This window comes from Amborella trichopoda, chromosome 13, assembly GCF_054954075.1.
Source record: "Amborella trichopoda isolate Santa Cruz 75 chromosome 13, AtrichopodaSantaCruz75HAP2 v2.0, whole genome shotgun sequence".
NCBI classification, from domain to species: Eukaryota; Viridiplantae; Streptophyta; class Magnoliopsida; order Amborellales; family Amborellaceae; genus Amborella; species Amborella trichopoda.
Window position 1 is genome coordinate 9,514,953 of NC_142348.1, and position 144,179 is coordinate 9,659,131.

The window sequence follows — 144,179 nt, forward strand, 5'->3', positions numbered from 1 at the left end:
AAGAAGAGACCAAAAAAGAAAGAAATATTTTAGAAAATCTGGAAATTAGAAAAATACCCAAAAATAAGAAAACCCTTAGAAACTCCTAAAAATTTTGGAAAAATTCCCCAAAAATCATATAAAATCCTATAATTCATATTCAACATTAGGAGATCTCAAAACCTTTAGAAAACTAAAAAAATTCCTCGTCAATCCCTTACTAAGGAAATTCTACGTCAATCCCAAAAAAAGCTTAGGAAGACCCGACCTAAAATTCACAGCTTTTCCCCATGTCTTAGGAACCGTTGATCTTGATCAAAGAACCTCATATTTACAAATTCCAGCAAGCAAAATACATCCAAAAAAAGGAGATCGTGGCGCACGTCGGAAGAGCGGCCTGATCCAAGCTCGAAACTCTGAGTTTCGGGTCCATAGAGGTAAGTATATCTTTTTTTGCTTAATTTAGTTTATTTTTTTTATTTAATTATCTGATTTATTTTATTTTTTAAAAAACTTAATTCATCATTATATTTAATTAAATTTAGAAGCATTTTTTTTTTATCAAGAGATCGAAGAGTAAACACAAATTTCCATGCCTTTGCCTACTCTACGTTTTTATTACCCACAATCTCTTTCCCTCTCATCTCCCATTCTCTTTCCTATCTCTCTTTCTCTCTCTACACTTTCAAGTCTCAACTCATTCCTCACTCGAAATTTTCCTGTCAAAGCACCAAAATGTGGATTTTCTCTCAGTTCCATGGGTATCGTGAAGAAGACTCCTAGCCTCCCCTTCACTGCACAACCTTTCTTGTACGTAAGCCACAATAAACAAACAAAACAAACACACCACTCTTCTCGCTCTCTAAAAACCAACTTTCTCTCTCTAAAAACTATCTCTCACTCAAAACACACGCTCAACCCTGTCGTTCACTCGCAGTCTCTCCATGAGTAAGCGAAACACAACTCTCAAAACACACCTCTCTCTCCCTCTCTTTCTCTCTCTAACTTGAATAGAAAACCAAAAGGGGCTCAATGTTGTCCCTCTACCTATCTTCTTCTTGGGTAGTTAACATTCACTAAAAACCACCATTTTGATCTCTTGGCCTCTCTCTCTCTTCCCGGTGGTGGCGCCACCTCTTCTCCACTACCATGTTCCTCATTTTCCTCCTCCTCTTCTCTCTCCTCGCTGGGAAACCATCCGCTATTGTGAGCCGACTCCGGTCAATGGTGAGCCGCTCTTTCAAACACTTGGCCCCCAGCCTCAAACCCCACATCGAAGCCAGCTCCAACCACCTCTTCTGTCACAATTCCGGCCATCATTTCCGGCCTAATCAGCCCAAACACGCTAGAAAGCCATTCGAGAATCGCTGGAAAAATCACAGTCGTTGTTGTTGTGATTTTAGCCACTCTTGCTGTCATATCTTTGTTGGCTTACTATGTCAGGAAATCTCGTCGAAATTCAGGCAATGGGGTTCCATTAAAAGGGTCTGGTTGCTTGAAACTTTTTCTGGCGGCCAATTCTGGCACCAAAGTTGGGGTCTCAACAAGCTCTGATGTGCTCTATTTGGACATTGTTAATGTTGTCTCTCCTTGCCAAAAAAACATCGACTCGCCATAAAACGGGCCGAAATTTCGATACAGCCCAGAAATCAGGCCATTGCCTCCTTTATCCAGGCTGGTTTCTGGTGAGAATGTGGCTTTTACGAGCAATAATGGGGCTTTTTCCGACGAGAATGTGGCATTTTCTGGTGGGTCTTTGACAGAACTGGCGAATCCGAGGATGAGTTCTATTCACCTGGGGGGTCGCCCAATACTAGTTCTGCCGGATCTAATAGCCGGAAAACTTACAGATGAGTTAACCAGCCAAGAAGTTTAGCTTGAGCTATGTATGAGAGAGAGATAGAGTTTTAGAGTGAGATGGAGTTTGGATTTTAGAGAGAGAAATGGAGTTTTGAGAGAGAGGGGTGATGGTAGAGGGATGCAGATTTAAAGAGCGATAGAGTTTAGGTTTTAGAGAGATGGACTTTTTATAGAGATACTGGCTATAGAGGATTAGAGAGATATAGGGTTTGGATAGGGTATCATTTTAATATTTATTTGGATCAAAAAATTACGGTTAAAAGGGTGAGGGGGTTATAAGATAAAAAAGATTGAAGTCTTTTTTTTTACAAGTAATATTTTCAATTCTTGAGTCTCATGATATATGAAAGTTAAAAATAAGAGATAATGGGTTATTTTTTCATAAATAAATTTTAAAAATTAAAAATAATAATTTTAGAAAAAAATCATTTGGACCGTTAGTTTCCATTGTTTTTTAATGGAACACCTACTTGCATTCATCTTAAAGATGGATGCTTTACAATTTATAGACCGCATATGTAGAAATGCGGTCCAGATGAAACAATTTTCCTTTATTTAAATACATGGTTTCTATGCGGCCAGTCCACATATTGTAGAAATGCGGGCTTGGCAATAAATATATTTTTAAATATAATGTGATTTTAATTTTTAGTGAATATAAAATCTTTAACATAGGGATCATGAACATGAAAAAAAAAATTGAAAACTAGAAATAATAATTATATTAAGAAAACATTTAGACCGTTAATTACACTTGTTTTTAGACCGACCACCTATTTGCATCCACTATTGTAGAAATGCGATTCAACCTGCATGAAACAATTTTCTTTTATTTAAGGGTGAGGTTTATATAAGGTTGCCACCTCATGATGGTATTTATTTTTATCTCTAATTATCATTAAAGCTTTTTTTCAAATTATTTGAGGCCAGCTATACAAATCTTAGTCTGCTATTCTGTTCTATCAAGGGTCACACTCTCAGTGAGGCTATAAGTCTCCATATCTTTTATCAGTACTTTTGACCATGTCTTTTTGGGCCTATCTACAATCAGAGAACCTCACAGATCTGAGAGCTGAGAGGGTCACAGAGTACCGGAGGGACAAAAGCATATAGAATTGCAAAGAAAAATAGCAAAATAGAGGGCGTTCATAGATCACAGATCCCAAAGAAAAATAGCAAAACATGGGGCATTCACATATCAGAAATCTCAAAAAAATAAAAAATAAAAAATTAAATAAAAAGATAGAACATGGGGCATTCACAAATCAGAGATCAAAGGAATCAACAGATCAAAAAACAAGAGGTGTTCACATATCACGCTCTCGTTCCCCTTTCTCTCTCTACCAGACTAAATTACCTAATAGAAAAACTAAAGAATAGAGGAAGACCAGGGGTTTCAATGTGAGATAAATCAAGAGACGCATCGGAGTGAAGGTGTCATAGATCAGAGAAGCTGGAGACTGACTCGATGCTTGAGTGACAAAACTCTTATACTATGTGAGAATATTGTTTCTATTGATTCATAAACTGATGTTACAATGGTGGTTTTATACGACAAGAATTGCATGAAACTGCAATATACAATTAGTAATTGCTAAATCTATGAGATACAATTTTTATACACTTTTAGTATACACCTGTGTATTGGGTCAATGCAATATTTGGATATGATTGAAGGGTGCAGGTTACTATTTATGTTTATAAGAGAAACCAAGCCGGTAGAGTAGCAATCATGGCTCTGCTACTGATGGGGATTCATGCGCATGTCTGTGCACAAGAGAAAGAGCTAAACATTTTGAACACTTAGAGTTGTGCTTCTTAGAAGTCAAGGAAAACTTGACTAACCGATAATGGGGTTGGGGTCATGGTGGTAGCACCATTGTGCCCCAATTAAGGTTTAGGCTTTTCATTCTCACTTTACGCATTCAAAAACTACTAATGATTTAAATACTTGTAGGGACTCATCATCCTCACTGATTTATCCCAAAGAAAAAAGAAGAAAAAGGAAAACGATTGTTGAGCTATTTACCAAAAAGACAAAAAAAAAAAATGAAATAGAAAAAGAAAGGGAAAAAATGAAAGAAGAAGAAAGGTTGCATCTTGACTCTTGAGTCTATAAAAACAAAATATGGATGAGTGTTCGAAAAAATGAACCAGCCTCGGAAACTGGCCAATGGTTGGTTTTTAAACAGGCCAAAAATGGCCAGTTCCAAAATTTGCCGGTTCAACCAGCCAGAAAATATAAAAATAAAAACCAAATATAAAGAAACTTAGAAAAAAAAAAAAAAAAGGAAATATTTAAAGCCTGATTAAACATAGTACATTGAAATGAAGTTAAAAATTAATGAAAATATGGATTTTAAACGATCTATGTGCTTAGGGGTATTTTTGAAATTCTCAAAAAGAGGAAAAAATATAAAAATAAATATTTATGGCCAATACAATATTTACCAAAATGATAAAAATCATTCAAAAACGCATTTACAAACAAATATCTTATTTTTGGTATTTTATATAAATTTTTGAGAAATTATCAGAAATATACTTTAATTTTTGTCTAATTAGAAGAAAAAAACCCCATACTTTCATTAACTTCTTTAATACTTTTTTTTCTCATTTGTGGTATTTTGTTTTTGCCAAATAGCTTTCATGATAGTCTTATTACTGTGAAGGCAGATGTTATTACTGTAATACTAAAGAGTTTCATTACAGTACTTTAAGTACAGTAACGCTAAATGACTTCATGCTAACCAAATCACTGTGGTTTGGGCAAACTCTATTCCCTTGGCCTTCAACTTAGGGCAAACATTATTTAAATGAGCAGAGGACTGATAATAACGACAGGGAATCAACACAGCCTCTTGATGAAATGAAGGAGGATCCCATGAGCTATGCTAGTCCATGGCTTGATCCTATTGATATACTGAAAATCGGGCTCGAACGCGACGTAAATCTAAAGGCCCTGGGATCACTACAGCAAAGAAGATAACCGGACCAGCACTTGGAAAAGAGGGCCATCAAGGCTAACTGGTCCTAATACCTCATCACGATTGTAGAAAACTTTGGAACAAATTGATCACCCCATCTAGCTGCCTAAGCGCTAAACCTAGTTTTACATTAGAGTTTACCCAAGTAGTCATAGAGTATACCCAAACCATGGTAATTCGGTAGGCATGAAGCCCTTTAGCATTACGGTACTCAAAGTATATTAATAAAACATTTTAGCATTACGGTACTTAAACTACCGTAATGATACCTACTTTTACGATAATATGACTACTGTAAAAGTTATTTTAGTCAAAAAACACTGGAGAAAAAAAAAATGGTATGAATGAGGTTGATGAAAGTATGAAGTTCTTTTCTAGTTAGGAAAAAATTAAAGTACATTTTTGTTAAATTCCCTAAATTCTATCCTTGTCTTTTGGGATAATAAGAGGGTTCATGTGATTTTTTTTTGGCTAATTAGTTACGTGATATGTAAACGACCTATTAAGATTAACGTGGTCTATTGAGAGTTTTAGAAAGTTGTTAGTGTATAGAAAAAAGGGAAACATTGCTATGCTTCCTCTACAGCATAGAAGTTCTATCCTTCCCCTACCATCCAGGCGTCCAATTTTGATTAAGAGAGTCACTCACCGTTTGATCTTAGATCCGATGTCTTAAAGTATTTTATTTTTAGTTTTTTTTATACAAATTGTATGAATATAAAACTTGGTACATTCCATCTTCTCATTAGGGTGTACCTATTAAAAAAGAACAAAAATAATTTTTCGATACAATATAATGACCAAAATACCCCTTAAAATTTTCAAAGGTATTTTGGTCATTTTATTTATTGGAAATATTTTTTTTATATTCTTCACTAGTACGAGTTTAATAGAACAATAAAAGTCTAAATTTTGGTATCAAAATAGTTTATAGAAAAAAATTAAAAATAAAATAATGTTGAGAAGTGACATTATGATTGGGACAATCTTAGCCCTCCATTCGGAATAGACGGTTGAATAAGAGGGAAGATAGAACTTTATGTTGTAGGATAAACATAAAAAGCTTGCCCTAAAAAAAACAAAGATTTCTCATTGTAATGGTGGATATTTTTTATGAAATAAAATAAATTTATTTTTATAGAGTGAGAGAGGCCCTTCTTGTGGGTAATTTATTAGCTGGACTTTTCTAGATAGATGTTATTATCATCATCATTTCGACGCTTTCCTCCCCTCCTTTATTACTCACCAATTTTTGTCCGAGGTCTCTCTTCTGCAGCTTTTGTCTTCCTCTGTCCCTACCTTTATTTGCTTTGCTATCAATATATGCTTCCAATAAATGTAGTTTCGAAATATTATCCATGTACTCTTTCATTGTCTTAATAAAAATCTTGGTTAAATCTGTCAAAAAAAAAGTGTTTATATATTATATTTCGATATCAAATCTAATTATTTAGAGTACATAATGTAGATTTTCGAATTCATCCCATTTAGTTCAAATTTGGTGAGCACATATTTTTAATTATCTTGCATATGTAAAAAAAATATTTGAAAAAGAAAATTACTTTTTTTATATATTATATTTAAATTACTTTTTTAATATATTATATTTCAATATCAAATCCAATTATTTAGAGTAAATGTAGATTTTCCAATTAATCCGATTTAGTTCAAATTTGGAGAACATGTACTTCTAATTATCTTGCATCAGCAAAAAAAATTTAAAAAAAATAAAGAAAATTATTTATATATATATATATATATATATATATATAGAGAGAGAGAGAGAGAGCCTATCTTCAAATGGTGTCGAGAAATGTGGTTTCAATATTGGAAATCTTTGTGATAGCCTTAAAATATAGTTTCATATTTATTTTTAAAGTGTAAAGCTTAAAAAATAGTGTAGATCAACATAGCTATGAAAACTTGAAAATCTTGAAAATTGACAGTCCAAAAATGTGCTACAAAATACATTATTTCCAAAACTTGCGATCTACTTTTTTCTCATGTATATAAATCTTGATGACGGTATGATAAATTTGAATATATTTGAGCATCAAAACAACTTCTTCTAATAAAATTTTCAAGGTAGGCTCAAATTTGATTGCTTAGGGCCTAAACTCTCTATAAATTTCCCATATATATATATATATAAGGCCTGACATTCTTTTTCCAAATGGCCTCTTTACGGATTTTGAAAATTCAAAATCATTTAAATTTTTTTGGATATTGAATCTCCATGAACTATCATGACATCTTTTATTGGAAAGAGTCGTAGTGTTTATACGGTAATTGATGCTCTCGCCAAGAAAGTATGGCTAGCTTTAATGCTACTGTTTGGGGTTGTTGTCCGCCAGATTTTATTATTTACATATTTTATTTAATTAATGAAAAATTGGTAGAGGCCTTATCCTTACCCAAAAAAGCCACGTGTTTCCTGTTCCCTTCTCTCTCTTTCTAACCACTCGATCCCTATCCACTCTCCACTTACTCACCCCGTGTTCCCTGTTTCCTTGCTCTCTCTCCATCTCCTCTGTCCCACTTTTCCCTTTGTCCTCGCTCTCTCTCCCCCATACAACTCAAACAGCTTATGCGCTTTTAGAGGAATTCTGTATTTTCATCGAGTCATTTTCCTGGATTGTTTTGAAGGTTTTTAGATCTTGAGATAACGTTGAGGCTTCTTTGAGAGAGGTATTCTTGAAATCCCATTAATATCAAGCCTATCAAGTATGAAAATTTGCAATTTATGGCTTTTAATTTGAGCACTACATTGTTTTTGGGTAAGTGAGTGGGGGAGAAGATATAAATCATGGTGTTATAGTCCTATAATAGTGCAATTAAGCCAAATCATGAGTTAAAAATAAAGAAATGATATCCGGTGGTCTAGCATGTCAAAGTGAGCAGCAAAGAGAGTTGTCCCCTTCTTGGCAAATGTATCTGCGACGCCTCACGATAAATGTGGAAAATGCTCCAACTACGGTTTGAGAATTTGTGACCGCAGTTTGCTGCTAATGTGTGGTAGATGTGGGAAATGCTCCACTAACGGTCTAAGAGTTTGTGACGGCCGTTGGCTATATTAACATGTGAAGTGCCCATAGAGTCGAGCAGTGCCCTTGAACAGCATTTACTGAAAGAAAAACTAACGCCCAACATTTACAAGCACTGATGAATCGCTTTCAATTTAGGGAGGAAATCATCGGAGTTCAAGGGCCAGATCAATGGCTACTTCCACAACATAAAATTTCGCAAAATTGTTAGATGCAATGCCCAAAGGGTGAAAAAAACAGCAATGAAAGCACCATCGCTATCCCTAATAAGCCCACCCTCACCTGCCATGCCCAAGTTTTAGCAAGAAGCCCCATCAAAATTCTACATAATTATCTCCTATTTCTATAGATACTCCAATTCAATACATTAATCTAATTATATTAAAACTCCATATCTAATCCAACTAGGACTCGTCATACATACGTGATTAATCTAAACTAACCCACTCCCATCTTATTAGGACCCAAATCCTTTAGAGTTGGCGATGATCAACACTCCCTTTTAGCAATGACGCTCTAATCATCATGCCTAGAAGTCCTCTACACTTCGTAATTTGCCAATTAGCAACATCCTTCACTTCATCAAATGAGATCTGCACAATTGCATTGCAAATATATATTACATAAATAAGACTATATTTATTTAAATACTATTTAGATATTATTAAAATATTTTTATATTAATATTATTTTTTATATTATATATATTGTATTGTAATTATCAATTACATAAATAAAATACATATTTTATAAATTTATTACGTTATATAAATATATTATATTACATAAACATACATATATTATATTATAATATATATTATATTAAATATATTATACTACATAAACATGCATACATATATATCTATATATATAGTATCCATAAATATATAGTATATAATAAAAATAATATAAATTAAAATAACATATATAACATAATACAATCTATGCAAATATATTATTGGTTTATTTACATAATATACTCTACAATCATATAATGTCATATATAAACTAATATATAGTATAATATTATGTAGTGAAATTATCAGAAATATACATTAATTTTCGAAAAAAAAAACACTCAACTTTCATAAACCTCGTCCACACTATTAAATAGCTTTCATGGTAGTCGTATTACCATAATGACTGTCGTATAAAGACCATGCTAAGCATTACAGTACTTTAAAATCCGCAAGGCTCATTGGGTCTCTTTCACCCTCATTTGCCACATCATACTGGAAGTTTGATCATTATGATTAGTACTTTAAAAAACGTAATGCTTATTGGGTCTCTTTTACCCTCATTTACCACATCATACTGGAAGTTTGATCATTATGATCTTTAAAGTACCATAATGTTTAGCCTAGTCATTACAGTATTTAAAATATCGTAATGCTTAGCCTGGTCATTATGGTACTTAAAGTACCGTAATGCTTAATTTGGTTATTACGGTACTTAAAGTACCATAATGCGGTAGTCATCACAGTAATACGACTATCAAGCTATTTTGGCAAAAACAAGGTGTCAAAATTGAGAAAAAAGGGTGTGGACAAGGTTTATGAAATTTGTGGGTTTTTTTTCTAAGCAAAAATTAAGTTATATTGTTTTATAATTTCCCTAGAATTTATTCATATCTTCCTAAAAGAGCTAATTGTCTAGTACTTTTTTTTTTTTTTCTAGAAATAAGGCTTCAAAATAAAAAATGTAACTTTCTAAAAAATAGACTTTATTAAACTAAACTAAAAGAACCATATTAATCATATTTCAAAAAAAAATTGACTCTAATAAAAAATAAAAAATTTACCCATACCATACAAATAAAGATTAGTGTTATTTTTTTTTAGATTTTTATTGTTATTATTATTATTATTTTGCTTATTTTTTTGTTGGGCGTGAGTTTTGGTACGTGAGTTATTTGGGAAGCCTTATCTTTAAATCAAAATCATGTAAAGTTAATATTGGAAATTCATGGAATTAGGAGATTTACTTAGAGATTTATGAGAGATTTAGACAGGAATTAAGAGATTTACTTAGAGATTTATAAGAGATTTAGATAGAGAGGGATTTAGAAATGCGAAGGGTAACAGAGAGAAAATAGAGATAAGAGATTGAAAGAAAATAGAAAAAAGATATTTAGTAGAGAGAGAGAAAGATTTTTAGGGCGTGGGAGAGAGTTTTAGAGAGAGAAGAGAGTTTTATTTATGTTGATTTTTTTTTACTTGTTTATTTTTTTTTAAAGTCTATTTAAAGGGGAAACTAGGTTTAGAGAGAGAAGAATTTTATTTATTTTGGGTTCTTTTTTTATTTGTTTATCTTTTAAAAAATCTATTTGAAGGGAACAAGTCCCTCGTTGTAAAGAGCAGAGAATGAGAATTGAATAAATTTGATCTCGTAAAAAAACTCTTTTTGGCCGATCTTGAAAGAAAGTATATTCTCTCAAGCTTTTATATTATTTTTATTTTTTATTATTTCCTCCTACATCACCATATCTCTAAAAATAAAATTAATAAAAATAAAAATAAAATTTATAGCAATTAGATATGGGAAAAGTTTATATAAGGTTGCAACCTTAAAATGTAGAATCACAGATGCACCTAAAAAATCGATCGAAAGTGTTGTTTAATGTTGAAAAAACACACTAATCGATCATCTCGACATTGAGATGTATGAATGTATAAAAAAAAAATTGAGTCCTGGAAATAGTGCATCTTGCAACACATTATCTAGACCGTCAATTTTCAAGATTTTCATATATTTATAGATCTACGTAATTTTAACTATTTTTGGACTTTAAAATTTTTTAGTTAGGTATGAAAATAGATTTTAAGATAATACTAAGAATTTTTTACAACAAAATTAAATGTTATGATAAAATTTTAAGGTGCGGCTTAATTGGATTGTTTAAGGTTGGAACCTTATAGAAACCGCACCCATTAGATATTGATCTGCATCAGTGTAATGATGTAGTCGAGATGATCGCGCTCGATTATCTGGAGGGATCGGATCGCGAACGCAAGAAGACGAAATAAAAGATGATTTAATTTTTTTATAATGAGTCATTTTTTAAAGGGTGTCATTTGTATAGAGCCTAGGCTCTAAACAATCAAATTAGAGCCTACCTTCAAATAATGTGAGATATGTGGTTTCAATACTGGATCGATAGCCTTAAAATATATTTTCATTTTTATTTATAAGGTTTAAAGCTTAAAAAATAGTGTAGATCCACATATCTATGAAAACTTGAAAATCTTGAAAATTGACTGTAAAAAAATGTGTTACAAAATATACTATTTTCAAAACTTGAAATCTATTTTTTTCTCTCATGTCCTGTGATAGCCTTAAAATATATTTTCATCTTCATTTATAAATTTTAAAGCTTAAAAATTAGTGTAAATCAATGAAAACTTGAAAATTTTGAAAATTGACGGTCCAAAAATCCGTTACAAAATACACTAATTTCAGAACTTGAAATCCATTTTTTTCTCTCTTGTCCATGCATCTTGATGTCGAGATAATCAATTTGAGGATATTTGAGTATCAAAACCAGGCTTTAAGTTGATTATTCAGAGCCTACGCTCTATTTAAACTTTTCCTTTTTTAAAAGAGTCTTTTTACTTTTATTTTAGAAGGGATAAGTGGTAATTATCTGCTTTATTTATTAGTAGATAAGGTCTTGTGTTGTTCCTTTAGAAATTTGGTCTCAAGAGACGAGGGCATGTTATTATTAAAAGGAAAGGAGTGCGTCATTTTATTAAGTAGATAAGCATGACCTTAAGAGCAAGGGTGGGGCTTGCATTCTTTAAAAGCAAAGGTGCGCGTACAGTGTAGATAACAGTGAGTTCTTGCTGCTGCAGATTGTGTAGAGAGAGAAAGTGCCTTTTTCAGGTATTCTTTTACTTTTCTCTTGAATTTGTGGGTGCGTAGCGGAGAACTCCCATTATTTTGTTAATTTATTTTTATTTTTTTAAAACACATTGTTTTTGCCAGCACGTTTTCTTACTTTTCGTTTTTCTCTATAAAAGGCCGTTACCTTTTGCTTTTCTCTATAAAAAAAGACTTGGTGTTAGTGTTCCACCTGATGCACTATAAAATTACACCCGTAAAAACGACCAATCTCCAAACAGTAGGTTAAAAAAAATTCAGCAAGAAGAGAGCAAACATGCATTAAGAAGAAATCAGCAAGAAGATAGCAAACATGCGTTAAAAAGGAATCAACAAGGAGATAAAAAACATGTGGATCCAAGTCCTATGCTATGTAACCCAAGCACAAGAGTGACCCGAGTCCTATGCCACGGAACCTACAAGAACAAAAGTGCAGAAAGGAAATACTCACGAAAAGCCACTCTCTCTCTATGATCCGTAAAGATAACTTATTTCTATTTACCAAAAATAAACCCCCATTACAATGGCGTGCTTTTTATATGTTCTAAAACTAAAGCCATTAAAAAAAGATAAAAGTCAACTCATCCAAATAAAGCAAAGCTGGTCTTACTAAAAACACCCTTAACAGGCATAATACATTACTGCGTAATACATTTGTTACTATTTGGCTATTTTTGGATGAAATATAAGAAATTCATTACTAACTTTTTATAAGTACTTACCTATAAACTATTATTTCTTTCTTTTTCTTATTGCTATTGTTTGGTTATATCGGGTAGAAATATGGGAAATGCATTACTAACATTTTACAAGCACTGGTCTATAAACTATTATTTCTTTTTTTTTTTGTCACAAAATTTTAGTGAAATGTGGAATTAAAGTCATCATCACATCATTCCAAAACTAATTTATAATAATAACATCATCACCATTCCAAAAAGATTTTCTAATAATAACTTGTCTCATTTTAAAATTGTCATAACATCATTTCCGACTTATTTTGCATGTTTTTGGCACTTACATAGAATTACATGTCTTCTAACATGATTAGATTTGGTTTGAACATGATAAGTCATTGGAATAATATGATTGGAATAATATGATTTTATTGTAATAAGTTTTATTTTTATTTATTTTTTATATAAGTCTTTCAAATGTCTTTCTATGTAATTTCAAATAAACAATAAATTTATGATATCAAATTCAAAATATTTACGGTATAAGTTAAAAAATGGGAAAAGTTTTTATTAGTAAACTAGAAAGTTTGGTAATTGCAATACAAAATTTTAAAGAATCGGATGAGACGAAAGATATATCTTATTTCAATTGAGCTTTTTAAATCTCATATTTCTATAGAATATGTTTTTTGTAATAAATTTTGAGGTACACAATCCCTAAATCTACATGTTCCCTATTCAAAACTTGGAACGGACCTCACGCTTACGTTATTTTTTTCTACTTCCCAACCTAGAAGATAAAAACCCCGTCTAATAGAAACTTCATTCTCCAAAATGATAACGATCTAAACACCCTAATATCAAGAAGCAAACTCCTTACGTTATTTCCTTCCGCATCCCAACCGACAAAATAAAAACCCCGTCTAATAGAAACTTCATTGTCTAAATTGATAACGATCTAAACACCTTAATATTAAGAAGCAAACTCTAAAATGTGATCTAAACATTTGCCGCAAGATTTGCTAAAATGCACTCTAAAAAAACGGATATATCAAACTCTAGATTGATATTATCAAATTAAAAATTGTTTTGCCAAAAAAAATAGAGACTCAATCCAAGAAGACCGACTTTATCAACTAAAACCAAAAAACATATTAATCTTAATTCTATAAAAAAAATAACTCTAACAAAAACAATAAAAAGTCTATCTAAATCTCTAACTATAAAATTAATAAAAATAAAATAAAATTTTGCTACCGGATTCCATGGCACTTCACATTAGCAGCTAACTGCCATCACAAACTCACAGACTGTACGTGGAGCATTTTCGACCTCTATCATGAGGCCAACATGGTAGCATATACACTCCTCAAGAAGGAGATAACTCTCTCCACTACTCTATTTTTGTTTTTTTATTTTGACAAAATTCAATATTTATTGATAATAAGCAGAATTACAAGATTGCAGCGATATCAGCAGATGAAACAAAAGTAGCAAGATAAACACCCTTTTTAGCTAAAGAATCAACCAAATCATTAGCCTCCTTATACACATGTTGCAAGGAGCAAGTCAGAGAGGACAGAAGCTCAAATATTTGAATCCCGATCCACTTGAGTTTCCAAGAGATACATTGCTCATTTTTACACCAGTTAACCACATTCATTGAGTCCCCTTCTATGATTATACCTCCTACATAATTTTTTGCTAGTAATAATTTCAGACTATGATGAATCGTGAGCATTTCAGTCTGGTTAGCCATGGTAACTCTACATGGCCCAGCAAAATCGAGAATAACCTGACCTTGCCAATCTCGGATAGCTCCTCCAAAACCTGCTGGGCCTGGGTTACCCAACGAGCTTCCATCAAAGTTTAGTTTTAGCACTCTTCGATCTGGTGGTTTCCATCCGGGCTATGGTCTGATCTTTGATACATCCACAAAAACGAAGTTGGAAAGGTTAATCATGACATCAACCTTCGACAAGCCCCAACCTTCTTTGTTCACCAACAATACCCACGAAGAAAAGAAAGAAGTTGGAAAGGTTAATCATGACATCAACCTTCGACAAGCCCCAGCCTTCCTTGTTCACCGACAATACCCACGAAGAGCCACACACACACACACACACACTCTCTCTCTCTCTCTATAATCCGCAAAGATAACTTGTTTTTATTCGCCAAAAATAAACCCCCATTACATCTTCTAAAACTAAAGCCATAAAAAAAGATCAAGTCAACTCTTCCAAATAAAGCAAAGCTGGACTTACTAAAGACTACCTTTTAAGGGTAACCCATAAAAATCTTTAAGGGGTCGTTTGCATACCTGGAAATGTATTGTCTGTGAAATATATTACTGGCATAATATATTACCTGCAAATAGATTGTTACTATTTGGGTAGTATTTAGACACAACCAGATAAATACATTGCCACTGTTTAGCTATGTCTTGAAGAAATATGAGAAATGCATTACTAACATTTTACCAGCACGCTGATAAACTATCTTCTTTTTTTTTTGTCATAAAATTCTAGTGAAATGCGGAATTAAATTCATCTTCACACCAAAATATTTTCTAATAATAACATCATTACCGTTCCAAAAAGATTTTCTAATAATAACTTCTACCATTCTAAAATTTTCATGACATCATTTCCTACTTATTTTACATGTTTTTGGCACTTATATAGAATCACATGTCTTCTAACATGATTAGACTTGGTTTCAACATGATAAGTCATTGGAATAACATGATTTTAATGTGATAAGCCTTATTTTTATTTATTTTTTATAGAAGTTTTTCAAATGTCTTTCTATATAATTTTAAATAAACAATAAATTTAAGATAGCAAATTCAAAATCTTTATCGTACAAGTTAAAAAATGGGAAGAAGTTTAATTACCGTAGAAAATTTTGAGGTATTATAGGAAATTAAAGAGGTATCTTTTTTCAATTGAGTTTTTACTGATCTCTTATTAGGATTAATCGTGTGAAGTTTTTTATTATGATTGTGTTGTTTAATGTATCACTGATTATCAATTATTATTTTTGTTTTTACGTGAGAGCTGACAGCTTTCTATGAAGGCTATAATCCAAATTGGAGATAGAGAGATATAGAAATGGATGTGGGCAGGAGAGTGTAGAAATGGATGTGCATATGCGCAAACACTTATAAGAGGAATTTAGAGAAAATGTATAAATGGATATGCGCGTATAAATGGATATGTGCATAAAAGAGAGAATGGGAGGCCGAATGGATAGGCATAGGAGAAAGGGAGAAAGGCGAGAAATAGATGATTTTTTAGAGAGAAAGTAGAAATGGATTTGAGCAGGAGAAAGGGAGAATGGATGGTCATAGAAGAGAGGGAGAATGACTAGAAATAGATGATATTTTTTTGGTGAGAGACACTTAGTTTGATTACCCGTCAAGGGCCTAATAAATTTTACAGCAATATGGGCTTAATAGATTTTACGTAATTTGAGAAAATCTTGTATAATTTATTTTTATTTTTTTATCATTAAAATGTATCCAAACATATTCCATGTAATATGTTTCCCATAATAGATTTTGAGGTATTCAAATAGCCCCTAAATCTCTATGTTCCTTATTCAAAAATAGGAACGGACCTCTACCTTTCGTTCTTTCCTTCCACATCCTAACCCATAAGATAAAAACCCCCTCTAATAGAAACTTCATTCTCTAAATCGATAACGATCTAAACACCTTAATATTAAGAAGCAAAACTCTAAAATGTGATCTAAAGATTTACCACAAGATTTGCTAAAATGGACTCTAAAAAAATGGACTTATTAAACTCTAGATTGACCTTATCAAATTAAAAATTGTTTTGCCAAAAAAAAATACAAACTCAATCCAAGAAGACCCACTTTATGGACTAAAACCAAAAAACATACTGATCCTATTTTTATAAAAAAAATAGTTCTAACAAAAAATAAAAAGTCTATCCAAATCTTTAACAATAAAATTAATAAAAATAAAATAAAATTTCGCTACAGGAATCCATGGGCACTTCACATTAGCAGCTAACTGCGATGACAAACTCTCATACCATAAGTGGAACATTATCGACATCTATAATGAGGCCAGTATGATAAAAGATACACTCCTCAAGAACGAGAAAACTCTCTCTACTAATCTAGTTTGGCGTGCTAGACTATCGGATTTCAATTATTTGTCTTTAACTCCTGAATTTCCCTATAATAGGCCTATAACGCTATGATTTGTACCTTCTGTGCTTTTAGTTAATGAAAAATGGGTAGGGCCCTTCTCCCCCACTTAATTACCCAAAAAAATATATAGAGCTCAAAGTAAAAGCCATGAATTGAAAACTTTCGTACACAAGGAACCTAATGGAAACACGGGGTGAGAGCAAGAAGTTGGTATAGAGAGAGAGAGCCAAGGGAAATGCGAGGGTTCTCGAATATCAGATTTCATGATGTTTTGGATATATTCAATATCATAAATATTTAAATGATTTCAAATGTTCAAAATCCGTCCATAGGCAATTCGGAAAAGAGTGATTTATGTACTTATATGTAGAAATTATAAATTTTTAAGTAAAATACGAAATAATCCACTTATATATAGAAAATACAGTCAAACAACCTTTTTTTTATTTTTTTTAAAAGTGCCTATCTGTCAACCCAAATTTTAATATTTTTTTAAAAAAAATTTGTTAACTTCTTGGGGCATTGCCCTACTAATGAAAAGCTAAAAAATAAAAAATAAAAAATAAAAAAAAATCAAAATTCAGCTTGATTGAGGGGTAATTTTGAAAAAAAAAAAAAAAAAACAAGAGAGTTGGCCGACCTTTTTTATAATTTCTGCCTATAAACGGAACATTTAATATTTCATTTAAAGTTTTAAAGTCCGTACATAAATCACTGTTTGCAAAAATAATTCCAGGCCACCTAAAAATGGGTATATATGTAATATATGAAAATCCGAATGTAACAAGTGAAACTTTTAAGTGATATTGTAGTAACGGTAAAAATTAAAATTCAAAATAGTTTTTTTTTTTTTAATATATTTTTCTACAGGTGCAAGACGATTAGAAGTACATGTTCTCCAAATTTGAACTAAATCGGACGAATTGGAAAATCTACATTATGAACTTTAAAGAATTGGATTTGATATTAAAAACTAGTATATAAATTATCATTTTTTTGACACAGTAAACCAACATTTCATTGAAAAAATGAAAATAGTCCACAGATGATATATAAAAACTACATATATTGAAATCCAAGCAAATAAATGAGGGGAGAGACAAAAGACAAAAGGTGAACGTGGTGGTTGTTCAACTTGTTCCCTCCTCCGACGCTAAGATTTAGTCTTTGATTCTCGCCTAATTTATTAAAAAGTCAGCAATAAAGGAGGGGGGTCGGTATGGTAGTCCCATCGAGGCGGATACAAGCCGCGGCCTTCATTTATACCCCCATCCGCTGTATTCATGACCCCAGCCTTCTCTAAAACTCTCCCCCTTTAAAACCTTTTTCCCCCTCTTATCAAAAAAGAATCACAAAAAAAAAACGAAAACCTGAGAGGGAAATCGGCCATGCGAGCCTCTCAAATCATGCCTAATTTCCAGAGCTCAGTTTGGCTCAAATATGTCAAACATAGTTTTCAGTACCTTGTAAACCACTTTCTCACTTTTCTCTTAGTCCCTATAATGGCAGCATCGGCTGTTGAGCTTTTACGCATGGGTCCGAAAGAGATCCTTCGTCTGTGCGACTCTCCCCACTTAGGCCTCGTCCATATACTCTGTTCGTCTCTCTTCATTGTTTTCATGGCCACTCTCTACTTCATCTCCAAGCCATACCCCATTTACTTGGTTGATTACACATGTTATAAGCCACCAGGCACTTACAGAGTACCACGCTCTTTCTTCCTAGAGCATCTTAAACTCTCGCCCTCCTTTGATCCAGAAAGTGTAAAATTTCAGTTTCGAATTCTGGAGCGCTCCGGTTTGGGGGAAAGGACCTGCGTGCCCCCCGCTCTCCACTACATAGCGCCAGACCCAACCATGGCTGATGCTCGAGCTGAGGCTGAGCTTGTTATCTTCTCTGCCATGGACGCATTATTTGAACGTACGGGGATCAAGCCTCAAGACGTTGATTTCTTGATAGTGAATTGCAGTATGTTTTCCCCTACTCCTTCGCTATCAGATATGGTGATCAACAAGTATAAGATGAGGAGCAACATCAAGAGCTTCAACCTATCTGGAATGGGATGCAGTCCCAGCCCCATCTCTGTCAATATAGCTCGTGATTTATTGCAGGCATGGTTCCTTCTAATATCCCAAGAATATGAACTTCTCTTTACTTAGGGTAGGTTAGTAAAGAAAAGAGTAATCGATAACTACACATACTTGGATTGTTCTTGAAACTCCTGCAACCTAAAAAGCAATTCGGACATCAGATAGAATTATTTTTTCTGCTCAAAATTCTTATCCCTGCCCTGATGGTGTTTATTCAGGTGCATGCAAATGCGTACGCAGTGGTGGTGAGCACGGAGATCGTCACCCCCAACTGGTACACCGGCAACCAGCGGTCCATGCTCCTCCCAAACTGTCTCTTCCGGATGGGAGCTGCCACCCTCCTGCTCTCGAACCGCCGCAGAGAAAGCCGCCGCGCAAAGTACCGTTTGATGCATGTTGTGCGCACCCACCGTGGCGCTGATGATCGTGCCTACCACTGTGTCTTCCAGGAGGAGGATGTCCAACGAAATGTCGGCATATCGCTCTCCAAAGATCTCATGGGAATTGCAGGTGAGGCCCTCAAATCGAATATCACGACTATGGGACCCCTCGTTTTGCCGGCTTCTGAACAACTCCTCTTCCTTCTCTCTCTATTTGCTCGAAAGATATTTAACCTGAAGTTGAAGCCTTATATTCCTGATTTTAAACAAGCTTTTGAGCATTTCTGCATACACGCGGGAGGGAGAGCGGTGATCGATGAACTGGAAAAGAATTTGCAGTTGTCTCCGGAGCACGTTGAGGCATCGAGGATGACACTTCATAGGTTTGGGAACACATCATCGAGTAGTTTGTGGTATGAGATGAATTACATTGAGGCTAAAGGGAGGATGAAAAAAGGTGATAGGAGTTGGCAAATTGGGTTCGGGAGTGGGTTCAAATGCAATAGTCTGGTTTGGAAGTGCAACCGAAGCATCAAAGCAGAGGCTGACGGGCCATGGGCGGATTGCATCGACCAATACCCCGTGCATACCGTGGAGGCTGTCAAGCTCCAACAGTGACATACGTATTAGAGCGAGCATGTTGGAGAATTAAAATTCACATGGTCGGCCCCAATAAATTGATAAAAAAAAAGCTAAAATATTGATGATGACGATTTGTTAAAGAAAGTATATATTATTAGAACGATAGTTGTAGGATGTGTTATGTATGCTTGTGAACCCCAAAAAAGTGACATCTATGCATATGCACATGTCTATATATACATATATTGAAATTGACGTGTTGTTTACATCCGCATTTACATATTCAACATTCCACTCGTCACAATAACAGTAAAGCATCATAGAAAATTTAAATTAACTTATATAATCCCAAATATTCTCAAATTGATCATCTCGACATCTAGATGCATGGACATGAAAAAAAATGGATTTCAAGTTTTGGAAATAGTGGTCTTCTAACGCATTTGTGGACCATCACTTTTCAAGATTTTCAAGATTTCATAGATATGCTCGATCTATACTATTTATGAAGCTTTAAATTTTATAATTAAAGATGAAAATATATTTTAAATCTATCATAAAGATTTCCAGTATTGAAGCCATATTTCTCGATACTATTTGAAGGTTTGTTTTACTTTGAATGTTTAGAGCCTTGGCTCTGTAAAAACCGCACCCTATAATAATATATAGCTCACATAATAGTATAAGCCCAATACTCCAGATTGAATCTGGGACGATCTGACGGGCGAGAATATTTTAATTTTAATTTTTTTTTAACAAATCCAAATCAATTGAAATTTTAAGTAAATATTTTTCTCATCAAGTCATACTTAATAAAATATAAAAAAAATAATCCGTAAAATTAAAAATGACCAAAATACAACCAAAACTTTATGGGGGTATTTTGGTCTTTTTTTCATATAAAATATTTTTTTAATATTTTTCAAATATTCACCTATTTTTTATCAACACATATCTAAAATTTCAAGTGATTCACATTTGTAAAAGAAAAATTAAAATTCAAACACTATCGGTTATCCGTGATCGTTAGATCGGCCCAGATTCAATCTGGGCCATTGAGCTCATGTTTTCTTGTGACCCCATTGGTTCACAGAAGTATTTTCCTATATATATATATATATATATATATATATATATATATATATATATATATATATATATATATATATATATATATATATATATATAGTTATAATATTTAAATATGGGTGTGGTATATACAGCATTGAGGCTCTAAATAATCAAATTAGAGCTACCATCAAATAGTGTCCAGAAATATAGTTTTAATACTAAAAATCTTTGTGATTGCCTTAAAATATATTTTCATATGAAATTTAAAGCTCAAAAAATAGTTTAGATTGAGCGAATTTATGAAAATTTGAAAATCTTAGAAATTGACAGTCCAAAAATACGTTACAAGATGTACTATTTTCAAAACTTGAAATCAATTTTTTTCTCATGTCAAGACAATCAATTTGAGGACATTTGGGCATCACAACCACCGCTTCTAGCAAAATTTTTGAGGTGGGCTCTAATTTAATTGTTTAGAGCCTCGGCCCTATATAAATTTTTTTCTCTAAATATTGCATGTTTAGATTTAATATATTTACAAAATATATTTAAATACCAAACAAGTTACCAACCATATGTAATTCATTACACAATGCTTTTTAAACGTGTGGTAAAAATAAAGTTTGCATAAGTTCTTCTTATAAATTGTTTGAATATGTAAATGTTTTTATGGGGAAATGTTTATGCAGCAACCAATTGTGCCCTTACTGCATTAGAGATGGATGTAGCCAAGCTGTGCACAAGAGAGGTTGTTGACTACATGTCTGATTGGCTAATGGACGCAGGTTGTTTGCACCACATAATAAGCAATCGCAAGAAGTTATTCTTATGATTGCAAATCTTGAGGGCTGGCGATCGTGCTACAATAGCAGTGGAAAACCGGGTGAATTCAGTTCAAATGTGGGTAATGTGCATAATATTAGGCCGAGCGACAGTGAACATGCTAACCTAGAGGATGCGAATCATATTCCAGATATGGAGATCAATTAGGTGTAGGTATTGCAAATCACTGGTATATGACAACATGTGATGTTTGGATCCGACGTTGTCAAAGTGTTTGAGAAAGTGAAGTTTGAGGGTGAATTGATCACACATATTAAAAGGAGGAGATGGATGTTGTTTGCAGGGACTGTTGCAATTCATGTAAAAGGGAACATAATTACAGATTATAGGGTTTTTGGGAACCCCTAGCTTGCGGAACTGAGAATCTCAAATAACGGTATCCCACCCAAGATTGTGTGCATGATTGACTAAATGCGAGGTGGATGAATAAACTTTTAAATTGAGTGCGAAAAATAAACTAAACATAAAAAATCACACCACAACAACACACGATTTACGTGGTGCACTCAATAGGGCTACATCTACGACCTCGGCAAGTCAAAATCCACTATCACAATGAAGAGTGCAGTTAGAGGCTACAAGAGATATACCTCTCTCTAAACATCGGTAAAAGACCTTCACCAATATTCTCTTTTAAACCCACTCTCCCAACCGAGCAATACCGTCGATCAATACCTTCTTTTTTACTGCAATACCGCAACTGGAAAGATAACCTCGAGAACAACCGAGAGATTTTCTTTCTCTAGAAGTAAAAGTTAACAAACTTAAAACTTATAGGAATACCACCTCTCTTTCAGAATATATGTCTCTCTTTCTTGGAGACTCATCACTTCTTTGGAGATTTATTCCCATAACCCCCAAAGGGGTGACCCTCAAAAGGATAAGTATTATGTTTTTCTTTATCTACTTTTATAGAGATCACTTGAGCTTCTTTTTTGCTCCCTAAAAAAACCATTCTCTTTTTACCATAATACCCTTAATCTTTTAATAAAAACATAAGTATGGTGATTTTGACTATCATCAAACCTAACATAAATAGTGCCACAAACAAATGTGAGGAGAACAATTATCACCCATGTCATTAGATGACGGAATTTCCAATAGCAATTCAGTTAGTTCATACAAAATGAGTGTATGGCAAGTTGTTGATACAGCAAGTGAGTCACAAGTTGCTTTTACATTAGAGGAATTGCAACCATCACAACAAAATGATCTCAAAGGGATTGGAGTCAAAAAAATGCAACCACAATGATTTTTATCGATTCGACTATAGCATCCGTAGTTTGGAGATGTAGCAAGTGCAAAAGAGTTGTCATTTGTACATTGTAGCTTATGCAGCCATTCCGATACTGCTGTGCAAATCTCATTAGATTAGCACTAGCTGTGCAGACTGTTGTGCATATCTCATTAGATTTAATAGAATTAGATAAGTGTATTGAGTTAGAATATCAATACAAATAGGAGACAATTAGTTCTAGTTGTTGGTGGTTGCCTATTTATACAGGTTAAGGCAACATTACAAAGAAGCCAATGGGATTAAGAGATTTTCTAAGAGAGAGAGAGAGAGTTCCATCCAAGGCATTGACAGGCATTAGTGTGAGATAAAGGTGAGAACAACAGAGAGAGAGAGAGTCATTGTTGTGCGTGGAAGCTCTAAACCTGACCGGTTGATTTTTTGGTGAATAAAATAAGAAAAAAAAAAAAAATCAATAAAAAAACAAGCAACAAGAAACAAAAATAAAACAGGAAAGAAAAAACATGAAAAGAACACCAAGATTTACGCGATTCGTCACCGATGGGACTACATTCATGGGCGAAGACAATTGATGTTTTCTACTAAATCAAATAAAAAAAATTAAAAGGCAACTTACTTGAGAGAACCAGATTCTCAATCTCCCGTAAATCCTTCTTCTCTACAATTTTCCCTCTCTAAAAACCTCAAAAGGTCTTTCTCTAATTTTTTAAAACTTTATCTATTTATAATATATCCCAATTAGAGAGAAAAATATATTAAAGAGTACCCCATGTGATGGCCCCTGCTTTTTCCCATAAGCTTTCTCTCTTTACAAAAGTAACTTTATATATAGAGAATAAAGCCTTCCAAAAGTGGTACGTGAGGCTCTCTCAGTTTTCCTAACTTTATCAACAAAGTAAATTTATCCTTATTTACTTGTAGACCCAAAGCCCCATCGTAATCTAAGTAGAACTTATTCATAAACTTAAATTCTAAGTAATAGGCTTGATCTAAAAAATAAGATACCCAAATTAAAAAGAAACCAATCCCATAAAATAAGGATAAAAAATTCAAGAATATTATCAACAAATCTCCACCTTGGCTTAAATTTCAAAAGAGATTCTCATTGACCGTCTTCTCCACACGTGCCCTCATAGACGCTTACTTTGACAACACCTTAGTCAAATCCAAGCATAGCTTGGACTTCCGTAATGAAATTGTTAACATATCTGTAGTGTTCTTCTTGGTATGAATCTTCAACAACAAGATATCACCTTCAGCTATGATCTCACGGATAAAATGGTATTTAACATCAATATGTTTTGTCTTTGCATGATGTACCTGGTTCTTGGCCAAATGTATTACACTCTAACTATCACAATAAATAATAGTCTCGTCCTGTAGTAAGCCCAATCGCTTACAAGCCCTATAAGCCAAATAACTTCTTTCATTGCCTCGGTAATAGCCATGTATTCTACTTTAGTCATAGACAAGGCAACTACGGTTTATAGCATCGACCTCCAACTTATCAGAGTTCCTGCAAGTGTAAACATATAACACATAATAGATCTTTTACAATCCAAATCACATGCAAAATCAGAATCGACATAACCAATAACCTTATCACCAAACATGTTATCTCTATCAAACATCAAACCCACATGTAATGTCGCCTTAAGTAATGCAAAATCTATTTTACTGCATGTCAATGCTCTTTTTCTGGATTAGCCATATACTTGCTAACAACAATAATGGTATGAGAAATATCTGGTCGAGTGCAAACCATTACATACATGATGCTTCCAATTACTCTCACATAGAGAACACGTGATATGTATTCCTTCTCAGCATTTGAACTTGGAGATAATGCTATTGACAATCTGAAATGTGTAGTAAGAGGAGTACCCACGCCCAAAATTTTATTTGCTGAACCTAAATCCTTCATCTCAAAATCTCTGACAAGCAGAGTCTTCAATTTATTAATTTATAAAGAATTCTTCATAGTAATAAGTATATCATCTATATAGAGTAATAAATAGATGAATGAACCATCAATAAATTTCTTAAAATAGACACTATTGTCATACTTACTTCTGGCATACCTATGTCCAATCATGAATGTATCACAGTGCTTATACCGCTGCTTAGGAGACAACTTTAGTCCGTATAATGACTTCTTCAGCTTGCAGACATGGTCTTCCTTGCCTTTAACAACAAGCCCTTTTGGCTGAGTCATGTAGATATGTTATTCTAAATCTCCATGCAGGACTGTGGTCTTGACATCAAGCTGCTCTAACTCCAAATCAAACAATGCAACCATAGCTAGTAATACACAAATAGAAGTGTGTTCCACAACTGAAAAGAAAATCTCATTATATTTAATACCTTTTTTTTCTGCACATAGCCTTTTACAATCAAATATGCCTTAAATCGATTATCACCAGTCTCAGGTGACTAATCTTTCTTCTTATAAACCCATTTACAACCAATGGCCCTCTTGCCTTAAAGAAACTTCATGATGTCCTAAGTATGATTCTTCTGAAGAGATTATATTTCTTCTTCCATGACTTCACTCCACCTGTTGCTGTCACTATCTTGTGTAGCTTTCTTAAAAGTTGATGGCTCTTAGCTTGTGGTATCCAATGTATAAGTCACCATGTCCTCAAAACCTTACCGTACCACTGGCTTTTTTATTCTATTTCCCTTTCCAAGATGAGGCTCTTCCTAAAGTGGAGTAGGCTCAAAGATCTCCTCATGGTCAGCATCTTCCTCCACTCTCTCACAGGAAATTTTTTACACATATTTTTTAGTATTTTCTGGAGTTTGTCAACTCCTCATCAGCTACATCATTACTGTTGCAATTTTCTTTTTCTGCGCCATTTTGAATGTGTTTAAACATTGCAAACTCATCAAATTTAACATCACAACTGACAATAAACTTAGGTAACTTAGGATTTGAGCACCACATTCTATAGCCTTTAACCCTATCCACATAAGCAAGGAAAATACACTTCTTTGATTTTAAACTCAACTTATCATCCTTCACATGAATATAAGCATGACAATAAAAAATTCTTAAATGAGAATAAGAAACAGGTTTACCGGATCATACCTCTTGTAGTGTTTTGTAATCGATTGTTGTAGATGGTGACCTGTTGACAAGGTCACACGTCGTATGCCAAAAAGTCCTCTGACAAACCAGCATTGCTCAACACGCTGTTGGCATTCTCTAGATATGTCATGTTCATGCGCTCAGCAACTCCATTATATTGTGACGTCTTCGAAATAGTAAAGTAGCGAACAATTTATTCGCTCTTACAAAAATTCACAAACTTTGCTAAAGTGTACTATCCACCATTATCAGTCCTCAAACACTTGACTTTCTTTCCAATCTATCTTTCGACTATAACCTTTTGAGACAACCGATGCATGGTCCTATAGATCTGAATGAATATAGTCAAGAATGTCTTTTTTAGTATGTTCTGACATGTGAAACTATAACCTACACTGCTTACCATAGACACAATACTAATAGAAGTCCAACTTGTACTTCTTCACGCTATTGATCAATTGACGTTTACTAAGTTCCACCAAAGCTCTCATTCCCATGTGGCCCAATCGCATATGTCACAACCGAGTCAAGTCAGAATCACCATCTTCAGATACAGAAATTGTTGCTCTATCTGTGATAGTATTCCCAAGTAGCACATATAAATTTAGTTTGATCTTCTTGCCTATCATCACCACTAGAGAACCCATAAGAACTTTCAAAATTACATCTTCTTTAACAAATTTGCAGCCATTAGAACCTAAGGCACCCAAAGAGATAAAATTCTTCTTTAGATCTGGAACATGTTTAACATCAGTCAAAGTTCTCACAACTCTATCATACAGCTTGATAGTAATTGTCCCAACACCAATGGTTTTGCAAGCTACATCATTTCCCATCAAAACTGATCTACCATCAATGTTCTTGTATATGGTGAACCAAATCATTAAAGAGAAGTGTCGAAATCACATCCTCCATCTCTATGGTATTTTTTCCATATCGTAATGTTGTGACTAGATGCTCAAACGAATGAGGGAGTGAGGATAACAAAATTATAGCCTTATCCTCATCATCCATTTTAATACCAATATTCAATAATTCACAAATAATCTTATTAAAATAATTGAGTTGTTCATGGATATATGTACCTTCTTCCATCCGCATAGTGTAAAATTTTGCTTAAAAAATAGTCGATTTATGAGGGACTTCGTCATATGCAAACTCTCAAGTTTTGACTAAAGATTTATTGTCGAATCCTCATTGGCGATATTAAATAGCACTTCACTCAATAAGCACAATCAAATAGTGCTCTTAGCCCTCAGATCTAAGTCTTCCTAGTCCTCATCAGACATGGATTCCGATTCTTCGACTTTCCTTTCAAGGCTTTTATGCAAACCTTGTTATGCTAGCAAATCTTGCCAAATTACAAAATTATTTTTGCCATCAAATTTCTCCACTTGGAACTTTCCAGTCAAAATCTTTACCACCATATCGACAACCCCAAAGCGAGCTCTGATACCACTTGTTGTGAGCTTAAGCTCTAAACCCGACAGGTTAAGTTTTTGGAAAATAAAGTAAGAGAAAAAAAAATAGACAAAAAACAAGCAACAGGCAATAAAAATAAAGCAAAAAAATAAAAAAAACAAAAAAAGAACACCAGGATTTACGTGATTCGTCACAGATGACTCCATTCACAGGCGAGACAATCAATGTTTTCCATTAAAAAAAATTATAAGGCAACTTACTTAAGAGAAACAGAGACTCAATCTACCACATAGCCTTCTTCTCTACAATTCTTTCTCTCTAAAAAACCTCAAAAGGTTTTTCTCTAATTTTTTGAAATTTTCTCTCTACAATATATCCCAATATAGAGAGAAAAATAAACCAAAGAGTACCCCACGTGATAACTCCTACCTTTTCCCATAAACTTTCTCTCTCAACTCCACCATGGCCAATTCACCAGGGTATTATCTTTCCTTCTTCAGAGCACCAATTTGAGTTATTAAGAAGCTAGAAAGACTTATGAGGAACTTCATGTAGAGTGGCTCAAAGGAACAACGTAAGTATAATTTGGTTAGGTGGGAGAAGGTTTGTTGATCTAAATGTGAAGGGGGATTAGGAACCAGGAAGTTGGTACATTTTAATGATGCCCTTCTCACAAAATGGTGGTGGAGAGTTTGTTCAGAGTCATGACTTCAATGGAAAGACATAGTAATAGCTAAATATGGAACTGATGACCCTGGACAGTTTCCCAAGAGACTACCAAGTGGAAAAACAGCTTCGAGTATCTAGAAAGGTATTGATTCAGTACGAGAGTTATTTTTATTTATACTAGGAAGAAGGTGGGAAATGGTTGCACCACAAAATTCTGGTAGATAAAACAGTTAGGGAATTTTCCCTTGAAAATGAGCTTTCCAGAGGTATACAATTTGGCAGTGAGTAAACAAGCAACAATTTCTAACCTGGTTGAAGGAGCAGGCCAAGTCTGCTCGTGGAACATTATCTTGGCGAATACATGGATGGATGCTAATACTGAATAATAATTTGTGACTCTACTTGAAAAGGTTCACAGTTTGTATTTTATCCAAGAAGGAGGCTACATTTGGGAACTCACCACAGATGGAACATTTTCTATCAAATCACTCTATGCAAAACTTAGTAACGACAGAGTATTTAATCTGGCAAATAAAAACACCAAAGTTTGGTCCTTCAAGATCCCTCTTGGAGTACGAAATTTCTTATGACGCTTGGAGCAGGAAAAGGTATTAACTAGGGACTGAAGAAGAAGGGGAAAATTTTGGTTAATGTTTTCCTTTTTTGCAACATAGACGAAGAGGACTGCAATCATTTTTTCCTTTACTGTCTTTTGTTGCATCTTTCTGGAGTTGGGCTGCTAATATCTCTAACTAGAGGTGGATCATGTCTAAAAAGATCCCCGGTTTCTTCCATTTGATCTGCCAACCCCCTTTCCCTGAGATGGTTATACAACTGTGGAGAATTCTTGTGTCATCCTATGGTTTATTTGAAAGGAAAGGAACGCAAGAATCTTTGAAGGGGTGCCCAAAGATATCTACTACATTAGAGATCAGATCATGCAATGGACTTTGCAGTGGGCACACTCTCTACTAAAACTGAGGTGTTATACAAAAGAGATTTTCCAGTCTCGATGTTTAGAAATGCTTCTATATAGACCAAAAAATGAACTTAAATAAGATCTCTAATCCCCCCCCCCCCCCCCCCCCCCCCCCCTCCCCTTATTGAATGGTTCAAACTTAATTTTGATGGCAGTGTCAGACCGCAGGACAAGGAAGGTAGTGTTGGGGGTATTCTTCGCCATCATCTCAGCAAATATATCTTTATCTATAATAGTTCTTTGGTGTTTTGTGAAATAAATGAAGCTGAACTTCAAGCGATCAGGAAAAGGGTGATTAGGCCACGTAATGAACACAGCCACATTATCATTGAGGGTGACTCATCTAATGCAGTAAACTGGTGTAGAAATCATTTATCCTCTCCATGGAGACTCACCTTGATTATGGATGACATTCAACTGGCTCTATCAGGTAAAGAAGTTGTCTTCTACCATGTTAATCTTGAGAAAAATGGTGTAGTTGATACTTTAGCTCGCTCTTCTTCTTGATCCTCTCTTTCTCTCTCCCTTTCTCCTTCCCCGCTGTTCTTCCCTCCCTCCCCCCCCCAACCCCCCACGATCGCCCTGGACAGTTTCCCAAGAGACTACCAACTAGAAAAACAGCTTCGACTATCTAGAAAGGCATTGATTCAGTAAGAGAGTTATTTTTTACTTATACTAGGAAGAAGGTAGGAAATGGTTGCACCACAAATTCTGACAGATGAAATGGTTAGGGAATTTTCCTTTGAAAATGACCTTTCCAGAGCTATACAATTTAGCAGTGAGTAAACAAGCAACAATTTCTAACCTGGTTGAAGGAGCAGGCCTTATCTGCTCATGGAACATTATACTGACGAATAGAAGGATGGATGTTAATACTGAATAACAATTTATGACTCTATTTGAAAAGGTTTACCGTTTGGTCTGTCATCCAAGAAGGAGGGATGGCTATATTTGGGAACTCACCACAGATGGAACATTTTATGTCAAATCACTCTATGTGGAACTTAGTAACGACAGACTATTTAATCCAGCAAATATACACACCAAAGTTTGGTCCTTCAAGATCCCTCTTAGAATAAGAGCTTTCTTATGGCTCTTGGAGCAGAAAAAGGTGTTAACGAGGGACCAACTGAGGAAGAAGGAGAAATTTTTTGTTAATGTTTTCATATTCTATAAGATAGACGAAGAGGACTGCAACCATCTTTTCCTTCACTGCCTTTTGTTGCATCTTTCTAGAATTGGGCTGCTGATATCTCTAACTGGAGGGTGGATCATGCCTGAAAAGTTCCCTGATTTCTTCCATTTGATCTGCCAACCCCCTTTCCCTGAGATGGTTATACAACTGTTTAGAATTCTGGTGTCGGCCATCCTATGGTTTATTTAAAAGGAAAGGAAAGCAAGAATCTTTGAAGGGGTGTCTAGAGACATCTACTACGTTAGAGATCAGATCATGTGATGGACTTTACAGTGGGCACACTCTCTACTGAAACTGAGGTGATATACGAAAGAGATTTTTCAGTATCGATTTTTAGAAATGCTTCTATATAGACCAAAAAATGAACTTAAATAAGATCTCTGGTCCCTTCCCCCTATTGGATGGTTCAAACTTAATTTTGATGGCAGTGTCAGACCGCAGGACAAGGAAGTTAGCGTTGGGGGTATTCTTCACCATCATCTCAGCAAAGATATCTTTATCTACAATAGTTCTTTGGTGTTTTGTAAAATAAATGAAGCTGAATTTCAAGCAATCAGGGAAGGAGTGATCAGGCTACGCAATGAACACAGCCACATTATCGTTGAGGGTGACTCATCTAATACAGTAAACTGGTGTAGACATCATTTATCCTCTCCATGGAGACTAACCTCGATTATAGATGAAATTCAGCTGGCTCTATCAAGTAAAGAGGCTGTCTTCTGCCATGTTAATCATGACAAAAATGGCGTAGCAGATGCTTTAGCTCGCTCTCCTTCTTGATCTTCTCTTTTTCTTTCCCTCTCTTCCTCCTCCTTGTTCCACCCACCAAACCTTCTCCCCCCCCTCCTACCCCTCTCTCTCCCCTACTCTATTACTTGCTTCAATTATATTTTTATGTTTATTAATGAAAGTCTAGTTAACGCTCAAAAGAAGAAAAAAAAAAATTCCCTCTTTATAAAAGTCACTTTATATAGAGATAATAAAACCTTCAAAAGTGGTACGTAAAGCTCTCTCATTTTTCCTAACTTTATCAACGAAGTAACTTTGTCCTTATCTACTTGTAGACTCAAATCCCCATCCTAATCCTAAATAATAGGCTATATATAAAATGTTAGAGACCCAAATTAAAAGGAAACCAATCCCATAAAATAAGGATCTAGAATTCAAGTCAATTATCAACAGTCACATTTTTTGAGAGAAGTGAAATAGATAGAGACGTTGTAAAAAGTTATGTCTTTGGTTCATTTTCTGAGGGGAGGTCCGTGTGTTTTGTACACTGTTTATTTATGTTAATGAGTAGAGCAAGTAGTTTCTCTCTCTCGATTTTTGGTGAAACTTTGGTTTTTGTTGTGTGCGTAACTTTGTTTATTGGAACCGGTTTTTATGCGGTCAAGCCCGCATATGCAGAAATGCGGGCCTCTTTATAAATCTATTTTTGAGATGGATTATAAGATTTAATTTTTAAGGACATGTAACCTTTAACATGGAGTTAATTCTAGTAAGAAATCATTTGGACCATTAGTTTGCATTGTTTGTAGATGGAACACCTACTTGCATCCATCTTTAAGATGAATGCTTTACACTTTTTGGACCATATATGTAGAAGTGTGGTCCAGCCCGCATGAATAAATTCTCCTTTTTTATTTGTTTCTAATTATGAATAGATACTTGTTGTGCACATGCTTTTCTATTGTGAAGCTAATGAAGTGACAAATTATTTGGCTAAAGAAGGGGCTTTTGGAATATCACTCTCAATCTCTCGGATCTCGTGTTGACAATGTCCCTCACTGATTTTTGTATTCGTTGTGTTTTCCCAAGTGCACTTTTTTTTTGACAAGGTTTCATAAGAACAGAACTTGATACACAGTGCTATGAAAACGTAGTTGCTACCAACTTGACCCAAGCTCGATTCCTATGTGCTCTTTTTTTTTATAATAGTTATGATTTTTTGGCTCTGGAATCATAAAACGGAAAGCATCAACTAATCCACAATAAGTCCCTTTCTAGTATCTCCTTGACAACATCCTTTTTTGTGAAATAAATGGCAAATGAATGCAATTTGACTTGTTCTATTGGAAAATGGAATAGAGGATACATGGATAATGCCTTAATTATTGCTATGCATATAAAAATGAACATGTACTTCAGTGGCACCTGCAGTCGCTATAATGATGCAATCAAATTATTGTTTTGGATTATCTGGAGCAATTACATCGTGATGGAAACAATATTTTTTTTTGTTCTCTCTAAAACATAGTTGTATTTGCCCGCTGTTGGTTGCCAGTAATTCTCAGTTGCATCATATTGCCAAACCGGTATAAAAGATAGTATCCTTCCACATGGGAAATAATGATACCTCAGAATCTGGGAGCTGCCTTCTATTTATTAGGTCCCTCCTGAAGATCACAGCTGGTTCAACATATGAAAGAGGTGGTTGAGTAAATATCAAATTAGTTTACTTGTCAGCCTCTTTTTTCATTACAATAGTACGAAATTTTGTTAATGCTTTTTCAATAATATTACAATGCCATAAAAACTTAAATCATATATTCAAAAACAACAATGATATCCAAAATGGCTCCCCATTTTGCCAAATCATTAGCTTCCCTATAGACATGGTTAAAGGATACTATCCAAGAATTTGTAATTTCTATGACGTACATCCACTAAGATCTAAGCTGTCAAGGAGGTTTTGACACCTTGTTATATCAATTAATCACATTTAGAAAGTCCCCCTCAAGAATAAAATAATCTCCAATCCACCTCTCCCTTAATAGTTTCACATGTTGCAATAATGCCATTGTTTCAACATGGTTAGTAGTCACATACCCACATAGTCCAGCAAAGCAAAAAACAATCTCCCCAAACTATCTCTGTAAACCCCATCACACCAGCCATTCAAGGATTGCTCAACGAAGAGCCATCAAAATTCAATTTAAAACAACCTCTCATAAGTAGATTCTATATAAATCTTGGTCTAACCTTAATGACTTTAAAGGTCTTAAGATTGGCCAAATTCAACTTAATATCTATCGCTCCTCTACCTTCCTTAGTACTGTTAAACCTGCTCCACACATCAAAAATTTTTATTTCACCTCTTGTAACTCCAAAGGAACCCTTGCAAAACATCTCCTATTTCATTCAAGCCACAATTTCCATATAATAGCAGCACAAAAAATACCCCAAATAATACAACCCACACTTGGTATCAATGTAATTTTGAGTTGATCGACAATATCCTTATGAGAATTGGGGGTTCATATATTTCTCTCAGTGGTTGTGGGTGGTTATGGGTTAAGGATTTATGGTGGGACTTATCTTATGGTGGGTAGTTATCTTCTAGTCTCCCTCTCTCTCCTTAGGTGGGTAGTCATTAAAATGGGAAGTCATGTGTTGTAGTTGGTGGTTACCCGGTCATGTAGGTAGTTTGTGGGTGGTTTTTTAAATTGTTGTAAGACATTTAAAAAGTCATAATGTATTAAAATGATTTGTTCCCCTTTTTGAGTACAAAATTCTCTCTCTAAGCTTTTGCTTAAAAACTTTGTTAGAAAAAGAGTATTAGTTGCAACAAGTACACTTGAGGTAATTTAGAAGGACTCTTATGGCATGTGGGTCATAGCATCCTCATTCTAATATTTATCTTTTTAAACTTATTATGTTTATTTATTATCCTTCCTTGTATTTTTATAATTTTGAGAGTACTTTTGCAATGTAGCAATAGCTATGGATTTTTTTTTAAAAATCCAACATTTATTATATCAGAGTTTCTAAAAATTCCAACAAGTGGTATAAGCCAATGGTTTGATTGTTCTTGGAATATTTAAAAAATAAATTTTGGAAGTCAAATGGGTATTTTTGAAAAGAAAATATTTGGTTATTGATAAAAAAGATGCTAAGTGATTTGCAATTAAAAAAAAAAAAAGGAAAAGAAAAGTTCTTGAATGTGATATTCTTAGAAAAGAAGAAGGATATTTAAAGTAAAGGGGAAAAGAAAAAGGGCGTCGTTCTTGATATCGGTGTTTTGCAAAAGTTTTCAAAATTAGTTTTTTAAAAAATATATAAAAGGGGGACATAAGTGGCCCTCATGGGAAATCCATTCCTAATATAGGTATAGCAAAAATAATTTTTGAGAAAGAAAAATGATTGTTGTCCTAATATGTCATACCACGAAAGGCATGAAGATGCCACATAAAGATAGAAAAATATTTTTTCAAAAAGAACTTTAGTCCTAATATTCTCTATCATGAAAAGGAATGAGAGTGCCTAATGGACACATATACAAATATTTTTTGAAAAGGACAATTGTGCTATAGTGTTAAAAAAAAAATATTAAAAAGAAAAGAAGAGAGAGAGAGAGAGAGAGAAATGTTTTATAAAATTAAAAAAATGGATTGTCTATAAAGAAACTATTTATCTTTTGTACATGAAGGTCACATTCATTTGTCCCTTAAATTTTAAAATTGGTGGTTGTAAGAGTGTCACTAAATAAACATAAAGTTCCAAAAAAAAAAAATTATCGGACTTCGAGACTCACTGCAAGCCATCCAATTTAATATGTAATGAGGGGAATAATTATGACTTCCATGTAATATAAATGGACTCCGTAGACAACCCCTAAAAAAAATTAAGAAAAACTTATTGTTATAATTTTTTTGTAGAAAATACATCATAAATACATGGCAAATTCTACTCCAAAAAGCATCCTACATGAATTTTGTTAAATGCAAAAGATTGAAAAACTAATTCACAAAATTATCAAAGAGAGACTCGATCATAGTCCTATTTTTTGTCTAACGTAAAAGTCGGATGCAATGAATTTTCAGGATTCTCTGTGGGCATGAGAAAAGAAGCCGAACAAAATGCAGCTTACTTTATCATATCGCAATTGGCGAAAACAAAAGAAATTATTAAAATTAAAGATAACAAAGAAGAAAATATGAAGATTGCAAGAGAAAAAGAAATTTATCAAATGAATAATCACAGTGAAATTCTGGAAGCCCTACTGTGTACACTATAGAAAGAAAATGAGGAAATTTATTATATCATTGAAAATATTGCATGGAAAATTCCACAAAAAAAAAAAATTGCATCAAGTAAGAGTGTTGAAATAGGATGCAAAAATGTAGAAATTGGGGTATCCATATATTTCTCTCTTTCTCTTGCTTGAAGTGGTGGTGGGTATTTATGGGTTAAGGATTTATGATGGGTATAGTAGGCAGCTCCAGTATCCGTCTCTTTGTTATAAAAATAAGAAGTGAGGTGTTGTAGTTGGTGGTTACCTTGTAGGTAGTAGGTAGTTTATCGGTGGTTTTTGACTTTGAAGTTATCTCTCTAAGTTTTTGGTGATTTACAACATTCTCAAACAAAAAGTGTTCGGTGCAGTAATTATATTTGAAGTAATTTACTAAGACTCCTACGGATGTGGGTCAGAGCATCGTCACTCTAATATTTCTTTCTCTAAATTTTATTAAGTTTATTTATAATCTTTTCTTGAATTTTTTTATAAATTTAAGCGTAACTTTAGAAGAAAATAGTTTATATAGAGTTGAGGCTATAAACAATCAAATTAAAACCCATCTCAAAAATTTCATTAGAAGAGGCTGTTTTGATGCCCAGATATCCTCGATTTGATCATCTTGACATCAAGATGTATGGACATGAGAAAAAAAAAAATTTTCAATTTTTAAAAATAGTGCATCTTGTAATGCATTTTTGGATGGTCAATTTTTAAGCTTTCATAGATCCGTTCGATCTTCACTATTTTTAAAACTTTAAATTTTATAACAAAAGATGAAAATATATTTTAAAGCTATCACAAAGATTTCCAAAAACTACATTTCTTGACATTATTTGAAAGTACACTGTACTTTAACTGTTTAGAGCATTATACAAACTGCACTTTTTTTTTTTTTTTTGTTAAAATGTGCAGTAGCTATGCATTTTTCAAACATTCCAACATTTATGGTATCAGAGTTTCTGAAAATTCCAACACCTTTAATGATTTCTTCTTAAGGACACTGTGGGAGAATGTAATTTCTTATGCTGAACTGGCGACATGGTCGATGTGAGTGAGCTGCATACGAGAGAACCTACATAAGTGTTTCATGGAACTTACCAAACCATAGGTGTTTAATGGTACTCAGGCAAGAGGAAATGTCACTTTTCTCTCACTAACGGACATTTGTAGCCAATCTTTTCAAAACATCAAACTCTGATTTTTTTAATAAAAGATCTTTAAAAATCTAAATTTTCGTGGAATTGATATAAATTCGTATTTTATCTTTTTTTAAAAAAAAATAACTTATTCATGATAACTTTATATCTTCATCAACTTAAAGGTGCAATTAGCGTACCGATCCATCCCTCTAGCTGTAGAGGTAAGGTGCACCACCACATTTTATCATGGTATATAAATTTGATGTAAAATGTTCTTAGAATTATCTCAAAATCTATTTTTATATCTAATTATAAAATTTAAAATTTAAAAAATGGTTAAAATCCAGTAGATCTATAAACATATGAAAATCTTGAAATGAACGGTGTAGATAATATGTTTGTAAAATGCATCATTTATGAGACTTAAAATCTTTTTATTTTTCACGGTCATACATCTCGATGTCGAATGATCACTCAAAGGGTTTTTTAAGATTAATACTACCTTTTCCGATAGATTTTTGAGGTGCATCTGTAGTTCTACATTATAAGGTTGCATCCTTATATAAATTTTTTCCTTAACTTAATATTATTGAATTTTGGTTTAAAGATAAATACATTAACAGCATGAGTATATTAAAAATCTTAGTTTAACAAAAAATTTCATCAAATATTTCGCCAATAAATTCCTTTAAAAAAAGTGTACGAAAATAATACAAGCAGTATATTCCCCCCTAAAAAGTAATCAAACCAATCGTATATCTCAAAATAATAAGTAGAATTAGAAGAAGAGTAACCCAATGAAAAATCTTTTTTTTTTTTTTTTTCAATTTTTTTATTTAAACGCGTAGCGTCCTTATAAAGAGCAAGAGAGGGATTTAATGATTCTAATGATGATTTAGGTAGCTAGAAATTCAATGCGGGATTCGAATTTGGTTAAGTGTTTTGTTATTTTTTTTATGCATTGAGAAGTTTGATTAATTTTATTCTTATTATTATATATTTATTTGGTGTATACAATATATCATTTTAGATAGACCTCTATTTTACATATTTGGGTCTTTTTGTTTTCTTTTAATTAACTGCAATCCTCTATTGAGGGCGTTTTTTGTTTTTTTTTTTTTGAAAAATAATTCTATACCTTGGTTCATAGTTCTTGTTATTTGATAATTAATTCTTGTATTTAGTATTATTGTTGTTGTTGTTTCATTATATGCTCCCAATAAATCTATGATATGTTTTGTGTTGGGACAACAAAATGAACATTGCTGCTGGATTTATTAAAAGTTTCAATAAAAATTGTCAAGTATATGATTGTATACAATGAGACCATTTTACCTTTTGTATAGGGAGGTCACATTACTTACAACCATTTGATGTGAAATCTTATAGGTTGGGTGTGTCACAAAGTTCGAAAAAGTTTCTTTTGAACTTTAAGCTTGGTCATTGAAATATATGCAGCCACCCAATTTTACATCCAATGGTCAAGATTAATTATGCCTGCCTTATACCAAAGGTAAATGGTCTCATTATATATTTTCTCATACTTTAATGATACTAGTAAGGTTATACAATTATTGTTTAATAGCTTTAATATATCTATGCTATAGCTGCAAATCATATACCTATATTGTGTAATTTTTACACATCCGATTTTTTCCCAATGGTTTTTTTTAACAAATCCAAAATATTAACAATTATAACTAACTTTATTTTTGGCAATACCCCCGATTTTTCCTTAGACTTTCTGTAATAAAACTGATTTATTAACAATATTGCAATCTATTTATATTTTATTATTTTCCGACTTTCTAACTATGGTCCTAACGTGAAGGCTTTTTTTCAATGCCTTAAGACCTTATCGTGGCCCATACCAAGACCTCTTTTGTATTTATAAACCCTGAGAATAAGGGTTTGTTTAGTTGGGAGAATGGTTTGTTTTTTTTAGAGACAAACCTTCCCCCTTTTATTGTAACAATTTCGTGTTTGTTTGATGTGTGAAAGAGCTATTGGGCAGATAACTTCCACGGAAGATAAACTTACCCATTTTTTGTCCTCAAAACAATAAGGTTTCTTTTCCATCAAAATCAAAGGAAGCCAAACCTTTGAAATTTTTGTTTCTTTAAAGTTGGTTGCATCCAAGTACGTGGACGCTTAAAAGGTGCACAAAATTGATGGTTCAAATCGAACCATGCTCTTTTAAAAGAGACCGTATTTCTACAATATGAGGTCTAGAGAAATAAAGCATTCATTTTAAAAATAAATCCAAATAAGTGGTCCATCTAAAAACATTTGTAACTAACAGCTCAAATATTTTTTTAATATAATTATTATTTCTAATTTATTAATGTTTTTTTATATTCATGATCTTCATGTTAAAGATTATACATTCTTTAAAACTTAAGATCAAATTATATTTAAAAATGTATTTATTGCGGGCTCGCCACATGCAAACACCATCCATAATGAATCTCTTTTTTTATTTTTTATTTTTATAAAAATGATAATAATCTGAAAATGAAATATTGGTTTTAGGTTCTTTTTTAGAAGTAAAATTGATTAAAATTCATAAGAATAATATTTCGAATAACAACTATTGACCTAAAAGTACTTTTTGTAAAAAATTATTATATATTTTATTTATTCATTTTTATATATTTACATTTTTGAAAATACTAAGTATCTTATTTAAATGAAAAATAAAATACGAGACTAATGTTTGACCGTTGGATATGGCCATATGAGATCTCAACCATTGGAAGGGTCCACGTGATGTTGAGGGGATACTTTGCCTTTTCGAAAGGTGGACTTTATTTCGATGGGGCCCCGGGTGAAAAACCGTTTCCCTGCCCCAATCTTGCTCAGGATTGCGCGCACTTCTTCTTCAAACCAGGTATGCCTCTCTCTCTCTCTCTCTCTCTCTCTCTCTCTCTCTCATCTGCTCTACCCCCAATCCTTCTCTCTCTTCCATTTAACCTGTGGTGCTGAGCCCCTTTCATGCAATGCCCCAAATTCGTATTATTAACTCCATTAATTACACCAAATTACCAAATTTTCAACAAGAGAACTGTAAATAAAAAGAACTGAAGCACAAAATCGACTGTAATTCCGGTTTTTTCTCTCAATAAAAACCCTGAGCTCAAGCTCTGAGAAATGGGTCTTAAGGGGGTTCATTGGTTTGCATTATTGGGGTTTTCTCGGTTCTGTGTTTCAAGGCCTGTACAATAGATTCAAGGGTTTTGCCTCTAGTTTTTAAGAGGAGACCTTTAAGTGCAACTAGAGAGAGAAAAGACGGGTTCTTGTTTGAGGTTTTGAATGGGATTACTGAGAGATCTTGAGCTCAAGGTTAGTGTGGCTTTTGAAATCACGGAACTTTAGTCTTTTTTTTTTCTTCTGTGAGCGAGAAAATGGGGTTAATATTTTTTTGGTAATGAGTTTGCATTAGGGACTGGTTTCTTTTCCTTTATTGGAAAATTTTTTATATTTTATATTTTTCTTTTCTTGGTAATGCTTGTATGAACCTTTCTTAGTATAATTATAAAGAGAAGAATTGAACTAACAACTCTGAATTTTTTGTTTGCATTAGCTTTGTAAGTGAACACATACATGTTTTTGCTTGCCTGTTGGGGAAACATGACTATTAATATGATAATATCCAAATTAGATTGCAACCTTTCTTCTTTTTGGAAATCTCATGAACTGATTTGTGGTAAATTTTCATTCGTTTTAATGAGTATATAATTAGTCAAGACTTATGTTCCATGAAAAAATGCAAATTATTTTACTTCTATTCAAGAAAAGAAAAAAATAGGAAAATTTAAGAATTTGTGTTCAATAATGTTATCCACTACACTGCTGCGATGTACTCCATCTGGGTATAGAATCAATATCCATGTTTTCTTCTTGGACTTTTCTCTAATAGCTTATTCTTTGAATTGAACGAACCAATGAAGGCGTTATGTTTTATGAGAAGTGCTCATGAATCAGCTTGAATTTTCGAAATCATTCTAGCTGGTATGTTTTCGTAGCTCCTTGATGCTTTCAAGAGAAAAAGAAATATTATTGCATTTTTTTTTGTGCTTTAATTTTATTCAGTGAAATGAGTTGTTTTATTGTGTCTTACTTCTATTAAAGCATTTCATAATTGTTGATGTAGTTCTACCTGTGGTTTCACTGTTATATGATTGTCTAGGGAGGGCATTTCCATAAGAACCCACCAAAAAAGTGAGAAATAATGAGAAGTCCATGGCTGTCAGGCAACAATAAATATTTATCAACTTGTTTAAGTTATTTAAGTTCTTCATTATAAATGTTGTATGGAATTTAACCAGTATTAGAAAGACCGGCTGGTTAGAACTAGAACCGGCCGGTTAGATCAGAACCGCTAGGGTTTTGAGTCCTGTTAGGGCCCGTTTTGGGTGTCTAGTAGCCTAGGGTACACCCCCAAAAATTTTCCAGCCCAAAACAGGTCGGTTAGGGGTCAATTTTTAGTCAAACCGGCCGGTTTTATGCTAACCGGACCGGTTAGACAATATAACATACGTTTTTACGAAATAACGGTGATGTACCCATTACGGGTGTTATTTTGAAATCAAGGTCGTTATTTGTAGCAGGCATTCTTGAATCCAAAATTTCACTTTTTTTTATTCGTTTTTGTGTTTTTTTTTTGTCTTTTTTTTATTATTTATTGCTGTAAAACAAGAAATTTGGATTCAAACATAAAAAAAAGAAGAGTTTCTTGGATCGAAATGGCGGAGTTTTTAGGTTTTTGAAAATTTCCGCCATTCAATAATTTCTTCAATACCTAATGGTGGGTTTGATAGATAATTGAAGTATTTATCAGGTTCATGTTTCAATTTGTTCAAAAACCAAAGATTATGGGTTGATTTTGGCCCGAAAAGCTGCGTCTCAAAGAACCTGTGTTCGATCCAAAAACACAGATTTTTTATCGATTTATTGGTTGTTTTTTATCAAATTGAGTTGTGGATTTTGATCATGAAGGCTTAATCTATCAAATAAAATAGGTATGTCTATTTATGATTGATTAAATGTTTTTATATGAATTTGTTTGTTGCCCCATATCATGAAAATTTCATAGATCTGATATTTCCTCCATTTTTTCAATTAAATTAAAAATACCGAATAGTTTTTTATGAGATTTGGTGCTTTTGAAAGATGATCGAAGCCTTTACAGTGTATGTATGTTTATTTGTTCAATTATCCAAACATTGAGGGTCGTTTCTTGCTCGAAATGTTGCTCGAATTTAGGGGTTTTGAAAAATTGATTTTTCTAAAAAAAAATATTTTGCTTAATAAAATTATGTTTTTTGATGAATATGGGAAATGTTTTTCTATTTTGCTTAATAAAATTATTTTTAATAGAATTATGATTTTTAATAGAATTATGTTTTTTGATGAATATGGGAAGTGTTTTTCTATTTTGCTTAGTAAAATTATTCTTTTTGATAAAAGTATTTTTTAGATGAAATTGATTCTTCTGTTTGATAAGTGCATGATAATGTCGCTCGATCTTTTGCGCGATTTTTGGTAATTATGTTTTTTAAGTGCATGATGTAGTTATATTTGTAATAATGGAAAATGGGACATTTTGTTTTTTTAAGTGCATGCAAAACTTTTGGTTGCCTTATGTTCAATGAAACACTACACCATCTTCTTCTATGTGCTTGGTTCTTCTCTTTTTTCCTTTTTTCTTTTTTTTTTTTTCATTTTTTATCAAGGATTTTGGAATGTTATGGAAAGAGTCCTTAAAAGATGAGCTGATTTTTAAAAAATTGACCGACTAACTCGGGATCGGTCATTGGCCGATCCCGATTCAAGAGAGAGAGAGAGAGAGAGAGAGTTTTATAAAGGTGATCTTAATTTCAAATCATCCCTCACATTTAGCAATATGGGTTGGGTCATTAAAATCAAAATACACTCAAGAAGTCTAGGTTGATCTATCGAATGGAACCCATCTTTGGAGGGTCGAACTTAAAAAGTGCCCCTCCTAGAATTGTTTTAATTTTTTTAATATTTTTTGGTATTTTTGACCCATTTAAAAAAATAAAAATAAAAAATCTACCAGACTAGTTAGCCCCGTTAGTCTGGTTCCGGTTCTAACTGCCCCAAGCCCAACCATTCTGGTTCGATTTTCCGAACATTAAATTTAACCCTCATTTGCTTGAAAACATTAGAGAATTTACCCAAGTAGCCACTAACTGTGACAAGATCTGTTTTAACTGCTAGAGTAATTTGATAAATTAGACTCTTCTTTTGTTATATCTTTGACCAGCATAACATTGAAATATTACTCTACATAAACATTTGTAAAAGCTAGCTGCCTTCTTTTTCCTTAATCAAGTTGTATTTTATATAAGAAAAGCTGGATACCAAAAGAAAGTTGCAAACATTTGCCTCCAGAATATGGAGACATTCCATCTTCTTTGGATGAGTTAGTTGCACTGCCTGGTGTAAGTCCTAAATTGGCTCACTTGGTTGGAAAAAATTGTTTTTGCTTTTTATAACACCATATTTTAGAAGAGATATCTGTCTCATATAATTAAATTGGATCTTTTCTACTTGCAATTATGTGTTTCAAGGTATTCATACGGTTGAATGGTTCCTTTTTTTTATACAGCCCATAATATATTGCGTGTGGCTTGTATAAGGTTGCAACCTTAAACAAACCAATTAAGGTGCACCTGCAAATTTTATCATAAAGATAATTGTAATGTAAAAAATTCTTAGAATGGCTTGAGAATCTATTTTCATCTCTAATTATAAAATTTTAAACTCAAAAAATGGTTCAAATCAAGTAGATCTAAGAACGCTTAAAAATGGACAATCCAGATAATGTGTTGCAAGATACACACTATTTTTAGGACTCGAAATCTTTTTTTTTTTTTTTTGAGAAAGTTAACCTTAGGACTTGAATTCTTTTTCTTTCCATATTCATACATCTCGATGTCGAGATGATTAGTTAGAGGATTTTCCAACATCAAAATTACCTTTTAGGATTTTCTCAAAGAAAAATAACCTTTTAGGATGAATATTTGAGGTGCACCTTAATTCCACATTTTAAGGTTGCAATTTTATGTAAAAATTATTTTTTGTATATTAATGGAGCTTGCCTTCTAAGGCACTAGCGTAGTCTTTTCTACTTTCATCATGACAAGAATGAAGATGAATTTTCTTTTGGTCTCATGAGTGTAGCCAAATACTTTCAATTTGCAGATTTTGCATCTTGGGTGGAAATTAGAAACCTCTTCCTCTCTAAAACCCCCAACCTGTCTTACGATGCAACACATACACCCATGGCCACTGCTAGAGGATGGATCTTCCCCCAAATGCTTGTAAGATATTCGTAAATGGCCTGGCCTCGTATCTTATCCAAAAATCAGTAGAGGTTGAGCCATTGCTTGTAGTGAGGAGCCATATCACTGGTACCTAAGTCTATTTCCTGATTGAAAACTCTATTGAGCACCCTCATCTTTCCTTCTTTCTCTAGGCTATGGCTCAAGGAATTGGCTTCTTCACTGTACCAAACCTTAAGGGGAAGAAGATGAGAGAGAAACATACTCTCCCAAAGATCAGGCAAAAGGAATGCTCTGGCTTGTAATGGAGAATCACAGAATACCTGCAACAAATGTTTCGCTGAAATTCAATGGTTTCTTTGGAGATTATGCACAATTGAAAGGTATAAGTTGGCACAAGCCCGAAGGTGAGAATTCGGAAACATACAAGTGAAGCCATGCCTGAGATCAGGAGAGCCTAGCCTTGCTACGAGATTTGAAAGACTCATTCAATGTTATAAGAGAGAATTCTTGATTCTTGCTTGTTTCCCAAGATTTCAACTGTTAATCTCTCTACCCCTTGCATTACCCAAACCCTAAATCTTTTTTTGCTTTTCATTTCATCCCATTGAACAGAACCCACAAACAGCCGAACCCTAGCCTCTGCTCTGCTTCTATCTGAGCTTTCTCTCCCTCTCTGCTATCGATATCGGTAGGAGGAAAGATCATTAACTCTGACCTTGGAGGCTGCTGGAAAAATCGAAGAAGTTAAGATTGATATCCCCCTCTCTCATCTGTTATCTTTGATCTTTCTCCCTCTCATCAAAAAATCTCTCTCCACTGTCTTGCCCACCACAGCCATTTTTACTTGCACAAATACATCCTTGTGGTTGCTCTTTCTCTGTGCCTAGGTAACTCTCTTTCTCTCGCTCTCTCTCTCTCTCACTCACTCACTCTCTACTTTCTCTGAGTATAATGAAGCATGAAATCAGTGGAATAACCCTTGCATCGGAAACCATGAAACCCCTATAAGAACCAACAAAAACAAACTCTCTTTATGGAAACCCCATAAGTAAACCCCCAAGATGTTTTTTGAAAAGAATGTTATGAGGCCAAAAATCTGAAAAAAATTTGTAGATGTTTCAAACTTTTGAAACTAAATGACTGAAAATAGCTCAATCCACTAGTTTTTTCCTATATAACAGGTTTTACAAGAATTTTCCCTTCGATCGTCTTTATACTGAATAAACAAATAAGAGCATTGAATACGCTATTTTGATAAAAATCAGATTTTATTGTTATTACTGATTTACTAATAAGTACTATTTTTTTTTTCATTATAAGCACAACTGAGAACACCGAATATAAAAGCAAAGAAGAATACCAAATGTACCATTTTGATAAAAAATAAGATTTTATTATTATTAATGATTTTATACTTATTGTTTTATCGAGCACACATATTTCATACTGACTTTGTGACGGCGCTACTTGCTGCTGATTCTTTTTTCTTATTTGTTGTTGAGTTCTCTTTTGCTAATATTTGGTTGCATTAAGATGCTTCACTCCGTTTTGGTGTATTGTTCTCCTTTTCTGTTGATTTTTTTGTTGTTTAATTGCAGTATATCTTGAAGTTTTAATTTTGAATATATGCCCTATCTCTCTATGCAGTATTGGGTTACTGACTTTGGTAACTTGTGTCAGTCTAGGACATTGTTTTGGTATTGGGTATCTCCTAATTCAATCATGGATTACTTTGCTTAGGGGTTATGGAATGCTTGTTATATGCGTATTTTTGTGTACTATGGGATTCCAGGAAATTTTTTCGCCAGTAATAAAGTGTGCTAATAATGTATTTCACCAGACAATGTATTTCGTCAAGCAATGCATGTATTTATGCTTCTTCTGGTGTTTATTCTTGGATAATTTTAGTTCATTCCTTATTACTTAAACAACTCGTTGTGCATATACATCTGTGAACTGCTGAACTGACCTTCATACTTCATTGTGTTTCCATAATTGTTGCTCTATATACATGTCTATCTACTTGTGCATGTACATCTGTTTTGGTGATATATTCTTTTTTGATATTATTGTGTTCTTAATACGATCATGTCTTTCTATTATGAATTTGTATTTCGAGCTATGGTGTTTTCTTTAACATTGGACGTAGGAACTATAAATATTTTGGCTGCTTTCGAACAATTTGGCTATTCGTTTTTCAATAAATCATGTATGTTGGGGGCAGTGTTCCAAAAAATGCCGGGCGTCACCTAGGCGGCCGCGGGGTCCCCAGCCTATAAACTACTAGTTTTATTATTATTTATTTGTTTTTAAATACTTTTTTAGATCACTACTTTGGACTGATCTATACCCAATCCGGATCGTCCATCCACAGATGCGTGACATATTTGAAATGATCCGTCTCACCAATTCACGTTTTAATACATTGATCATCAGTGAAACAGCTGTGGACTTCCACAGAATAAAGGGCACACGCGACAGTTCTCACTCCTGTATAAAAGAAGCCTAGTTTTTACAATTTCTTTCCCTCTTTTATCTTACAAACAATAGCAAACTCTAGCCTGAATCCCGATCCCTGTAACCCATATACTCTCTCTTGCCAATCCATCTCTCTCTCTATCTGTCTAAATCACTGCTACAAAATCTATCGCGCTCTACAAATCCAAGACCCATTTTTCGTTTGCAAGCTATTTGTTGTTCTCACATTGATGCGCCCTCTCTCTTCAAGCTCCGGATCTCATTTCAGGTTTTTTTCTCCATTCCCACGATGACAATGGGAAATCTGATATGTTTCAGAAACTGTATTTTACTAATATTGTCAGTTAATTAGGAAAATTAAACAAATCAGTAAATTTGCAACTATTTCCTGATATTTATCAGTAAATCAGTATATTCATCCATCTTTTTGTATCCATCAATCTTTTCATATTACGTACTCTGCTGCTATTTATTGATTTTCTCAAATTTATCTGTGAACAAGTAAATTTGTCAATGTGTTTGTATTGATAGGTTATTCAGAAGAAATAATAAATCAGTAAATCTACTAGTATCTAATAATTTTCTGGTATTTACCAATAAATCACTTAAATCAATGTGTTGAAATTTATCAATTGATCAGGAAATATGTAATGACCAGTGAGTTGTTGATACTAATTTTCTAATATTGATCAGTAAATTTATCAGCTTTTTGATTTTTATCAATTAATCAAAACTAATATACTGATTTTCTAAGATTTATCACTAAATGAGTAAAGTTCACACTGATTTTTGACATTCATAAGTTAATCAGTAAAATATAGTAAATTTAATAAGTAAGTTTGTCATATTTTGACATTTATCAGTAAATCAGAAAATATAATAAATCAATAAATCTGGTGACATTTATTGATTTTCTTATGTTTACTGATTCTGGTTTTTTTTACACTCATTGGTAATTCAATAAATTCATCATTTTGTTACATGATTAGTTAATCAAAAAATGTAACAAATCGGCCATACGTCTGCTGATATTTACTGATTTTATGGTATTGAGCAGTAAATTAGTAAATTTGTCTTATTTGTGAATAATGTTTTGTATCAAGCCCTCATGTGGGCAATCTTTTGCTTTGCTATTTTATAGTGACAACTATTTGGTTTGCCAACAATCTAAACAGTCTATTAAAAAATCTCGTTGAAATGAAAGATTTTGACCTGTAATCAATTGATTTTTTAACTGTTTAAATAACAGTTTCCATAATTCCAGGTTAGCAAATAGGGGAATTGCTAGTAGCAAACGTCTCTTATTTTTTCGAGACAGGTTACCAAACAAAGATACCCAGTTTTCAAGTCAGTAGTTTTCAACATCCACCATTTTCTCAGGCTCCCAGTTTTCCAGATATTCTCTTGAAAAACAGCTTTCTCAGTCACCAAACAGAGCCGTAGCTTTAGTTTTCTTACTGCAGATTGATGTGAAGAAATATTAACTCTGGATTCTATGTCGCCTTTCACTTATCTCCCGCTTGTAGAACATAAGAAACCCACACTCTAACCCGTAACATTATCTAACTATGCAGAGTGTAAGATTTATTTCTCCCACAAGTATAATTTTGAAAATTTGTTTATTTATTCGCTCTTAATATTTTTACAGTTGCTTGATGGCTGGAACTACTCATTGTGTCCATGTGGATTCCATTTGTACCTTTATTCCCACAAGTGGCATTCGCTCTCTAAAATTTTCTTCTGGTTCTTCAAATTCTGAAGTTAAGAGCTGGCAGTTTATTTCTACCTTGCCTTCCAAAAGTCCAAGTATGTTCATGCTGTGATTTTGTTACTTTTGTAAATGGTTGAATTCCATCTCATAGTTTCATCATACTGAAATATTTGCCAATGATATGCAGGGTCTCATATGTCCATCCAGTGTTCTATACGGTTTCGTCCTTGTATTGATATACACAAGGTAAATCTTTGTAAGCTTTCCCAATTTGCAATAATCACTTGTAAATTTTATATGTGAGGGAGAGGTACTCGTAATTTGTGCCTTGTCATTGCAGCATTTTTCCCTTGATTTCTTTATCTTGCTAGATAGTCCACAAGCCAGCTAGCTATCTTGCTATATGTGTGTTTGTGTTGCACCGGATTTGATAATCATCAAGGAAAAACTGAGCTCTGCCCTAGAAGATTATTCTCCATTCCTATGTGTTTTTCTTCCCTTGTCTATATGGTATTGGTGTCCACTATGTCGCAGAACAATTAGTGTTTAGTACTATGTGATTTACAATTACCTGTTTCTATTCACTCAGAGATTTTCTAAATGATCTACATTTCACTTTAAAACATTTCAGGGAAAGGTGAAACAAATAGTTGGGTCTACCCTCCGAGATTCACAAGAGGAAAGCTCTACTCTTGTAACTAATTTCGAGTCAGATAAGTCACCTGCAGAGTTTGCAAATTTGTACAAAAATGATTGCCTTTTAGGGGGTCACGTTATTATGCTCGGTGCTGATGCATCAAGCAGATCTGCGGCTATTGAGGCTTTACATGCCTATCCTGGTGAGATGATGACAATTGGCTTTTCGATTTTTTTATATCCTTAGACACACACTGAGGCACCTATTTTATGTAATAACACTGCTCTACAACTTTAGAGTTCTTAACATTTTTCTTACTAACTTGTGGCAGTGACTTTAATATTCAGAAAATATTAATGTGTTCTTTACTAATGAAACCACACGATAAACCTATGGACTAGTAAAACCACAGTGCATTGGGGTGGTAACCGTTTGACTCAATGATCGATAATGATCGGAAGGAGGATGATACCCACTAACATGACATAACACCAATGGTGGGTCCCACTCCCTCTGCATCACCATCCATTGTTCCATTGGAAGGTGATACCTTAATGTACTATGGCCTTTTCATTCTTCATTGGCTTATCATATACTTTGCCATTACATCTCCCCTACTTCTGTGGTTTGCCAATCTTGGTATTAGCTGTTTTTAACTATTCCTCAGGTATAATATCAGTTATTTATAATTTTATACCTTCAGGTGGTTTACAAGTTGGGGGTGGGATTGATTCAGACAATGCTGTTGGGTACCTAGAAGATGGGGCAAGCCATGTGATAGTTACTTCGGTATGCGATGCTTGCATTTTGGATGTCTTGTTTAAGCTTTTACGTTCTAAATAATTTAGTGTTGTTTAAGCATTCGAAGTATAACATACACACTATACATGTGTGTTTTCCATATTTCTCCATTGCTCATCTTTTGCTCTGGAAGCTAATATGGATTCTAGGCCACATAGAAAATATAGATAATTTCATCTTACACGCCCGGCATATAAATCTCAGGTTGTAGGTGCCTTCCACATGCTTGCAAGCAAATCTTTTAAAGTATTTTATTAAAAAAAAAAGGTCACATAAAAAATGAGTCCGCTATTGAAAAATCTTTTAAATATATTTTCTGCTGAATTTCGATTAATATATCATACACATGAATTTACATTTCAGGGAAGAAACTATATTATTTGAAGGACTCAGATGGAAAGTTTCAAAATACAAACTGTCTTTCTATAGCCATTGTAGCAGAAATGGGGCAAATGCGATGCATTCTTGTTTTGAACTCCGTTGCGCTCCTTAAAATAGCTTGACATAACTAGTAAGCATGCGTATTTATGATGATATGGCAGTTTATGAGTTTCCTATTCAAGTTCATAATTTTTGTGTTTCCTAGTTCTTACTCTTAATGTGTACAATTCTTGCAAATACCCACATTATATTTGTTAAATAAGATGTCTTTATGTTCCGAACAATAGTGCTGATTCTAAATCCTGTTTTCCTTTCATTGAACTAGCTGCCTCATTCATAATTGTATTTACTCAATATTTATCCATATGTGTCTTTATTTATCCCACTGAATTTATAATCATTTGTTGCATATTTCATTATATCATGTTAAAATACATTTTGTATGGTTTTTACCATCAAGAATTTGCGTCTGGTAACAATCTTAATTTGATATTGAGAATTTTGTTTGTAAAGTTCAGTTTCTTATTGCAGTATGTTTTCAATGATGGAAAGATGGACTTGGAAAGGCTGAAATTGCTTGTTCAGCAGATTGGAAAGGAACAACTTGTACTGGATCTTAGTTGTCGGAAGAAGGTAAGGACGCTTCAACTTATCGGGTTGATTGAAATATGGGGGTTTTATTTTATATTGGAACCTATGAGTGCCGGCTTCTTGGCAATATTTCCAAGGCAATCCATATCATAATTTATTACGTTAGCAACATGATCCAATGTAATTTTCTCTAAGTTCCTATTTTTGTATTAAAAAATTGAAATATTAGTCCTTTTTGTAATGTAGAAACATCAGTCTGGATTGCTTGATTTTAGCATGATTTAGTCCACTTAGATTGCATGCAATAGAGTGGTAAAGGGGGGAGGGAGGAGGAGGAGCGGGGGAGGGGGGCAAGGCCGGGAGATGAATGTAAGACTTTTGTAGACATCCAATAGGAGAGAGTTGGGGTAGCTAAGAGGGATGGATGTATGATAGTATAGATCTGATAGGAGACAGTTGGGGTGGCAGGTGGGTGGGTGTTGTTGGTGATGTATAATATAGTGCTCAAAATCAGAATTATGTTATTGTCATATGCAGAATGGGAAGTATGTTATTGTGACTGATAGATGGCAGAAGTTTAGTGAAATGATCCTTGATGAGGGAACCCTGGGTTTTCTTGCTGGGTATGCTGATGAATTCTTAGTTCATGGTGTAGATGTTGAAGGGAAACGGTATACTCTCTCTCTCTCTCTCTCTCTCTCTCTCTCTCTCTCCATTTGTGCATGCATTGGCATCTGCATGAATTATTTTTGTGCGCTTTCGCAGACTGGGAATTGATGAAGAGCTAGTGGCTTTACTCGGCCGTTTCTCCCCTGTGAGTGTATGATTATGATTTACTTAGCATAATATTATTTCTAGTGATATTGTTCTGCGGTTTTTCTTGGTTAGCTTCTTGGCACTCTGGACTAAAATGCGGTTAATAAATTTCAAGAAACATACTCATAACCATATTTCTATATCTCAACCAATTGCGCATGATTTGTTTTTTTTAAATAACTTCTCCTTTATTGATTTTCAATAACTAGCCAAACTGTCAAAAACATCTTCTGCAAATATACCAAAATATGAAGATTTCAGAAATTTGGTTATTGATCCTCGAATCTTCTTGAACTCCCATCCAACAAAACAAGAAAAGGGAGATGTTAAAATAAAATAATAATAAAACAGTAAGAAGAAAGGGCTGAAGAAAAGAAAGCATGGATGATGCTGATATTTTAACCTCCTGTCAGATTCCAGTTACATATGCTGGTGGGGTTACAACTCTTGATGATTTGGAGACGATAAAAACCGCAGGCTTGGGACGCGTGGATGTTACAGTGGGAAGTGCTCTTGATATATTTGGTGGTAATTTGGTATACAAAGATGTTGTATCTTGGCATAAAATGCAATCCCTTCAGACCCACTAGCTGTTTGTACTTTAAATTCTTCAGCATTAAATGAAGGATAACACACATGTGGGTATTTTGGTAATTAGGATTAATCACTTAGATTTTGTCTAACCTTCGGTTTTCATCTGTGAGTCTGATTAAGCACGACAGAAAGCGGTGTTGAAATTAATGGAAGCAAATATTGTTGTAGTTTTAAGATTCTGGCTAATATTTATTAAGAAATTGTACTGTTTGTTCCTCTGTGTGTGTGTGTGTGAGAGAGAGAGAGTGTGTGTTGTCAAGTCTTCTAAAAGTTGCAGGACAAAATGTGAGTTGCAGAGAGAATCTGTTTAAAAAAGTTTCAAATTTCAATGGGGTATTGATACAGAGCTCAGCTTCTAATATTCATCAGTCTTAGGATTCAAATCACCGCCAAGCTCCACAAGAGCATACACCTCCCTTGAAGAAATGGAAGCCATCTCCCGAAGAAATCTCTCTCCCTTTTATGGTGGACACAATCTTCATGAGTTTATGGCAATCTCCACATATTCTTCCCAACCCTCACAGGCTTCCCAAAACAAGTCATTAAGAGACCAAAAGTAACTGGCATTTTTGAGCTATGAAAGAACAAGAAGTGCTCTGTTTGATACTCTGCTTCATGGAGAACAAAGCTAGTATCAGGTTCATATCCCACTCTTTTTTGTGCTCTTAAGATCATAAAGTCCAAGCCACTGTAAATATCATGCCTGTGGGTGTGATCTATCTCGAGCATAGAAAGAAAGCACTTGATTCTTATATATTATTCAGCTCCTTGCTGGATGCTTCTTTACCCGTCCTCTGTGATCTTCTCTCTCATTTTTTCAGAGCAATGCCACCTCCCTGATGCCGAATAGAGGTTTGTTATCAGTATATAAGCATCAAGTTCTCGAGGTTCAAGCTTAAGGAGGGATTTTACTGCATAATTCTCTAGATCGCCATGGACCCTGGAAGCATCGAGTAAGGCTTGCCAAACTAATGCATTTGGCTTTAATGGAATATTCTTGACAAATTTTTCAGCTTCTTAGAATCTGTTATAACGGCCTAAAACATCGCCACTGATGCATAATACTCGTCAGTTGGGGTAATGTATCTGGTTTTCATGGATTCAAAGAAGCTTAAAAGCTTTTGACAGTTTGAAATGAGAGATTTGCAGGCAGATAATAGAGAGAGGTTTCATCTCCGTTTCTTTAAAAATAGATACGGCCTGGTGTCGAAGTCTATGAAGAACATAAAGTGATGTATGTGCATTCCAAGGCACAAGAATTTGTTGAGGTATGAGGTTGAAGAGCTTCCTTGCATCTTTTAAGGTTATCTCAATCCAGTCTTTCTGCTTCTCTTTTCCAAGATAAAAGGCATTTAACTGCAATAGTGGTAATACTGCTACTCAGTTAATCAATCGCCGATGGGACGTTTTCTAAAATTGCCCTTGGAGAAGAGTAGTTACATAAAGAAAAAAGTGAAAGCAGGTGTCAGATGCTGAAATAGGGCGTACAGCAGCCAACAGCTCAGAACAACTAAACAAGATGCAAAATCTGAAAAATCCTTGTGCTCCTTATTATAGCCCTAGACATTAGCTTCCCTTAAAAGCTTGCGACCTGGCCAGCTCTTGTCTAGCTTTGGTAAGCTTCTCCTTTTCTAAAACCACATAAGACCTCCTGGATCCTTTGAGTAATCGATGAAGGATTGGAGGAGGCTTCGAGAGATCCCACTAGGATAAGTACTCACTAGTCCATGTGAGCTTTGGGTCCTTGTGACCACTCCAGATTTAGATCATTATATTATATCTGGTTTAGTAGTTTCTTCATCTCAGGCCATAAGCAGAACTCCCAATTACCCATAGGAATCATCCAATACATTGTAACACCCCTTGGATACTTGTATAGACCATACTGGTACGCCTTTAATTCCCATAGGATTTACCATAGGGAAACACACTCATTTTCACATTAGAGCTTATTCGATCTTGTAGGAAATCGAAATCAAAGTTTTCTAGTGGTTCAAGAATCACTCAAGTTTAATATATGATTTGAAAGTTCTGGGCAAAATACTAAACATACAGTCCCATACGTGTTTTCTGTTATAAGTCTACACATTTAAAATCCTAGTCCCACATCGTCTAATTTCTAATATGCCTAGCCTCCAAACTTATAAATAGGGGTTCCCTTGCTTATTAAAGCATCCAGAAACTCTCATAAACTCTTAGAGATCTTCCAAAAAAGCATCAAGGGCCTCTATAAAGAGAGTTCCTAGAACTCTGAGAGGTCTTCCAACTCTTTGAGAAGAAGATTAAAACCTTAGATACCCCCGCCCTAGGACTAGAAACCGTAGATACCCTAGTCCTAGGATCAGAAACCCCAGTTCAGCCCAAGGTTAGCCTGAAGCCTAGTTCAACCCTAGGCGAGCCTTAGTTCAGCCCAAAGCTTTAGATCAATACCACAAACCCATATCTAACCCTAGGATCCTATACCTAACCCTAGAAACTGATCCTCAAGAACCCTAGATCATTTCTTTCTAATTTCAGATATCAGTTCTCATTTGCTCCAGTGACGTCGCATTTAGGGATATTCCCTCCACACTATTTATGACAATCATTCATTCAAATCTGATTCATCAGTCTTCACCCAGATACTTTCTTTCTTTCTTTTTAGTTATTTAATTCTTTTCCTTTTATTTAATTCCTATTATCTTTTGGGTGTGGTTTCTATAAGATTGCAACCTTAAACAATCCAATTAAGGTGCACCTCTAAATTTTATCATAACATGTAATTTTGTTGTAAAAAATTCTTAGGATTATCTTAAAATCTATTTTTATATCTAATTAGAAAAATTTCTCCAAAAATGGTTAAAATCAAGTTGATCTATAAACATATAAAAATCTTGAAAATGGATGGTCTAGATAATGTGTTGCAAGATGAACTATTTTTGAGACTCAAAAACATTTTTTTTTTCATATTCATACATCTCGATGTCTAGATGATCAATTAGAGGGTTTTTCAACATTATAACAACCTTTCTGTTGGATTTTTTAGGTGCATCTGTAATTCTACATTTGAAGGTTGCAACCTTATATAAACTGTTTCCTTCTTTTTTTCCTTAATTTGAGTCCCCTGTTGATTAAGTGCCTCAGAAAACTTAAGATCATTGTATAGATGGTGTGCCAAGGGTAGCAGTACCCCTAGCATGCTTTTGTTGGGATCCCTTTCTTTACTTTCTGAGTCTTTTTATTCTTATTCTATCTTCCTTAATTTTCTGTTTCTTCCTAAAAAAAGAGGTAACTCCTCTCTCTCATGGTTCCTGCAGCCCAGGGTGGGTGAGGGTGAAAGCTGGGGGTAAATGTTCCTTAGCAAGCTTCGTATGCTGTCCTGTCCACCCAGGATGACACGGCTATATGGAGAAGGTTAACGTAATTTGTTCTCAGAGGAAAGAAAACACTATTATCAGCTTTTTCTGGTACGACGAACCCCATTCGTCACAAGATGTGATGAATAAAATAAAGTTCAAAGTAGTTATAGTCCATTACCAAGATACGAGAATGCAACAAATGAGGCAGAATCATTGGAGAGATTTCAAGGGTGTTAATAACCCCTTCAAACGCCATTAGCTCATCCAAACTCCGATGCTCATCAAGATCGTCAGGGTATCGTTCGCCCTTTGCAGAAGAAGTCTCACCTGTGGAAAAATTGGGAGCATCACGATGATGTGTTCATAACCACTAGTCTGGAGCACCAGCTTGCAACAAGGTCCCAAATGGTGATACTTGGGTCAAAAGACCTACCTGCCAAGACCATGGGGATGATGGAATCAGTTTCATTTTCAAATAACTTGCTACAAAAGGAGCAATGCCTGGTTGTGCAAACTCTAACTCATTAGGAAATGGTATTAGAGCAATCGGACAAAAGAGCAACTTGATCTGATCTTTGATGCTTCCCCTAGTGATACATTAACAACATTAGTGCTCAGGTTTACAGGGAATCAGAAGAATCGACTAGCAACCTTATTAGGGAGATTGGGGAAATAGTTCAGAAAGTAAGGAGTGGCAGAGAGTAGAAGCCCCAAACAGAGGGCAACCTCTTCTAGCATTAGACTCACTCAAGAGACACTTCGCCTGTCGGGAGGACAAAGGTGCTAAAAACTCGGATCGAACTACTTTGATAGAGCTTCTGAAGTTAATGTATGAGGTGGCCGTCTTGTAAATTTTAATGTTGACGGACATCTTAGCTCACGCTGAAGCGTATTCAAGGCATAAGACATAGTAGACCAACTAATACAAAATGCAGGGAACAGTAAGAAGCCACAGAACTTCTTAAGTCGCTCCCCTGCATAGAGGAGGAGGCCAATGAGGAAAAGGATAGTAATCTTCAATATTGTTGGGATAGAGGCTTACTTTTTCCTCTATGGACTCCATAGGGCCAAGCAGCTGAAAAACTCTATAACTGACGAGAAAAATGAGAGCCACAAAGGCGAAGAGGATTGAACTGGATCCTAGATGGCCACAGAACAAGCCAAAAAATGGGCCATTCATAGTTGTTAAGGACCCCTGGAGCATGGCCTATCGTTGACCACGTACTGTTGACATGCGGCTACTTGATGGCCACAGGGGGATTTATTGAGGAACCATTAGATTTTTCCTTTATTATGAAAAAATCCAAAAATATGCAAAATTTATGTGGAGGTCCCGACTGCCTAATTTTTTTTTTTTTTCTAACTTTACCTTGTCCTCGTCCTCGTCTTGATGTTTGAAGTATTGGATCGAATTTTTATTTTTATTTTTTTGTTTAAAATATTGGATTGAATTTATTTATTTATTTTTTTTTATGGAAAATTACATACATATCGGTTATTACAGCTCTACCGAATAGTTTCCGTTGTTATTAACGTATCCATTTTTTTTTGTCAAAACGGAAATTTAAAAAAAAGATGACTTCTTCATTTTTTTAGTTGTTGAGCAATTGAAGTCTCGAGGCCAATTTCAGTTTTTGAGTAATCAAAAATTTAAAATTTTCTTTTTTTTGGTCTACGTATCCTCTCTCTCTACATGGGTAAAAATGGTTTTTTTTTTAACTCTCTCCAGCATTTTTTTAGGTAAGTTCATAATCTTTGATATTTCTCTTAAAGGGTTCAAACTAGCTGCTCCTCGATTTTATTGTATAACCATAATTTCAAAGAGGTAGAGAGAGCATAGGCCACAAGATGTCTCCTAATTTTCCGAAATTTAAGGGTCCAAACTAGTTGTTTCTCTTTGATTTTATCGGATGATTATGACTTTAGAGTTAGAGAAATTGCGCCATGAGAGAGAAAATATTTTTCGGTTATTCAACAACATAAAATTTTAAATTTTTTGGTTCTTCAACAACAAAAAATTTTAAGTTTTCGGTTAAAATTGGTGTATTTTCGGTTGTTGAACAACCGAAAATATTTTTTTAATTTTTCAAAAATTGAAATTGATATATTTTAGGTTGTGGAACAACCGATAAAAGGTAAAGTCATTTTTTTAAAAATTTTTTGTTTTGATATGAAAAAAATAGTCACGATGGTAATAATCGAAACTATTCAATACAGTCGTAATAACAGAAACTATAACAGATATAATTTTTTCTTTTTTTTAAGTTTAAAATTGATTGATGGGGTGTGGGCATCTTGGGGTCTATATGATTTTTCAAAATGCAGGACTGCCTTCAATCTTCATAGGTTTAAAGGTAGCTCTATTTTATAAACATCAGACCACTTCAAAATATGGGTATGACGTTTCTAACATCAAATGGCTTTTAAATATCATTTTTGGAAGGTTTAAAGGTCCGAGTATTATAGACGCCAAATTTTGTGCACTATAGGCCTCGTTGAATAGCTCCAAATAAAAATATAAAAAGATAACGTGGACCAAATTATGACCCTTTTGGATATATGAGATTATTATCTCTATATCTAGGTCACTCGGCCTATACTACCCTATAAGCCACACGGTTCACGTGATCTTTATCCTCATTAGCATATGTCCAAATCGTGTTTCCATGGATGATTGTTCTCTTTCTTTAATTAAAATATTACCCTTGTTTTTTAATGTTTAAAGGCGGTCTGTTATTTTTAATATTGAAAACTATTTTGAACTTCTTCTTCTCTTTCTTTCTATTTATTTATTTATTTTTATGTTTTTTTTTTCAGGTTCCAAGTGGTTTGATGTTTCAAATATCAAATCGGCCTAAACAAGTAATAGTATTTTAACTTTTATGACAATCCGATATTTGAAACATCGAATTGATTTCAAAAAAACCCTTAGCCTATTAGACAGATTCAAACTTCACAAAAATAACAAATAAAATCTAATATACAGTTTGATGTTTGAAATATCCAAGCAAGAAGTTGAAAAGAAAAATATTTGTTAGGCAAGACGTGTAGGCAACACATCATCAACCATTCTGTAATTACCATATTTTTAATGGTAATTATATTTTCATTTTTTAGGGGCAAATTTTCCTCAAGAATGGGTTGAGAAAAAACGCTTCTTATTTATGGTTATCCCATAACATACTACATACATTTACTCCCTCGGGTAGATGACTTGGGAGGATTTTTTCCAAATTTGAAATTTTAGGAATCACTAGATAGTTATTTAAAAAAAATTAAAAATTTTGAGTTATCTAATACTTAGATCTCACCATCCAAAATTGAACCGTTTCTATTCAATCTTTAGACATTTTTTATTTTATTTTTTTAAGCAAATAGAGAGTGTGATTTAAACAATATTTGACTTTGATTAATCAACGGCTTGAAATGATACATTTCCTGAGGTCCTCAAAATACTCTCGGATTGGTTTCTTTCTCAAGAGAGTACATAGACTATATGCGCTTAGGGGACTACATAAACTGTTACGCAGTATGAAGGTTGCGCGAAGCCTTCAATCCATTTGAAAATGCGGCCGCTCTCTCTTTTTTTTGTGTTTTTTTTCAAGAATACTATAACTTCGTTAATTAATAAAAAAACATTACAAACATACAATACATTATCAAAGAAGTACATTTTCAGAAATCATCTCACCCAATTGAACCCCTGTTTTTGTTAAGTCATCGGCAACCTCATTATTCTCTCTATACATGCTGGAAAAAAACTTCCAATTGTTCATTTATGTCCATAACCTCCATCAACTTGCTTCTCAAACTCCATGGTATTCGAGTTTCCTTATTACAAGGCATAAGAAGCAAATTCCTTGTAATAAAGCTTCCATCTCCACATGAGTCGCCGTTGTCACTTCACAGGGTCTTGTATAGCATAAAATCACTTCACCATTTGAATCCCTTAGAACCCCTCCAAAACCGGCTTCACCCGGTTTCCCATATGAGCTTCTATCAAAAATCAACTTAAGACTGCCACTTATAAGAGGTCTCCAAACATCCCTAGGTCGATCCTTAATCATCTTTTGTCTGATCAAATCTTGCAAGATTAACAATTACATCAACTTCAGATCCCCCAAATCCCTCTTTTGTTATAGATAGCCAACTCCAAATATTATGAGTAATCATTCTCTTCATTTCACCGCACTCACTCCACTACTCTTCCTTCAAAAACCCTCAAATTCTTGTCATTCCATAGCTCCCATAAGACTGCTTCCTTAGCCATCTGCCCTATCTTTCTACCTACCTTTGTTAAACTTCTACTGTCTAATGATCCAAAATGTCAACATGAGAGCCTGGAAAGACCATCCACAACCCCAATAACTGGAACACCCAACACCAAATATTGTAAGCAAATGAACCATGCAGAAATAGATAGCCTCCGAACTCTTCATCCACTATACAAAGAATACACACATTAACCATGGTCATGCCCCTTTTCATCCAATTGTCTACAAATAAAGTCTTTCCTTGAAATAATATCCACAAGTAAGCACGCACTTTCAAATGCATCGGCCAACTCCACAGTTTGTTTATACACGGATGATCCAATCTCAATCTATCATAAGACTGCAAATCATAAGCAAATCTGACACTAAACTCTCCATCACTCTCAGCCTTCCACACCAATTCATCATCCATCAATTGTGATATACGACACGCACTAAGATTGTTCACCAAACCAGCATACTGTGAGATCATTGCATTCGACACCCTATTATGGGACAACTGAACTCTCCATTCTACTTACCCCCTGCAACTTCTATCATCTTCATAACTTTAGCTTTCTGAAAGGTCGAAAATGCAAAAATCTAAAAAAACTGAAATTTTAAGGCACTATCTCCCATCCATTTGTTATGCCAAAAATATATAGAATTATCTTTACCAAACACCCATCTCAAGCTACTCGACACTAATGTTCTTGTGCCCACAATTTCTTTCCACATTGGAGATTGATCAACCGCCCTTCTCCCCCTACATATCAAATGAGACGTAGGATGATTTCGTCACCAATACCTCCATCCATAATTGAACTTCCTAATGACAAAACTGCCACGACCAATTTACTAAAAATGCCTGATTAACCAACTTTACTCTCCTTATTCCCAACCCTCCATCCTTCTTAGGAGTATATATCCTCTCCCAGTTAACCAAATTGTATTTCCAACCATCCCCATAAGATCCCCATATTTGCTCTATATGTTTACAAACTAAACTTAGCATCACCAACAAAGACATCATATAAATCAGCAAGTTAGATACTGATGCTTGAATAAGGGCTAATCTTCCTCCCATATATAAATGCTTTGTTTTTTATAAATCAAGTTTAACGCTCTTTGAACAATGGGAGTCCCAAACTGATTTAGGCAATTTCCAATCTGAAATAGGCACCCCCAAATACTTGATAGGAGACACTTGTACCTTACAACCCATTGCAATAGCCAACGCTTCCACAACTTCTTAAGAACAACCAATATCCACCATTGAAGTCTTTCCAAAATTAACTCACAACATTGGAACAACCTTTTTACACTTTATACTTTGTACTTCCTCCAACTCTGCACCTCAAAAAAGTAGTGTATCATTTGTATGTTGCAAATGTAAAATAACAAGTCCAATATTATTAGCAACAAACTTTAACCCACTGAATCGACCGCTGGATTCCACATTAGAAATCATGAGGCTAAAGGCCTTTGATAACCATTGTAGATAAGAACGGAGATAGTAGACCACCATGTTGAAGTCCCTTGAAGTTTTAAAAAAACCTTTGCGGTTTCTATTAACTAGGATCGAAAAATGAGCGCTAGAAATACATCCATAGATCCAAGACCTCCACTTCTCCCTAAATCCCATATCCAACAACACACCCCACTCCACCGTATCATAAGTTGTCTCCATATCCAATTAACACGATTCCTAGCTCTCTGCTCAACTTCCTTGAGTGGATGCACTCTTGTGCAATTAAGATACCATTAGTTATCACTCGATATTTGATAAAAGTTGTTTGAGGTCCTGAAATAACAAATTTAAGCACCTTCTTGAGCCTGTCCGTCAATATCTTAGTAATGACGTTATATAGTCTAGTCAAAGACTAATCTAGCGAAAGTCAGAAATCCCCAAAATGCACAAATGTTTGGAATAAGAGCAATTAATGTGCAATTAACACCCTCGTGAATAATCCCGTATTAAAAAATTCATTTATCATCAACAAAAAGATCCAGTACAACAGTATCCAAAACTTCTGAAAAAAGATAGTAGCTTTTAATTCTCTTTCGATTACCATCCTCTTAAGATTATGTGCTAAACTTATTGACAGACACCCCCTGACATTGAACTTGAAAAGGCATCTCACTAGAAAAAAAATTATGGATATGCTTTACAAACTCGAACTCTCAACCCTCAATATCATTCTCCTCTCAAAAACAATGGTCGACATATCATTTATGTCTTGTCCTTGAATCTGCTATTGCATGAAAAGAATGTGTATAGGCATCCCCTCCTTCAACCACTTAATCGATGCTTTCAGTACATCTATTCAAAACTTAACATTCTTAGTTAACTTAAACATCAACCCCTATCTCTCTTCGTCCTCCCTAGAAGTAAGCCCTTTGTTTTGGATAGATATTTCAATTTAATCAGACGCCTCATAATCTCAACCATTTTATTTCTAACACAAAAATTGATCTCCTTTTTCCATTATAATAGTTTATGTTTAATGTTTAAAGGAAAGATTTGTATACTTCCCCTACAACATAGAAGATATATGCTTCCCCTCTCATCCAGCCGTCTAATTTAGATCAAATGAGACATTTACCAATGGATCTAAATTTGACACCTCGAGTATTTTATTTTTAGTTTTTTTTTTTTTTTTTGAAAAATTGAGTATGAAATTTGGGATGTATCATCTTTTCAATAGGGCTCACCTAAAAAAAATATTAAAAATAATTTTTTGATAAAATATAATGACCAAAATACCCTTTAAAACTTGTTAAAATATTTTTGTTGTTTTATTTTATTGGGAATATTTGTTTTATATTTTTTACAAGTGTGAGTTTAAGAGAGGAGTGGACACCCAAATTTTGGTATAAAAATATTTTATAGAAAAAAATAAAAATGAAATAGTATAGAGACGTGACATTGTAATTGGGGCCATCTCAACCGTCCATTTAGAATGGACGGTAAGATAAGAGGAAGTACATTAGTTTTATGCTGGTGGAGAAACATAAAAAGCTTGCCCGTATGTTTAACAGCTTTGTATGAACCTAAAATCTAAACCATCTATACACTATTGTGTTATTCCATGTATTTTTTATGGAGTCCACCACCTCTATCTCTTCCAACCAAACTCTCTCCATTCGAAACGGTTTTAGTCATCTGAAATTCTTCTCGGTTTGCAAAAGAAGTGGTACATGATCTAGGATAATTTAGTGAGGACATTAACACGGAGCAAAGGATAAACAGTCTCCTAGCTCCCAAAGATAAAAAACGATCTAATTTACTCATTCTCCAATTATTTTGGAAATTATTGGACCATGTATACTTCACTCCATTAACATGTATATAAACTAATTCAGTTTGAAGAACGAAATTATTAAAGCATCTCATTGACGAATTCATTGGTTTTTCTGCAGAAATCTCATCTAGCCATTGGATCATATTAAAATACCCCTACAAACTAACGTAAATTAAAAGAATTTGCCAAAGAAGAAATTTCCACCAAAAAAACTCTCTTTTAAAGCATTTACATTGGGCTCATAAACATTAAACAAAACCCACTTAAAACCACTAAGAGGGACCTTCAAAGACCATATCATCTATGACACGTTTAGTGTCAATCGCATTGACACAAGACAAAAAGAAAGGATCCCATAACACCCATAAACCCTCAAAAGATTCTAAAGCATCTACCTCAACAAAACCAATTGATCGCCCATCCCTTACTTCTACTACTCGCTAAAGGTTATGGGAGTTTTGTTTTCTGCAAAATAAGAATTTCAAGCCTAGGTTGCCTCACTAAAAGCTAACACTTCCCTCTTTCTGTGCAACTCCCCAATACCTCTTACATTCCCAACTAAGGATTTTTATCAAAACAAGAACTACCATTCACCACCACCCCATCCTCTGATAAAGTCACACTATCCTCACTACTTCCAACACTTAAGACTTCTTTCTGCATTTTCCCCATAATGACCACCCCCTGGTTGGCATGACTAGCCCTCTTAGCCACAAACCTCACAGAGGACCTTAGAGCCTTTCCATCTGCCGAAACCACCACTTTGCCTCTAGCCTTAAGCTTACTCACTCCAACACTTTCCCCATCGCTCTTCTCAACTTCCACCATCACCTTCTTTTCCTTCTTGAACCTCTCCTTCATAGCCTACAACACTTTGCCTATTAGGTACTTCAAAAGAGCCCCCATATCTGCAAACATCTCTTTAATATTGTTCAGTGGGCTTTCTAAAATTACGGTCTTTAAAGTCCCGTAATGATCAGACTAAGTATTACGGTACTTTAAATATCATAATGCTCAAATTTCTACTAGTTTTTTAGTAGGATTTCAAGAATTACGATCACAGTATTTAAAAGACTGTAATGCTCAAATTTCTAATAGTTTTCCAATAGGCTCTCAGGAATTATGGTACTTAAAGTAAGGTATAATATATGGTAGTCATTATGGTACTTAAAGTACCGTAATGATAGGGCCTTCACAGTAATATGACTACTGTGAAGGCTATTTTTTGTAAAAAAATGTCAAAATTGAGAAAAAAAGTTGTGGATGAGGTTTATGAAAGTTCAGGGTTTTTTTTCAATTAGGCGAAAATTAAGATGTATTTCTAATAATTTCCCTTGTTAATAATCCAAACCAAAAAAATTGCAATCAGTAACTGTAAATGTTAACAAAGATAACACATTGTCCATATTGTTTTCCACTACATTTGTTGAATGATACAATTTTGAATTGCTAATTGCACGCACTAATTTCTCCCAACAAAATTAAAGATAAATTACTAAACCATCCTTCACAGAATTTACAGTTTCTCTATAACTAGAAAAAATAACGGGACAACTTTCTCTGATTCGTAACAGATTGCTCGTTGCTAAACCTAAGACACAAAAATGCGGTATACAAAGCCTAAGAAAACAAAATTCAATAATAAACGCTAAACTGAGCATCATAAAACAAATCGAGACCATAAAATAAATTAATTATTCCCGAATGAATGTAGGGTCAACAAAATTTGCCAGAAAATATAAGCATCATAAAAAACATAAGGTAAATGGTAAAAAGCCCTAATTTGATGACATCGCTTAATATCCAGACTCCACTCCCTATTTGAGATGAAGAAAACCCTAAAAGCAATATAAAGACTCAGAATTTTTTAAAAGAAGGAGAATCTTCATCAAGCAATTAGGAAGTTGCACTCAGTTATCATTTAATGTACAGTTACTTGTTCATATCATTTAATGTACAGTTACTTGTTCATCAAACTTTAAATCAAGTAGTTGTAATTGTGTGATTGACTAGATTCAAAGTTTAAAAATAATTTCTCGAACTATGTGACATCCTCCAAACCATTCAATTTGATATGTGATGGTTGTAGGTTATTGTGACCTCCTTGCAACAATGGTAAATGGTCATAGTATGCAATCCCAAATTCTAAACGGACAAACTCAAGCACTTGAAGAGGAACGTTCGAACCACTTATTGAATAAGCAAAAAAGCATTAACCTTCAAACCGATCTAAACTTCGAAATACATAAGTGGTCGGCGGTTCAAGGATAGAACTCCCGAACACCAACCACACTTTGTTGTGAGGTATGTTCAAAGGTTTGACATTTGAACTATGCCACCCTCGGGGCGGTTTTAGAAGTCTGCATTTTTAAACTGCCTTTATGCCAAAAAACTTGAGAATTTTGAAAAAAAAAATGCCACTAAATATTGCAACTTTTAACCTAGAGCAAGTTCGGGATAGAAAAGGTCAAAAATGTTAGACCTCACCTTAAATAAATAAAAAAAAAAGAAGGAAAATTCCCCCAAGGAAAACTAGCATTCAAGGAAGTAGCTTCTTGTTGGCAAATAAGGAAAGAATATCATCCGGGACGACCAAGTCACATAGGGCTTAAACCAAACAAGACATCTTCTGACATGCCCGAGTAGGACTTTCCCTGTACATTAATACAATTCCATAACTGAGTACCATCATACTTACTCGAGTGATGACGAGAACACGTACTAAAACTAAAGAGAACACATTTAAATTGAAGAGAAACATCAAAATCACTTGCAACATTTAAAATGAAGAAATTACGGAGAGAATATATTGCCAAAAAAAATATCGTGTGCATATATTGCATATACATATCGTGTGCATATATTGCACACGATATATTGCATATATCGTGTGCATATATTGCATATACATCAAAATCGTTTACAACATTTAAAATGAAAAAATCACATATGGAACAGACTCAATGAATTGTATTTTTATTTAAAAGAATGGACCTGGGCTGCTACAACTAATCCTCATAAATGTAATAAATTTGAAAGCGGGTTCCATCCAAGAAGCCACGGTTTTTTATCAGAAGGCAATACGAAATTTAACTCAAACATTTCTTTTGATACATGACCCGCCTCGCAAAAGCCCACGAGCTTTGCTACAATTGCAGCACTCTCTTGCACGTGCAGCATGTTGTTGGGATCTGTCCACAGTTTGTTTACAAGCTGCAGTTTCCTCTGCTTTCCATCAAGGGGAACATCCCACTTCAAGTAAAGCATTTCTCTCTCCTCCGGGGTGAAACGGGAATTCACCCTTTTCGATAGTACTTCTCTCTCATGCTTCAAAGCTCTTATGCTGCATGCCAAAAGCCAAATATTAGCAAAACACAGAAACATGCATGCACTGGTATTCAAATCTCTCTCTCTCTCTTTCTTTCTCTCTCTCTCTCTCTCTCTCTCTCTCTCTCTCTCTCTCTCTCTCTCTCTCTCTCTCTCACTCACACACACACACACTTAAAACTTGTTAGACACGAGTCCTGCAAATGACCCCCTTATATGTGTATGAAAACAATTAAATGATGAAGAAATTATGTAAATCAGTAATACATTTTTAAGTGAATAGGATGTTCATCCATATGTCTTTTTTGTATTGGATATGTGCATAAGTCTGTATAATTTGATATCTGAGAATGTATGTTAATGCATCTCCATGTATTATTGGGTATGTAATACTCAGAAGGCTTTAGAACTAGAAGAGAGATTGAAATCTCTCCTCCAAATAATCAGAAATCTTATATTGCCAAGCTATAATGCGATGCATGCATGTATCAAATGTGCTAATAATCATGTGTGCCAATAATGCATGTGCAACATTGTGCTTCATGGGTATTAGTTCATATAGTTTGTTGATAAGGAAATGTAGTAGTACCTAGAAGAGAGAGAGATCGCTGGCTCTTCTCCAAAAGGAGCTGGGCTTGCATTGCCAAGCTCAGCAAAGTGTTGTTCTAACCAAGTCAATCTTCGAAGCTCAACCTCCATATATATCTGATCAGCTGGATCCCCTTTGAATAATAGGTAGAACTGGGTCCTGTGCACTATTGAGACTAGGCATACATCCCATAACAGTATGATCTGCCTCCTTTGATTCTCAAACTCTAGCTTCCATGCTGATGGGGATCTGTTATTTAACTCCGAGAAATTTTGAGACTCAACCCCCTCATCAGCTGGTGCAAGTTCATTGTCTTCTTCAAGTTTCAGTACCTGAAGTCAATAAAAGAAACAGGGGTTTAGAACCTGAAAATACACTATTTTCTCCTTAATCTGAATGATAATTTGACAGGGAAATCAGAAGGGTTTTTCATATTGATTCATGCAGTAAATGGTACTTTGTCTAGAAGAATTTTCAGGCGCCACATATGATGATGCATAAAGAACTGATAAACAAATCTCCATGGTTGGTTCTAACCTGGCAAACAAGGAGCTGCTTCTGGTATTGTAGTTTAGCAACCCTCTCTTTAAGCTCTGTTACATATGCCCTAATGCCGTTGATATTCTCCTCAGCAGCATTCTTAAACATTTTCTGCATTTTTCTGACATCAACTGAATTTGATCTCTGATAACAAGGTGTTCCCTCTCTAGAGGAGGCATCATCACCACAATCACTCTTGGTTGGGGTAGCTTTCTGGGCTTCTGCCAAATTATTACCAGGCCGAACAAGCTCTTGGTTCTCTGGTGGTGGGTTATTCTCAGTCTCCACGTCCAAATCTCTCATGGATGAGGAGGATAGAGGTGAGCAGGGTGCCCTTATGAACTGCCTATTGGCATTGTTGCTCAGAGACAATGGAAGCATTTTCTTCTTCTTCTTCTTAGATTTAGCCTGCGGAGCCAAATCAGTGATCAAATTGTTCGGTAGGGAGAGAACCAACTTGTCAATTGACTTCTGCACATTTTCAAGCTGCTCTTCCAGTGTGGCAATGGTGTTATCTACACAAGTCTTGTTTTCCCTCTCCCCGTGTGTGTGAAGCCTGGTTAACTCTTCTTTGAGATTAGCACCCACACTCTTGTCTACACCATTCCCAAGCCCCCCCATGCATGCACCAGACGATCGAACAGCCCTCAATTCTCTTATCTCTTCTTGAAGCTTTTTGATGTTATCAGTGACCTCGTGGTTCATTCCAGCTTGGGCTTGCCTGTGACAAGCAACCTCCTTTTGGAGCATTTCAAGAGCTCTACTGGCATCTTCACCAAGCTCCTCTTGAAGCTGCTCGAGCTTGCGTATCTCCTGTACAAGCATCAGAGAAGAGGTTTGTGATTGCCTCATCAACGTGCTACTTCTTGTTTTGTTTACTGAAATTGGTTCCCCTATAATAACAGTGTCACTATCTCCATGTGGGGCCAGCATTGGACCAGGGAATGACAGACATTTCGCTACTCGGTGAGGTGATTCCTGAAAAATTAAAACAAAAGGCACACAGAAATCATCAACAGGCATTGTTTACTGAATTTCCCGTTCGTCAATTTCCAATTTACTTAAGAGGTGTTCTCTATTTAGACACCAAAAGGCCAAGGCAGCATTTTGTGTAATTGATTCCCCTAAGTAATAGTGTTCATTGCAACATCTTATTTACTATGTAAGTTTTAATTGTATTTTATTACATATCATATATAAATGACACAAAACTCTGAGAAAGTGACAGCCATGATGATGACAATCTCTGGACAAATTTTTCTTGAAAACAATCATAATCCCCCACATTTTTAGAAAGTGACTAAGAACTCATCATGCTAGAGATACTCCTTCTAGTAAAACCTGACAATAGTTTTCACTTTATTTTGTGAGGTGCCCCCCAACTATCTGAGAAAATTAGGGAAATGAATTCTAGTAAACAAAAGAAAACTAAGATATTGTTTTTACCAGGAATTCCTTAAGATTTTTCTTTTGAAGTTCCTCATCAAGTTCGGAACGAGCTAGGTCCCTCTGACGTTTGAGCTCTTCTATTTCCAATTCCATCTGCACCAAAAGAAACTTTCACATCACAAATCCTTCTCAAGGAATTAAACATGTGATTATCTGCCATCTACCTGCCGAATTTTTAGTTCCTTTTCCATTACGAGAGCTTCTGAGGTACATGTGGATCTGTCTGGGGTGCGCAGCTCTGCCTCAAGCCTGGCAACTTCCTTTTGCAGATGTTTTACCAGCTGCTTTTCTGAGACAACCTGAATAAATGCAAATTTAAACAAAAAATATCGGTATCAAAAGAAGGAAATGGCATGGGTTATGGTGAAAGAGATATAAAATAGGTGATAGAAAATTATGAAGAGACATATACCATGTTGACTTGGGCACTGTTGGTGACTTCCTTAGCACATGTTGCAAAGAAGAGTGTGTTCCTTGACTGTTCCACATGGCTAAGTGCAGGACTCATGGTACAAATGATGGCAGTTCTAGCATTTCCTCCAAGTGAAAGCTGCAAGATTCGTGTGAGCTTTGATTCCCTGTATGGTATGTGACTACTGTTTCCTCTCCCATCACTGCCATGACGAGAAAAATGAAACTTAAAAGAGCCAAATAATGCATTTTTTGCCATGTACTACTATACATTGCTTAGTATGTGCATGCTTTGAACAGCCTACTCAAGCAAGTAATAAAGCAAGAGAAAGGTAGGGAGGGAGAGATCAAATGTTCTTGTTCAATGTTATTTTAAATTGTTGACTAGTATATCTATTTAACGATCTACTTCCTAGATAATCAGCAACAGATTTAATTGCATTTGACATCTACAATCGATGTTACTTTTAACACATCTTCACTTTAAACAACAGAAGAAATGAAAAAAAAAAAAAAAAAGAAGAAGGGAAAGCCTTGAAATTTTGTTTTGCAACAGCTTTTTGATCAACTCTGCAATATTCTTTAAAATGTTATATATGCATTTAAAATTCACAGGCTAGCATTAACAAATTTGAAAAATGAAATAATCTTAATGTTCCTTTAATTAAAATCATATTCATCGAAAGAGAATCTTTCAACGTAGAATGTGCAGCTATTCTTGTAAAACAATTTTAGAATAAAAAGTTTCACAAAACATAACAGACATTGAACCATAACATTTATTCGATACTGTATTTACATTAATCTTGTAAAAATAAGCTCACCTGAGCTTCCTTATCACTTTAGTAAGGGTTAACAAACTTCGATTAATATGGCATCCTTCCTTCAGTCTTGCTCCCTCTGCATGTGTTTGAGAAGCTCGCTCACTTCCAGCGAGGTCCACAAAATTCTGCACAGTACCGATATGATAATTAATATGCCTATCCCATTAGTATTTTCTTCAGAAAAACCATACACAGAACTCACAAAGAACTATGAACTTACCAAGCTTGCCATGAAGGATTTGACACATCCAGTGTTCTCCCGAAGACTACTCTCTACAGTCTGTAATTGATAAAGAAGATAAGGCCAAGATAAATATAAGGAAAAGGATTTATATAAGCCCGCAGGTTATACTGTAGCATAAGCCCATAGGAGCCAGGTGCATGCTCATCCTCATCCTAGCGATTAAAGATCATGGATGGTGGACCTAGGTGTTCAAGAACACAAATTATTTTTTTAAGAAGAACCTTTCGTTTTGTGAATCAAAGATGTGCAAAATTTCAGCCCATAAAAAATACATCCGGCCTTACCTTTGGCCAATAGATCTATACAATAGCATAAGCCTGCTGGGAAATAGAATCTTTTTCCTAAATAAAAATAAGCCAAGTTAGGAAAGAGAGAACCATGAGTTAAGAAAACTAACTAACCAGCCTAATTATTTGATGTGATCTTGAGCTTGTATCATTAAGAGCAGTCTCCCCCACCTGCCTTTGAGCTGACAAACATAAAAATGGAGATAATTGTCAGCATAAATGAAAAATCTACAGGTGTTCAAACAAACACAGTTCCAAATTTGATAACTTTTGTTGTTCATTGTTCAAAAAGTTAGATTTGATGATATCGACAAGTACCTTCACAAACGGCAATCAGCTGCTTCAGGTGCTGGCTATCACTAGCAGTTTCTTCAATCAGTTTGTCAACAACTGTTCCTTTCTAAGGAAACAAGACTTGAAATCAGAAACCAGCATAAACCGGTGGACTTGACAAACCATGATACTAAAATTACCTCTGGGTCATCTAAAAGCCGAAGAGGGCCAGAATCTGGCTTCAAAAGGTCCCTCACAATCTCATTGTAGATTTCAAGAGCAGATATCTTTATAGTAAAGTCCCTCTCAGGGTTCTGAAGACGAATATAATGGACCAATCAAAATGGTGAATTTGCAATTTAAAGAGTGAGATTCTTATAAAGAATATTTATTAGGTGTGTTTACCGTTCAAATAAATTAATCAAGATAGACAAAAAAAATTTATTTTTTAGCAAAGAAAAATCATTCCCCTTTTATACAACTAAGAGCTGTGATCGTTTTAACCAAAATGTACCAGTGACACCCTCATTGTGATCTCTGCCCATGTGATCCTTTCACATGTTCTAGGAGCTGTTATCTTTTTAAACAAAACATACACTCATGCAGGGTATATCTAACTACAACCGAATAACAAGATACACCCAAACAAATGGAAAAAGAACAAAAGACAAAATTCTGCTCCAACACAAGCAATGTTGATTATAAAAAAGATGGATTAATTATGCTATATCAACCAGACATGAAGATCAAGAGACAGAAATTTTACATTGTGAATTTGCCGATATATGTCATTTACAGCACACTCAGTGATCCCTCTCATAGTAAAGGTCTTTCCACTACTCGTCTGACCATATGCAAATATGGTTGCTGCAAAACGAAGTCAATGCATGATAATCAGGCTGATGTTCAAACAACTCCTGTATGAAATTCAAACTTTACAATTCTTTTTGATACGTTTATTAGATAATTCAAAGTAATGCTATCAAGGAAAATCAAGCAAAAGGTTAATTAAAAAAAAATCATAATTATACCAAAACTTCACTGAAATGTTTTCCAGTTTTACCATTGATGCCTGTGAGAGCAGATAATGCAACATCCTTGGCTCCTTCCACATATACTCTTTCGGTTAAGCATTCTGGTCTAAAAACCCTATCTGCGAAGTTATACCAAGAATACAGGTCAAAAAGCTCATTCAATTTAGAAAAAACTGCTTTACTAAGAAAAGTGTAGAACTGAAATGTAACATTATAATCAGATCAATTAAATAAATATTACCATGTCATTCTGAAAAACAGTTAAAATCCATGGGGTGCGACGATTCCTATCATTCCCAGCTTACACCCCCCATAACAAGAAAACGAAATCCCATGATTATTCTATAATTTATAATGAGAAAAAAATCCCAGTCGTTCATTGACAATAAAACAAAAATGGGTTTTGAACAATACCAAAAGTATATGAGGCTTGTGAGCTAGATCGTTCTTGAGACTGATTCTTGAATAAGATAGTGTGATCATCTGCGCATTCCCAAGCTATTTGGTCTCTTTGTGCCAACTCTTTGCTACTTAGAGGACGCACTCTTACAGTGACAAGTATTTTCTCTTCCCTTGCTTTAGGACCACCTGGTGTAGATAAAGGTGTTCTTTCTATTTTTGAAGCTGGAGTGGCATGTATCTTCTCTTCCCTTGCTTTAGGGAAAACTGGTGTAGATAAAGGTGTTCTTTCTATTTTTGAAGCTGGAGTGGCATGTATCTTCTCTTCCCTTGCTTTAGGACCACCAGGTGTAGAAGAAGGTGTTCTTTCTATATTTGAAGCTGGAGTGCTAGGAGTTTTCTGGATCGAAATAGTCATTTTAAATAATTATTGACTTTCACTGCACTTTATAAACTCCCAACACAAGTCCAGTTTTCAATTCTATTGTGGGATCTCAGCAATAGCATCAGCCACAGAGTCCTCTGAAAAACCACAAGGCCGGGTCAGTCCGGGTCAACTACTTGCAATCAACACAAAGAATCAGTATAGAGCATTGAACTTGGTATACAATTCAAAAAATAAAAAAGTAAATAAAAACCAGTGAACTTAGTCGAGAAATTAATATTTACATTGAAGCAAGAAAATCCGACACTTCCTGTCATTCCACCTCAAAGAATAGATGAAAATGGTTATATTCTCTTAAAGTAATAATCACTGTTAGCCATGTATTTAGGATAGTAAGGACTGACTCTCTCTCTCTCTCTCTCTCTCTCTCTCTCTCTCTCTCTCTCAAATAAGCTGAAGTCGGCCAAGTTCCCCAACAATGAATTACTCTCCGCACAGTAAATGCCACCATTAACACAACCATGGAAGGTAATGTAGAAGCACAAAGTGATTGCTTTTAAAACAAACACGTGCATTATTAATTTGTTCAATGAGAAAGGGATTGATTGGTTAGACTATTCTAAGAAAAATCAAATGTTATGCATGCCCTAGACCGAGACCAAGCAGTTAACACTGAGCTTGTTTGTTAAATTTGCCGATAAAATGTCAAGATTCATTTCTGTAATTTCCGAAACCATTTTCTCCTTACATCACAATATTACTATTATTTTCCCGTATTCTGATATTTATTTTACAAATTAAAGCTAAACCCCTGACTCCTAAAAAGTCTTAAGAAAAAAAACGATTTGAAAGGAAAACAGAAAAATGTCAGCAATAAATGGCAAGCTTGATCCCCAAATCAGCTATTAAAACATTAAAACCCTTAGAATAGTGCTCACTGTTGTTATAGGAAATTCCCAGGGATTTCTTCCATCAAAAGTTCAAAATGAAAAAGAAAATCATGGAAAACCAAATGGAAATAGAAGTGTTGCTATTACGGAATCGACAAATCATAACAATCAGAAAGAAAGAAATCAGAAATTTCTAAATTCTATTTCCCAAGAAATATGAATATCAACCTAAATATTGAAGCATTAAAAAGAAAGCTTCCTTAAAGTGAACGACATATGCCCCATTTTTGCTGCCATCAACAAATTTTACCTGAGAAATTCAAGAAAGACAGATATTTGGAGATAATTTGAGAAACTTACAAGGAAGAGAGAGAAATTCCTCTAAATCCGGCCAAATTTAGCCTGATTCTTGACAGAAGTCAGTGAATTTCGCTGGATATAAAACCCTAGATTGTACGGATGGCCGAAATCTGAGAAAAATTCGCCTTACGGAAGGAATTTGCAGTAAAGAAAGAGAGAAAATATAGATGAAGAGAGAGAAGCGGGTTAAAAGAAGGAAAGCTAGGGTTTTATGGGTGTGAGGGAGCGTCGCAGAGACTCTTTCACTAGGGTTTTTACAGGGAAGTGTGAAAGAAAAAGGAAATGAATTAAAAAGAGGACCGTTTGAATTTGAACCAACGGCTACTTCTCGATACTCTTTGATTGGCCGTTTTCGGTGGACTCCCCAGAATGCCCACCTGATTTCCTTCAATTATCGAGAATACCCTATCCACATATTCTTACGCAGACCCCCCTCCCTCAACAAATAGAATAGAACGTAATTTTTTTTTTTCTTTTTCTTTTTCTTTTTCTTTTTCTTTTTTTTTGTGATAGAAAAAATGTCTCCTGTTTATCAAGTGCCATTTGGTTGAAGCTTCATGGCCACTGTTAGGGTGGGGCCCCTATTCTATGTCAATATCATGATGACCCCTATAAATTCATATTCTTATTAATAGAAGACCTGAAATTTAGTTAAAATATCTGCAAATCAACTTTCGCAAAAAAAAAATAAATAAAAAAGATAATTAACGTAAAAATCACTATGACAAATAACATGTGGAAATGTCTTCCTCATAATTAAACTTTTGGAATTTAGAAAACAATCCTGATATTTACGAATTTTAAGTCGAGGTCCCTTTTCTTATCATAATTTTTATAGGCCCATAATATCGTCAATCCGGGTTACTTGAATTTTAGGTTGGGTTCGATACTGTTAAAGCAATTTATTCATTTATTTTTATTTTTATTTTTATTTTATTTTATTTTTTGAAAAAGCAACTAGGCACTTGAATTGCAAGAAGCAATTTTTGTGAAATAGTGTCCAGTAACCACTAGAAAAGCTATTGGGGGAGGGGGGAGGGGGAAAGGGGTGCGGATCAGGGGTATAAAAGAGGGGATGTCGGACCAGTAATTCAAAATTTAATAGATCGGTTAAATTTTGGGGCAAAGAGAGCTGACCATAAACAAGGACCTCCGGGTCCAATTTATAAATGCAATTATTATTTTCAATCTGAAAAGAAAAAAAATTACATTATTTCAGAAGATCCTTATCATTTTCATAAATAAAAATGGTTTGTTAATTTTTAACAAGGGAAATTTATGTACGGACTGGGTTTTTATACTGTTATAACGAAATGACTTGAAAATAGCCTGTTATTATCTGAAAGGACGGATCTCTTAATTTTTTTTATTTTGCCAAGTTTACCCCCGATCTGATTTTTCAAACATCGGACTGCTTGATAATCCTGATACTTTTCATTTTTTGTCAAGTTTGCCCTAAGATTTTTTATTGAATCAAAAAAATTCAACAGGAAGTGATCAGTTCTAACATCGGACCTCTTGAGTAACTTACAAAACATAATGCAGTTTGATGTTAGAACCATTGAACTGCTTGATTTTCATTAAAAATGTCAACAGAAGGCGGTCTGATGGTTCTAACATCGGACGCTTGTTTAACTAAAAAAATTCAATAGCAAGCGGTCCAATGTTAGAACCATCAGATCGCTTGATTGTCATAAAAAACCACAATATAATGCGACTTGATGGTTCTAACATCAGACTGTTTGGTTAACTTACAGTGATTAAAAGTAATAAAGAGGTCTTTTATAATTACTTATAGTGATTAAAAGTAATATAAAACAGAAATATGATTTTATATCGAATAATTAAAAGTAATAAAGTGATTGAGACATTTCAATATAATTTTTTTTGTATATAGAGGTCTCAATTACTTTTAATCATTGAATATAAAATTCAATAAATGAAAGTATGTCATAATATTAAAAAACTTTTATTTGAGACTTTGTGTTTAAATAATAACACATCATCAACCACTCAATTTCAAATTTAACAATAAGCTATAATTGTGAACTCCTCGTAAATCATATCATGTACATTTCCTTTAAAGCGTTGGACCCATCTTTTCAGTAAAAAGAAGTGTCATATGGCCCCATGGGTCCACCACCTAAAGTGCCACCCTCCCTCCCATTGTTGGGCTTGACCCTTCAAAACACCAAAGAAAATCTTAATCTTCGAGGTTGTGGTCCTTTCGACCACCAATGTCTAAATGGTCCACAAATTGGGCTTGGGCTCTACTGGTTTGCAGATGACATTAGCAATGCTATCTCATATTTGATTCCTACCACTGAACTACCCAAAAAAAAAAACAACTCTAAATAATCTTTCAATCTACGGAGCTATGGTCCCTTAAAATGAAGGATCATTTAAACATTGGCAGTCCAAAGGATCACAACTTATAAGACTTAATCTCCTTGTTGAGTTCAAGGTTCGCCAACCATTTTGAGTTAGAAGTAAGAAATTTTGGTTTGCAGGGTACAATTTGAGCAATAATTTTGACAAGAAAAAAGGACTCGGCATAAATGTAAAATTTACCGGACTTTTTAATTCTAAAAATAAAAAGGGGGTAAGTTAATGTATAAAAAAGATTTAAAGAGCTGCAAAAAAAAAGGGTTTTGGTGGTCCTCTATGGTGAACTCTCATTAATATGGTGTCGAGATGTTTAAATAAAGCAATGTTCAGAAGCTCGACTGCCGAGCCGAGTGGACTAATCCAAGTCTTGCACAACCCAAAAAAAGGCAAAAGAATAGGTAACAAGAAATAAAAAATAGTTAAAAATAAGAAAAAACATAGTAGATGAAAAATCATTAGAGGTTTAAAAAGATGGAAAAAGTCTGTAAAAGATGGATTAATGAAAACTTTTTATTTACATCTTGAATATCTTTAAAAATTTATGAAAGAAAAAAAAAAAAAAAAGTTCTCAAATCATCTTAAAACTAATCGAAATCATACAAAAAACTAGTCGTAAATAATATGGTGATATTTTTAAGTTTTGATACTTTATTTTATTTTTTCCCTCCTTAATAAGGGTGGGACGAGTTGCTGTCAAACTCAAGCCACTCAACTTCGCGGTGAAGCAGACTCGGGCGAGTCACGGATAAGTGAAATAAAGTTTTGAGATATCATTTAACATGGAGCGGTGTTGAGACTTAAGATATTGAGGGAAAATAACAAGATCCTCTCCTTCCATAGTTAAGAGGGGCCAAGTGGTCTCTCATGACCACCATACAAGCCTCTCAAAAGGTCTTACTCATTAAGCAATGCACTCGAACCCACATTTCTTGTGTCACTCAAGGATTAGCTCTGTTTTCCTGAATTTTATTTAAAAGTATCAATGTTAGTGAGCAACTAGATCTTAGTCAAATCCTAACATATAGCACATCTTTTAAAAATTATAAACTACAATAAAAAATAGGGATTGTCTAAGGGGTGCGGTTTGTATAGTGCCTAGGCTCTAAACAATCAAATTAGAGCCTACTTTCAAATGGTGTTGAGAAATGTGGGTTCAATCTTTGAATTTTTTGTGATAGCCTTAAAATGTATTTTTATTTTTATTTATAAAGTGTAAAACTTCAAAAATAGTATAGATCGATAGATCTATAAAAACTTGAAAATTAACAGTCTAAAAATGCATTACAAAATATACTATTTTCAAAACTTGAAATCCATTTTTTTCTCATGTCCATTCATCTTGATGTCGAGATGATCAATTTGAGGATATTTGGGCATCAAAACAACCTCTTCTAGTGAAAATTTTGAGGTAGGCTCTTATTTGATTGTTTAGAGCCTCGGCTTTATATACATTTTTCGCTTGTCTAAGAGACTATTTCCTTTTTGTACAAAGAGGTCTAAATCATTATTGTCTTTCAAATTTCAAAATGGATGGTTGTAAGAGTGTCATTGAATAAATACAAAGTTTTTTTAAAAAAAATCTTAAACTTCGTTACCTCCAACTTGACATCTAATGAGTGGAAATAGTTACGGCTTCTTAGTGATAAAGATAAATGGTTAGAGAACCCTACAAAAATAATAGATCATAAAAAAATATATAATGAGACCAATTAAATTTGGTACAAGGCCATTACAATTAATCTTGACTATTGAATGTGAAATTGGGTGGTTGCAATTACTCCATTGATCAAGGTCAAAGTTCAAAATAATTTTTTTCGAACTTTGTGACCTCCTTGTATTAAAAGTAAATAGTCTCATTATGTACATCCCCGCAAAGATCATATATCCAAAACTCAAACAAAATTGTTGAACTTCTTAATTTTCTTTTCCAATTCCTAATTCCTCTCTCATAGAAACTTATAATCTTGAGATTTCCAATGTAGTTTAAACGTACTTAGCAATACTCTCTTTAAAATAGGATTATTTCCAAAAAATTGTTTTTCTTTTAGGAAAAGGTTTAATATGCATGATTTCCAAAACAGCTTTAAACTTTTTGAAGATAACAAAATAAACAGTATCATGTCAGTCCGTAAAAATTTCTGAAAATATTTTTAAGAAATTATAGTTCTTTACTTTGTATCTATCTCTCAATGGACCAAGCATCTCTCTGGACTTGGATATAGAATTTAATATTCATACTTTAAAGTTTCAGCCTTAATTAATTTTGATTGGTGGAGTGATTAAAAATACAAGGTCCACATGATAATCAATATTTTGATGACTTACATTATGATTTGAAAATTTTTGTCATTTTTCTTTGTAGATCCTTGTTTTTACTAACCTCTTGAAGAGGTTATGTCAATCTAGTCTCACGAATTCCGAATAGCCCAAGATTTCACATATTGCCATGACCCTCTGAACCCTTCACCGAGTTTGCAATGCTATATTTTCAAGAAGCACAACTCGGAGGAATTATTCACTTGCAAACTTTTTAGTGAGAGAAGAAGAGAGTAGGGAGATACATGAGGTGGTCGAGAAAAGAAAGCAAAGCAACACCGGCCCGGAACTGGGCCGGGCCCGGCTGTGTTCAAATAACTCGGCTAAGTTGGGAAAGTCTTGGACAGGTCAAAATGTATTAAAAAATAAAAATACAAATAACAATCTTAAAAACTATGGAAAATATGTTTACAATAAAATTAAGCCAAACATATCTGAAGGAGATTAAAAAAGTAGTGAAATTTTGATATTTAAAAAGTTAATTTATGGCCACGAGTATTTTAAAATAATCCAAAAAAAGAATATATAAAAATAAATATTTACGGCCAAAACACTTCCCAATATTTGTCAAGATGATAAAAAAATATTTCACAAATAAAGTTCTAATTTTTAGGTTTTTCATAATTTTTTAAAATTTATTTTAAGATCTTGAATTTGACCACCAAACTCGGGATGCTCGGACTTGTCAATGTGGCGAGCCCAAGTTACTCAAGTGAGTATGAATCAAGTCGAGGAATATCAATATATCGGCACACCATAAAATCGGAATTAAATTGGCTTTTGCCCTAAAATTCACAATAAAAATATAGATTGGCAAAAATACTGTATATAGAAATATCGTAAATATATCGAATTAGGTTAAAAAAATCAGATATGTATAAAATTTTAAAAATTTAAAAGAAATTGCCAAATCCATCAAGAAGTAGTTCATCGATAAAGGCTTCACTAAGAGTGCAATGAAAAGGAAAAAAAGAAATCCATAAAGGTTTTTTTTTCCTATTAGATTGATTTTAATTTTTCATTGACTAGATACAAAGTTTCACAAAAAATATTCTTGGAATGGTTTCTTTGTTTTCATGCATTACTTGAGACTCTAGATGGTTTCTTTGTTTTCATGATTTAATTGAGACTCTTAATGAAGGATTAGAGAGAGAATTGGGCGTGAGAGTATTAATAGATTCTTTTACAAACGAGGGAGTTTATTTTTTTGTTTTTACGGTTTTTACTTGGCTAAAAAGTAAATTACATACTTCGTGTATTTCTTCAGCTTTATAGTTGATGGCATCAACCAAATTGTAATGTGACTTCATACATAAACAAAGTGTGCCCGCGCGCGTGCATACACATAGAGAGACCCAACTAAAGTTTATAGTTGGTATTAACATTCATCTTAAAATCATATTTCATGTTTGAATTTTGGCTATAAGTAGATGAAATTTATTTTTTAATTAACTTTTTAAATATTTTAAGATTTACGCTCCTTTTTTGTTTATGTTTCCAATATATTTTTTTGAACTTTTTAATTATAAATTTAACTAGCAATTATTGTGAGTCACTTTTTATTTTTATATTTTTAAATTTCTTCGATGATTCATTAACATTTTTCTCAATGAGTTTTGAAATATAAAATTTGAAGTTCTATTTTCACATTAAAACTTTTGTTGTGCATTGAGTTTGTGACCACTTTCACAATTTTTTACAATGCATTCTTAAATGCTTCACAAAAACTATAAGTAATGGGTATCCATAATTTATTACTTTTACAAATATGTAAATAAATTTACATTTTAAAGAACTGTTATATTGTTAAAATCTAATAATAAATAATATTCATAATTAAATATCATGTATTATATGAAGTTTTAAATTTTTATTTTTAATTATTACAAATTCTAAGTGCTTTGAAAAAGCCAATCTTTTTTATTTCCCATATTAGTAATAACTTTTTCAGAATATTTCTTTTTTCTCTTATCTCTTGTATATTTGTACGTGAAACGCATGTAATCCAACTGGAATTAATTATCAAGTTTGTTGTTTTTTCAAATGTCAGCAAAAATTTAAACCCTTAGATTGATATGAAAATAAATTCACACCTGAAATTGATGTAAAATACCAAATTAGTTTATGCTAAGCACCACGTTTCTTTGGGAGGAGAGAGAGAAGCAAAAACAAAAACGGCAGAACAACAGAGAGAGAGAAGCAAAACGCAGAACAGAAGAACAACAGAGAGAGAAGCAAAACGCAGGAACAGGGGAACAATCAACAGAAAACCATTCAGATGGAATCATTCTTCGAATAATTTGTTCCATTGATAATTATCAATCGTGGGAAGAAAGTATTTCCAGAGAAACCCTATGTGAAACTCTTGATTAGTTAGGAGAGAAACTTGGGCTTGGAAAAGAATACATGAAACACCTCCATTAATAGTGAAAAAGATCAAGTGGGCCCATCAGAGATGGATCTTATATTTATTCTTGTTTGATCTTTGGCTAACAAGGGTCTCTGTATGAGTTGTTTATGGAACAAATCATAAGAGATTGGGCTATAGAAGATCCCTAATGATCTCCCAATTTCAAGACGCAGATAAATGGAAGCTTCCTCCTACAAGTAGGGCTTGCAGGCTAATATTTATATAAAAAAAATCTATCTATAAAGTGAGACTGATATTAATCTCACACAGGTGCCCCATGAATTTAAAGAAATTATCTCAAAAAGTGCATGAAGGCATATTTGACAGCATGGCCACAAATAAAATTCCATATGACAAAAACCAATACATCCAAGGGCATCATGGTTTGGTTTGCAAGGCTTATCAAAAGAGGTTACCAATTTCCAGAGGGAAAAAAGGGGGCCATAATAGGTGGAATTGATGAGAATGTATACTATGAGACTATTTATTTTTTTACAATGAGGACACAATTGTTATTGCCCATTAGATATCAAATTGGATAAAGTTCGAGAATTTTTTTTTCAACTTTAAGTCTAATCAATGACATACTCACAACCACCTAATTAGAAATCTGACGGACAAGAATGATTGTGACTTCTTTTTATAAAAAATAAACGGGTGTGATTTATATAAGGCCGAGGCCCTAAACATCTAAAGTAACGCACACCTTGAAATAGCATTGAAAGATGTTATTTCAGTACTGAAAATCTTTGTGATGGCCTAAAAATTTATTTTCATCTCTAACTACAAAACTTAAAGCTTCAAAAATAGTATAGACCGAGTAGATCTATGAACACTTGATAATCTTGCAAATTGAAGGTCCAGAAAATTCATTACAAGCTGCACTATTTCCGAGACTTGAAATCCATTTTTTCTCGTTTTAATATTGAGATGATCGATTTGGAAAGTTTTGGGTATTAAAACAACCTCTTATGGTGAATGTTTTAGGTGCGTTTTAATTTGATTGTTTAGGCCTCACCCTTATATAAAGTTTTTCCAAAATAAATTGTCTAATTGTATACTTTCCCGCAATAGATATCACTTATGCATATGGATTGAAAAATCATGAACATTTCTTCATTGCATGTGCCATTGTGGGTGAGATTTAGAAAGCAATCATGTTGATATCCAACACCAGAGCCATAGTCGGCTCAGTCATCCAAAAGCTCCTAGACAAGCGTTGGGTTGTTTCTATCCCCTCTCTGATCTGAATCATATATTGCAAGAAAGAAAAGATAAGGCAAAGGAATATTGTCATGGCACCATTCAAGCAACACTAATGGAAATAGAACGATTTCAAAATAGCATCCCCGAAGCAAAAATAATCTTCCAACAAAAAGACTAAAGAAATATATGACAGATAAGGAATATAAAATTCCCGAGTAACTTTCACCTTCAGTGAGTACTGTACAGGAGAGATACCTCTAGTCAAAAAAACAAACTTTGGACCTTGGAATTTGAAGATCCGAAGTTTTTTTTTAACTTTATTTTTAAAGGTGACAAGACATGGTTAGGCTTTAAACTTTGACCTTCAAGACCTGAAGTTTATTTTGAAGGAAAACTTCAGATCTTTTAAAGTCTAAAGTTTGTTTTTGGGTTACTATTTTTTACAACGAAGTTAAACTTTATATCTTCAATATCCAAATTTGAAGGACATTTTTTATGGATATCTTCAATATCCAAAGTTAAGGCAATTTGGTTAAAAAATAAATAAATAAATAATAGTTATGAACATAAAAACAAAAATTTAAAGGGCATTTTTTAAATAACAGAAATTTGAGGGATATGAGTCTAAATTTCTGAAGAAATTTCCATGAGGATAGTTTTTAAAGCTTTTGGCAAGACGAATAATTTTATATTCGACTCAAAATAGAGAAACTAATTCCTGAAATGAAAATTGCTTTCCCCCCAACTTTTGTATTCAAATGGTAGAAATGATCAATCTTCTGAGAAAAAAATTAAAAAAAAAATATTTGTATATATATATATATATATATATATATATATATATATATATATATATATATATATATATATATATATATATATATATATATATATATATATATATATATATATGAGTAATGATCTTATGAGACCCTCCCACACCCATGTGTATAAGACCCCAAAAGATCACCCTTAAATTTTGTACAGATCTCTAGAAAAGTTATCACATGGGTATGGGACTTGATTTTTCTAGAAATATATGATAAATTTAAGGGTGATCCTTTAAAATCGTACACATATGGGTGTAGAAGAGTCTCATAAGATCATATATATATATATATATATTTTCCAAGGTTCCAGACAAACTCTTAGTTAATTTTAAGCCAACACTCGGATGCTTTGCAAAAAGACATTGAGAGGCCAGTATTGCTCATTCACCAATAACATAATAAATTACTCTAATGCTTCCATATGGGGGACACAGAAATCCACATGACCACATGGAAAGAATGCTCACAAGAGATCCTTCTCCAATCAAATTAAATGATGCGACATGAATAGATTAAAAAATGACATGGATGGGATTTTGTGCTCGATCTCACTCTCTCTCCATCACCACCCATTGAATTGACTGGATGGTAACCATGAATACTTACTGTTCGCGGTAGTGTACATTATACATTTTCCTACTCCAAGTATAACACAATGCCTTTGAATTGTTCAACTGCTTCTGATACTCGGTATAGAGCATGAAAACCCCATAACAAACCACATAAAACTCTTCTGAATTGTTCAAAACACTTCAACCCAATATTTCCAGTAATTGTATAACCCAAAAAAAGGGCGAGATGATGGTATAACCCTCTTAAACTAGAAAGGAACACCATGCACATTTTCGAATCTTCTTTCTGATTTTTGACCAGGCATAAAATTTCTCAAAAATAGTCCACCGAATTTCTTAAAAAACATTAATACTTCATATAAAATGGAATTGCCCAACGATTCCAAACCACAGAATTTGTGAGACAATTGTTAAAAAAATAAATAAAAACAAACTGATTATTAAAAGAGTTATGACTGAACAGCGACATATCCATTGGTAAGGCATTAAAGAAGACATCCATTGTCGACCATGTATAGACTAGCTGCTGATTCCAATTCCTCTATCACAAATAACTTGAAAAGCAACCAAAAAAAATGGATTAAAAAGGGGTTTTTTCTTCTGCACTTTTGCTGAGAATAACACCTTATAATATGCGGATGAGTTGGAAATATCTGTTGAAGATCTTGTTGTGAAAGCAGATAAAGCAAGACTTTTCACATTGCCTACAAAGTCGGACCTAGTTTACATGCTAATTAAATATAAAGAAACTCATAATGATAGGACATGATTTTTATGAGTTGCCTGACTCATGAAATGTGTCCTCTCTCCATAATCCATTTATGAGATGGATTTTGAACTTAATTCTTTTAGAATGTATAATCTTTTTACCATGGGGAGCATTAATATGTAAAATAAATAAAATTAATAATTTAAAAATAAAATTTCTTGAAGAAAATTTTTAGACCTTCGATTTTATTTTTATGGTGGATTACCACTTTTCTACATCCATCGTTAGGATGGATGTTTGATGTTTCTGGGGAAGTAAATGTAGAATTGCATCTCCCAATACAAAAACCAATTTTCCATGACGGACGCAAGAAATGGTGCATATGAAAACTAAAAAGTACATCAACTTCAACTCAATTCTTACTTTAGATTTATGTAGCATTATCAAAAAATAAGAGAGTTAATTGCGATCAATGAGACAAACATCATGAAGAAAAGCCTAAAATATGCCAACTTCAAATCATTAACACAAAATTTCCCTTTAAAGTATATAAGTAAAAGCCATCAGAACAAAGAGATAAACAGAAGTTCAACATAAACAGAACACCACCCCACTTTACTTCTTTTTTCTTCTTCTCTCCCATTTCTTTTCCCCTTTTTCAGTGGCCCATTTATATGTACCAATGAGACCGCACAATACCTTACCCTCCCCAGGGCATTCTCATCCTTATGGTGCCATAAACAAAAGAGGAATGTTGCCCAGCAGCCACAGAAAACCCAGCTCTGCATCAACACTAGGACTCCTCTTGTAGAATTTCTCTACTCGACCCTTATTCTCACCCTTTCATTTCACCTGTGCTGTTTCTTTTCATATCTTTTCTTTTTTCCTTTTCCTTTTTGTCTTTTTTCCCTTTCCTTTTTGTCTTTTTTCCCTTATTTTTCTTTTTTCTTTTCCTGCTAAGACTCTGCACAAAAACCCATGCATTATCTGCCTTCTTACTAAAACAAACTTTGGCAGATTTCATTCATATCTCTATCTATGGGTGGCATCAATCTTTTGGAATTGAAGATAGTTGATTTTCTTTCTTTTTTTCTGTTCCTTTTTACCTCCTGTTTGTAACATGAGAGACAAAGAACTGGAAATCATGGAGATCCACCTTTAACTCCTTGAGCCAGATTTTAGCAGCCTGTAATAAAGACTGAGCTTGTTGCCTCTCGAGCACACTGCTAGGGCTCCATGCAGTGCCCTTCAACTTGTATGAAGCGAGGCCAAATATTGGTAGAGGTAACTTTGGAGATCCCTTGGGGGTCTTTTGGGAAGAACTGCATACTGCACATTGAGTGCTGCTAGAATCTAGTGGATGGTCAAAATGAGGATAAACAGTAAGGATCTTGTTTAAATAATAGAGAGAAAGTGTGTGAAAGAATCCCATTCATAAGAAGAAATTAAACAGTAAAGAGACGCTGGGTTCATGTGACATAAAAAAAATTACCTCATGCGGTCAAGGGTGGGAATATTGTTACATCAACTAGTTGCCAATTTGTAAAAAGATGCACTAAGACCAATTGGTATAAAATTATTCCCACATTTGACCACATGAGAGAATTTTTTTTGTCACGGAAACCAAATGTGTAAGGGTCTCAAGCTAAATTATAGAGAGATATGCAAGAAATATGGAATGAAAAGATTAAAAGTAAAAAGGACCACATTTCAAATGATAGAGGGAAAATGAGTGTGAAAGAATCACATCCGTGAAAGAGACAAATTAACTAGTAAGAATCTCATGTTAAATCACAGAGAGAGATGAAAAAACATGGATGAAAGTGTCCAAACAAACTCATTTGATTTGATTTGAGAGAGAGAGAGAGAGAGAGAGAGAGAGAGAGAGAGAGAGAGAGAGAGAGAGAGAGAGAGAGTTTATCATGGGCCTTCTGGCAAACAAAATAAAGAAAATGCCACAACAAACTAAGAGAGGGAAAGGCTACCTCTTGAAGGTGTCGATAGACAGTGGAAGGTTAAAAAGGAAGTCTCTAAATCGTGTAAAGTCGGTCCCATTGGTATCCGGTATATTGGGTACCTGACAAAACAAAGCATTATAAATATTGAGACATAACTACAATCATGGAATAAATCACCAGATGTTGACAATAACATGGCCATGGATCAGAATCAAGCACACCATGCCACAGAAAGCCAACTTGAAGAGAGCAAATCACAACTTCTGAGTGTTTGCAATTGAGGAAATCGGTTCGCAAGGTCAAAAACCTGTAATTATGCAAGCATTATCCATGGTTAAAACCAAAAGGTAGAGAGGAAATTATTTTTAAAAAAATAGAAAATAGTTATGACAAACACATTTTTTGGACAAGAGTTCAAAGAATATATATATATATATATATATATATATATATATAGCTCAAAAGAATAGAGGGATTTGAAATACTGAAATGGAACTTGCCTTGCCAGCTAGTGGTTCACGGCTGTATGGAGGGTCCTGCTCAAAGAACTCAAAAAGTAAAGAGCCATTAGAATTGCAAACTTCACCAGCATCACTAGAAGACCCTTCTTGAGGATGAGGTTTCATATTTTTCTCTCTCATTGACGATCTCTCCATTGTAAGGGTGGACACACCACTTGAATTATGAAGGTTCCACTGCTCCTTAGCATACTTCAGTCCCCTTTCAACCTCAAAATCACTCCCTTCACTGCTTGTGTCCTTGTAAGAATCACCGTCACTCTCTTCACCAGGTTTCCTGCCATTGACAATTCCTACTTAGGAAATAGAAAGACCATATGTTCCAATTTAACCAGAAGAATTTCTTAGAAACATGAAAGTGCAATGTAACTGAAACCATCCAGCAAAGTCCAAGATGCCTGAATCTCAAAGATGCACAAGTAAACACTGATACAAACCTGTACACAAGAAGATAATGTCCCTCAATGACGTCATGACCCCTAAACTTAACATGGGAATGTGCAGCCTGTAATGGAACCTTAATACTTAACACCGCAGTCCACTAGCATAGGAACAAAGGAATACCTCAAGTGGAAATTCATTTTAACGAGTGCAAGAAGTTCTGGTGCCAAAGTTTTTTTCAAGACCACTAGGACCTCATAAGTCTACTGAGGTGGAAGTAAGAGCCCACTTGACTGAGTTGAGAGCATCATCCCAGCATCAGTTAAGACCTTAGCCACAACTAACCCATGATCTGGATATTAATAGAAAAGATTTTTATAAAGTTACCTAGAGTCTTTCTAAAAGAGAATTTATCACAATTTATCAGGAGTTTCATATATTGACTTAATATATTATTTCCATAAAATATTTCTTTAAAATGGTATATGTCAGTTTAAATTACACTTAAAAACATGAACATGTTAATCAGATCTTATGAAAAGTAAAATGTTATTTTATAAATGAACGTAGAATAATGTAATTTTAGGCAACTTACCCATTGCACACCTCAGTTTTTTAGGTAACTCATCTATCCATTACATGTTCCTATTTTAACAGTTTTAATGCATTCCTAGTTTGTTAGTTAGGGTGCCATTCTGGTTTTAGCAATACCAAGGCATTTTGATTTTACTAGGATATCTTAAAATGTTATAGCAATTTTAGAAATTTTCTTGATAAAATCTTGGCAAAACCCCAACAGTGATAATTTTATTATGGACCAAGACTCGTAGTAGCTAACAGTGACTCGTAAGACGAGGCATTTATTCCTTAGAGATAGAGGCATGCCTCGGAGACCTTCATGATTAGCGACCCATTAATAATCATTTCATATCCACATGGGCCAGCAAGGTCACTGACTCCTATCCAGCGAAGTGCATAAGCAAGCAGCTAACCATAGGAAAAATCATCCAACTAAAAGCCACCCTACATTGCATCTTTTAAAATGTATATTACATGTATTTTTCATGCCACATGTATATTTCAATAGTAATAATAGTTGATTATCAGGAAACAGTAACTTAAGCTACATCTAATAAATTATAAGAAGACCTCTATATTAATTAACAACAAAAACTTCTAAAAATCAAAGTTCAGACTTCTGAAGAGCAACCTTTCATTGAACAAAAAAGGACTTTTGAAACTCATAATTCAGCTTACCTATGATCGCCATTCTAAAGGACACTTTCCACATTTGGTGTGCTTCTAAACAACTGTCTGCATTACCATGTTCAAATAAGATGCACACTAAGAGATTTAGCGTTTAGAGATTCCTCAGATGCCAAAATCTCTAGCAATCGTCTGCTACCGAGAATGGTGCTTCCGAGGCAACACAAAGGATGTCTGAGTCAAAAGATCCAGCAGATACAGTTGTAAAGAGCTCCCTAGAATTTCTGGCCTGGAAGTTATATTCCAAAACCTAGAATTTACATGCATATTAGCATGATAAAATTTGGATCTAAAATGCAATCCAGAAATGCTCAACAGTTCCTTCCCCCCGCTTGCCGATCCCCTATTCGCTTGACCTAAAACCATATGCCTTATCTTCTTTAGTTTGATTCGGTAATGACTGGGAATCTCTCATATCCTGTTCCCCACTGAACGAGCATTCAAGCATTCATTCCTGCCTTGATTCATCCGATGAACCAGCAGGGATTGATGAATCGGATAAGCCTCTATCGATCCTGGTGGTGGGGTGGTAGACTCTGAGGCTCATTCGTATCCCATGAATTGGAGATACTTAGTAGATTGATGGATACTTGTGGTACCAATGATGGGGGAAGGAATCAATGAATGCAAAGGAAGATTCCCCCATTCAACAAATACTAAACAGGCATACAATTTAGAAAATAGAGGCTTTAAGAGATGTGCCACATACACACTACCAGAGTTTCCCTTAATGAAATGGCCAATATGCCTTCAAATTATTCAATTCAAAGTGCACACTAGCCCGCTACCAACAGTTTCACTGCTATATGGAAATCCATAACAGCTGAGGGCCCAAAATTGCACCATTTCAAAACATTGGGTGCCTACCAAACGGTAAAAAACTGCTCCCATGTAACACAAGTTTGCGACGTGTTTTTCCTGGCCCTATAACATGCCATCCAACATGCAAAAACCCTACTTCTGTGGACTGCTTAAAATCATTAAAAAAAAAAATTCCAAGTGGCCTGCTTTTTACCATGCAGCTTCCCTCTTATCTCTTTCTCTGCCTTCAGTGCCATCTTTGGCAGCATAAAATAAAGTAATCTCAAAGCTATAAAGTGAGGCATTTAAATGTGTGGGACCATAGTCATGATGATTTCTCCATTAAAAATGCCAGGAAAAGGTCCTATCCGAAGCCCATGCATAACTCACATGGATTCACCTTGCTCGACATATCAACAAGTGGGTCAGTGATGCTCATGCCAACACAGTGTTCAAAAGTATCAAGAAACTTTGTCATTGTTTTACCAAATACAAGCAACCCAGTTGGTTTTGCGATGTTGTAGAGTTGACAACGCATGCTTACCCAAAGTAAACTCGCAGAAGCATGCTAGCAATGTTGCCAAAAATATTTCCAAATGGTCAACGTGACATATATAATACCTCTATGTTATCAAATGGTGTTCCATTTTGGCACGTGGGACTAAATCACTACCAGGGTTTTTTTATTGATTAAAAAGGTAATTTTTTTAATATCCATTAAAATACAGAACAAGGCATGTGTTCAAAGACGAAGCTTTCAGGCAGGACTCACATATGACAAAAGGAAAATAGAGACAGTATTTGGAGGCTTATTATGGCTATGGAAGCACCTAATTGAGCGGAGCCTAAAGAGAAGATGAACTAAGCACTTATCACATTTAAGTGCTTATCGCATCCAAAATGGACTATCTTATGAATCATCGGCATCACTAGAGAATGCTAATTCTCATACCTCCATACATCACAGTATAACAGTGCATTAACCAGTAATCTAATATCTTCTTGCTATGCACCAGTGCAGGAAGAACTCTTATGATATAACTGGCTGATGCAAACATGAACTGTTCAGCAAACAATATAGCACATAGGCTTTATGCTTTCTTAAGTAGTTCAAGAAAAGTAGGCAATGCAATGAAGTAAATATTGGTGAAAACATAAACTGTTCAGCAAACAATATAGCACGTAGGCTTTATGATTTCTTAAAAAGTTCAAGAAAAGTAGGCAATGCAATGAAGTAAATATCCACCACAGCAATAAAAAAGTACCAATTAACTACAAACGGTCTGTTCACAAAACCCTGGTTAGGCAAGAAAACTGCCAACTATTCAAGAACATCCATAGTTAACATGCCATCTTTACACCCAGATACATGACAAACTGAATGATACACCCACGACAATTTGCTCATTAAAGCTCACAAAAAAAATAATAACAAACAAACAACTAACAATACGAATCAGCTTCACTAGGCCAGAGTTAGGGACTACAAATTTCATCAATATCTGAACCCTCAAGCAAGCTGAAGCATATATTTGTACCAAAACCAAAGGACAAAGAAAAAAATATGATAAATTATACCTAGAGGTGACGGGATTCTTTGCAGATTCCGCATAGATTTGGATGCCAGACAAATAAGGTACATAATACTGAACAACTCCATCAGTGCCATTAAGAACAAGAGGCACACCAGCACCATATGCACTCCACTCCTTGAAAGACTCCCATAGATCCCCAAGAGAAAAATAGGGTTGGAACTCTATATTGCTTGTTCTCCACCCTCTCATAACTGCCTGTAATAATCACAAATACTATCACAGTGAGTTAAATAATTCTCAAAAATATTGCTAAAAATAATAATAATCAATGTACAGCTGTAGCAACCATTACATTAATAACCAAATTTAGTAAATAAAACAAAACGACACAGGACATCGAAAATATTAACTGGTCGACAGAATAAGAAGAAAATACAAAACATAACGACAAACATGATAAATAGAATACTTGCATGGAAAGCACAATTCGAAAAGAACAACCGAACACAACAGTTGGTGTAACAAAATCCATGCCAAGTGGCAATTGAATCTAAAAAATAATGAACAAACGGTATTTCCAGTGGTTAGGATGACAAATCCATGCTGAGTTGCCCAATTCCCAAAACGAATCAAGAGTATCTGAAAAAGCGACATATTTTTAAAATTAGAAAGCAATTCAGCACGTATCATTTTTCAACATATTATACACTACAAAAGAGAGCTTCACAAGATTGTTCACAAAAAAAATTTCAAAATAGAACATTGTCAATCCAAGTAGAGTATTGCCCTTGTTTTATGTGAAGTTTTACCTGAGTATGCATTTTGAAAAGCCAGTTCTACACACTGGTTAAATGAAAATCCCATAAAATATACAAAAACATATCGGTACCTTCTCTTCATGAGAACAACATGACTGCCACAAATATTTCCAAAAGAAGGAAGAAAAGGAAATGATAACATGAAGAAAAAAATAGACCATACAAAGATGAAACAAAAACAGCCAGTTGAGCTACCATCTTTTCACTTTTTCTCTTTTTTGGCAAAATTTAAGAGAGTTCTTCATCAAGAAATCAGGTTGGATATTTGGATGAGTATGAGAGTGCCCATTCATGGAAAGCATTCCATGCATGGTAAAAATTATTTTCCAGAACATTTAGTCTCTTTACCATTTTAAAAAAAGGGGGAAGATATCATCACCAGACATTTCTTCAATGAAAATGCAAGAAAAATGAAGTGCCATACAAAGTCAGATCTTATGCAAGCATCTCTTATGGTAAATTCACAGAGCTTTGCGCGTCTGTACCTTATCAAATGCAAATTTAATTCCAATACAAAGAATAGGCTTTCATCAAGGTAACAAACAGTTATCAAACAAGAATAGCCTTATACGATCCTCAGAAAGCAATTGCATAAATTCCAAAAGGATATGTTTAAAAACTAAAATAATGCACCAAGCACATAACCAAGATAGACACACCATACAGCTGCCATTGAGCTAAGCACAACGAATAAAACAACAAAAAAGATACATGCCGAAGATGACAGAGAAATCAAAAGACCATTTTTGTCAAATTTTAAAAATGCAAAAGTAGAAGGAAATATTTTCTAATAGTAATGTAGTTACTTCCAAACAAATTTTAAAAATTAATTTTCGTCAAAAGATCCCAGAGAAATTCACAGAACTGCCTATAGTTCACTAAATTCAAAATTAAAATGAGTATTAAAAGTAAAGAAATGGAAATTTTCGAAGCACAATAAGGATTGCATGATAGAAACCCAAGCATCAACATGCACTCAGTGTCTGAAAGGTAACCAGAACAAGTAATCTAGTATAGGTATTCAATCCCTTTCTACTGCTCCACAGATCCTGCAAAGCTATACTAGAATAAGATCAAGGTAAAAATTAAAGGCAAAGGAAGTGACTTACTTAACATGCACAGAGTGAAGAGAATACCACTAAAAAGATAGAAAAAAAATACAACAAACAATCTAAATTCCAAGTCAGTGAGAATCAATCACCATTAAGCATTGTAATTAATTAATTAAGATGTTGAAATGCATATCATTAACTACAAAAAAATAATAAAGAATTAAAACAAAATGCTTCAAAAGAATGCAAATGAACTTATATTACAGATAACATAGAAATTTACTGGTAATGTCAAAGTGATGTGCATTGTTCACAATTTAAAAACAGAAGAGGAAGGATATCCAAATAACTGACTAAAAATTATTGACTGAGCTAAATGTCTTTCCATTTTAAATAATTATAATAATAATAATAATAATAATAATAACAATAACAGTAACGATAATAATAATAATAATAATAATAATAATAATAATAATAATAATAATAATAACAATAATAATAATAATAATAATAACAATAATAATAATAATAATAATAATAATAATAATAATAATAATAATAATAATAACAATAATAACAATAATAACAATAATAATAACAATAAGAGTAACAATAATAATAACAATAATAATAATAACAACAATAATAATAATAACAACAACAATATAATAATAATAATAGTAATAATAATAATAACATTAACAATAACAATCATAATATTAATATTAATATTAATATTAATAAATAAAGAATAATTAACAATAAAAGTCGAGTAACAATTATTGAGAAAAAACATGCACAGAAAAATGAATAATTGAGTGTAACTCTCACTGGTAAGGACAAGACAACGACAGCCACATTTTCTTAAATATCAAATGAATAATGCCCACATTTTTAAAATTTTAAAAACTAAATAAAAAGGGAATGGAGTAAACCTCTCATTCATCAAAAACATTTTCTTTATGCTCCTTCATTCATCAAACACTCCAAGTCTAGAAGAAAATAAGGGAGAAAACAAATATTAGCCACATTTGTTTTAACTAAATATGAACTATTTAAAAAAAGCAAGCTAAAGTAAGCTTGATCCTAAACCTCTCGTCCATCAAAAGCCACAGGGTAAGATCAAAGTAAAGAACAAGAAAAAAAGTGAGCGAAATTCGAAATTAAAACCAGTAAAAAAGCCAAACACCTCAAAATTCTCCTTTTTCATTTTAAACACTCCAAAAGACCAGAAACGAGGAAGAAACGATCCCAATCCATGAAGAAAGCACATGCAGAGCCAAAAATGCTCCCTCATTGAAAAAATTCCACTAAAAAAACACATGCATGCATGAATAAAAAAATCAAATTGTTCCATTTTTAAATGCAATTACTCCATTTTTTATGTATAGTTGCTTAATCAACCTTGGATACGAATTGAGCTCGAACATAAGGAGTAGTTGACTCCAAGAACCGATCCAGGTTTCCACAACCCGATCTAAATGCCAAGGAAGAAGGCACAGGCCTTATGCAATCCTCAAAAACAGTTCTATTTTCCATTAATTTGTTTTCAGGAAACCGGTTCTCGGGAAAGTGGTTTTTGGGTAAGTGCTTTTCAGGTAAGCAGTTTTCAGGTAAGTGATTTTCCTTTGCCCTGGGCGGAATCTCATACTGAAATTGAACTTGACGCCTAGCTTTAGCAGGATTATTAAACGTATTGTCGCCATTAACCCTAGAAAACTGTAAGGTTGATCCCAACATATCGGCGAGCTCTAGGAGAAAGCTCGTTTCAGTAGAGGGGAAAGCTAGACACTAACTAACCCTAATTATAGGTTTATAGTAAAACTTGAAAGGTTTTGGCCGGAAATTGTGATTGCGACAGGAATTGATTTTCCGGCGCGGAGGAGCAAAACAGTGAATGGGAAGGGGAGAGACAGTGTGAGGGTGAGGAAGCGCATGGACAACAAAGAGAGTGACAAGTTAATATAAAGCGTAGTTGGTTAGCTTTACCATTATGTTTGGTTAAGTTAAAAAGGTCCGTTTTGCCCTCAATGACGAAAATACCCCATCTTTAATTCTTACAAGATTTTGATACCGGAAATGCCTCTCCTTGCTAAGTTGGGGCATTGTAACGGTCCAGTATTTGGAGCCATGCGGGAAACAAATTTACAAACCCATTGATGTCCTGTGCATGCCTTTGTATAGGGAGCGCATTTACTATAATACCCCAAACTTTGTCAGCGAGTTTTTAGGTCCTTCTCTGTATTGTGAGGGAATATCGCACAAAGTGGCACCTAGAAATGATAATAACAATAAATGATTATATTTCCACCAATTTATTTGATGTTTCCACCCATGCTTTTTGGGTGGGACTACCAAAAATATGGGTGAAATGTTTGAGCGTGAAAAATAAGAGGATAAGGATTACAGCTTTTACTTAAATTGCGGTCACAGGGGCATAATAGAGATTATCCGTACTCATTTGGGGATATATCCGGGTTTTTTAAATTCCATAGGGGTAATATCGACCTTTGCGGGGTTAAAACCCTGATTCGACGTTTGGATTCATCCGACAACACGAGTGGCAAATGGGGGAGCAGAGTGTGGAGCCCATAGCGCCATCACCGTCGATTCTTGACAATGAACGGCAGAGATGGTCTGAGGTTCTGACAGCAAGTGTAGCAGCTCATCTCCGCCGTCTGTTTATGAGGCGAACAGTGCATGAACGATAGTTGTCTCCATACTATACACGCAACGTGTATGATACTTATTGCCATTGTAAATATCGATTTCAGGGATAATCTACCCTATGAAAGTTTCGCTATATCCACAGTGGACAGTACACGTGGACATGAGATTTCTTGGGAAAATGGCGTGTTATATTCGTTTTTAAATGATAAAGCCTAAAACATCGTTAAAAACTCGGATGGACAATAGGAAATGTACATGCATGTGAAATAATTACATACAAAAGATTTTTGGAATTCAGTAGGCGTTGCAGTAATGTTAAACCATGTCATCAAATCATATTTGTAAGGAAAATGGTTTGATAGGGCCGCAGCCCTGTCAAAATACGTAAAGCCGTCATAACTCATCGAAAATTGTAATTCAAGCACTGGAAAAACCTTTACGTTGATCATCTTGGCTTGAACATTACGATTGTAGAAAAAATTTAAGATTTGGTACTCTAAAAATAGTGTATATTGCAACTAGTTATCTACGTCTTTTATTTTACCCTAAAAATAAATGTTCATAGATTTACAAGATCTTTATCATTTTTTGAGTCTCAAAATTTATTGTCGGTATTGAAAATTGAATTTAAAGCCATCATGGAGATTTTCAGTGTCGAAAGTGCTTTTCGGACAGGGATTTGAGGTGAGGCTTTATTTTATTTTCATAAAGTCCAGATCTTATAGAACCTCATCGTAGTTTCAAAGAATACTTATTGAGCTAATCTTAATTTTTTTTGGCTTTTTTTGAGTTGTAATGTTGTGTTATAAACTAAAATCATAAAATCATCATCATCAGAGCCTTATCAGAACAATTTGGAGTCACCTATACGAATCTTGTTTCACCATTCTACTCTATCAAAACTCATACCCTCGGCAAGACCATAATTCCGTATATCTTTTTCCATTATATCAATCTATGTCCTATTGTGCCTTCTCCTCGTCTTTCTAGAACCTTCCACTCAACCAAATCATACCTCTTGACCAATCTTATATTGGTTCATTGTATTAGTTCTATGTTATACATAGCCAACCTATCTTACTCTACTTTCCCTCATCTTATTATCTATTGGTGTGTCCCCCTTAAATTCCTTCATTCTGAATGCGATCATTTCTTTTTTTGCCACTAAAACTCAAGTACTACATAATTTTGAGAAAGGGTTACTTTCATATGTATTAGTACATTTCTTATATACTTCTCCTACAGTATATAAGAACTATCCTCCCCCTACTATCCAACCATCCAAGAGAGCCATTCACCGTTTGATCTTAAATCCGACATCTCAAAATATTTTATTTTTAGTTTTTTTTATAAAAATTGTATGAATATGAAATTTGGTACGTGTCATCTTCTCATTGGGGCTCACCTATAAAAAATATTAAAAGTAAATTTTCGATAAAATATAATAACCAAAATACCCCTTAAAACTTTTAAGGATATTTTGATCATTTTATTTCATTGGAAATATTTTTTTTTTATATTTTTTGCTAGTACGAGTTTAATAAAGGATTGGAAGTCCAAAATTTGGTCTCAAAATAGTTTATGAAAAAAAATTAAAAATAAAATAGTGTATAGACGTGACATTGTGATTGGGGTAATCTTCTAATCTTAACCCTCCACTCAAAATGGATGGTTGGATAAGGGGAAACATATAAGTTTTATACTGTAAGAGAAGCATAGAAAGCTAGCCTTTCTTTCAATTCTAGTCTTAGTTACTGAAGAATCTAGAAATATTTTATCATTCACTAAATAATTCGCATGCTAGTAACAGTCCATGAAAGTTAATTAGTAATTAATGAGAAATAAAAGAAAAACTGGAATTATTGGAACTTTTTAGAGAGAGAGAGCAGGGCAACGCGTGTTCATTCACTGGAGCGAGTCTTTTCCTTCCTCTTTCCATATTTGGCATGGAAAATCAAAGAACCTAAAAAGTGATTTCATCAATAAATTTGTACATAAATACTAATGAGAAATTCTGAATTTTAGTTTTAAATGTGATGTAACATCATATGAGAAGTTAGTCAATAACAGCAAAGCAAAAAAATATTGGCCAACAATTTGAATTCATTGTTTTAATAAATATTATGTTTATTAATGGTTATTTTCTAACATTTACCTATACCAAGCATGGACAAACATCATTAGTCTCGCCCATTAATAACATGCTTATAAATGATTATTTTCTAAGATTTACACATAAGAAGGATGGGCAAACATAATGAGCCTTGACTATTAATAACATGTTTATTAATGGTGATTTTCTAATATTTTCAGCCTTTTAAGGTTACAAAAAGTGTTGTTCTCCCTCTCTCTCAAAGATCAAAATGTTGATACTTTTATGAAAATAATTTATCAAAAAATAGGGTGGCAATAAAAGAAAACATTTATATAAGGGTGAGGCTCTAAACAATCAAATCAAACCACACATCCAAAAATCACTAGAATAGGTTGTTTCGATGCTTAAAAATCCTCAAAAAATCAATCATCTTTGACTTGGATATGAAAAATAATGGATTTCAAACCTTGAAAATAATGAATCTTTTAATATATTTTTTGAACTATCAATTTTTAAGATTATCAAGTGTTGATATCTCTACTTGATCTACACTATTTTTAAAATTTTAAATTTTATAATTAGATATAAAAATAAATTTTTAAGCCGTCTTAAAATTCTTTATCACTTAACCAATACTATTTGATGGTGCATCTTACTTTTGATTTTTTATCACCTTGGCCTTAGACAAACCACACATGTAATAAGTAGCCGTAGGCGTGTGACTACTGATTATAAAGATTGCGACACGTCAGCAAAACAGATTGCATAGTGAAAGAGACCGTCCGCGTCATCAGAAAGGGCCCACAGTTTGAATGGGTGAGCTAAATATAAGACTGCCACGTCACACATTTTAAAAATATATATATCCACGTGTACCCCTTCGAAAATTGAACAAATGGATATCCGAGTCGTAAAGGATGTTCGAAACAACTGGACGGTACCCATGTCTTTATTGGAATGATGAAATGACCCAAAAATTCAACCGACGGTTGAGATGGCGAGCACCCCCACCAAGGGAACTACGAGCCTTGTTTAGAAAAGGACCTTATATTGGTTCCAAAATCCAAGCTTTTTTTTTCTTCTTTTTTTTTTCTCTTTTTTTTTTTTTTTCAGGTAATTCAGTGTGGAAGACAAAGTCCCTACCTGTTTTTTCAAGTAGATTAACGGTTTATATTGAAAACGCTTTTGCCGAACTTTCTATACGTAGGCCAAGCCCGCACATGTAAAAATGCTGAGTCCTTCAATAAATCTATTTTTGAGATGATTTTTTGACTAGTTTTTAAGAATATGTAATATCTAACATGGAGATCGTGAATACAAAAAAATAATAAATTTTTAAAAATAAAAATAATAATTTTATTAAAAAAACATTTAAACCGTTAGTTTCAATTGTTTTCAGATGGACCATATATTTGCATCCATCTTTAAGATGGATGCTTTATACTTCTGGAACGCATATGCAGAAATGCGATCCAACCCACATGAACCAATTTTCCATCATAAATTTGTTGGTCCTTTCTTTTGCACCAACCATCCAATTTAATGTCATACAAGGTGGTCCCATTTAATGTCATCCAATTTATAGTATAGATGTATACAACCATCGATCAATGTATAGAATGAGATCATTTACCTGTCATACAAGGTGGTCCCAATTAATCTTGACCATTGGATGTGAAATTGGGTGATTGCATTTATTCTATTGACCAAACTCAAACTTCAAAAAAAAATTTCTCAAACTCTTTGACACACCCGAACTATTAAATTTTTAGTTGTAAGTAATTGTGACTACTCTACAATCCCATACTTTAGGGCATCTTGGACGAGTGCCCCAAAAAAAAAAATTCACATTAAGGTTGGTTCAACTTTTGGAGGACCGCACCAACTTTGGCTCCAAGAATTTTTCTCAAGGTCAAATTGGCCTTAAACTTCAATTTTTTTTGGTAGTTCATGAGTGGCAATTTCATCCAAAATTACCTAAATAATTCACCCAAAGGTTAATAGGAAGAAAAAAAAGTAACGAGGTTTATAGTGTGAAAAAAAAGTATTCAAGGGGTCTATTTATAGAAACAGTCAAGGGAGGGTGCTTTATATAAATTTATTTATTTAATTTTTCCCTTTCTCAATACAAAAAATTTCTAAAGAACCAGGAACTCAGATTGAAATTGAACGAGCTAGCTCGGTTCAGCCTGTGACACCTTCAACCCTCTATTTTTGTTTTCAAAACACTAATTACAGGAACGGTTCACAGCAACTTCAAAGGGCCAAAGCAATGTTTACATCAACACACTGTTTTTAAATACAACACATCACTATACATTTTGGGTGCAGTTGGCACACGAATGCATCCGTAGATGTAGAGATAAGGTGCACTTTTAAATTTTATCATGGTATATAATTTTGATGTAAAATGTTCTTAGGATTATCTCAAAAACTATTTTTATATCTAATTATAAATTTTTAAATTTCAAAAATGGTTAAAATCAAGTAGATCTATATACATATGAAAATATTGAAATTGGACGGTGTATATAATATGTTGTCAAATACACTATTTTTTATACTTAAAATCTTTTTATTTTTCATGGTCATACGTATGATCAATCAAAAAGTTTTTCAACGTTAAAACTACCTGGATTTTTGAGGTGCATCCGTAGTTTTACATTATAAGGTTGCATCCTTATATAAACTTTTTCCATACATTTTTATTTGGAGAGCGGGTAGCATGTTCGTACTCCCTCAAACAATAGAGGATTTAAAATCCACTTAAAACTCACTAGATAAACGTTTTAAAAAACAAGGATATTGGATTTTGAGGCACTGAACCCTCAGATTTGATCATTCGAAAACTAGATTATCTCTATTCAATATTAGGACACTATCTTTTTAAGGCCCATATAGATGATGGAAAAAGAAGAAGAAAGCAGTTTGGTAGTAAGATTGAGGTTACATACCCAAAATGTAAAACCTTACAAACTATTCATCGATCAGGTATTAAATATTACGACACTATCTTTTTAAGGCCCATATGGTTGATGGAAAAAGAAGAAGAAAGCAGTTTGGTAGTAAGATTGAGGTTACATACCCAAAATGTAAAACCTTACCAACTATTCTTGGATCAAGTATTATGTGACTGAGTGAATCTAAGATATACTCCTGCGGGAGCACATAATCTTCTTGATAAAGATAGACCAAGTCAAATTGTTTGGTCAAGTTGGTTATTGGTGATATCTCCAAGATTCATTGTGATTGTCTTCTATAGATGTTCGTATTTGTGTAATTTTGTATCCAATCTTTTATCCAAAAATAGTGAAGATGTAGCCAGTTAGGGCTTTGGATCCGTCGACATAAGGCTTCCACGTAATCTTGTATTATCTCTTTTCTCTTCTTCTTTTTTCTTCTTCTTTTCTTCATATTCAATATCTGTGTGTATGCTCTCTCGAACTCTTCACATTCAATGTCTGTGTGCATGCTCGAAGGTATCAAAGCAAAAGAAAACCTCCGGCACTAAGTTCGAGCAAAAGAAGCAACTTCTTTTCTTCACATTCAATATCTGTGTGTATGCTCTCTCCAACTCTTCACATATAATGTCTGTGTGCATGCTCGAAGGTACCAGAGCAAAAGAAAACCTTCGGCACTCGAACGTATTAGAGCAAAAGAAGCAAAAGGAAACCTCAAAACCTCCGGTCCCAAGTGTCGTGCCCAAGTGTTTTGCCACGCAAAACAAAACCTCCGGCAACTAAGTGCAACCTATCCTGGTCCTAAGTGGCGTGCCGCGCAAAAGAACTTATGGCACTAAGTGCAACCTATGGTGCCGTGCTACGCAAAAGAAAACCTGGGGCAAACCTCGGGCTCCAAGTATCATGCTGCGCATGAGAAAGCTGCTCAAGAGAGAAAACCTCCGACCCCAAGTGCCATGCTGAGTGACCCGAAGTGACATGCTGCTCAAGAGAGAAAACCTCCGACCCCAAGTGGGCACTCAACGACATGTTTCTTAAGAGAGAAAACCTCCGACCCCAAGTGGGCACTCAACGACATGTTTCTCAAGAGAAAAACCTCCGACCCCAAGTGGGCACTCAGCGACATCTCTCTCAAGAGAGAAAACCTCCGACCTCAAGTATTGGTTCAAAAAGGGTCGAGCAAAAAAACAAAAAAAACCTTCCAGTTTCGATTTCAGTTTGGCAAGTTGGGCATTACGGATTGGGCATTCGTTTCACTGTGCACAATTAAGGGGGAGTGTTAAAGATAGACCAAGTCAAGCTGCGTATTGGAGATAAGCCTCATATTATTAACAAGTCAAATTTCTTGGCCAAGTTGCTTATTGGAGATAAGCCTCATATTATTTACCAAGTCAAATTGCTTGGTCAAGTCCAATAAACATTATCTTATTTACTAAGTCAAATTAGTCAAATTGTTTGGTCAAGTTGATTATTGGTGATAAGCCTTATATTCCAAGATTTTTCCTCTATCTCCAAGATTCATTTTAATCGTCTATAAAGGCACACATACTTTTTTATCCAAAAAGGCACATGTACTTTTTTATCCAAAAGTAATAAGGATATAGCCAGTTAGGGCTTTATCCAAACGTAATAATATAGCCAGCCAGCTAGGGCTTTGGATCCTGGACGTAAAACTTCGGCTTGAACGTAAAACTTCGGTTTGCACCACGTAAATATTGTATTATCTCTTTTCTCTTCTTCTTCTCTTCACATTCAATGTCTATGTGCATACTCTCTCGAACTTTAACAAGTGTTTATTTGAGCTCAAATTTGAATTCCATGATATCAATTTTATCAATTTAGTGTTAGTCCAACTTTAATAATGTCTCACGACAGCATAATATACTATCATTCGCATTCTGGATTAAGTTCTAGAATCCTGACTCTAGCTCGAAGATTGGGCTTTCCCCGAGCCAAGTAACTCGGGCTTGTCCAGGTGGACTTGCCCAAGTAGGGTAGGAGTAACTCGGGCTTGTCCAGGTGGACTTGCCCAAGTAGGGTAGGGGAGCAAAAGGCCCTCAAAAAAAAGTAGGGTAGGGGAGCAAAAGACCCTAAAAAAATGTTAAAAAGTACAGTAAAAATCAAACTAAACTTACTATAACATTAAAAGTTGAAATAAGATTGAAAAATATATAAAACATGGGTTTAGAGATAATTGATTTTTTAGTTATAGAGCAGTAAAATCCAAAAAGATAGGGAAATATAAAAGATGAAAAGACATAAAACCCTTTTATAGACACCACTTCCAGGCTGAGGGAATTCTAGGAAGTTAAAACCCTGGAAACTGTATGAAACTAACTTAGGTCGTATTTAGGACCCTCCCATACCAGAACCCTAATGTTTGCCTCATCAAAAACCGATTTCCTAGCCTAAACCGCACTAGGAACCATGTTATCATTGTGAAAGGAAGGTATATATTGTATATACGGTTAATATAGAAGGCTAGGATATTGTGTTCTGTATTTTATGGTAAATCTAGTATAGTTTAGATGTCTATGGTTTAGTATAAAAGACAAGTATGTATATTCATATCAATTAATATACACTGAGTCTCTTTTAGAGAAACATGATACGCTTCACATGGTATCATAGCGATGTTCATCATACATGTGCCCAGTCCTCGTCCTTGAAGCATTGTCACCAATTTTCATAACAAGTATGTTGCTCACCCAGTCGGAGCAACTTCTGTCGAGTCGTGTTTTGGCTCTTTGTTGAGTCGTATTTCGACTCTCTGATCATCCTCTCTGCTGAGTTGCTATATCAATTGCCTCACATTGCAAGTATGAATTTATTTATTAGTTATAGTAAAATATGATTGTAAATTATATGAAATTGTTGTACTAGCTCATATGATATTAAAAAAAAGCAAAAAATAATACTAATATTGGTTTATTGAACATTAAAAAAAATATTAGCTTATGGGATATTTTAATAAAGAAAAAAAACACTAGCTCTTACCACTTTAGAATTTATTTCAAGTTGCTTTATCAATTATCCCACATTGCAAATATGAAAATTTTAAATTTATTTTCCTAATTTTATTAAAATATGATTGCAAATTTATGTTACTAAATTCTATATTTCTATCAACACTAATTATTATACATTAGATTTATTTATTTGTGAGGATCATACCCTTGTTTTTTGAATCAAGTTTATTATAATATTGTAATTAATAATTATACTAATTACAATAATAATCAAATTTTATATTTAATTTATTAATTTATTTACATTACAAATTATGCAATGTAGTTTTTTTTTTGTTATAGTTGTAAATTAGATTTTTAAACTAGATGATATTATAAGACAAATTTCAAATTTATTCTTATTTGTATAGTAAAATGATGACAAAATAATAAAATACAAACCAATAATTCTAATTTCAATGCATAATATTGTATTTAGTGAGGTTTTAATAAATGTTTGATTAGAATCTTCATACAGGAAAAAAACATCTCAATATTCACATATTGATATAAAAAATAAAAGTTATTAATGTAGTACCCTCATTTTTTATTGGATTCCTAAAAATCAACATTTATAGTGATTTTTAATAATTTTTTTGAAATTAGTTTAAAACCGAATCCCACCGATTCGATCGATTCACGATCCGAAATACCGATTCACTGATTCAGATGGGTTTTTAGGATACTCAAGCTGGAGCACCAATCAATTTTTTAAACCACTGCTCCAAAGTAACCATCGTAGATACCCTTGAGTCTACTAGACATATAAAACCAACCTGAATATCAATTTGACACCTAGAAAACTGAAAATCAAGACCCTGAAGCCTTGTAGACACCTTAAAAATCTACTTAAAATGAATGAAATCTTATTCTTTTGTGGAGGACACAAAAGAACCAGTCAAATTCGATTAACTGTTTGAAAGTTATGGCCCAAAAACATTAGCAGAAAATTCATTTTGGTCCCTATTGCGTGAGTTGGATCGAGTTTCGCGGCCTATGCCACAACCCACAATGTGTCACAAATATTTCAGGCAAAAAAATTATCTACAAAATCCCACAGTTTTTTGGAACTTTCTAAAGGCTTATAAGGTACTCTAGGTCGGTTCTTGGATGTGTTTTAATGCATGAACTCTTAGAAATTAAAATAATATTTCCTAGAAGATGCTTAAACCCAAGCCTATATAAATCCCATTTCATTCCCTTTATAAAAAATCATCCAAAAATCTCTAGAATTTTTAGAAAATGCCAAAATCCAAAAAATCTTAGAAAATTAAAAAACCAATCCTTTAAAAATCCGAGAAAATTCCCTTAAAAATTAAAATCCTAAGATATTCAAAAAATTCTAGAAAAAGTCCAAAATATTCCCTTAGACCAGGAAATCCTAGATTTAAAAAACCCTATAACAAAACTAGTTTAAAAATCCTAAGCCAAAATCCCTTAAAAATTCTTCAAAAATCAAAATCCTAGGAACAAAATCACGTAGACCCAAAAACCTTTAAAAGTCAATTCTTTAAGAAAGAAAAACAAGGCACAAAGGTGTAAACAACCCACGGTCCCCCATAAAGGCACCAATTATGGGTTCATAAGGTAAGTGATATCTTCATTTTCTCTATTTATTTTCATTAATTCTTTATTTTCTATTTATTTCTTAATTTCCTAGTTTAGCTTTAATTTTTTCTTTTAAAGATTTAATCTGGTGTTGAAATTCAGCTAGTGCTGCTGGCCTGGTCTAAAAAGGGTCAAGTCTATTCAAATCAGCATCCATTTTATGTTGACAATTTGACCGGCCTCACTTCTCTTATGATTCACAAATTTTTAATCATTTGGCAAAAATTTGAGGGGATTTCATAGTAGATCTCACCAAATTTGCAGGTAAACGTATCTCTACTGCTGGTTGACTCCATTTGTATTCGAAAGTGTTGGTGCAATGGTCGAAAGATTGTTGTCCCAAATAAACTCTTAGGTTCACACAAATCCCATGAACCCCTTAAAAAAATAAATAAATAAATAAATAAATAATAAATAATAAATAAATAAGTCGGTATAACCCCCTTCCCCACCTTTTTCACTTGCATAAAGTATAAATTTGCCGTTTTCTTTTTTTATAAATCCCCAAACTTAGGTTAAAGGCCATCACTTCCTTCACTCGGCAAAACCTCTCTCTTTACTTCTCTTAAAAACAAAAAGATATTCTCTCATTCTCCCCTTTCTATTCTCGAATTTCTACTGAGAGAGAAGAACAAGAATGATGAAAGGATATTCCTTAGTTGCTACAATAAATGGGTTTTGGTAAGATGTTCATGAGCTTGGGAAAAGACAAACAGATTATAAAAAAAAAGATGAGGGGAATTTCAAAGGAGAGAAAAAATGAGGTCACAATTGAGGGAGAGTGAGCAAATGAAGAAGATCAGTGGGTACCCAAGTGACTCACTGGGTGTAAGCAATCTGGGGACCCAAAATGCACCTTTACAAAAATATCAAGAGAAGAGATGGACTCCAATAAGGCGACACAAAATGGGGAAACATAGTAATTTTCTTCAATTAAATATGGCAAAGGATTGAGAGTAGTTCTAAGCGCTTACAACATCATGAAAAATAACAAAATAATTACATAATTCAAGGGACAAATTCACCTTTATTTTTCATATGATAGAAAACTATGGATTTTGAACATAAGATTGGATTCACAAGGAGTTCCAGGGACTTTCAAGCCCTATTACAATTTACTCCAAACCGATATACAAGTTCAGACACCTTTGACGCGGGCCTTGAAATGATTACAAACTTAAATAAATAAATAAATAAAAAGGTAAACGACAATATATTAGTGTAATTGGTGCATCATGCCCATATACCTATATATAGGGGCACAATTCATCTCCTTTTAACGTCTGCTACTTCTAAGTGAATCTCGTTGTCATGTGTTTTTCCTCTCTTCAGTACTCACACACTGCAGAAAATGATATTATTATTGGACCGGATCTTGCCACGAGAAAACATACGAAGCATTATTTCCAGGACTCCATCAGCCAAACCAATCTGCCTATTTGGACATATTTTATTCTAACAAATCTCGCTTTCTGGTGAAGAGTACATGAAATTCCGCATACATGAAATTCCGCATGAAGATCAAGGATTCAAAAAGGAATTCATTGGTCTAAGTCTCACTTTAAAAAGTATGTTTGATAACTGGAAGCAAGTTAATCTGTAAGTTGGAAGTTCTTGAAGAACTGTAAATTAGAAATTACTTAAAAAGTTTATGGTTTTTGTGTTTGATAACCTCCCTGAGAAGTTAAGAAGTTCATAATTTGTGTGTTTGATAACTAATGTGATATATGGTAAATATCTTATATTTATATTTACATTGATAATAATTTAAATATAAATATATAATATTTATAACATACTATAATATATGATATACTGTATTTTATATTTACTCAATTAATATATTTTTATTATATAATATTATAAATATCTATTATATTTTATAATATTTATAACATACTATAATATATAATATACTGTATTTTATATTTTTTTAATATATATATATATATATATATATATATATATATATATATGTAAGTATCTTATATTACATAAATATATAATATATAAATATATTTTATATAATATATATAACATAGTATAATATATAATATAGTGTATTTATATTTTTTTTATTATATAATATATAATATATAATATATATTATATATTATATTACATAAACTTATAATATATATATATATATATAAAATATATATATATATATATTATAACATATTAATGTATGTTTTATTTATTTTATTATATAATATATATTTATATAAAATAATATAGTATATTATACATTATATTTTATATTTGTTCTATTAATATATATTTTTATTATATAATATTATAAATATCTATTATATAAATAAAATATGATATATAATAAAATATATTATATATTATACAAAAAAGTATATTATATATTATACAATAAAACATATACATATATCATATATAACGTAATGTAAATTATAATATAGTGTATTTTATATTAATTTTATTGATATATATTTGTATTATATAAGATATATTATATAGTGAATTATTTTATTAATCTTTATTTTTATTATGTAATATACATAATATATATATATATATATATATATATATATATATATATATATATATATATATATAACATAATATTGTATTTTTTATTTACTTTATTATTATATGTATATTTATTTATTTATATGGAATAATATAATATATTATACATTGTATATATTTTTATTATATAATATTATAAATATATATTTTATAAATAAAATATAAAATATATTATCTATTATACAATAAATTATATTGTATAATTATACAATAAAATATATACATTTTTTATATGGGGGGGTTCACAAAAAAAAAGTTCCAAGTCTAAGTTCCAACCCTTGGGTTGGAACTTTTTTTTTGAAGCAAGATTGAAACTTGAACAGTTCCTTGAAGTTTTGTTTGAAGTTCAATTTTTTTGTCAAACATGAAACTTGAATAGTATTAAGAAGTTCTAAACTTCCAGGAAGATACTTCCTATTATCAAACACACCCTAAATGGGATATGTAACGAGAGAGATGTGCCTCACCAAAGTTGAGAAATTTCTACTGCATGTCTAGGCAATAAATCAAACTACTGCAGGTGAAACCCGCTTTCACTATAGAAATGTATTGATCATGGGGTTGGTTATGTGGTAGAGAGGGTCATGTGGAACATCTCCTCGAAATTTTGTGCCAGACCTCTTCATACTCTAAGAGAATAGGGTTTGGTGGTCAAGAATCGGGTTAGTTTGGTGATTATTGTTCCTTAAAGTACTGCTTTTTTACAATTGATAGGGATTTCAGTAAGGAATCCAATGGCTCTAGCCTCTGAGAAAACTCCTTATAGTTTATAGTTTAGGGAGAAATCTCGATTTTATTGATTGCAGGTCATCCTAGCAACTATGTGTGTTTGACGGATGATGTATATGGGTCTTGATTGCTCCTGAATATAAAGAAAGGTTCAATCATCCCTAATGACCTGAAATCTTGGCAATAGGGTGATCATACCTCAAATATGATTATTCCAAAGATTTCATCTCAATCCCCAAATATCATGAGGGGGTCCATCGAGAAAGTATATCCTAGCGATCGGAGGATCAATATATATCAAACAAGGTTCAATTTGTATGATTATTGGACTAGAGGAATGTAAGGCCCCAATATAGCTATTTGCCAAGTTCGAACTCACATTGATATAATTTGATGAGGTTTCATAAGGGTCTGGCCATCAAACCCCTCTTGACGAAAAATGTCTCTCAAGACATATCAATTTGTATCCAAACTTCCCCAAAATTGTATAAAGAGGCATATAATGGCTATGGAAATATAAATCCCATAGTTTTGTCTCATATCAAGATGTTTTGATATTCTTTGAGTAAGTAGGACTGTTAAGGTATTAAGTGACTAGCTGACAGGACTTTCAGGTTATATCATGGCCCTAGATGGCAAGTCATGATGGTATTACACCTCTGGTGTAGCATTTAAAGTGTATTTTGCATATATATCTTGAAAAACATATCATGTGGTCCCACCGTTTGTCAAGCTTGCATGGGCTTGGTGACTGGTCGATTCTACTTCAATTTCGATTTGGATTTAATCCTGACCATATGTCCCCCATGTATTTGGTCATTGAATTATGTGTCCAAAAAAGACACCCAACAACCATTTACATCTAAACTCAGTTAGGTGATCAGGAACACCTTGATCTGTCAGTTCCGAACGTAAGAAGTATGCTCTAAGCAACACCGTTGAGCTTTGATAGACTCACTCTAAAAAATGTACAGCATATGAGCTTTCACCATGGTCCGCTTCTGAGAATAATGCCTTGTGTTGCTTACTGTTTTGGGTTTGCTTTGTGGTTTGCCACATTCAGAGTGTAAAGTTACAAAGGACCCAAAAAGGCTCTCTCTGTTGTTGATCAAAGTACTTTTATAGACTCTAGAGAGAAACTCTGTTGAGAAAAATATGCTTCTGTTGATCATTTGTGGAACTTGTGCCATTCATCTTCTATTTTGATGGTTGATGATGCTTTGAAACAAATATGGTTGTTAGGACTAACCACATTTGAAAATCTCTCACTCTCCAAAAAAAAGATTGGCACTAAAGTCCAAAGCTCGAGGAAAAGGATGCATAATCACCCAAAGGCATTAGCCTGACAGATCAAGGGGGGAAGGCCGCTCCAACAAACTTGAAAACCTCTAGCATCATAACTCTAGAAGTCAAAAGCGGTGTGGACAACGAAAGTCCATGGAGACCCAAATATCAGGACCACTGTCCATCACTTTCCAAGACTTAGGCTTGACTGAAGACCCTAAGACCCTTGTTTATATCGTAATGAGAAGACCAAATGATCAAGGGCAAAGTGTACTTCGAGGATTCCTATCCCCACGATCTTAGCTAGGGTTGGCCCGGCTCTAACAAAGAATTAATTAATTAATTTTGTCCTGTACCATAAAAAAACCAAAAATCTTAAAGAATTCTTTGCACAAGAGGCAAAATTATTTTTCTAAATTTAGGTCTCTAGTTAGATTTTTTAATTAATAAAATTCCCCGAGTCAAATCAAATTGCTAAAACCTTCCATCTACACGAAATATCCATAGGTGGAAAATTTACAAGACCCACACTTCATAAATACATGAGGAAAAACTGCTAACCAAATCCATTTTCAAAATTACCCTATCTTTAAATTTTTAAACTTTTGACTTTTAATCTTTTTAAATTTTCAAACTCCATTGGTCAGCCGGCCCCCAAGGTCGTCCGCCTTGGGCTCCTTGCTTGCGTATGTGCACACATGTGACTTTGTTTCCCGTGCATTGTGTGTGTGGATAAAGCATGCAATGCGTTCGATGACGAACCAACAAATTCAAATTGCGAGATAGGACTTACCTCGAATCTAGGGGATTCGGATGCTCTCGGCGCTTGGCCCTCTTAGATACCAGCTTAGAGTTGCCATGGAAACCCCTCCAACGTCCCTTGATGGATGTGGTTTGATCCAACTCCCTCACACGCCTCGCCATGTCGATATCTCGAAGTCACACGCTTACAATGATCAATGGGTCCCATGCGCTAATATGTTTTGGTTCAAGTTGGTTTCGTTCGGCTTGGGTCGAGTGGGTGAAGGTGAGTGGATATGGGTCAGTTCAGCTACGGGGTATGATAGGTAGGCGGCTAGGACAAGTAGGTGGGTATGATGGGCCAGTGCCTATGATGGATAGGCGGCTATGGTGTTGTAAACACCCCGATCCTAATCGAGGAATCCATGAAATACCAAAATACTCCAGGAAAACCACCCTGAAACCTGAACCAATCACACCGCTCTTAATCTAACCCTAAACTATTCCCCCTGAACCAAGACCACTCAACAGAGCTCAGAGCTCTAAAGGATCCCCCAAAGACGAATTAGGCAAGATCAAAATGAAGGACTGCCAAGCTAGAAATAGTACGACAGCAGAAATTCCTGGCACCGTTGTCAATTGCTTCAACACCACTCTGAATGCCGACATGAGAAAAGCTACCTAGACACGATGACACACAGTGGCCAGCAACAGAGGAAAAGGCCCGACGACATTGCCATTGGAGCTAGCTCCATTGATAGTGGCGTCAGGATTCTGACAATCAAAAGTAAATGCAACCTGGATGTAAAGACATGTGTCATACATTAATACGAACTGATGGGCCAAGTGTCAGTGCGGAGCATCGTGCCACCCTCAGATTCGTTGAATGAAATGTCACATTAGCTGTCAATTGTACAGAGGTGTCCAACGGTCGACTGACACCAGAGCCATTGGGATTGGCCAACGACAATCGTAACGGTGCTGAAATCTGATTGGTCAGTTAGTTGTATGGGAGAATACAAAGAAGGCAGCAATTTGTGTCAGAGAGACACTCCGAATGGCGCTAATGACACTGCCAATGTCGTTGGGCCTCTGACACCCCACGCACAAAAATATACCAAGGACAGGATTTTGGAGCATTTAAATATTCTAACCGCATTTAATGATTATTAGGTGGCATTGTCAATGGCACTGGATTTTTAATAGCCCATATTACATAAAAAAATGCTCAACGATCATTGTGGAACTATTCTACCTATACATAAGCTTGAGCCAAAGGCCTAAACCCACATATTAAACCTTAGGAATCCAACCCAATTTAATCCAAACCGAAGGTGGTCTGGATAATCAGAATTTTCGGATGCTCTTCCATCCATAGTTTCTATCCGGTAAAAATCCAAACGATCAGGACTAACCATGCAATTATCAATTTTCACGGACTCCAGACGCCCATACTAGGGGCCTGGCCTAAGGTATCATTCTCTCTCTTATTTTGCTTTCACTAATGGCATTTGCAAGCTTTCTTAGTCTCATTTGTGAGCATTTACTAGCTTTCCTTGGTTTTAAAGCTCTTCATAATATCCCCCTTCTTTTCATTAAATCCTTCGTAATCTCTTTTGAACTCCAAGGATAAGGTGTGTGTGGGAAGCCAACTCTGCCAGCGATCCGAGCAAGAGAAGGTATTGTGGCCCAACTCTCGCCCGAAATGTAATTTTACAAGATCCTTATCAACTTCTTTTGACGAGTTTACGCCCGAAACCAAGGCGATGATTGAGTTCTCTACTCACATTTTTTAATATAAACCACCTCACTTTGGGTTCTTCCTTCACTGGCGCACAGGATCAATAGTCTATCTCAAAATTTTGAAGTATGGGAAATCCTAGGCTACAACCCTTAATCAATATAAGAGCAAAGATGAAACAATGTAACACAACTAGGCCTCAATGCCTTAGGGTATGGGGCGTGCGCCCCTTTTCTTTCTAATATTCTAATGGAGAGGGTGAGAGAGATGAGAGAGAGAGGCGTGCCACCCATTGAAGAGTGAGAGAGAGAGAGAGAGAGAGAGAGATTGGATGTGCAGAGATTTGATACCCTTTTGTAAACTTTTTTGAGGGTTAGCCATCCTTGTAGAGATTAGATATAGACACGTAGAGTGAGAGATTTGAGTCATACAATCCTTAGACCAGCTATCATGATTCAAATGAAGGTGTTAGAACCTTCTCCTTCAACTTTCTTAACCTAATCTCATAAAATAATAAAATATAAAAATAATATCATACTTAATTTTATTTTCCATAATCTTCTTACTCATTCTTTTTTATTGAAATCACAATCTCTTTAATTTAAAATCGTCAATTTTATTCATATTGATTGAGTGCCTTATTGTCCTCTTAATAAAATAGGAAAGTATTCCCTTAGGGGGCATGCAACATACGGGGCCTCATATGGGGCCTCTAGTGGGTCCCACGGACCACCCACACCAACTCATAGTGGGCCCTCATGGGCCTACATGAGTAAATAATATTATTTTAAATTAAATTGAATAAAAATATTATTTTAAATTAAATTGAATAAAAAATATTATTTAAAATTAAATTGAATAAAGAATATTATTTAAAATTAAATTGAATAAAGAATATTATTTTAAATTAAATTGAATAAAGAATATTATTTTAAATTAAATTGAATCTTTAGAAAAAATTAATTATTTTATTTTGTTTTCTCTCTAAATAAAATACTGAAAATTCAATTTCTCTCTATTTATAAATCCATTTGAGAAAATAAAATATCTAGAGACTTCTAAAAATTTAAACTATCAATAAAAAATTATTTAACATCAAAATATTAATTCTAAATAATTTTAATGGGATTTGGATCTAACTAAATCAAGGAATTATAAAATTGTTGAACACGTCATCTTCTACTGTGAACTATAATCCCGCTCACTCTCTCAAACTGACCTAGCAGTTTCCATGACCAATAGACCATCGCAGATATTCATGTTTGGGCCACTAAAGTCAGCAAATAAGTGAGGGGATACAATCTCAGTGTATAGATTACAGGTTCTCCCCTAGAGATACGCCCAAGGTCATACAAAATTGGTGCAATCACAACTTTATGATGCATAGGGGTAATCTATCACATACGTACATGTATCACCCTCAATGGTGACTCACTTTTCCAATACAGCTATTGTATATACATGTTATGTGATGGTTCAATGATGAGGCTTTGACTCTTGTCTCTATAGGTCCATCATCACACACAAGGGTCACACAGTCCCTTGGCTCACTATCCTAGGTAATTTCGACATCATCAAGGTATGACCTTGCTTATCCTCATCAGTTGTGCCCTAAGCCCAAGTAATTAAGATTTTTTCAAATCGAATGGCCGAACACGTTAAGCTTAGTCTGAGTATCGACAAATAGCATTTTTCTATTTCGATCCCTTTGGACCATACCCCCACTGGAGTTTATTGTTCCACTATATCCAAAATTCATTACAAGCTCTCATAAGGCCTTTAATGGTCACTAAAAAACCCAACACCCCACATTTAATTAAGTTTAGAGTGAATTGTGTCCAATCTAACATAGATCGGGCCCTAATTTGGCAGTAAACAATTAGGCACCCACCATGGGGTTTGTTGAAGGAAAGTCACTATTTTGATACTCAAAGACGTACCATAAGCTTTCTAATAACTCAGAAAGAACCCCAGCTTGATCCAAATCCGTCCAGAGTCTGGCAGTGATTTGCTCCACATATTATGTCAGAGGAAAGACTTTTTTTGTGCCACTAGCTACAATACCGAAAGTACAGGGCCACCAGAATCTCTGTGGGGCGGTTCCTTGCTACTAGTGCTTATCTGCTTTGTCATATTGCCTTCTACTAGTCCCAATTTTCTCTGTTCTAATTTATTCTGGCTAGTTTTAGATTCTTATCCTCAAAATCACTTTCTAACATATTCTTTAGATTTTGTTTGAAAATTTGTTTGTTTGCCAACCTGATTGGCACCCACAACAGAGTGCACTCGTCTACATAATTGCACACAGCTACCATGAATTTGCTTGGAAAAGAATATTTCAGTTTTCAAAGACCCCCCAAAACCAACGGCGAACGTGTAAGGGTCACCTAGCTCCTAGGAGACATGGCGGTTTGAACTAGCTAGCATTAAGTTGGGCACCCTTCCATTATCGTCGACCTTAAGAGCACCTCATAATAGTAAGACTAATGCTCTCGCTTAAGAAGTAAGCTCAGACTTATATGGGTACCTATTGAGACAGCCTCATTTGAAAATTTTCTTAGTTAAGAATACTCCTAGATCTGGCCTACATCTAGATATTTAAGGCAAATCATTTCAAACCATTTTCAAGTGGTGAAGATGTCTCATAGTCGCACTCCTTCTCGAGATGAGTCTAACCTATAGTCAACCACCTCATCTAAACCTAGCAATAGGTAGGTCCCCCCTAGCCATCCAGAAGGTCCCCCCTAACCATCCAGAAGGGGCATACTTAAAGGTCCATCGGACATATTCTAGTAATAGTTAGTCCGCCTCCATTGTAGGCAAGTTCATAGTCAATAAACTTATGAGCCAAGTAAGTGACAAATCAACCAAGCATTGGGGGACCTTCAATCAAGAGGTGTTTGTCACCAAGACCACCCTAAATAGTCATGGTATTAGACCAGGAGTTATATTGTAGCAACTAGGGATTGACATCCAATCTAGGCAAAGGAACCGCGTAGAGAATGAGATCTATGCCTTTTCAAATAACCGATAGAACAATTTGAACCCACCTAACCCATAGGTCCAGGAGTAGGTCAACCATGATCATCATAACATTTTCCCAACTATTTGGGGTTGGTTAGCACCAGGTCAACCAAGAGACTTAAGTCCAAGTTCGAGTTAAAGACCCCTAGTGAGATCCCTAGCCATCACAATAGTATTGGAGGAAACTTCCAAAACAAATGTAATGAGGGGGAGAGGTAAGGGCGCAACTCAACCTCAGGATGACCCATTAGTACAAGCCCTTTTCAAGCTTTAGCCAGTTAATACGATTGTACTTGCAAGTATTTTATTACAAGTGTTAGTGTAGTCTAGGTGTTCATGATTTCTTTTCATTCTTACCATCCATTGGATGTAAGTATAAGAGGTTGTATATTCTAGCGATAGATCAATACAAAGAGTCTTCTTCATAGAAACTTGAAATTCTCACAATAATTATTGCCACAATACAGTTTCTACAAATATGGAAAATTCTTTAATTAGAAATTATCAGAAATAAATTTCTGGAGGATATTTATTATCTTTCTTTAAGGGAGGATAGGGTAGTATTAGCAGAACGTGAATTTTTGGTTAACTATCTTTGTTTATAGCACAAAATCAGGGAGATCTTCAAATGAAGATCCCTCAGATCTGACACTACAAACTTGCTATTAAAAACTAGTAGGGAAGTAAGATCAATCAAATTATGATCTAGGGGTTGATCTATTCAGAAGTTAATAGATCCTCCTTAGATCATTGACAGAGCCGACATTGATCTTTGCATAAAATTCTGAAAGAAATACAATCAAACTAATTCAGATCTAATTAAAATGATTGAAATGAAATAAAATGGTGAAAAGGAACTTATCTGACAAGGTCGATTGGCCCGGGACACCCAAGGCTTTGAAGCATTGCCTGTATCAAGACCACGATTGAGTTTACACCATGCGCCCTTCTTTTTCTCTTCAGAATTGACCAATCCTTAGCTTGGTTGGATTAGGGTTATGAATCTGACATGGGGAATGGATGTTGCAGATAGCTCTCAAAAAGTATGGGTTGATGATCCTAAGGTTCTAGGTTTAAGGTTTCACAAAGCCTCTAGGGATTTTTGTCATCAACCATTAGAAAGTCGTGCACAAGTCCTTTTATAGAACTAAAATGTTAGAAATGCATGTTTTTGGATAGTTGATTGGTATGCCCACTCGAATCTGTGATTTGGTGGTCAGAGGGCTATGTGAAGTGTGTCGCTCAGATTAAAACGGGGCTAAGCGACCCAAAGTGTGTCTTAGAGCCAAAATCTGACTAGATTCAGTGTATTATCCAAATTATATTCACGACACAAAATGTGTCGATTTTTTTGGTTAAAGGATTTGGGCAACACACTTTGTGTTGCATAGCTTAAACCTCATCAAAATCTAGGATTTCTATGTCCACAGTTATTTACACGTTTTTGAATGATCACCTTCTAATTTTTGGAATTAAATATGATTTTTAGCTTATTTTCTTGATTATTTCCAAAAAGGGACGATGCTATATGGTTCAAGCATATTCTGAATAGTGTGGTCCTAAGGTTAGAAAAATTAAAAAAATCTACCAAGTTCAAAAATGGGTGTCTTCAATCTTTATTGTATGATAGACCGAGAGCAGCAAATCAAGTTGCTTCGAATGTATGAGGTTGTCTATCCCACGAAAAGTTCAAGCTCTACTCTTTTGGCTACTGAATCATGGTTAGATGCTAACAATTGATAATTTGAGAGAGAGAGAGAGAGAGAGGATTCTCTCAAATATTTGTCTAGTGCACACGCCTTACTAAGGAAGATGTAATCATTTATTTTTAAGTTGCCCATTTATTTTCCTTGTGTTTAAAAAATATGCAAATGTATTGGGCATTGATGGGCTTGATCAATAACACAAACATGCAAAAGACAAATTTGGGGCAGAAAAAGAACTTTTTATTGTACTAATATGTAACATCAATAGGTAGCTTATACACTTATCTGTCTACAATTTCCTCTCTTTGAGGTTCAGTCTCTTTGAGGCTCACTGGCCCATCTCTTTGAGGCTCAGTGGCCTCCCCTCTCATTGATTAGCCATCACAGTAGGATTGGACGCATCAAATTGCAACCATCGATTAATATATGTTACAATGGCTCAAAATAGCAAAGGAAAAAGTAAAAAAGATAACACACTTATGCGCCAAAGTGACACTGCTATGACTTGGCATCACACACATACAACAATGAGTTCCTCTCCGATAATTCGGAAGTCTATGGAGAAAAGAGAAAAGTGAAAACAAAAAACTTACAATATGAAGATTGTAAAACTTTTTTTTTTCTTTGCTTTATGGCTTGTTTGCTTCGTGTAAATTTTCTCATGTGGTCAAGTATAGGAATATTTTTACATATATTAGCTGTCAAATGATGTAAAAATATGCACTAAAACCAATTGGTATGAAAATATTCTCGCACTTGACCGCATGAGATAATTTTTTCATGTGAGACATTTTTACGCAAACCAAACATGACAATTTCAGATTGGGAACTTATTTTTAAAAGAAGTAAAAGTCTATAATAGGATTGTATAGGAATGTCCTGTGAAATTTAGAGATGGGGTTATTTAGTAGGGATTATGTACTATGAGGCTAATTATTTTTAGTTCAAGAAAATCAAAATTACTTTTGCCATTGGATGTGAAATCCAATAGATGAAAATGTGTCACATATCTTAAAATTCTTTTTTTAGACTTTGTGCTTAAACAATGAAACTTCTTCAACCACACGATAATAATGATTGTAATATCCTTGTATTAAAAATAAGTAGTCTTAATCAGTGTTTAAAAGATCGGTTGATTTTAAAAAAATCGGCCGACTAACTCGGGATAGATCACTAGTTGATCCTGATCAGGCCCGATTCCAACCATCATGTAGGCATGAATTTTTTTTCATTGCACTAAATATAATATAATTGGATCCTAATTTTTAAATAATATATAGTCTTTAACATGGAGATCGTGAATATATAAAAAAATCGAAAACTAAAAATAATAATTATATTAAAAAAAGATTTGGACCATTAGTTACACTTGTTTTTAGATCGACTACCTATTTAGATCCATCTTTAAGATGGATGTTTTACGCCTCTGGACCGCATATTGTAGAAATGCGGTCTAGCCAGAATGAAATAATTTTCCTTCTTCTATTTCTCTACTTAAAACTTTATATATTTTTACAAATTTTTTATTTGCTAATTGCAGGGTTTGCCGCCTTGGGCGAGTAGACTCAGACGCAAGGTCAAGCCCAACAAGGTACCAAGACCGAGGGGATATAAAATTTATTCGTTGTTCATCTGATTTGATCTTCAATCTGATAGCTACACCACCAACCCCCTAAGGGGCACATGGACACATATATGTGAGAGAGAAAGAGAGAGAGAGAGAGAGAGAGAGATGAAAATTTATCAAAATTGTCACAAAGAGATGAACAATTTTATATATGGGAAAGGTTTATATAGAGTCGAGGCTTTAAACAATCAAATTCGAGCTACCTCAAAATTTTCACTAGAAGAGGTTGTTTTGATGCCCAAATATCATCAAATTGATCATCTCAACATCAAGATATATGGACATGAGAAAAAAATGGCTCTCTCGATCTACACTAGTTTTGAAGCTTTAAACTTTATAAATAAAGATGCAAATATATTTAAGGCAATCAAAAAGATTTCCAGTAATGAAACTACATTTCTTGACACTATTTGAAGGTAGGTTCTAATTTGATCGTTTAGAGCCTAGGCTCTATGCAAACCTCGCCCTTTATATCTTACCTACATTTTTAATTGAATATAAAAAACCCAAAAAAACAAACATGGTCTTCAGTTGAAATGTTATAATATTTCATAATATTATATCATATCATATTATATTATATATTATATAATATATACTATGGAAAATGCTGAGATTAGCTCACTAGCTTGTATGAACATATGAGCCCAATGGCTAGATTGAATCTCAGCCGATCTAATGGCCATGACTTCGTTTCGTGTTTGAATTTTAATGTTTTTTCTACGAATCCAAATTACTTGAAATTTTAGGCTTCATAGATAGAGAGAGAGAGAGAGAGAGAGAGAGAGAGATGATTTTAGGGGAAACTAGGCCCTAATCCATACTATCTTCCATTTTTCTCATCAAGATGCACTTAATAAAAATATTTTAAAAATAATTAGCAAAAACTAAATTGACCAAAATACCCCTAAAATGTTTCAGGGGTATTTTGGTCAATTTATTTCTTACAAATTATTTTTTTGATATTTTTATTAGATTCTTCTATTTTTAAAAATTTCACGCCTAAAATTTCAAATTATTTGAATTTGTATAAAAAACTTAAAACTAAATTATGAAATGAAGTCGGGACCTTCAGATCGGCTCAGATTCAATCTGGATCGTTGGGCTCATATGAACACATATATTCATATGAGCTAGTGGGCTAATCTCAGCATTTTCCATATATATATGGGAAATGATCCAATGCAATGGTTGTATAGTAGTATAATACAACCATACCTCTAGAAAACTATATTTTTGGCATTTATATGACCCCAAATTTTGCACACACATTCTCTTTATCCTCATAATTAATCCTACGGAAAAAAAATTCAATTTGCACTCTAAATATGGTCTAAATTGGTACCCATCCAACAATGAATCTCGACCATCCATTTGGTGAATTTCAAGGTCTAGGCCTTAACAAATTCAAAATCACTTTTCCCTTTTTAGCATTATTAATCTAATGATGATAACTCTATACAAAAATTTTGAGAATAAAAAAATCTTTCTAAGGCCTATATCTAACCATCTCAATAAAATAGACGGCTTATATTAATTGGGCTAGAATGAAAACTTTCTAGAGCATTTTTTCTAAATTTTCTCTTTTGTGATAGTTCTTCGGAATGAAAAGAGTGTACATTTAATTTGTGTCAAACAAATATCTTTAACATGGTTTTTTAAGATGGTTGCATTATATTACTATATAACCATTGCATGAAATAATTCTCCTATATATATATATATATATATATATATATATATATATGGAAGAGACTACAAAATGGCTATGGGCGAAAATGAACAGTAATTTATCCCATAGGCTCGGCGCCGTCCAATTTGTTCGGACGCCGTGGATTAAAGACAGTCACGGACATAACATGTCCATGATATGATTCTTTTTTTTTTGACCGAAATTATCAAATTTTATTGCCAAATCAATACTAAAATTACATCATTCAAGAATTACATCACGCAGGATAGAGACAGACTCAAGTGAAACACCTCTCTTGGCTAAACCATCAGCAATACATTGGACTCCCTAAACACATTATAGAATGATATCGATAGCACCCCCGCCAAATCCATTGCTTCACCCCAAATTGATTGAAGCAACCAAGGAACTCTATGTTCCTTGTTACACCATCTTATCACATTTAAAGAATCACCTTCCACCATGATGAAGTTCTCCAAGTTAATAGATTTAATAAACAATAGTCGTCTGAGCAATGTTGTGAACTTCACGAGATTAGCAGTTGCATATCCAATAGGCCCACCGTAAGCGAGAATAATTGTTCATGTCCAGTCTCTCACTACTCCTCTAATACCAGCTTCTCCCAGATTATCAAGGGAACTACTATCAAAGTTTAACTTTAAGCACCCTTGAATAAGAGGTAGACAAGGTAGCCATTGACCAACACATCTTGTCCTTACCACACTAGAGAAAGCAAGGTTTACTGAGTTTAAACACACATCAATCTCGATGATACCCCTACCCTCATTAGTGACAGAAAGCCAAGTCCAAGTGGTATGAAGTATGCGCTGAAGGAGACAATCACAGGAGAGGGCAGACCCTTCAAAAGTGTGTCGATTACACTCTTTTCGTATCTCCCAATACACTGCTCCTCTAACAATTTGCCACAAAATAGACCCCAACTTTGGTAAGGCAGGAAACACCAGCTGTGAAATGATACCCAGCATATCCTAAGGTACAGCCACCCTGAATCTTAACACATGAAAAAATAATTCCCAAATTTTCAAAGCATAACGGCAATAAACAAGAAGATGTGAAACAGATTCACCATCTTCTTTACACATCAAGCACACGTTGGGCAGAACCTTACCTTTCTTAATGAGATTGTCTATGGTCAAAACCTTACCTCTCTGTGACGTGATTTTTTCACGTAAAAATTGTACAGGGACCGCTACGACTCCTATAGGTCCGTGGCGGTTTTTAGGCAAAACTGTCACGGACATGGGGCGAAATGATCCTATGAGACCCTCCCACACCCATGTGTATAGGACCTTAAAGGATCACCATTAAAATTGGCATAGATATCTAGAAAAGTTATCACATGGTTGTTGGACTTGATTTTTCTAGAGATTTGTACTAAATTTAATGGTGATCCTTTGGGATCCTACACATATGGGTGTGGGAGGGTAGATTCATTATTCTAATAGTAATATATATTTATTTTATATTGATCTTTGAAAAGTATTGCTACATGTGCCTAATCATTTTCTTTGAAACCCAATTATGTTTATAATATTTATTTTTTTACTTTTTATATGACAATATAAATAAACAATACATGCAAATTTTAAATATTTTTTTAAAAAATTTTTGGGATTTTTTTTACCAACATTATATTTTTTAGAAAAAGTCAGGCCACTGATCGTCCGATCTAATCGAAATCGGTCGCACTAATTGAATCGGGCCCCGACAATTGTTTTGAACACCGATCCAAACGCATACATGTACTATTTAGCGTGATAGTGACTTCTGGCCATCCATGCGAAGACTGTAACGGGAAAGGACAAACATTTAGTTATGAGGTAATGCATGACCGGGTGACTACCTCAGCTACGAAGACTTCGAAAATTTTAAGAAAAAATAAATCCATAATTCCATCGATGCTTAGAAATGTAGATTTTCGTATACCCAATGAGAAAGTGGTGCTTAAATTATTTCTTACCCAACTAGCCTGCAAGGCTCTAGTATCTAGTTGCATTTACAAAATGATGCAGGTAGGCATTGTCCTTCATATGCACATGGGTATGCATCATTTATTCAATTATGCTATCAAATTAGTGTTAAAATATGATTTGGATGATCCCATTTGATGGTTTTATTTTATTTTTGATACAAAGTGGTCATAATTAATTTTGACCATTGGATGTGAAATTGAGTGGCTGCAATTATTTCATTGACCATACTCAAAGTTCAAAAGAAATTTTTTCAAACTTTGTGACACACCCAAGCTATCAGATTTCAGATCAGATTATAATAAATAATTGTGACGTCTCTGTACCAAAGGTAGATGGTTTTATTGTATACAGTCCCATATATAAACCAAAAGTAAAAAATATTTTACATGAAATAAATTGATCAAAATACTCCCGAAAAGTTTAGAGGGTATTTTTGTTTTTTTTTTTTAATAATTTTTTTTATCTTTTTTATTAGGTGTGTCTTGATGAGAAGAACATATACCTATAATTTCAAATGATTTGGATTTGTATAAAAAAAATTAAAATTCAAATAAGAAATGAGATCGTGACCGTCAAATTGGCCCAAATTCAATCTTGGTCATTCGGGTCATATATTTATATGAACTAGTGGGCTAATCCCAGCTTATATATATATATATGCCCGTGGCGGCCCGTCACAGACATAGCATGTCTATGATGGGATTTTTTTCATACAAAATTGACCCAAAAATATACGAGGACAACTACGGCTCCTATAGGTCCATGGCGGTTTATAGACAAAACCATCACGGACATAGCATGTCTGTGACGGGTTTTTAAGACTTTTCTTATATATATATATATATATATATATATATATATATATATATATATATATATATATATATATATATATATATACACACGAAAATTTGTTTCATGCGGGCTAGACCGCATTTCTACATATGCAGTCCAGAAAGTGTAAAGCATCCATCTTAAAGATGGATGCAAGTATGTGTTCTATCTACAAACGATGGAAACTAATGGTTCAAATGTTTTTTAATAGAATTATTATTTTTAGTTTTAAAAAATTTATTTATTTTTTCATATTCATGAACTTCATGTTAGAGATTATATGTCTTTAAAATTAATTCTTAAAATCCATCTAAAAAATAGATTTATTAAGAGATCTGCATTTCTACATCTGTGGGCTTGGACGCACAGAAACCGGGTCATATATATATATATATATACAGGAAATGTATAAGATGAGACCATTTATTTTTTGATACAAGGAGTTCACAATCAACACTAACCATTATATTTGAAATCGAGTGGTTGATGATGTATTATTATTTAGGCAAAAAGTCCAAAACAAAATTTGTCGAATGTTGTGGGAAATACAAATGAAAAAAATTCGATCCACAATTCAAACTGGAATGCACATCAGTGTATGTAGAGCATGATCATTATAAACAATTTAGCTACAAGCTCAACCCAAGGGACTAAGCTGGGTTGAACAGACCGGACTGGATGGTCCTGATTCAAGAAGGCAGGTCTGCTTTTGAAAATTCTTTACCCTTCATTAAAATTTGCTCTACTTCATATTGTAATATTAGAATCTAACAAACTAAATAAGCAGATATAAATATATGAGGTATACTATGCTCCTGCGTGAGCATACTATGTGTCTATCCCATCATGTAAAACACCTATTTAGAAAGATTAGTTTAGTCTAAAATACTACTACATGATTATTTTCAAAAGAAAAAATTGGAATTTTGAGTTTTGTAACAATGTAGCTCTTCAAAAATTGGTCAGTCTCTATTCAATCTTAGGCATTTTTTAGTATACGGAGAGCTTATTTCAGAAATTTTTTTTAATTGAGATTAATTTATAGATTATAGAGATTACATTCGCAAAATTTGAGATCTAAAAGGTATTCCTAGCTTGTGACACCTGAGGGAGTAAATGGATAGTATACTCCTCCAAAAGTAGGAGAGAGAGAGAGCCTTGTTTTGGCTTTTCTCTTGCCACATCGACAAAGCAGCAGTCAATTTGTGGGGTAGGTTAAAACCTCAACAGTGTTGCAGCGTCTTGTTGAATTAGTTTTCCTTTGTTTTTGTTTGTGGCGTTCTTTAGATCTTTGACTACTATCTCACCTGTGCACATATTTCCACTGCGCCGCCTCTTTCTATTAAACCTACTTTAATTCAAAGTTTCAAACATCGGAAGTAGGTATGGGACCTTACCTTTCAATTTATTTTTATTTTTAGGATGTAGATTCTATGAGGCCTGGGCTTCATGAAAACAGAGTAAGTATCACCTCGAATTGCAAAAAAATTTCGTCATGGCTCTAAAATCAATTTCTTCCATAAATTGAAGTTCAAAAAAAGAAAAAGTTTATATAAAGTTACAACTTTAAAAATGTACAATCACAAATGCACCTCAAAAATCTCTAGGCAAGGTTGTTTTAATGTTGAAGTTATCTCGACATCCAGAGATATGAATATTAAAAAAAAAAAGATTGTCTTAAAAATAATGTATCTTGCGACACATTATCTAGACAGTCCATTTTCAAGGTTTGCATATGTTTATAGATCTACTTGATTTTAAACATTTTTGGAGTTTGAAATTTTCTAATTAGATATGAAAATAGTTTCTAAGATAGTCCTAATAATTTTTTACAACAAAATTATATGTTATGATAAAATTTGGAGGTGCACCTTAATTGGATTGTTTAAGGTTGCAACCTTGTAGAAACTGCACCCTTCAAAAAATGATACAAATCTTGTTGATCCGATAACACTTATTTGCAGGATGAAATAGACGGCCTAGATAATGTGTTGTAATACACTATTTGTAGGACTTGGATTTATTTTTTTTTTCGCAACCATAATGGTCAAAACCAAGATTATCGACTTAAAAGTTTACCGACGCCAAAACTATAATTTCGTATGGGATTTGAGGTGAAGCTTCACTTATTTTGATAGGGCTGATCAAAACCTTTTTCTTCTTTTTATTATCTATCTTCTCCCAATGGTGGGTGTAATCCAGGCGGCAAACCCTTTCCCATTTAAGTCCACTATTTAAGTCCCAAATTTGAACCCCACCTTCTTAAACGTTCAATGGAGGTGAACAAAGTCAAGCTTACATGGTGGACCACAGATAAATAAGTTGGAAACCACTAAGTACTGGTCAGACCAAATCCTAAAAAAAGAATTTGTTCTGATGAGATGAAGAAAACCCATGTTATTCTCTTCTTCTGCGTTGATTTCTCTTCTTCTCTTCTTGTTCCTCCCTTTCAATTCTGAAACTCTCGTCTCTCTAACCATTAGGCCTGATGCATCCATGGCTCTTACCCTTGTTTTTTATGGTAGCTTTTAATGGCGAATTTGCTTCTGCAGATGCACAATCCCAAGCTTGTTTCTCGCAAGTTTGTGGTGGTTTCAATATCAGTTACCCATTTTGGTTACAAACAGAGGATGGAGCTTACTGCGGCTACGAAGGGTTCGAGATCAAATGTTCAAAAGCAAGGCCTATTTTAGAACTTAACTCCGATGCATACTTTGTCAAAGGAATCAATTACAATTCAAAGACTCTTACTCTAATCGACACAGAATTGGAGAGCAATGCGTGCCCACGACCTGAAAAAAACGTTAGTTTTGGCAATTCACCCCTTTCATATGCCCCCCAAGACACTGAGTTGTTCTTCTTCTTCAATTGCTCAAATGATATCATAGTTTCCCCTCCTTCAGGCTATCTATTACCCTGCCTCGTCAACTCTGATAACCATTCCTCTTATTCTTTTCTCACCCGACCCGCAATGGCCAATTTGTATGAGCACTGTGAAGAGGTGGTGGTTGTTCCTATATTGGAGAGTGCAGCATCGGACTGGTCTGGTGGTGTTGGTGGGGTGGTGGATAAGGGGTTTAATTTGACATGGGGCTCTGATGACTCTGGTTGTATCAGTTGTGAAAACTCTGGTGGGTGCTGTGGTTACAACACGAGTACAGAGAGCTTCGTCTGTTATTGCAAGGATCGACCACACTCAAGAAACTGCAGTGATGGTATGCTCTGTTAATACCTGGTTTAATTCTTCTTGGTTTCATATTGGCCTGTTCATACTAAGTTTTAACTGTTCTCGTTCCTGCTTATACCCATATTAGTACTTGATTTGGTTCTTGATGTGATTATGCGAATCCCGAATCTAGTTAATAGTAATACCATTGTTTCTTGACTCTGGTTCTCGGTCCTGGCCCAAGCCGAATAACTCAGATGAGTCCGAGTAGATCTGTCGGTATTGTTAATTCTTTGTACCCTAATTTGATTTGGTCTTTGCTAATTCTTGCTTTAGTTCTCATGTTGAATCTGTTAATAGTTTCATTCATGCTTGAGGGCCTGCCTGTTAGTGCCTAGTTTAACTCCTCCTTTTATGACTGGTGCTAAGCCTGTTGACCCAATTTAACGTTTTTTCCACATTGACTAATTTGAGATCCTTTAGATTTTAATGTTTTAATGTGGGTAATGTTTAATGCTTGTGATTCTGGTAGCTGGTTGGTCGAAAATCTGTTTCAGGTAAACCATTAAAAACCTTTTATTTTTCTCATCTGATAAATGAAAGAACTAAAACCTGCAAAAGGGTGAAATGTAGGGAAAATAAAGGAAATCGCAACAGCCATTAATTTCCTTCTTCTTGACCAACGAGTTTTTTTTCTTATAGGGTGAAATGTAGGGAAAATATAAGAAATCGCAACAGCTATTAATTTCCTATTTGAAAAGTAATAAAGGAAATCACAACAGCCATTAATTTCTTCTTCTTGACCAACGAGCCTTTTTCTTATACGGTTTCGGCACCGAAATTTCACAAGTTGATTTCGATCAATTGTTATCCGATAGTGCTCTCATTTAATGGATAATATTCTCTTGGGTCGTCACCTTTTAGGCTTAAAATTCCTGGTGTATCTCTCATCCTCTTTGTTTTGATTTGTGTAAACAATGTTCAAACTTAAACTTCTGACCCCTTCTAAATTCAACAGATATTTTGGGATGAGGTTTGAATTCTCCCTGGCTGTTCATATGATAAATGAAGAACAGAAATAGACTTTGAGATTTCCAAACCTTTGAATGACAACAAGATGGGATCACAGTATCAGACCTCTCTCTCTCTCTCTCTCTCTCTATATATATATATATATATATATATATATATACAATAATTACCCAGAAAGGGCAATTGTTAGTTTACAAATTATCTTTATGATTCTTTACATATCTTGAAGTTAGGAAAAACCTCAAAGCGAAGTTTTAATCGGTGAAGTGTATATTAGGCCACCGTTGGAATTTGTCCTTTTGAAATATTATATTTTTTTAAGGTAAATCATAGGGCTGGCAATGGACCGGACGGCAACCCTAGCCTAAAAAGGTAGGTTATGGGATGAAAACAGTTGCCTGAGGGCTGGGCTAGGGCTAGGGCTAGCGCCGGTTCGGTTTGGCGGGCTTAGGCCCTATTTTTTTCTTCGACCTTTTTTTAGTTTTTCTTGCTTTTGGCCGAGCCTGCCGTGGCTCGCCCGGCCGGTCGCCACCCTTGGTTTTTCATATTGGGATATTATAGAAAATATATCTATCTAGAAGGGCTTTCTGCAGAGACAGCGAGGGAAATGAGTGCTCACACGCCTGTCAGCGTTGGACCTTGTCATTCCGAGAGACTTTGTCACCATGAAATTCAGAAATTACCAGTTCCGAGAGACTTTGTTGAGATTGAATTTAAGAGAACTTTTGTGCAATTATAAATATTTTGTATGATTAGATGTAGAAATATTTTTACATTAAGTTGTCATGTGTGTTTTTTTACACCAGTTGACAATTAATTGGTGTAAAAATATTCTTGCACGTAACTATATGAGTGAATTTTTTTATACAAAAATATTTCTCCATAAATAGTTTCACAAAAACCAAATGTCCTGTTAGGTAAAGGGAAAAGTTTTTATAGAGCCGAGGCTCTAAACAATCAAATTTGAGCTACCTCAAAACTTTCACTAGAAGACGTTGTTTTGATTTCCAAATATCCTTAAATCGATCATCTTGATATCAAGATCCATGAACATGAGAAAAAAAATGGATTTTGAGTTTTAAAAATTGTGTATTTTATAATGTATTTTTTGACCATCAATATTCAAGATTTTCAAGTTTTAATAGATCGAAGCTTTAAACTTTATAAATAAAAATGAAAATATATTTTAAGCCTATCACAAATATTTTCAACATTCAAATTATATTTCTCAACACTATTTGAAGGCAGGCTCTAATTTGATTGTTTAGAGCCTAGGCTCTATACAAACCACACCCATAGATAAATAGACTAAAGAGGGACTCCTCTTCGAACAAGGTCAAGCCCTTATATTGGAAAATATACTAAACATGGACTCTTCTTTTACCAAGATCTAGGTGAACCCGCTCCGAATCCGACCTTATTATTTTAAAATATTATATAATATTTTTATGTATAAATTTATAAAAGTTAATATAATAATATATACATACTCTTTGATCTTCTTTTGGCACTCTTTATTTTTATATATATATATATATAAACCATTTTTTTGTTATATATATATATAAACCATTTTTTTTACAAATCTTCTTATTAAAAAGTTGATAAATTATTGCCCAAGTAATTTCTGGGTCCGGGGCCCCTAGATTTTAGACCCGACCTAGGTCTCTCATGTATGAATTTCGGGTCGGGTCGGGTCTTGATCCAGCTCCAGGCATACCCAGACCCCACCCGACCCCGATTAGGTGGGCTATCATTGCCTATATTTTTAAAAGAACCCAAATATTCTCACTTTATAGGCAATAAACCCAACCTGGTCAAACTATGGCGGCTCGACGTACTTTTCCTCTCCATTAATGCAATTCAAACCTGCTCCATCACTCGCCACTCTCCTCCAATAACCGAGCACCTTCCTCTTACTCCGCTTTGAAACGCAACAAACACATCTTCATACGAATGCGCGTTTCAAAGTAAAAACCCATTAATTAATGAATGAGGAAGAGATCGTCAGGTTGCATCCATCGAGCTTTCTCTCTCTTCTCTCTGCTTCTTCAGGTTGCATCCATCGAGCATTCTCTCTGCTTCTTCCTGCTCTTGCCACCATGCTTGGGTTTCTCTCTCTAAACACCCACTTGATGCTTGGGTTTCTCTCTCTAAACACCCACTTGCTTCGTTCAAGACCACCTGTTGCTCTACTTGTTTTCCTTCCTCTCTTTTGGGTTCCTGTTTTCTCTGCGGATTCCCGGTATGAGGCCTGTGGCGCTTACGATTGTGGTCTCATTAGTATCGGCTACCCTTTCGCGGTCGATGACCAGCGGCCTGAATTCTGCACTTCTAGTGGCTTCAATCTCAATTGCACCAACAACACCCCCCTCCTAAACTTGAACAATCAATTATACCAAGTGAAACATATCGATTACCAGACTAGCACCATTTCCGTAGTAGCTGAAAGCATAATTAACACTATGGAATGCCCCAATCCTAGACATAATGTCACCCTCGACAATTCTCCATTCGAGTACTCCGCTGGAGTCATAACGCTTCTGGTTTACACGGACTGTCCTGCATCACTTCGTAGCTTGCCACCGGCGACTTGCCTCGGAGAAAATTCTTTTGCCATGCCTTCTGGCGCGGCTTATCCAGATGATTATCGACGTTGTCGGTTTTTGGTGGAGGTTCCAGTTTTAGAGAGCTCGGATTTGAGACTTTCTTCCGACTCTTATGCAGCAGTTGTGGAGGCGGGTTTCAATTTGTCATGGACTGCAGATGGGTGCGCACCGTGCACGGAGTCGGGTGGCCGGTGCGGATATAATCAGAGCCCGCCAGGATTCATGTGTTTCTGTGAGGACCGGCCTTATCCTGACGCATGTCCTCCACTTGATACCAGTAAGCCCATCCCTAACCCATTCTCTTCATTGCTTGCGCTGAGAAATAGGAAGCATTAGATAGAGCTCTTCCCCATAATGCTTTTACAATAACCAAAAGTAAAACCTTTCAGTAATTTAGAATCTCATCTCTGTTTTGGAAAATTAAGCTATAAGAGGATTCAGTAACATTCCCAACATACCCAAACTTGTCTGAAATTACCCTGTTTTTTTTGTAGTTTGTGCCCTGAAATTTTTTTATTAAAAGCTCCTAGTGATTTTAAATAAATTGAGGTATACTAGAGGAACCTGTAGCATTTCGTCTGTTCATTAGATTTCGGGCCCCATCTTGGTTGAGTGTGTGGGATAGATTGGTAATTTGAATAGTTTTGGAAGATCCATGAATATAAATGACTTCCCATTTATTGTTACTGTAATTGTAATGAGGAAGAGATTAGGTTGTTTATTTTTGCAATTAATTTGAATATTTTTGTATTCTTGTTTTGCACCTTCTAGTTAAGTAGATAAGTGCTATTATGAGAAGGCACTTACTGGATCCTTCGTATAAAACCTATTTAAGGAGCAGGTAGCTAACTATGCTTTTTTTTCTTCTTTGTTTTCTCTAATCCTAAAAGTAGGCATTTGCATGTATGTTACATGTCATAGTAATCCTCTGGAGGAGGCTTCTTAAAGTGTGCAGGTCTTGTTCTTGATTTTTCATATTTCATTGGTTTGTGAGCATGTGGGTTGCATGTATAAACCTATGTTATTAAAACCAAATCGGATCCTTTGGCGGTTTGATTAGGTGAACTGGGTCCTGCCACCATGAACCAGCTGCTTGGTTTTGCCTCTTGATTGGGTGGTGAAGGCAGGAATCCCCTTTTTAAAGCAACAAATACTTTCTCAAAAACATTGTGTTTCGGGAATAGAGACGGAGAGTATCAACAGTAAATCAAAATATCGGTACATATACAGTTGAAATATAAAACTGAAGCAATTAATTTGCTAGATTTTATCTAATCAATGAACCAGCCAGGTCTTATTGGACCTGTACGCGCACCGATATGGTTTGTGATCTAGTTAAATAGAATTGGGAAATGCATTCTCTTGTCTTGAATGTTTGATTTCATTTTCTGCAACTCAAGTTGATACCTTGAAAGGAAATGGGAAATTTTTAAGTGATCAATTTCCCTTTATTCATTTGATATGAGGGGTTGTTTGTCACAGAAATGTGATTTTCAGGAAGCATGAGGGATAATCATATTTCTTTAAATATTGAATTTATACTGATTGTAGGGCTTCACAACTTTCTTTTTGTTTGCTTAGTTTGACTTTTCAATAATTGAACCTTTTAGATAATCCTAATTAGGTATGAAAGCAACAATTGTCATTGTCCTTCTACTAAAAAATGAACAAATAAACGTTGACCTTTCATATGTGAAATGTGCATATCACAAAATTCTAGTTTCAGAAAGTATATGCTCTCATTCTTCTTTTAGCTGGTTCATACTTCCTATTTTACCAATTCCTCTTGGATATTCAGTTTGAAGTTGAACGGTTTTTTTTCTTTTTTTTGTTTTCTTTTTTTATAAGTTTCATTAGAGTATTTTGTATTCTTATTGGTGGCAGCCTTCAATTCTCATTATCTTTCTTTGCTTAGAAATCTAAAAATTTCTTATGGGAGTTCAGAAGCCTTGAAAAAAAAATTACCCTTTGAAAAATAAATATTTCAATTTTCATCAAAATTCTACAAATGTCATCTTTTTTGGGTAGAGATCTGAAATTTTCTAGTGTTTCTTTCCAAATCTTGGAATTATATGGCAAAACATACCTTCATATTTAATTTTGTTGCATGAACTTTCAATTCTAGATGATTCCGTTAGTCATCTAGGAACAAATCTGTAACCATATCAGAATCCTCTTGTTACATTAATGACCACCACAATCAATAGTATTTTCTCCATATATTACAGTAGACTTTGTATCAAATATTGAGTGGTTTGTTTTGGATAAGGGCAATGGGCCGGGGCAGCCCCTGGCCCAGGCCGGGCTGGGATGGGCCTTATTAGGGTCGGGCCTGACCTTATTGGGGCCACGCCAGACCAAAAACAAATGAAGTGATAAAAAGAGAAGAAGAAAAAAAACAGGCCTGGCCGGGTTGAACCAGGTCAGCACTGGCCCTAGCCCAGACCTCAGGCCATAGTTTGTGGGCCAAACTTTACTCTTTTTTTAGGGCTGGGCTGCCCGGTCCATTGCCAGCCCTACTTTTGGACAAAAGGGTGGAGCTTTCCTTTTGACCAGTAGGGGTAGTTCAGAAATTTTGAAAATAGCTAAGAGGTGTATGATACTTCAAAGTCATAATATAAATCCAAGAAGTGGCTCTAATCTATTGTCAACGGATGGCACCTGGCAATTAAGAAAAAGTTGAACTACTACCAGCACCTACCTTCACCTGTTCAACCAACTGATTGCATATTATTCAAGGAACGCTCCTGTTTGCTAAAGCACAGATTCAAATGCAAAAGCTCTAGGTGAACCAGTCAGAAATCAGAAACCAATTGTTCAAACTACCCTCTTCTCTTTTCCCTTTTATCCCACCATTTTGATATCACCTGCCTTAAACCAATTCCTCTCCAGCAACGTTGTTATATACCCTTTAAATGTGATTCTGGCTCATAATTGTTGACCGCAATTATTAAGTTGCTAAACTATCTCCAGGCTCTTGATCATGAACTATGAATTGCAAACCGAGTAACAATGGCAGGCGGTGCTTCCCTCGTCGCGTTTGTTATGCTCTTATTGCCCTTTTTTGCTTCATCTGATGACCCACAGTATGAAGCTTGTGCTCCTAGCGATTGTGGAAATGGCCCCAGTATCAGTTATCCTTTTTGGATGGATGTCTCACCAGACTTTTGTGGTTATCCTGGCTTTAAAATCACGTGTGCCTATAATGTTACCGTTATGACAACCATTTCAGGGGAAGAATACTATGTAAGAGGTATCGACTACAAGAGCCAGACTTTCACAATTGCCAGTTCAAAGTTGGTGGAAGAAGGTTGTCCTCAACATGGTTACAGTCTCAGTCTTCATTCTCCTATCCTATATTACACCATGGAGAACAGGAACATTTCCTTCTTGTTTAATTGTTCTCGTCAAATTCCAAATTCTCTCAGAGGGCCATTACATTGCCTTGATCGTAGTGACTATGTTGTTAATTATAGCTTCTCAGAATCTGAGTTGCACAGATATGAATGTAAAGAGATTTCCGTGGTCCCTGTTTTGGGCACACCGGATTTTGAACACCCCTCCCATGGTTTGGATGGGTTGTTAAAGGCAGGATTTGGGATGGGATGGACTGCGAGTGCTTGTGGTCCTTGTGAGATTTCAGGTGGGAGATGTGGGTATAACGCGAGCACGCAACAATTTATTTGTTTCTGTGCAAATGGTCGTAGAGATGATATCTGTAAGGGTGGTAAGGCTTTAGTGCACAATCTTTTCTTATCGAAATTTCTAAGGGTTGGAGTATCAGATTGTTGCTTTTAGATCTCTTTAGGGCTACTCATTATTTTACTTCCTCATGGCTTGTGGTTTTTGTTTTAGTTTGGTGTCAGTTAAAAATTAGACACAGATAAAAACTAAAACCAAGGTTCAGAACCTCGTCTTGGCCATGTACTGGCCCCTTGGCCGAGGCGAGTAACTCTCAACCGAGTCGGGGTGGAATTAGCAGAGTCATGTACAACCAAAAAATGGTCAAAAAATAAAAATAGTTAAAAATAAGAAAATAAAAAGGTCATAGAAAGAATTAGAAGACTACAAAGATTAAAAAGATCTAGGAGATATGGATTACTGAACTTTTTTATTTAGATTTGGAATATTGCAGAATTTTTTAGAAAAGGGGTAAACTATGAAAGTTATCGAATCATCTTAAAAACTACCAATATCAACTAAAAGCTTATTTCTAACAAATATAGTGGTGTTTTCCAATTTTTCTACATCTTGTCTATTTTTTATATATTTTTGCTACATTTATAAGGGTGGAGCTAGTTGCTGTGGAACTCGCCCAAAGGTTAAGTTCGAGTAAATCCAAGTGGACTCAGGCAAGTCACGGAATGCTGACTAAAACCATGTGAAAAGGAATCTTGTCTGTTTAAATTCCCTTCTTCATATCATCAAGCGATTGGCTCTGTTGTTTATCCTTTTGTTGATTACGAGTTCTCAAAACTCTTGAGTTTCATACCCATTGTGTGTTAGGACCAAGGGGCCAGGGAATTTCTTGTGTGGGGTGTTCGCCGCTGAATGATAGCGACTCTGGTTAGACATATGTGTTTAAGGGCTGAAAAGCTACAAATGATGGTTAAATGGAAGGGATTGCTCAAGTGGGTTTGAAGTTGAGGAGATGGCGTTTGCTGCCTCCTGGGGTGGATATTATTCTTTCAGAATGACTAATCCCTTACAAAACTTTACTGACAGAATTGAATACGCATGGGTTCCTACTGTTCATGAAGTCAATATAGAGTCAATTTACTAGAGAAATTATTGTCTGAATCATAGTTTACATCATGAAATATCAATTTAAGAATTCATCTTCACATTTACCAGTGTGGCCTATCTCAAAGTTATTGGGTGGGAAAAGGTAATTTTGTATGAGAGAAAGCAGGGACTAGTAATGTTTCAGTCTTAGTTTTCTGATCTTCGCTAGATATCATCACTTCAAGGCTTGCTTCAGTCGAGATTCTTCAGCAACCAGGCTGCCAAAGATATCTGTCAATATAGCGAGAACAAAAGAATTGAACAAAAGCTCTCCAGCTGCAGGTCTGGTTTTAGAAATGGCACTTGAGTTCTAGTGCTTAGGCAAAATTTACCTAAAAGCTCTTAAAGACATTAATTGTTTCAGAAAACTGACTGAAAAAACTATATTAGCTTTTCAGTTTATCATAGAAGCAAATAGCTAATGCTGATTCTATACTAAGTCGAGATGAATAGGATGCCGGATACATCGTGTACTCGATAAAACCATGCTTCATTCATGATGTATAGTTGATAACCATGTTTCAGAGCAGTGATCATGTTGGATGGATTAGTTCAAATTTGGCCAGTAGCCTACGTAATCTCTCTTTGGTTTGTGCTTAAATTTTTTCAGCTTTATCTTGCTTTTGAATATTAAGTGTAAATTTCTCTTTGGAAAATATATTTACTTTTTGCAACAGCACAGCCCTGATAAAGCTTGTGTCCCTAGTCCCCCTCAATTATTTGGTACTGCACCCGAAGCTTCCCTTTTCCAAAGCGACCTTCAAGCCTGAAATATGACAATTTTAGCCCTGTTATTGGTGCCTTCATTTGGGCAATCAATATTCATGAACACCTTGTCGTGCCACTGTCCATCACTCAAGTCATAACCAGAAAGAAAGGAAGTCTTCTGAAATTTGTGGAAGAAAAAACTTAGATTCAAAATAGCGTCAAAAACATTGTTCCGGAGTGAAATCATGTCAAACCCCATTTTTCCTGATTCTAATTTCTTCTCGAAGGTCGAGATTTCTCCGTTATTGTGGCTCAGTTTTTCAAATTTTGTTTTTCTCTTTGTTGAAGAAGGATGGGAAAGAGAGAACTTCTTCAAAAGAAGCAGGAATCATGTAGAAAAACTGAAGTGAAGGTGTGGAAACGCGTTTGCAGCTTGGAATGTTTAAATTTGAAGCTTTGTTTTGGTTGTTTGGTCTTTGCTTAATTCCAAGACAGGGCAGTCCCTTTCCATAGCTACAGATTTAGAAAAGCCATGAAAGAGTCCTTCCCTTTCTACCTCTGAATTAGGGTTTCTCTTTTTCTTCTTTTTGTTCCCATTGACCTAACTTTTGTGGTTCATAAGACGCCAAACCTTTGGAATTTTTTCTCAAGAAAATTGAGTGGTCATGGACTGATGGACATATTCGTCAATCTTTTTTAGAGAAAGGGGTAATTTTGATATTTTTTTTGGAGAGGAAGTGGACAGATTTGAAAGCCATTTGTCTAATTCAATTAGACTCATTTTGGTTGAATGGGTATTTTTAATTGATTTTCAAAACATTTATGATGGAATTTTCATCAAAATTTTGACTATAAAAGGTAATTATTTTGATGATAAAGGATTGGTTTTTTAAATTTTGATATCATAGCTGGGTTTTTGCAAAATTTTTAGAATTAATTTGGGCTGATATTGGTAAAGACTAATATGATGTGAAATCATTTCGTTGAAATCTCGATCGATGAATTATTGATTAGATAAATTTATCACTTTTGTCCTCTCAATTTCTCTTTGCGTGCGTTAAAGGCGAAGTGTGATTTTTTCTTTCTACTCAATTTTTAATTGGGATTGTCGCTTTACGTGTTGAAAATATGTAGTTTATTTATTTTGGGGCCCATTTTCTTTTTGGTTTTCTTTGATTGAAAAAGAGGAATCAAAGTAGAGAAAAGACTTTGGAGGTTGACAATGACTTGGACTATACTTTAGGAAATCCGAGTCTTTGGAAATATACACAAAGGTTGTGAGATTGTTTGCAGTGTGGGGTCCTCTTTTCCACTTCTCTGGTGAGGACTCGGACTCATCTCTTCAGTCTTTCCTGCCCTATAAGCAAAGTTCAGCACCTTTTTAAGGGTGCCAGAATTTGGCCAAGCCTATAACTCGCTTGCTCTCTCTCTAGAAGTGAATTGCGGTTGACGATCTCTCTAGGGTTCTAGAGGTTATTACCAGTTGGTTTGTGTTGAATTCTGTTGAGGGCACCTCTTACACACTGATTCCTTCATCTTCTCTCGGTGTCAGCCATGGCTGCTACTCTACCTGCTTGGTTTCTCTCTCTTCTCTTTTGTTGTATTCTCTCTCGAGGTTACGATTTTAATCCTTATAAAGAATGCGCTCCTGTCAATTGCTCGGGCATCAATATACAATTCCCATTCTCTGCTGCTTCCAGTCCAGAGCTATGTGGACTCTTCAAAATTGATTGTGGAGGGTTAAGCTCCCCAACCACTATCAAATTCCTGGACAAATCGTATGATGTTAAGAACATATCCTACCCTGAGCGCACTATCAATATCACTGCTCCCTTATCTGATTTCTTTGACAATGGGAATTGTATTTTTTTACTTGACAAAATTTCCCTTCGAGACCACATCGACGGTTTCCATCTTCCTTCCTCCTATGTTAATATCAGCATCTTCTACAATTGTGATACTCGCTCTGCCCTCAATAACGAAGAAACCATTTGGGCCTTTAAAGGGTGCGAGAAGACCCAGGAGACTTATTACACTGATAAACAAGAAATAGTAAATAATTTAACTCCTCCATCTGCTTGTTCTTGGATTCAGTATCCTGTGCTAGAATCCAGTCTTAAGGCTATGAAACATGGCAATGGATCCTGGAACCTTCTGGAGCTTTTAAAGGAGGGTATTGCCCTTCAATGGGAGCAATTTCCTTCAGAGTGCTCAAATTGCACTAGTTCTGGTGGCCGCTGTGCGTTGAATGCCACTGATAGAACGACGATTGCTTGTTACTGCAAGGATGGGGAAGCTTGTGACAGCGGTATTCTTCTATGGTTGATTTCATTCTTATCCATGTTCGGTTTCTTCCACAGTTCTTTTATAATTTTTTTCAAGAAATTTGTCGTATTTCTTATATTGCTCTTGGTTTTTATAAGTAATCTTTGGTTACTTATCTCTTATATTGCTCTTGGTTTTTGTGAAATTGATCATATACTGGATTTTGGATTGGTCCTGAGTTTCTTTGGTTGATATAGAAAGAACCGCTAGCATTCCGGCTGTGCCTGCTGAGTTTAAGATGTAAAAGAGACTATGTTCTAGAAAATAGCAGGCCTCAACTGCTCATGAATTTTTTATATCGCATAATGGGAATGGATTACCTGGAAAATAAAAATAGAAAACAGTATAGAGAGAGCAGGAAACATTGAAATTCTTGAATTGTTCATACAATAACTGAAAAATAAATCAGTCATGGTAGATTTATTTGCTTTAGCTCAGTAAGAAAATAACATATTGGTGGTAGCAAGTCACATGTGGGTGAAGAGCAAGCTTCAGTAGAAATTCTTACCACGTAACTGGATGTACTTAATTTTCTAGTCTAACTTTTTGCTATGTTCAACTGAAAAATATGGACGAACCTTCCATCATAGCTGGACATAGAACTACATAGCGGATAATTTTCGTGACATTATTTCGTCAATTACTCCATTGTGCTCTCTCTAATGCTGGTTATCTTTACTAAATCGCAGGTAACAACCACCGCATGCGCCAGAAAATGATTATAATAATAGGTCTCTCTCTCTCTCTCTCTCTCTCTCTCTCATCCTTTTCTATATATTTTGTGTCCTCACTCCACCACATGAACAACTGCATTAGTGCAAGATCGCAAGTTATCTATCCTTTTCCTGTCACATACCTGCACACTATGACCTCTGTTTGTGATTTTGCGCAGATAGATGGATAGTATGCCAACATGATTCAGTCCTGTTATTCATATAGTGAATTTTCTCTTCTTACAGTTCTGAGTGCAACATTTGGAACTTTTCTACTAGCTGCCTTTTTCTACAGCGCGTACACCTACAAAAAGAAGAAGCGCTCGAATTCTCTTTTACTCACCCGTGCCATCTCTAGTGAACCCTCGTCGAAAGGTGAGTACAAGAGTAGCCTTCAGCAATCCATGATCCATGTCTCTAGCATCACTGTCTTCACCTATGAGGAGCTTGAAGAGGCCACCATTAACTTCAGTCCCTCTAAAGAGCTCGGCGACGGGGGCTTTGGAACTGTCTATTTGGGTAAGCTAAGAGATGGCCGATTGGTAGCAATTAAACGCCTATATGAGAACAATTGTAAGCAAGTCGAGCAATTCATGAATGAGATAAAAATTCTCTCATCGGCTCGACACCCCAACTTAGTTTGCCTCTATGGGTGCACCTCTCGCCATAGCCGTGAGCTCCTATTGGTGTATGAGTATATGCCCAATGGAACTGTGGCTGATCACCTTCATGGTGATGGATCCAAGTCAAAGGGTGTGCTTTCATGGAAGATTCGCATGAGTATTGCTATCGAGACGGCGGATGCCTTGGCATATCTGCATTCAATCGAACCCCCGATTATCCATCGAGACGTGAAGACGAATAACATCTTGCTAGACAACAACTTCAGGTACGAGGCCTACTGTACGGTGTTTATGTACTTCAAATGCTTAAACTTAGTATTGTTTTGATTATAATGCACGTGAAAACTAATGTTGGGCATTCTAGTGGGAGTATAAGGACTTAATTTGCATTTAACCAATGTTTTGAAAAGTTAAAAAAATAAAATAAAATAAAATAAAAACCAATGTTGTGAAAACCTGGCTAGACTGGCTGTCTTGATAGGTTTGGACTGGAACATGTCTATCATGTTGAACTTGGAAATTCTAGAAGTTTGGGTTTAAACTAGGCCAGATCTGGGTTAGAATAGTGTTTCTTTATTTATTTATGTTTTGATTTTTTTTTTTTGTCCAACTAATACAACCTGTTGAACCATCTTCAAACCAGATTGGAGAGGACCAGACCCTCCTCGAGTTTAAGCCATCTGCAAACTTGAAAATAGCATATGATGGGGAACATGTAGCACACGTTGGGAAACATAAATTTAGTTGTTTAATATAAGCAATTGAAAAGTGGGAAAGATGTTTGCAAACTCAAATTCAGTGGCTGACTTGGTCATTGCCGAAACTGAGTCAATTTGCTGAGTCAAACTCTAAATTTGGAAAAAATTGGTTAATTTTACAATAAAACATTGTGTCAGTTGCGGAAATAAAACGCGGATTGCCAACTGCATCATACCACAATGCTTACCAGCCTAAAAGAGACCATTTGTTGGTCAAATCAACAAAACATTGTATAAAAGGAAAACCTCAGGTATAAATTTGTAGAATTCAGGTTGACTCAGTGAGTTTTTCTGACTCATAATGAAGCTTTTAGTCACTAGTATATTGCAATCTTCATAGGGGGGAATCGCCATCTCCAACATATAGGTTAGATGGTGATGGACCCAGAACATGATGAGTTCAATAGCAGGACCAGTTCTAACCATCAATGTGAAACCCATTGAATTTCCCATCCTCGTGAGGATTATGGCATTCTTTTCTTTGAAAATTAACCAGTTCAGTGTCAGAAATTCTAGAATCTGTTTTGCCATCTTGATGGGAAGCACATAGCACTCGACTAGTGATTGTCAAATAATGGCACATGACTTAGTAAAAGGCCACTTTCAGGGTGAAGGTAGCGGACTTCGGAATGTCGAGATTGTTTCCTTTGGATGTGACGCACGTCTCAACTGCCCCTCTTGGGACCCCTGGCTATGTCGACCCCGATTACCATCAATGTTACCAACTGACTGACAAGAGTGATGTTTATAGCTTTGGCGTGGTTTTAGCAGAGCTCATCTCAGGGAAACCAGCCGTAGATATAGCAAGGCATAGACATGAGATCAATTTAGCAACAATGGCCATTAACAAGATTCAGAACCGAGCTCTTCATGAATTGGTTGATCCTGAAATTGGGTTCGAATCTGACCCTTTGGTTAAGAAGATGGTCACTCTAGTGGCTGAACTGACATTTAGATGTTTGAGTTTAGAGAAAGATTTGAGGCCAACAATGGAGGAGGTAGCGGCAGCTTTGAGGCTTATTGAGTCAAATGATGAGGAGATGAAGAAGATGGGGCCAGAGGTTTTTGGGGGAGAGGAGGTGAATTTGCTCAAGTCTTATCCCCCTTGTTCACCAGATTCAGTGACTGATAAATGGGTAAGCCGCAATACCACCCCAAATTCAAGTTCGTGACGTTTTCAGGGTGTTTGTGCATTCTCTCTCTCTCAGCCATAGTTTCATCCTTGATACCAGTTGATAAGATTTTCCTAGTTTATATGCATAAATCTCTCTCTCACTGGCTCAGTTCATAAGATTTTCTTATCTCTCTCTCTCTCCACACAAGATTTTTTAGTAACTTGGAGTTGTGTTCCATATTTTGAGTGTAAATATTGAATGTCATTCCTTGTACCATCCTGGGATCCCTTTTGTTGGGCTCTTTTTATTATAATTTTATTTCAGTTTTTATATTCTCCTTGTCAAGTGGCTTTAATCGCTAAAGGTTGTATGCCCTTGGATTTTGGCTATTGACTAGCTGTGATTTTGGGATCCAGGGCCTACATGTAAGTCTTCAACATTACTAACGTCAATCTATACTTGGTTTATTTGTGTAACAAAATAATTTACTCAGCCTTTTCCTTGTACTCTGTAATCGAAAATTTAGTGGCCAGAGTCTTGCACACTCCAAGAGCTTCATTTTATTATGAGAAATTAAGAATACTAGGGTATTTTGACTCAGCTAATAAACATGAGTTTGTATTTTATATTTAAAATGGGGTACCAGTATGCCTACACATGTGTATGGTAATCCAACCAAAACAGAGAAAATTAAAGGTTAGCTTGCCACCTATATTTGAGCAAGCTTTGTATGCTTTCCATGCGGCATAGAAGTTCTATCCTCTCCCTTATCCAACCGTCCATTCTTAATAGAGGGTTAAGATTGTTCCAATCACAATGTCAAGTACTATACTATTTTATTTTTAATTTTTTTCTATAAATTATTTTGACACTAAATTTTGGATGTCCATTCTTCTATTAAACTTACACTAGCGAAATATTTACAAAAAAAAAAATCAATAAAATAAAATGACTAAAATACCCCTGAAAGATTCAAGGGGTATTTTGGTCATTGTATTTTATCGAAAATTTATTTTTAATATTTTTTATAGGTGCGTCCCAATGAAGAGAATGCACATACCAAATTTCAGATTCATATAATTTGTATAAAAAAAACTAAAAATAAAATACTTTGAGACATCGGATCTAAGATCAAACGATAAGTGGTTCTCTTGATCAAAATTGGACAGCTGGATGGTAAGGGGAGGATAGAACTTCTATGTTGTAGAGGAAGCATATAAACCTTTCTCCTTATATTTTGAGCGGTAGAATAAAAAAAAATTGTATACAAAGATACCATTTATTTTTAATACAAAGAGTTACAATCATTATTGTCCATCAAATTTCTAATTGGGTAGTTGTATGTTAATGATTAGACTCAAAATTCAATAAAATATTTCTTGAACTTTATGACAACTATCAAGTCATTCAATTTGACATTTAACGGTTAGGAGTAATTATAATCTTGTAACAAAGATAAATGGGTGTGGTTTATATAAGGTTGCAACGTTGAACAATTCAATTAAAACACACCTCCAAATTTTATTATAACATGTCATTTTGGTATAAAAAATTATTAGGATTATAGTCTATTTTCAACCTAATTATAAATTTTTAAACTTCAAAAATAGTTAAAATCAAGTAGATCTATAAACATATGAAAGTCATAAAAATGGACGGTCTAGATAATGTGTTGTAAGATGAGTTATTCTAATACTCAAAATCTTTTTTGAAAAAAATTCATACATCTTGATGTCAAGATTATAAATTAGAGAGTGTTTCAATATTAAAGCAACATTTTCCTATAGAGTTTTGAGGTGCATCTTTAATTCTACATGTGGCAAACTTAATAAACTTTTTTCAAGTAAATGGTCCAAATATACAATCCCATAAAAAATAAAAAAATAAAAATAAAAATAAAAGGTGGATCACTGGAAACAAGGTGACCAAATCTACCCTGCTTAAAAAGTTGTGAATGCCACTATGAAGTTAGTAATTAATTTGCGAAGTTTATAATAATAAATTATTTGCATGATCCACGAAATTGGTTCGAGAAGTCGCGAGATGCCCATTGGTTTTAGGTCTTAGCTCGCTTACCCAAAGACAAAACAAGTGAATCAAATATGACACTCCGCAAGAGAATCAAATATTCAGGTCCTTAATAGGAATTGAGCCAAGGTCTTTCTCTCAACTTTTTTTTTTTTCTTTTTTTTTTTTAATGTTATCTTGAACAGGTACTTTAAACTTTATAGTTATTTTTTTGAAAAGAAAAGGTGATCGAAACTTGAGACGTCACAATGTGGCACACATCATTCTGACCACCTCTGCCTAGAGCTGTTCTATTTCTATCTCTAGGATACACAAACGGTCGAATTTGTCATGGCAAAGATATAGGGGAACTCTTATTAAACCAAAGTTTGGTATGGTGCATTTGCCTTAAACTTAATTGAGCCTATAATCAAGAAGTACTTATTGGATCTTGGGGTGGTGCATTGAAAGTTCAGACCTACGTTAAGGGCATGTTTGCTTTGTGTGGAAATATTTTTTGGGAAATATTTTCATATAAAATAATTTTTTAATGTGTGAATATCTTCACACATTAATTGGTGTGAAAATATGCACTAGGATTAATTGGTATAAAAATATTTTCACACCTAACTACATGAGAGAATTCTTTCACATCAAAATATTTAACGAGAAATATTTTTACGTGAAACAAATGTACCTTAAGGTAAAGTGATTTTCGATTGTTAAGCATTGTCTTTCTTGGAAAATTTATTTATACGGCACTCATAAGCTTCAAAGGAATGACATCGGCTTGCTATGTATAGTTTTGAGGAGGTTGTACCCCTTTTTGAAAGCTTATTTGTACCGTATTCATGGGCTTGCTATGTTGAAAGTGACAATTTTATAAGATTAAATTTTTTAAAAAAAGCTGATTTAAATATGTTAGTATGTTTTCTTTAGAAAATAGTACGTTGTGTTTTAATATAATATTTGTAACTTAGTCTTTTCCAATTATTTCAATTAAAGAGAGAAAGGTTATGGGTTTTCGTCTTATAAAGAGTAAGTATATAAATGAAATTATTTACTTTTGATACAAGGCAGTCACAATTAATCTTAATCGTTGGATGTGAAATTAAGTGGTTGTATTTATTCTATTGATTAGGCTCATGGTTCAAAATAAATTTCTCTAACATTGTTGCATACCCAAGCTATAAGATTTCACATCGGATGGTTACAAGTAATTTTGACTTTTTTGTACCAAAGATAAATGAAAAATAGTCTCATTGTATATATTCTCATATATTTTTCATAAAAATAGAGTAATGATCTTATAGGACCCTCCCCTACCCATCTGTGTAAGGCTCTAAAGGATTACCATTAAAGTTAGCACGAATCTCTAAAAAAGTTATCACATGGTGTGGGATTTGACTTTTTTATAGATCCATACGAAATTTAATGGTGATCCTTTCAGATCCTATACACATGGTTGGAGGAGGGTCCTATAGGATCATTACTCATAAAAATAATCTATAGATTCATATTCATGGAATAAAAAAAAAGCGTGGTTGCATGTGTGAAGCACGAGAAGTGTGTGCAAAGCCAGGTGAGGCATACTTTGCTAGTGTAGAGACATGTATGCTTTGTGGAATGTTTATGACCGTTGGATATTGACTGTTAGGCTTTTAGCGGTTAGTGACTTTTTACTTGAAAAGCCACCTTTACTCTAGTCCAATTTCCACAATGAAA

At 34.4% G+C, this 144,179-nt stretch overlaps 5 protein-coding genes and 2 long non-coding RNA genes across 20 annotated transcripts; 4 read left to right on the forward strand and 3 right to left on the reverse strand.

Annotated features, from left to right (window-relative positions):
* Window positions 1-17,608: 17,608 nt before the first annotated feature.
* Window positions 17,609-21,934, forward strand: LOC18432207 (3-ketoacyl-CoA synthase 5). Of its 3 annotated transcripts, none has more exons than XM_088854833.1 (3): window positions 17,609-18,722; window positions 18,920-19,211; window positions 21,520-21,934. In XM_088854833.1, exons 1-3 carry the CDS (start codon window positions 18,000-18,002, stop codon window positions 21,564-21,566), a joined length of 1,062 nt encoding a protein of 353 aa, XP_088710959.1. In that variant the 5' UTR covers window positions 17,609-17,999; the 3' UTR covers window positions 21,567-21,934. The 3 variants fall into 3 exon arrangements, with proteins under 3 accessions (XP_088710959.1, XP_020521585.1, XP_006842379.2); XM_020665926.2 differs by lacking the exon at window positions 21,520-21,934 and adding an exon at window positions 19,353-20,490; XM_006842316.4 differs by lacking the exon at window positions 21,520-21,934 and having other exon boundaries at window positions 18,920-20,490.
* Window positions 21,935-39,149: 17,215 nt separating this feature from the next.
* Window positions 39,150-51,882, forward strand: APG10 (Aldolase-type TIM barrel family protein). 9 transcript variants are annotated; one of them, XM_011624312.3, is made up of 9 exons: window positions 39,150-39,234; window positions 47,784-47,941; window positions 48,034-48,092; window positions 48,478-48,685; window positions 49,187-49,272; window positions 50,197-50,298; window positions 50,794-50,927; window positions 51,022-51,070; window positions 51,486-51,882. In XM_011624312.3, the coding sequence occupies exons 2-9, from the start codon at window positions 47,791-47,793 to the stop codon at window positions 51,660-51,662; spliced, it is 966 nt and encodes a 321-aa protein (XP_011622614.2). In that variant the 5' UTR covers window positions 39,150-39,234; window positions 47,784-47,790; the 3' UTR covers window positions 51,663-51,882. The 9 variants fall into 9 exon arrangements, with proteins under 9 accessions (XP_011622614.2, XP_088710962.1, XP_088710965.1 ...); XM_088854836.1 differs by having other exon boundaries at window positions 51,493-51,882; XM_020665950.2 differs by having other exon boundaries at window positions 39,227-39,686.
* A 601-nt stretch (window positions 51,883-52,483) lies between these two features.
* Window positions 52,484-56,484, forward strand: LOC148779018 (uncharacterized). Its single transcript, XR_016046809.1, has 3 exons — window positions 52,484-52,619; window positions 52,860-52,934; window positions 54,963-56,484. It is a non-coding gene; the product is annotated as an uncharacterized LOC148779018 (long non-coding RNA).
* On the reverse strand, window positions 55,145-56,031 carry LOC148779019 (uncharacterized). The gene is made up of 3 exons (XR_016046808.1): window positions 55,752-56,031; window positions 55,438-55,591; window positions 55,145-55,331 (listed from the first exon to the last, which is right to left on the reverse strand). It is a non-coding gene; the product is annotated as an uncharacterized LOC148779019 (long non-coding RNA).
* An 8,863-nt stretch (window positions 56,485-65,347) lies between the features above and the next one.
* Window positions 65,348-73,818, reverse strand: HIK (ATP binding microtubule motor family protein). Its single transcript, XM_020665978.2, has 15 exons — window positions 73,575-73,818; window positions 71,955-72,461; window positions 71,570-71,659; window positions 71,273-71,373; window positions 70,707-70,820; window positions 70,552-70,633; window positions 70,348-70,415; window positions 69,923-69,982; window positions 69,703-69,827; window positions 68,880-69,081; window positions 68,632-68,766; window positions 68,465-68,560; window positions 67,016-67,996; window positions 66,479-66,810; window positions 65,348-65,905 (listed from the first exon to the last, which is right to left on the reverse strand). The coding sequence occupies exons 2-15, from the start codon at window positions 72,355-72,357 to the stop codon at window positions 65,578-65,580; spliced, it is 3,117 nt and encodes a 1,038-aa protein (XP_020521637.1). The 5' UTR covers window positions 72,358-72,461; window positions 73,575-73,818; the 3' UTR covers window positions 65,348-65,577.
* Window positions 73,819-84,414: 10,596 nt separating this feature from the next.
* Window positions 84,415-94,295, reverse strand: LOC18432201 (uncharacterized). The gene is made up of 6 exons (XM_088856666.1): window positions 93,742-94,295; window positions 90,508-90,719; window positions 86,464-86,758; window positions 86,185-86,270; window positions 85,991-86,082; window positions 84,415-85,358 (listed from the first exon to the last, which is right to left on the reverse strand). The coding sequence occupies exons 1-6, from the start codon at window positions 94,075-94,077 to the stop codon at window positions 85,108-85,110; spliced, it is 1,272 nt and encodes a 423-aa protein (XP_088712792.1). The 5' UTR covers window positions 94,078-94,295; the 3' UTR covers window positions 84,415-85,107.
* Window positions 94,296-124,721: 30,426 nt separating this feature from the next.
* Window positions 124,722-140,777, forward strand: LOC18432198 (LEAF RUST 10 DISEASE-RESISTANCE LOCUS RECEPTOR-LIKE PROTEIN KINASE-like 1.2). Of its 4 annotated transcripts, none has more exons than XM_088854844.1 (4): window positions 124,722-125,828; window positions 137,928-137,969; window positions 138,198-138,840; window positions 139,940-140,777. In XM_088854844.1, the coding sequence occupies exons 1-4, from the start codon at window positions 125,102-125,104 to the stop codon at window positions 140,502-140,504; spliced, it is 1,977 nt and encodes a 658-aa protein (XP_088710970.1). In that variant the 5' UTR covers window positions 124,722-125,101; the 3' UTR covers window positions 140,505-140,777. The 4 variants fall into 4 exon arrangements, with proteins under 4 accessions (XP_088710970.1, XP_088710967.1, XP_088710969.1 ...); XM_088854841.1 differs by lacking the exon at window positions 124,722-125,828 and adding an exon at window positions 128,606-129,697; XM_088854843.1 differs by lacking the exon at window positions 124,722-125,828 and adding an exon at window positions 129,917-133,147.
* Window positions 140,778-144,179: the final 3,402 nt, after the last annotated feature.

Coding starts and splice junctions, on each gene's coding strand:
- LOC18432207 (XM_006842316.4), top strand. CDS start 18,000: ATGCGAGCCTCTCAAATCATGCCTAATTTCCAGAGCTCAGTTTGGCTC. Junction 18,723..18,919: donor TAGCTCGTGATTTATTGCAG/GCATGGTTCCTT, acceptor GTGTTTATTCAG/GTGCATGCAAATGCGTACGC.
- APG10 (XM_011624312.3), top strand. CDS start 47,791: ATGGCTGGAACTACTCATTGTGTCCATGTGGATTCCATTTGTACCTTT. Junction 48,686..49,186: donor GGCTTTACATGCCTATCCTG/GTGAGATGATGA, acceptor TTATACCTTCAG/GTGGTTTACAAGTTGGGGGT. Junction 50,299..50,793: donor ATCTTAGTTGTCGGAAGAAG/GTAAGGACGCTT, acceptor TGTCATATGCAG/AATGGGAAGTATGTTATTGT.
- HIK (XM_020665978.2), bottom strand. CDS start 72,357: ATGACTATTTCGATCCAGAAAACTCCTAGCACTCCAGCTTCAAATATA. Junction 67,997..68,464: donor AAAATCTTAAGGAATTCCTG/GTAAAAACAATA, acceptor TTAATTTTTCAG/GAATCACCTCACCGAGTAGC. Junction 66,811..67,015: donor AGCAGCTCCTTGTTTGCCAG/GTTAGAACCAAC, acceptor TATTGACTTCAG/GTACTGAAACTTGAAGAAGA.
- LOC18432201 (XM_088856666.1), bottom strand. CDS start 94,077: ATGTTGGGATCAACCTTACAGTTTTCTAGGGTTAATGGCGACAATACG. Junction 86,759..90,507: donor AAGAATCCCGTCACCTCTAG/GTATAATTTATC, acceptor TGTCAATGGCAG/GAAACCTGGTGAAGAGAGTG. Junction 85,359..85,990: donor TCTATCGACACCTTCAAGAG/GTAGCCTTTCCC, acceptor ACCATCCACTAG/ATTCTAGCAGCACTCAATGT.
- LOC18432198 (XM_088854841.1), top strand. CDS start 128,800: ATGAATGAGGAAGAGATCGTCAGGTTGCATCCATCGAGCTTTCTCTCT. Junction 129,698..137,927: donor ATGTCCTCCACTTGATACCA/GTAAGCCCATCC, acceptor ACTAAATCGCAG/GTAACAACCACCGCATGCGC. Junction 137,970..138,197: donor GAAAATGATTATAATAATAG/GTCTCTCTCTCT, acceptor CTCTTCTTACAG/TTCTGAGTGCAACATTTGGA.